The sequence below is a fragment of the Xiphophorus hellerii genome, chromosome 15 (assembly GCF_003331165.1).
Source record: "Xiphophorus hellerii strain 12219 chromosome 15, Xiphophorus_hellerii-4.1, whole genome shotgun sequence".
NCBI lineage: Eukaryota > Metazoa > Chordata > Actinopteri > Cyprinodontiformes > Poeciliidae > Xiphophorus > Xiphophorus hellerii.
Window position 1 is genome coordinate 23,932,586 of NC_045686.1, and position 123,251 is coordinate 24,055,836.

The 123,251-nt window shown below is 41.0% G+C and overlaps 3 protein-coding genes across 6 annotated transcripts; all 3 read right to left on the reverse strand.

The window, feature by feature from the left end:
• Window positions 1-1,999: 1,999 nt before the first annotated feature.
• LOC116734022 (probable G-protein coupled receptor 139) lies at window positions 2,000-9,808 on the reverse strand. The gene is made up of 2 exons (XM_032585125.1): window positions 5,950-9,808; window positions 2,000-5,144 (listed from the first exon to the last, which is right to left on the reverse strand). The coding sequence occupies exons 1-2, from the start codon at window positions 6,026-6,028 to the stop codon at window positions 4,135-4,137; spliced, it is 1,089 nt and encodes a 362-aa protein (XP_032441016.1). The 5' UTR covers window positions 6,029-9,808; the 3' UTR covers window positions 2,000-4,134.
• Window positions 9,809-9,945: 137 nt separating this feature from the next.
• On the reverse strand, window positions 9,946-83,547 carry fynb (FYN proto-oncogene, Src family tyrosine kinase b). Of its 4 annotated transcripts, none has more exons than XM_032585124.1 (13): window positions 83,357-83,547; window positions 64,007-64,086; window positions 35,780-36,036; window positions 29,600-29,696; window positions 24,205-24,303; window positions 23,856-23,959; window positions 23,629-23,778; window positions 19,230-19,385; window positions 17,229-17,408; window positions 16,433-16,509; window positions 14,408-14,561; window positions 12,348-12,479; window positions 9,946-10,796 (listed from the first exon to the last, which is right to left on the reverse strand). In XM_032585124.1, exons 3-13 carry the CDS (start codon window positions 36,024-36,026, stop codon window positions 10,588-10,590), a joined length of 1,605 nt encoding a protein of 534 aa, XP_032441015.1. In that variant the 5' UTR covers window positions 36,027-36,036; window positions 64,007-64,086; window positions 83,357-83,547; the 3' UTR covers window positions 9,946-10,587. The 4 variants fall into 4 exon arrangements, with proteins under 4 accessions (XP_032441015.1, XP_032441011.1, XP_032441012.1 ...); XM_032585120.1 differs by lacking the exon at window positions 19,230-19,385 and adding an exon at window positions 19,676-19,840 and having other exon boundaries at window positions 83,357-83,545; XM_032585121.1 differs by lacking the exons at window positions 19,230-19,385; window positions 64,007-64,086 and adding an exon at window positions 19,676-19,840 and having other exon boundaries at window positions 83,357-83,546.
• A 3,383-nt stretch (window positions 83,548-86,930) lies between these two features.
• On the reverse strand, window positions 86,931-107,143 carry LOC116734335 (solute carrier family 22 member 6). Its single transcript, XM_032585656.1, has 10 exons — window positions 106,513-107,143; window positions 105,728-105,831; window positions 105,450-105,604; window positions 103,485-103,653; window positions 102,977-103,100; window positions 98,743-98,849; window positions 91,021-91,232; window positions 90,782-90,890; window positions 89,801-90,039; window positions 86,931-89,327 (listed from the first exon to the last, which is right to left on the reverse strand). The coding sequence occupies exons 1-9, from the start codon at window positions 106,885-106,887 to the stop codon at window positions 89,820-89,822; spliced, it is 1,575 nt and encodes a 524-aa protein (XP_032441547.1). The 5' UTR covers window positions 106,888-107,143; the 3' UTR covers window positions 86,931-89,327; window positions 89,801-89,819.
• Window positions 107,144-123,251: the final 16,108 nt, after the last annotated feature.

Here is a 123,251-nt window from a genome sequence, read left to right on the forward strand (position 1 = left end):
TTAAGCCCAGGCCATTTTTCTAGAGTCACAGAAAAACATTATTACACAACATGCCATATCACATGACACTACTATTTTGGGAATAATTACACACAGAGAATACATTCAAACAATATTTTATTATACACATATGTGTATACATAATTTATGTAGACAAATGATTTTGTCCTACACCTTTTGTGAAGTCATTCCCAAGAGCCATAATAGACAAAAATTCAATGCATCACATGTGTTAAGATACAGCTGGCTGTGATTATACACCTGGCCAGTAGGTGGTTTCGTGTGCACATGAAGCCTCAAGAAATGAACCCTTTCTCGAACCAGTTGGCTCAAGTGGTTCAATGCCTCATGAGGCTTCATCTCACCATCACTAGCAACAGGACTTTCAACAGCAGAAGGATTAGGCAAAACTCTGTGGTCAAAAACAGGCAGGACCAGAAACCAGAAAACTCTTTGGAACATGAGACAAGGCTTGAAAGCTGTGACAGTGGCAACAGACGATCTCGCACTGAGCTGGTGACGAGCAGCTGTTTAAGTAGGGACCAGCTCAGTGCAGGTGAGGGCAATGAGCAATCAGCACAGCTGAAGGGCTGGAAACATGACAGGTATGTGGCCTTTTGCATGAGCCTGTTTTAAGCAGGGTGGAAATTACAGTATTCTGCTGTGTCAGAACTGGGTTTGTTACTCTTTATGGCCTTATCTTCAAGTTTAATAATATAATATAATTATAATATAGGCTCAGCTGACCATGTGGGAATAAAATACTATTCTGAGGCCTCCGAAATAGTCTGAAAATTGTAAATAAAATGAATAAGGCATTAAGCCACAGTTTGAAATTTCAGGCTTTCTGGTGAATAAAGCATTTTGATAACTTTGTGTGAGATTAAATGATGTTATCATTTGGATCTTTGCTGCAATGTTTGAGTCACAGTTTTGATGTGTGAGGGATGTAATACCTGTGTAGTGGTATTTTCTTTTGTATATATCCAGATAATCTATGACAGATTTGCAGTCGTCCTATGGTGATCAGATTGTATATGCTGTAGCATTAAATGCAAAAGTAGATGATGATATTTCCAGTGGCTTCATGTTAACTTAAGCTAAAGACTGGTATATGGGCATCAGATGTGACATTGGGTTCATGATTACCACATGAGCCAGACTGCAATGGAGCTTCTGGAATTGGTCAAATATTCCGGCACATCAGAGTTGCAGCTCTTACGTAACACGTATGACACATGTACATCACTCTGATACGGACATGTAACAGACATGACTGACTGTAAGAGTTACTCCATTTAATCAAATAAGCATTTGATTATTTGAATCAAATGACTAAAACACAACAGTCTCACGTTATTTTTTCCAGATGCTTCACTGTATCTAGGATACGAATTCTTGAAAATGAAAATGAAAGAGATTTTTAAATGAATTTAACTCGTTGTGATCTGACCACACAGGTGTGTTAATTGAACCTTATTTACCAGTTTGCCAGATTGTAAGCTGGTCTGTTAATATGACAAAAGAAGCAAGATTGTAACCACATGGAAGAGTAACATGCTCTGTGACCACACAGCAGAACTCAAACGTAAGACATACACACGTTAAGACGTTACAGGACTTGATGTTTCACAAAACCCTCTTCCTATCCTCATTTATAGATCCACCAGACACATCATTTTCAGTCTACTGGCATACAGTCCACAGTAAGATGGTAAGATCAGTGTGACAGCAACTACAGTTTCTATATCATGGATAACTGTGTTTTTCATAAAAGGAAATATTTTTATTTTGGTCCTGTCTGTAAGTATGAGAAAAACGGAGCAGGATTCTTATGCCGACCAGCAGTGGGCAGCAACAGTACTGTGGTATTTTGTGTTATTATAACAATTTTTAAATATCTAACTTTTATAAACTATATATATATTTTTTTACATGTTTGATAAAGCTGTCACCATGTCATGACAGTATAATATGCGACACATAATCAATGAAAAAAAAAGCAGAAATACACCACTCTCAATCAGAGCCAGAAGAAGGACATAAGCACTGGCAATCACCCTGGTGTATGCGCTACTAACACTCTCCCCCTTGCTCTATGGCTACAGCTAGTCCCCTCACCAGAGCCTGTTGTGAATTCTCAGACTAGATGATGATGGATAAACAGTTTTCCTGGAATGGTGAGTTTTTTCTGCCATTTACACAGCTGCAGAGAATACATGAGCATGATTGACAGCGTGACAGCATTAAGACCCTCCTCCTGGCTCTGATTGGTTGTTTCTGATCAAGCTGTGTATGTCTGCAGAAGGCAGTAGAACCATATGGAGGAGCTCAATTTTTTCACATCTGTCTTGTGTTACACTACTGTGACATGTTGACAGTTTCAACAAATATGTAAAAACTCATATTGTTTATAAAAGTTACATACTGCAGCTTTAAAATATATGACAGAAATGTTTAAACTTTAAAATTGTAACATGTTAAAACTTTCGTATGCCTTCATACTGGTAAATGGCCTGTTTTAAGATGAATGGAAATTTCAACTTGGACAAAATGAAGTGACTGAAACCACGTTTTATTCAGCAACAAGACAATCTCCAGTTCCTTTTATTATGTTCAATGATCTACGGAAGAGCCTGAATAAACTCTTAACAACACACAGGTTAACAGTTTTAGCCATGCAAAATGTTACTATCAGAAATACTTCAGCTCACAGGTTTTCAAAGTGTGGGAGAGCTAGCGCCCTCTCAGAGAGCGAAGCTAACAGCTCCTTCCCCAAACAATAAACTTTCTGCTTTTTGTATTCTAGATGCTCCAGGTTCCATTTGATGTTGTTGGGCACCACACAATGTTAAAAGCACTAAAAGTAGGAACTACTCTGATGTGACTGTAGTTCATTTAGCTTCCTGTAACAAAAAACAAACTCACTGCAGCAGTGGAGCATCTTCAGATCCTAGACATCAAAATCCCAACTTCAAATAATTATCGTCATACTTCCTCCTTCATTTTTGCTTGGCCCAGACTCTGTCTCCTTAGTCATGATACTTCAGGTACTAAAAATTGTTTCATTTTTCTTCTGGTGTAGGCTTGGCGAAGTTGGCTAAATGTTTGCAGTTACTTTTTCTGGTTTATTTATTTTCCTCAAGTCCCTAAAGAACTCTCCCTCTCCTCTTACTTTCCCTTCATGAAGCGAGGCGTCCCCTACACTTTGAAAAGCCCTGCTTTAGCATATTATGCTAATATTTTCAAACTACAACTACACATAAAAACAGTGAAGTTAAACATATATGTTGTCATACACTTCAGGCTGATTAACGAAATTACCACCTGATCGAACAGTCAAGGCATCCACAAAACAAATGATTTGATTTGGACATAATTTGGTACATATGTAGACCAAGGATGGAGTATAGAAAGCCAGGATTAGAAAAGTACACCCGTTTGGAGGTTAATGCAACTTTCAACATTTTTCAGAAGTTGGAGGTTGCATGTCTAGAACAAGAATCAGAGGGCAGAAAGAGACAGCCAAAGACTCCAACAGTCAGTGAAAATCACACTGCTGGACTCAGTGTGATTTTCAGACGGTGCCACATGCTTGTTTGAGACTTCAATACTAGCACTTGACAAAGTTTGAAGATATTAGGAATGTGGATCTACATGATGTCAGGAAGCGGTGTTCAATAGCCTAGCATGTTGGATGCACAAGCAACATGGTGGCTCGATGTTGGAGCCAATGTTTGAGTTCATCCAGAAATATTAAGCAAATCTGCATTGCGCTGTAAGTCATTACATTTTTGGCATTACCTGGTACAGGCATCCTCAGGGCAACCCAAAGTGTAACCCCATCAAACTTTGTCAGGTGTTAACGAAGCATGCTCAGTGTCTGGTGGCCTATACTCACTGTTTCACAGTCAGTTGGTCTCTCTAGCAACTGTCTGGCTATCATAATCCCATTGTGATACAACCATTAATCTTGTCTTGGGTCTACTAGATGTCCAAGCGTCTTGTAATTTAAGTTATTGCGTCATAGGACAAGATTGGAGGACTGGATAAAAATCCATGTTAGCATCCTAATGGTAGCATCATAGATATCGAGTCTATGAAGGCCAAAATTCAATGGAATTAAGTTCTATTCTATTCTGTCTGTTTCAGACTGGTTAACACCACAGTCACAGGGCTGCTGGATAGTGACGCCTTATGATTTACAACAGAGAAAACTTTCATTGTAGTGTGGTTCAGGAGAGTACTCAGCTCGCGGGCCTTTGCCTTGCAGGTCATAGCCTGTACCAGCTCCTGTCTGAAGCGGTGGCTGACCATGCAGTAGAGCAGGAAGTTGGTGGTAGAGTTGAGGTTCTGGAGCATGTTAGCTACGTCCCCGGCTACGTTGATTGGAATGCTGTAGTCGTTCCTGTTGAAGCTTTCATCATTGTACCTGGTCCTCAGGATGCAATATGTGACAAAGCGAGGAAGACTAAGCACGACAAAGGCCACAGAGACAGTCCCCAGGATGAAAATGGTTCTTGTCAGTGTACCTCTGGTGTTCCTTCCATACATGATGCGCCGTTCCTCCTTAGTGAAGAGGTTGCTGGCCCGGCACAGATGGTACCCAATGAGGTAGTTGAAGATGATGACCAGCACAATGGGGATTCCTCCAGAGAGAAAGGTAGCTATCCAGACTATAACTGTAGAATAGGTATGATTGCGATATCGACAGCGAGGGAGTGTCATGTTCTCTCCGTGCACTGTTAGGTTTACAGGTGTGACAATGTTGATCCAACCCATTGGCACTGACACCAGGTGGGACAGCAGCACTATAGCTGTGCAGAACATTTTAGTGTCCCATGTTTGAGAAAAATTCTGTTTGGAAGCCGTGCTTCTGAGGACAAGGTAGCGTTCAATGGTGAACACCACCACAATCCAGGAGGAGCTGTAGAGGGAGCCATACTGTAGGAATCCAAGAATACCACACCATGGGTTGGAGTGCCAGAAGGGCTGCACAGTCCAAAAGGTCAGAGTCAGGTCCAGAAGTATAACCCACACTACATAGAAGGTGTCCACAATAGCCAGACAGCTCAGGTAAACGATGGCCGTGTTGGACATCCCACATTTACGAAAACAGATCATATAGAACGTGAAGAGGTTTGCTGGAAGAAAACACAAAACCAAAAAGCCGTGTTGTTTACCTCAGCTCATCAATGCCCTTTATTTTATTTCTGGAATTCTGTTGACCCTGTATTCAAAAGCAGATTGTTCTTTACTTTAAATGAATAATTCTTAAAATGTTTTTCAGGTTATTCTTTTCAATTTATATTTCTTGTTTTGACACTATAACATTCCACAGCAATAACCTTGTAAATATTAGTTATAAATAATCTGTTTATGTCTGCAGTTAGAACAAAGTAATGTAGAGAGTAACATAATGCAAACTATAAGCTGGCAGTTATTCATATACTTCAAGCGTTTATTTTTTAAATGTTTTATTTAGCTGATCATAACTCAGTTAATGAAAATCCCAAAATTCCAACTTCCAATGAACAAACAATGAAATAATAAAATAGAATATTACATAATAAAAAAACCTTAACTGTCACTGTCAAAACTCAAATTTCGGTTTGAATTTTAGCAACTATATGTCCCTTAACAGTCAGTTTCAGTTAAAGGGCCATCATGACACAATTAGCAACTGACTTACATATCATTGACATGTAAGTCAATGGCATGAAATTATATTTATTCCCCATTTGAATTATTCTTCTGCTTAATACGATGCAATACTTTTCTTACAACAAGACAACTTGAATCATTATGGAATAATCACATTTTCTGTGGAACTGAAGCTTGAGTTTTGTTATCTATAAGCCACGATCATCAGATTAAAAAGAAGTAAACATTTGAAACACACCGCTCTGTGTGTAATAAATCTATAGGCTTTAAGAAATGACGACAAACCTGGAATACCCACGATGCAAAGCAACGGGTAGTAGATTTTCTGCATGGTGACAAACACAGAGATGCTGGCTCCCTCCATGATTCATCCACTTCATACATGTAATCCCTGCAATAAAGCCAGTAAGAATAAATGAACTACATACAGTCATATTACTGAAAAATTTAAATGCTAAATTTATGAACATAAACACGGGCTCTTACTGAGCCGTAATCTAAGACACTGTATATTCTTATGAATTGAAAGAATATTTAGCTGATGACTCATAAGTAGTTTTGTAAATATGCTGATATTCTACTGTTAATTTCATCTGTCAGTGACTAATGAGGAGGAAGCAGTGGAGTAAATTCTCCTAGCAGAGATTTTTGGCTGCTCTACCTGGGAATTTGATCACCTGGCTTTGTTACACAAAAACAGTAGAAAAATAGTCAAATAACACCGTTATTGTCACCTTAACCAAAGCTGGCTGATCAACCAAAAACAACATTCCTACTTTTTAATCTCTAATTGTTTTAAATCAGTCAAACCTGTTGGATCTCAGGCGGTGCTCCGTCTAGCTAAGCTCCTGCCATAAAAGAGTCTTGCACAAAAGGTACAGCCAGGCTGATTATGGCTCCATATGGACCAGGCTTTGCTAAACAGAAGGAGGGATCTAACAGACTGAAGAAGGAGGGATTCATTCTCTTTATGAAATGTGAATGGAGGAGAATGTTCCCAAACTGATCCTCACCTGATGCTAATGACCATGGAGACAGAATGGTAGAGTGAGCCATGTGTTTATGGTGGAGGTTTTATTTGATACTGTGAGTCTGATGGATCCAGAGATTCTGGGGAGCTAGCCATATTTTTCCCAGGATACAGAAGGAAATATTGCCACCTTCTTAAAATAACAGCCTAAGTATTTTTATTTATTTATTTATTTATTTTTTTACCAAAAATGGCTTTGGAAAATAAAAAATCACCAATCTTTTTCTTGTCAAAAGATGATATTGGCAACAAAAAAAAAATCACTTTGATATACAGTATATAGCACTATTGAAAACTATCCATCAATTATCTTCATCTTATCTTTGGTCGGGTTGCCAGGGCAGCAGTCTGAGCTGAGAGACCCAGACTCTCCCATACCTTTGGGCCAGCTCCATCATCCCTCCAGGGTGACCTGGGTCTTGCTCTGGGTCTGTTCCAGGTGGGATGTACCTTAAACACCTCACCAGGGAGGCGTCCATGCAGCAGGCTAACAAGATGCCTGAGCCACCTCAACTGGCTCCGCTCGATGTGGAGAAGCAGCAGCTCTACTCCTGTTCCTCCTGCTGACTGAGCTTCTCATCCTAACTCTAAGAGAGAGCCCAGACACCCAGCAGAAAGCTCATTGTATCTGCAGTCTTGTTCTGTGATGACCCAGAGCTCGTAGCCATAGATGAGGGTAGAACACAGATCGACCGAATGGAGAGATTCACTTTTTGACTCAGCTCTCTCGTCTCCACCACAGACCGCTACAGCACTTGGAGCAACAATCCGCCTGCCTATCTACCGCTCTATGTTTTCCATAATTTATTAACAAGACCTAGACATACATAAACTCCTCCACTTGGGGTAGGACTTCTTCCAGAACCTGAAGAAGGAATTCTACCTTTTTCTGGCTCGAGACCACGGTCTCAGATTTAGAAACACAGATTCTGGTCACTTGACACTTGGCTGAAAACTATATCAGCGAAAGTTGTGAATCATAATCATCTGCACATCTGCAAAGAGACGTGCTCCTAAAGCCACCAAAGTGGGCTCCCTCAACTCCCTGTCTGTACCTAGAAATCTGTGGCAAAGAGCAATGTTGGTGGAGTCCAACTCTCATGATGGCCTGGTACCCCATGCTCCTGGTGGACCCCCACAGGATTACACAAGAAATGATTACTTCTCCTTAAGCTATTGGTCAGAGGAGGGCTGGGCAGGTTGAGAAAGACAAGCAAGTTGGAAGCACATTGATTGGCCACTCTTGATTACATAGTGTGTTTCAACCAGAGAGCCTGATTCCCTGTTGCTTGGGAAACTTTGACTTTGGAATAGATACTGGAACAAGATGTAAAGATGGCGCCGGTCAACAGGCTGTCAAACAAGGTCAAACAGTGCAGGAGGGAACCAGCATGCCTGACGAGTGGCAAAGCAGGGAAAATTCCCATTTTCTTTTATGACTCCTACAGCTTCAACACAGAAGCTTGGAGATTTATGTTAAATCATCAATATCATTTTCAAATAACTTGTATTTTGTTTTGACAGGAAACAAAACTGTTAGAAAGCCAAACCCAAGCAGTTCTGCAACAGTACCCGGGTAACAGGGTTGCCAAAGGCGTCACTTAGCACATTCTGACCCTTCACACACATGGAAAATATCCTCATGGTGCATATAGATAAGTGAGAGCAGGCTGTTATTCCACATGAATGGTGTTCTCAAACCATTGCATGAACGGTTTTATGACCCTTAAAGTGTTAAAATGCCTGCTTGCCTGATGACACTTATCTTTTAAATGAAGGATTTTATGTTACTAATTGAGAAATACAGAAAAGTCCCTTTAAGGACTCCATGATTATTAGTTTAGATGATTAATTGCTGTGATCGCAGGGTGTTTGAGGTTTGGGTTCAGGGTTAGAATAGTTTTGGGGTTTTTATTATGGTTTAGTTTTATTTCATTTTGACTTTTTGTTTGTCTAATTATCTTAGTTTTAGTTCCTTTTAGAGTGTGTCAGTTACTAAATATTGTTTAGTTTTTTTGTAGTTATAGTAGTATTAGTTTAATCATACTTTGGTTAAATTTTAGCTGCAGAATTAGAAAAGGTTAAAGTATTACATTGTGATTATGTTTACAATAATTGGGTAATGAACAAGTAACAAAGAATAGCATTTTCAAAAAATGTATTTAGTTATTATTGAACAGCTGTTTTCTCCCAACTTTTGCGGTCCGCCAGGCGGAATATGAGTCATTTGAGGGAAGGGAAAATGTGTGTGAGGGGAAAAGACTGCAGACTGATCAGAAAAGACTGTCAGTTTTTAATCTAAAGAAAGTTTAAGAAGATTCTCTGTCTGGTCATTTAGCAAAGCCAAATTATTTTGGTCATCTTTACTGAAATAAATTTGAGAAAGTTTAGTCCAATTTCATCTGAAATCATTTCGTTTTTATCCAGTATGTGTACAGATGTGGTTTCAGATGTAATTCCAGTCAGAAATGAGTCTCAGAAAGAGTGTAAAATGTTTATTTGTCTTTTCTGAATTCCAAACGCCAAAAAAAAAAGAAAAGAAAAAAAAAATCACCAACTTAACAAAACAAGAAATGTTAAAAAATGGAAATGTCAGATACAAAGGAGTGAGGTTAGCCACACTTATAAATCATTCAGCTGTACAACTGAAGATAAAAACAGAGGACTATTCAGCGTCTCTGGGCTGAATCCTCATTTCTACTGGTTCCACATTCAGACTTCTTCGCACTTTACCTGAATTGGTCCCCGAGTTTTCCCGACTCAACATTACAACCACGTCTTTAAAGAACCACCTGGAACAAAGACTCTGAATAATACAAGGAGAGCAGAAAGAAGTAACTCAGCAGGTGAACTGGTTTGGGCTCAGCAGCTGGAGAAGATGGGAACTCTCTCCAAGCTGTACCAAAAGAAGAAGAAGAAGAAGAAAAAAGGAACACTTAAATAATAAGAAGAACATGTGCAGACTCCTCTTTGCTCACACATGGTCCAAAGAGCAGAAAGAGAAGAAGCAGCACGGCCGAGCTGTGATTGGTAGAAACATAATCGTCATTAAGGAGCGCACAGAACTTCTTGAAGCTCTGTGCGCTTCTACAAGAAAAAAAATAATCAAAATACAAATAGGGATGAAGCACAAAGATTAGGCCCACTCAAAAAAATAAAAATAAAAAATTATGACTTTAACCTCAAAATTCTGACTTTTTCCCTCAGAATTTCCACTTTAATCTAAAAAAAGTCAGAATTTTTTTTTTTTCCCAGCGGCCCTAAATCCTCTTCTGTAATGAAGCCATGATTTACGGGAGGATTTTTTTCTTTCCAGACAGAAAAAAAAATAGAATGAGGAATCAGATTTAATCTTAAAAAATAACACTGGAGCTTCTGCCTGATCCATGCGCTGCTCGCTGCTCCTCTCCCTGCTGTTTTTCTTTTCATAATTATTTTTGCGCAGGAGAAAATAAAATCTGGAACAGAGGCAGACAAACTAAAACAAGCTTTTCTTATTTACAGAGAATACAGGTTATTTCTTTGCATGAGCGCTCCCCTCTACTCAACCCCCTCACCTCCCACGTCCCACTTCAGTTTGTGAGCCTTCATCTGCCGGGTTCAGACACCCGGGGAGTCAGAGAGTCGGGTTTTTTTGTTTTGTTTTTTTTGCAGGAAGGAAAATCTGAGAGGCTCGAGTTGAGCTGAGGAAGCTGAACAGATCCCTGGAACTAGAAGCCTGGCTGCTCCACAGTCTGTTGGGTTTTCTTATTTAAACACAGTACTTCTGGAGTCAGCCCCGCCCCCAGCAGCAGTTCCACCTGAGCCCTGAAGGGCCGCAGGGTTGGAGGGGGAGGACATGGGGACAGCGGGTGTTTTTTTTGTCTTTTTTTTTGGGTGGGGACGGCGGGTGTTTAGAGGTTATCCCCAGGCTGGTACTGAGGCTCGGTGGCTGTGAAGTAGTCCTCCAAGAAGGCCTGCAGGTACTCGAAGGTAGGCCTCTCCTCGGCGTCCTTCTTCCAGCACTGCAGCATGAGCTCGTGCAGCGAGCTGGGGCAGTCCTGGGGGCACGGCATCCGGTAGCCCCGCTCCACCTGCTCCAGAACCTCACGGTTGTTCATGCCTGGGGAGCCAAACGAGAGCAGAGTGAGGCCAGACACAGGCTCCTGAGCTGATCCACATGTTAAGGCCGTTCAAACGGGCCGTTATCAGGTCTCCCGGGCAACCCGATCGCGTGAGCAAACAACCAGTCAGCAGTAAAACACACCAACATTCTCTGAATCCTGCAGATCAGGTGTTCAGAAGAGCAATATGATAGAAAGACATGAGGGAATATGAATCTGTGGTGTTGCAGGACTCAGCGTTCCTCTGCAAACTAGAGATGAACTGATCCACTGTTTCACTACCGATACAGATTCAGATATCGGAGGTTTAGTATCAGCCGATACCGATACGACACAGAACTGAACTGACTGAAAATGTTTCTTTTTTTACATACATAAATACATAAATGTACTCAATTTCATTTATTTGATAAATACACCAGCACAGCACACTGACACACACCAACAGCTTCACCGGTTTGGTCAAACATGTAAAAACAACTTTAATTTGTTCAGTCAGTGGAATTACAGCAGCCAACGGAAAATTCTATTTTCACTGACGGTCCAGAGCAGGGCAGATGAAGGAGCAACACAACACACCTGTAGCTAATTATTAAGAATGTTCTCATTTAATCAGTTTGACTGGAGTGGCTTTGATTTGCCTGGGAAGATCTATGAATGGCACCATGTCTGAGCTGATGTGCTAATTGTTGCGGTGCTAACTACTGTTAGCATACCAGTCGATAGCAACACTCTCCATTATATGACAAGCGTGGCCGAACCAGGACAAAAAAGAATTAGGGAGGAACCCCAAACCAACCAACAATAATAAAAAATATGTATTTGTTTTATTGATTGGACTTCACATTTATGTCCTGTGTGAGGGGTGGCCATGGCCCCCAGTGGGCCCCCCTGAGGGAACCCTCTGTGTTTAGATTTAGATTGTTCTTGTTTTTTCTGACTGGAAACGATAATAATTGAGTTGCATCAACATGTAGAACTCTGTGTAGAACTCTGTGTGCTCTGTGTAGAACTCTGTGTAGAACCGGACCTGCAGGGCAAGTCGAGTTCTACTGAATGATGGCTGGATGTTTCATCACGGATCATCAGAGCCTCTTAATGAACCAGTAGCTGTGTGTGCTAACCTTCATCACCTCAGCCTGTGGAACAGTCAGTCAGACAACATTATCCAGACAAACATGACACCCCCCTCCCACAGACCTCCCAGAACCCCCAGGCCCACCAACCAACCCAGTCATCCAACCTTCCACCTCCCAGCTTGATTGACACTCAGCCAACCTCAGGACAGACTGTGCCATCTCCTCCTCTCTGTTGGACATGAGGTTGTCTCAGAGGCCAGCGGCGGCAATTAGCCGTTATCTCCCCGTCTTCCTCTGGCACCGAGACAAAGGTTAGCCAGGCTGAAAGGAAGCTTTTACTCCCACAAAGAGCAGGAAGGGCCAGATGGACCAGTGTGTGCTTTAGTAACAGCTCTGTGTTCTGAACCGGACAGGCTTGTCCTTCATCACCACAGATCAATGAAGGCGGCGCGGCAGGCTGAGAGTTCTCACCTGGGTACGGCACGCGGCCCTTTGTCACCAGCTCCGTCAGCAGGATGCCGAACGACCAAACGTCTGACTTGATGGTGAAGCGGCCGTACAGCGCCGCCTCCGGGGCCGTCCACTTGATGGGAAACTTTGCTCCTGAAAACAAAACAAAAACCCAACAGATCATATAAAATCGTTTTCACACAGAACTATCTTCCATCCCTTCAACCAACACGCTCCGACATGAGCAGCCGACACAAACTTTGACACAACTATTGCTGGAGAACTCCACAAATCTGACCTATAGGGAAGTAAGAAAGTCATTACTGAAGCAAAACCGGGAGAAGTCCCGTCTGCAGGAGACCGAGTTCCCTGAACGCAACGTCTCCATAGTGCAGCATGATGGTGGCAGCATCATGCTGTGGGGGAGACTGCAGTTAGAAAAGCTGTTAGAGGCTCTAAACAACTCGAGAGTCTTTTACAGCATTCTATGTCACAGGATTCAGACAGGTTGCCAGGGCAACGCAGAAAAAAAACACTGATACCTCAGTGAAACTTAGAGAGACAAATGAAGCTGTGAGCATATGGACCTGGCTCTAGATGTAAAAATCAGGTGGTAAAGCATGAAAAGCTTCCAAAAGACCTGCAGCTGTTCTGCTAGTAAACGTTGGTTCTACGGACTGAACACGAATGTATGCCACACTTTTCAGATTTTTATCTGTAAAAACATTTTAAAAATAAAAAAAATCTAAGCTAATGGCTCTACATCATACTGAAGCCTGTGAGAGTCACAAGAGGAAATGAGTAAAAGTTTAGTGGAATGCATAATTACCAAGGTGCTTTGTGATGGCAGAACAGCAGAGGTGGGAAGAACTTTAAAGGGGATGAAATGTATAGGAAGAGCAGACAGAAGGACAGAGCTCACTGACAGACTGAAGCTCAGTCTGATTCTACAAGCTGCTGCTCCATGTTCATCAATCACTGATCTATTTCTGATCAACAATGAAGGCGTAGCGTCTGCTGTGTGTTTTTGCACACTTGAGGTCAAACTGAAAAAAAATTAACACTCTGATTTCTTAAACAGGCAGAATTCCGTATTTTCTAGGTACATTGTGCCATTTTATAACAGAATAAAGTAACTATGTTAAACTTCTATATATCAAATATGACTTAAAAGAAATTTACCTTTGGCTTCAAATTGGGCCTCTGTCCCTTTAAAAACTCCTGCTCTTTCTCCCACTCTGCCTTCAGGAAGTCATCACAACATGGCTCCTCTACTAACCCTTTAACAACGTTTTTATCAGCACTGCGCTGAGAAGCAGCTCTGCAGTTCCATCAGGTGTTTGCTAATTGCTGCTGGAGGAGCTGAGCGGAAGAAGAGCTGCTCTGTGAAGCGGAAGCTCAGAAGCTTGGAAACTGCAGCTCTGAGAAGGAGCCGCTGGGTTAAACTACGTATTTTGCAGAGCTGAGTCGTTGCCATGGAGATTGAAGGATTCCTCAAACATGCATTAAAGGATCAAAGCAACACTCCAAGTATGATTTTGATGATAATAACATGATGACATGATGAAAAACTCAAAAAGTAGCTTTAATAGAATACCACCCCTTTAAGTTTCTGTTGCTTCCAACATGTCCAACTTGCCCAACATGTGGGCTGAATGCCAGCCGTGTTGTAGGTGGGAGTCTTCAGGATGAAGAACATGTGTTCAGTAAAATGACTTCATCTGTTTTAGGTTGTGTTTCCAGAAGCAGGACTGGATGTACTTTATGCTGCCAGTGTTAAACTTAACCGCTTGTTTTTCTCCCTTATTCTAACAGCGTTCAGGAGAAAGACCCGATGACTAAAGCTAAAAAAGTTCATCCTACTAAAAGGCTTGTAAAATATGTTCACTCCCTGATCAGCCAGATCCCTGGCCTTCTGAGCTGAGGTAAGGAGGAGGTTCTGGTTCTGTGGAGCTGTGAGGAACTACTGAGATCTGCAGTGGGTGTGCTGTGTGTTTATCTCTCTAAGTGGATTTCCTGCACACAGTCAGGCTGCTGTGGTGTGTGTGACAGCGTGAGCGGGGTGGGGAGGGGAGCCCCACCTTGCCGGGCCGTGTACTCGTTGTCCTCGATTAGCCGGGCCAGGCCGAAGTCGGCGATCTTACACACCAGGTTGTCTCCCACCAGGATGTTAGCCGAGCGCAGGTCTCTGTGGATGTAGTTCATCCTCTCGATGTAGGCCATGCCTGCTGCCACCTGAAGAACAGAGGGGGAAAAATGCATTGGAAAGTTGAGTGGAAGGAAAAAAAACTGTGGTGGAAAGAGGTGCTAAAGCAACAGGGTTATCTGCATGACTTTGATTCTGGATTTGGAGCTTAAACAGTCGCCACACTGAGCGATTCAGGACATGCGTTAGGAACTTCACAGCACACGCCTGAAGTAATGGAAAAGGAAAAATGAAAGAAACGGAAACTGTACGTTTCACATGGGACCTTTTATGACACGGTGATGATGGGGAGTAAAATCTGCTTCAAAACAGTCCAAACAAGAAACTCTGAAGAACTTTAATCAGAAAAAACGACAAACAAAAAAACAGATGCATAAAAGTTTTCCGTAAGATCAACACAAAGTAGACACTCAAACTGTTCTTTGTCATTTTTTCTCAGACTCAGACAGAATGAAGAGCTTTTTCTTTTTTTTTTTTTTTACCCCTCCAGGGGGTCTTTTGTGGGCTCTAGTGTCCCTTATATGATAGTAGGCTGATAGGAAACGGGGAAGCAGAGGGGGGAAGACATGCGGCAAATGTCGTCAGGTCCGGGAGTCGAACCCGCGACGGCCGCGTCGAGGACTCAAGGCCTCCAAATACGGGTCGCGCTAACCACTACACCACCACGACACACCCCAATGAAGAGCATTTCTAACCCTGTCACAGATCTTGAATTTGATTTTGTTGTGGACTTTAATTAGGCCATTTTAATACATGAATTAGCTTTGATCTAAAGCACAGGTGTCAAACTCCAGTCCTGAAGGGCCGCTGTCCTGCAACTTTTAGAATAGAATACTTAGGTCATTAAAGCTCTGGAGAACTGATCTACACAAGGAGGAGGAAATTAAGCCATTTCATTCCAGTGTTTTGTATCTGTGGCACATCTAAAATCTGCAGGGACAGCGGCCCTTGAGGACTGGAGTTTGAGACCCTGATCTAAAGCATCCTCTACAAAGCTGGTTTAGATTTAGGGGGCTCGTCCTGCAGGTTCTCTGGCAGGAGCGTCCCCACAGCATGATGCTGCCACAGCCATTTTTCACTGTGTGTGGTTTGTTCAGTGTATTAATTTTTCATTCGCATGAAGCATTTCGTATGGAGGCCAGAATCGTCCCCACTATGGCCATGACAGATTTGTCTGATGATTTTCTTCTTACCTCAGATTTGAGGAGTAAACAACAACAAACACTGTTTTTCTGTAAAAAAAATATTCTAATAAGCACCTTATGACAAGTAATTATTGACTGATTAATAAATTAAAAAAAGTCACTAGATCAGCCCTGTACTGTACTGACATTAAGTCGAGCAGAAAGAGTTTTTCACATGTTGATGTCAGAAATATATTTTTAGCTGCAGATGAATCCTTTCCAACAAATCATCAAGTGTTGGAGAACTGCTGTTGCATTTTTAATAAAATGTCTATTTTCTTATTTAACAAAGAAATTTCAGTATTTGTTCATTTCCACATTTTAATCCATTCCATAATATTGGATAGAAAAGGCTTAAATGAAAAATCAGCAGAATGTGCCACTTTTAAAAAAATGTGATTAATCGTCAGAATAATTGATGACTGACATAGTGGTTGGTGGAGCGTTGCATTGAATGCAGAGGAGGATCCCAGCCTGTTTGGCGCCCTGGGTGAACTACCTTTTCGGCGCTCCATGAACATTGTTGGGGCGCAGGGTTGCTGTTGGTTGGTGTGATGGTGTTGTAAGAGCGGGGGGGTAGAGGGGATTGTGTGTGTGTGTGTGTTTGGGGGGCAGAGCACTCATGCCACATGCCCAAGTGGTTCATATCAGAAACCACCACTGATTTTATGATTAAAAGTACATGTAGAAATATGAGCGTTGAGGTCGATACACACCTGTGCTGCCATGTCCACCAGGTTGGGCAGCTTCAGCGCTCGTCCCTCTCCGTCCTTTAAGAAGTCCAGCAGGCTGCCTGCAGCACACAAACACATGCAGCTGAAAAAGGTTTCCTGTTTCCTGTTACCTTAACCCAAACTTGCTGTTCAGCCTCCACAAACCGCATCTAACAAATCTGACGGCCGACTGAGCCTGTGGGTTGAGACTGTCTGCTTCAGGTCATCAAAAGCAGCGACGGCTCAGAGGGACAAACAGGACTGGTGGCTTCACAAAGTTTACAGAGCTTCAGCTTGTTTTAAAGAGACACTCGAGCATTTCAGGCTGCAGAGATGGATGCTGATCAGATGAGGCGACGATGCACATCAAAGCTTCCCTTCGTGCACGTCCTCAGCTCGCTCTGCGTTCTCTCTGAATTACTGCTTGGATCCTTGGCTTTGATGGTCTTAACGATCTGCAGTCCATTTCACCAGACCAGAGCGGTTGCTGCTCCGCAGAGGAACAGAAGCAGCTCAGACTAAAGGAAACGGACTTCACAGAAACTCCAGTGGTTCACTGTTCTGGACTTTTTACTGTGCTGACCCGTCAGGCTGCAGGTCAGGGTAAAGGTCAGGCCAGTATGAACATGCGGATCAATTAAAAAGGTTGAACATTCATTATTTCGTCTGTGAAAATCAGATCTTACAGAAACAAAACCTGAAACCAGCTAGTTCCATTTAACTGATATCTACTCTTACAAACCATGTGATCCTCCCCAGCGCATCTCCATGACAACCAAGCTTTCCCATGTGGCAGTACCTTTGCTCATGTACTCTGTAACGATGTAGATGGGCTCCTCAGACACCACGGCGTACAGCTGCACCAGCTTGTCGTGGCGGAGCTTCTTCATGATCTGAGCCTCCTCCAGGAACGACTCGGGGGACATGGTGCCGGGCTTCAGCGTCTTCACCGCTACTTTGGTGGTGCCGTTCCACGTTCCTGCTCACACGCACACGCATACACACACACACACACACACACACGCATGCCAGCGTCAGCACAGCAGGAGCATCTGCTGCCATTCACACTGAGTCAGGTACACAGGCAGAGTCAACGGGAGGCAGGCATGCACATGGGGGGAGTCAGGAGGGCTTTTTTTTTTTTTAAATGTCATGCAATACAGAGTGAGATCAGAGATGATGTGATTTACGTTGCTTTCTGATCACATAAACACAGAAAACTGAACCTTTACTTTGAGCTGGGGTTCCTACATGTTTTCCAAATCATCATTCCAGACCTTTTCTGATCCAAATGTTTACAGATATGCTCACTCAGAAGGTCTTAATACTCAGTTCTTATTTTATGATATGATTTATTCATTCTCTTTTTATTAATTTTTTTGCTTGCTTGTTCATGTTTCTGAATGATGTGACCGCAACGAGGGTCCTGTGTGAGCGGTTTATGACCCGCATGCTCAGAGGAGGAATGTAGACGTCACACAGCAGCGCTCTGTGAGCCGCCTGTGGATCAATGTTCAATTTATTGAGCAGTGGGAGCTGATTGCATCATCACAAGAAGCTAATGAAAAGAAAACACAACTAACAGTCTCTTCTGTAAAGATATGTTTAGATGTTTATTCAGAATCGGGAGTGTTGGGATTGTGATGAGATGATATGAGTTCAGAGTTTCCATAATTAGAATTTTTATCCTTCGTTTACGTCCAGTTTTCCTGCGTCTGTCTTCTTCTGGTGCAAAATTATGATGCATGTCTCACATCAATGACAGAATGTGACATGATCATTCTGACTAACTGAATTAGTTCTATGGATGAAAATGGGACAGATCAGATTTTTTTTGTGAGGTTAAAATATGGGAATTGGGCTGTTCAGATTACCATGAAAAATTTGGCTCAGGCTTTTATAGGGGCAAAAAAACAACAAAATAAAAACACAGGTTTGGTTGCCATTTTCCTGCTGAGTGACTGCAGCCTGCTTCTCAGATGGGTTTAATGTTGACGACCCGATCCACAGTCATGCATTAGAAACATGCCGCTATGTGAACATGAACGTTTCAGTCAACTAATAAAAACATCGTCATGGATTTGAAAAATTATCTTTTTTGCTTAAAATCCATAATTAAATTTACTTTTCATTTAATTTGGCCTAAAAATGAAACAGAAACCCAGATTTGTTCCAGACTTTAGGAACCCTACTGTCTGGAGCTCACAGACCTTCTCCTCTGATCTCACTCTGAGTCAAACATACACACTGGAGTGGGGATGTTAGTTTGGCATGAACTGACTAACTGAGTCTGGAATGAGTTGGAGGAATTTATTCAGTAATCACAGTTAGCTGCTGTTAGCGGAGCAGCTGGGTGGAGGTCTCCTGCTGACCAACAGCTCACCGCCTGTCCTGCTGGGAGTGTCGACATTCAAACATCTGCAGTCCCCTGAAAAACTATTCACACCCCTTGAACATTTTTTGCATTTTGATTGACACAACCACCAACTTCAATGTGTGTTATTTAGCTACAATAGAATAGTTTGGTAAAGAGAAATGGTGAAAAAAAAAGTCTTGGTCTTTAGGAGAGTAGAGAGTGTGAGGGAGGGGAGGCCTGCTTTGTGTTGGTGAATCACATAAAACTCATCTATACTCGATATAATTAGCTCCCCCCTAAAAGGAGAAAGAAAACAGTGCAGCTCATATTTGGATGTGTAGAAGTTGAGGAACAGATTTGCTGGTTGAATCGAGGAGCTGAAACTCTGTAAGGAATATTCCAGACACCCAGGTCTTATTTGGATTTTTTTTCAGGTTTTCTTACCGTAGAACACTTCGGCAAAGCATCCCGTCCCCAGCTGCTCCTCCAGGTTCAGGGCGTCTCTGCTGATCTCCCAGGCATCGTGGCTCAAGCCCACAGTGTCGGGGATGTAGTTCATGCACACGCCCGTTAAATTAAAGCACAAACCATCCGCACTCTCTACATGGTTGGGGGTGGGGGTGGTGGGGAAGGGAGGCAAGGCACAAGGGTTAACTACGGGGAGAGGAGCATGCACAGAGGCGCACATGGAGGGAGGCCATGTTGGTGGGGGAAGCAGAGTCTCCTGACACACTCTGTGTTTTTGTGATTTAGAGTCTTTGCTTTATGATTCTCTCAGCTTCCACATTATTCATGATTCTCCTGTTTGGATTTCAAGGTGTGTCTGGAGTCTCTGCTCCCGTCCCCATGCCCCCCCCCGGTGTGACCTCTGGAGACGGCTGGGTCCGTACCCATCCAGACCTCCCCAAACTGCCCGTTCCCCAGGCGCTTGATGAGCTGCAGCGACTCCCGTGGGATCTCCCACACATCTTTGGTTTTCACCGACAGGTCGGCGAGGCGGGGCATCCCCTTGTGGCAGGGAACCACCAAGCGACAGCAGAGGCCCGCAGCGCGGTCTGCAGCGCCACGCAACAGCAAAGAGGAGCAGAGGGAGACATGTGCAGAGCGTTAGCAAAGAGTCTGGCCGGGCGGAGAGGACAGAGGATACAGAAGACATGGAGGCAGAGGGGGGAAAAAAACACGCAGCAGGACGGAGATAAAAAGGTTTCTGTTGAAAGAACCTGGGAAAAAATATCCAGATCAGAGAAACAAACAGGACAAAGATGAACCAAGAAGAAGAATTTATTCCACAATTCAACAGGAGCAGAAGCTGTGGATCAGTTCAGATCACCAAACTGATGTTGAAATCAGACACAGATGATCTGAGGAACCACAAAAAAGAGATTTCAGGAAGGAAATCTTTCCAAACCAACCTGATTCTATGTGAAAACGTAACGGCCCAACAAACCCAGCCACCAAGCGTTACCCAACAACCAGAACCTTACACTGGACTGGTTTAAATAACCTGCTGTACAGAACCGTTCTTATTGGGTCTAACTCCAGACTTTGACTAGGGCGTTTTCATGAGGCCTTTAGAGTTAGAGTTATGTCGTGGCTTCACTTCACGACATAAACTAAGACACCCTAAATTATTATTATTATGTATTTTCCATTTTATATCACAATCAAGTAACAATTAGGCCTGTCAGGATAACAAACTTTGCTGGATGATAAATTATCCCAGAAATTGTTGCAATAAATGATAATATTGTTGTTTTCAGAGCATTTTCAAGTTATTTAATGGTTATGGCATAATAATGCAAGACACATTCTCGAAGATCAATAAACTTTCAATTGTAATGAGCATCTAGCATTTAACACTGGAATTGTTAAATGTGTCCCACTGTTTATTTATTTCATTTATTTATCCAAAATAAATAAACAAAAAAAACAACAAAACTAACTAATAAAAACAGACACTTTATAAAATGAATTATAAAGTGTCTGTAAACAAAACTGTCCTAAAAAAGGGTCTGGTTGAGACCAAAGCACCAGACTGAAGACTTTTATCATCCAGTTTTTAGTAAAAAGAGAAAAACGTTAAATTATGCCAACAGAAATTATTGAGATTGCAATTTAACTTTAGTAATTTTTTCCTATTTATTATGCGATTAGTTGATTTATTGTTTATTGTGACAGGCCTAGTAACTATGATACCTTCAGTTGTTATACAAAATGCTGAATGTATCAAACATGATTTTTTTTTATTAACTCAGAATTGTTTAATCATTTAATTTGATCCCTGAAAATACATTTGATCTGACATTTTTAGACGTTTAAACTTTAAACATTCTGCTCCTGTGGCGTTTTCCTCTCTCATATCGGCTCCCAGCCTCATATGCATTTTATGGTATTTCCTGCTCGTTGTGCCAGTGGAACATTGCGTCCTGGTTTGGGTCAAACATGAAGCATTAGCAGCTGTTTCCATCCCACTGACCTCACATCAGCTGACGACACCACGCCGCCCCGGATCATGGAACCAAAACACCACAGAGCTCTGCTGTTTGCTCAGCATTGATTAAAGCAGTGGATTGGAGCAGAGTTTCCGCCGGGCCCTTCATGCTGATATGTAGAGGACGCCCCTCCTCAGCCCCCCGCCCATAATAAGGCCCTCAGGTGTTTGCACACAGCAGTAAAGACAAGATAAAGGGCTGGATGTCTCCTGTGGGAGGATTAATGCTGCGGACCGGACCATCAGAGCCCATCTGGGCCACCTCAGCTCCACGCAGTGATCGATACATCGACATGCCGCTGGGTTCACTCCGCTCATAAAACCCGTCAATGAGAGGCGGGTTGCTACGCAGCGAGTGTGAAAGCAGAGCTCAGGGAGAGATCAATCTGAGATTAGCTCTGAACTCTGATAACTGCTCTGAAAAAACAAGAGTCACTCAAAACAATGTTTAGGTAGGAAAAAGTCCAAAAGAATCATGGAATTTTAAAGGTAATGAAAGAAAACAAATTTTAAAAAACCAAGCTGATTGCATCAAGTCATTTTGATCAGAGTCTGAGTGGAGCTGGAAATAAAAAACTAAATACTGCAAATGATCCGTCGTGTTTATTAATCCTGAAACATTTAGAAGGACATAAACTTAGTCCCAGGACATCACTGCCATGCAGAACTGCCTTTACTATGGGGGAAGGGGCTCTCTGTCCAGGGCGGCACAGCTGGTGGGGTCAGCAGAACCCACAGCGAATGTTTATTACTTATCTACATGTCCAGTGGACAGTATCAGAACTTTAAAAAAAAAAAAAAGACAAAAAAAACAAACAAAAAGAAAAACACAACTCTCTATACAGGTGGCTGATGATGCTGAAGCTGGCATCTGATTTGAAGCTGATGTCAATTGGTGAAAAATGTAAAAGCTACTTCAGTTTTTAAAGGCATCTCAACTGAAGGCATTTCCTTAACTACCAGGATTAATACATATTGATAAATGGACCTGGTTTGATGTGGATTGGCAGAAAGACGGGCCTACCCACAGTCCTACACTAAAAACATCTGCTGCACACCAAAAATAAACCGTTGTTCCAACAGATCTGCTGCAGGTACAGTTCTGATCCTAAATCACAGGAAATGTTTGAAACATGCCAAGCCTGATAGTTTTCCACCCGAGTATTTTGAGCATTTGGTTTTATTTACTTTCAGTTTTACTACATAGGCCAAACAACAAGTATGTTGTTGCTTCTGAAAGGTTTAAAGAACGGTGTCTGTATGTGACTGTCACAGAAGAAAAGCCAATTAACAGCAAGATGCCAAACAAGCAGAAGCCCTGAAAAGAGTCAAGGTCATAACTTCGTCTGATGTGGATCCAGGGGTCACCTAAAGTCGATAAGATGCAGAAGGATGGTTAGAGAATCAATGGGGTTGACCGTACGGGTCGATGAGCCAACGTGCCAACTAGAGCGAGTCAGAAAGAATCTCCCTTTTCCCCATGAGGGGGAGCCAGTGGGAGGGGATGAGAGACAGTAACCAGTTTAAGACAAACAGTCACATCAGTGACTCCAGCTGGATGGACATATAGGAACAGAGCAGAGTGAAAAGGATGAATGAAGACTAAAGCAGTGAAGGTCTAATACTCCATCTCTGAGCAGCTCACAGCGATGGAGCAGGAGAACCTTTATAGTCTACTACAGTGAATATTGTCAAAGAAGAAGAAGAAGCTGACGTGGAGCCGTTTGTAAAGTTACAGTCAAGAATTAACAGCAATAATCTGGGTTACTTTACGGTGGCTGTCAGGTCCAAACGAGCTGCAGACACATGTATGGTGCCAACTCCAGAACACGCAAACACAAAAAACAGATGCAACATAAAAACGCTGCAAGCACAAAAAAATATGCTGCAATAACATAAAATGGAAGTAAAAAACTTCGATCGACAGTTTTGATGATGCTGGAATCACAGGAGAAAGGAAAAAGGGGGGGAAGTACTGCAAATAGTAAAAAAACAACTTTTAATGCAAAGTTGCTCTAAAAGTTGCATTGAAAGTCCATTAAAAGTGCCAACTTTGCATTAAAAGTGTCATTATTTACCAAATGACAACAGTCAGACATTCATAAATACTCCTTCATGTTCATGACAGTGTCAGGTCGCTCTGTCAAATAAAGTGTTACTGAGTTTATTTATTCAGTGGTTGAAAATAACCAGTGGAACAATTACTGGTCCTATTACTAAAAACCCGAGTAGAGAAAGTTTTAATCCCCAGTTCTTAACGTGTCATACTGCGCTGAATACATCAAACATTTACTATACACTGAACAGTTTCCTAATAAACTGTAAACATGGAAGAAATGCTCTTCGTTTTACCTGAGTAGTGCTGAACCAGCTGCTGCAGCGTGTCAAACTGAGCCCTGGTGGTGATGTAATATCCTCCGCTGTCCAGCTTACGAATCTTATAGTGCTTGACGTGATCTCCTTTCTCATCCTCCCAGTCCCGTATGGACAGGGAGAAGGCCCCTGGGGGACAGTGGGAGTTAGGAGGGAGGAAAGGCTCAGTGTGTGTGTGGGCGTGTGCGTGTGTGTGCTCGCTTTACCCTTTGTGGTTTCGCTCTCTCGGATCAGATAGGTGCCCCGAGGATTGCCGGTGGACAGCAGCTGTCTCTCTGCATCCTTGCGGCCCAGTTTACCAAAGTACCAGCTGCAAGAAAACAGTCAGCTCAAACGGTCTGGATAACTTTTCCTTAATTCATTCCTTTAATTGTATAAAGTTCTAGACTAATAAACTCTGATTCACTGATTGGCAGATTGATAAGGTGGGTGGAGCCTAATCTAACACCTCTCTGAGTGGGCTCACAGTGCAGGCTACCCTAACTGATTCAAACCAGTCCCATTCCTCCATTCTTTTACAGCCTCCCATTAAAACCATTAAAGACCAGAACTTACTCTTCAGCTTGGATGGAGTCTACTGGAGCCACGTAGTTACTGGGGATGTAACCGCTGCCCCCGGTGGTCAGCGAGCGCGCGTCCCACCAGTCCCCCTCACTGAAAAACACAGACATCATTGTCATTGGTCGGTTTGTAATGCAAAATGAAGCAACAAAGATTCAACATGTGTATAAGTCAGATTTCCATATGACCTAGCATGACTTTCTTACAAACTTCTGTCAGAAATGATTATATTGTTGGGGTATGCTGTGGTGGCGCAGGGGGTTAGCACGCCCCACGTTTGGAGGCCTTAGTCCTCGACGCGGACGTCACGGGTTCGACTCCCGGTCCCGACGACCTTTGCCGCATGTCTTCCCCCCTCTCCTCACCCTCCTTCCTGTCTGCCTACTGTAGAAAAAATACGAGCCACTAGCGCCGCAAAAACTCTTCGGAGAAAAAAAAAAAAGAAATGATTATATTGTTACATTCCATCCTCTCAGTCCTTCTCCTGTATTGTTCTTAAAGTCCTACTTCCTCCTTATTTCCTAATAGTTAGTCTTCAGTCTATACTGGAGAACTCCAAGTAAAAAACATGGTGCTGTTTATCTTGAAGCTCCTTTCGGCTTAAAACAAAACAAAGATGCAATTGTCGTCTGAAATCTGCCTAAGTTATTACATTGATAGATGTTTTAGCAGAAGACACGGGGCTGGATGATAAAAATAAAACACCATGTGAAGGCGGCTGACTGACGCTCAGACACTCTCAGGATGTTGCACCAACAGGGTAAAAGCAGGAAGGAGTCTCAGCTGATGGAGGAACCTCTTTCCAGAACAACACGACCGGGTTTTAGTGTCTCTGGCTCAGATTTTAAAACACTGCTTCCTTGTGCTGCCCGTCTGTCAGACAGGTCTTCATGCCAATCACGTTGCTCAGAACTTCCTCCAGTTCTAAAGGAGGAAAACACATTTGAATAATGTGCATCTCTGTCTCCATCTCAGGGAGGGTCAGGCTCTAAAAGAAGCATTAACAGGGTTTGCTTCATCCAGAGCAGCTAAACAATAAGCTGCTTCACTTGTCTCTGGAATAATGTCCACCTGATGGGTCACATGTGTTCCTGTGCAGACAGTAATGAGCTCAGTGAGAACTGCTGGCTCTTCTCCAGAACCTAGCTAACGTGCACAAACCACCTTCACTTCTCAGTAGTAACTCCAAACTCAACATTCCAGATGTCAGTCACACATCCATTCTAACCGAGATATTTACACTGCATATGAAATTATCCAGGACTGTTTGTGTTTCCTTTTCGATCATTATTAACATTAAGGTCTTTCCGTATGCCGTTCAGTTTTGTGTTCATTATCGTCATCAGGGTCTTACTATATTTGTCATCTAGTTTGATTTCTTATTTTATTATTATTACTTCTTTCATCTACGTGTTTTGGTTCAGGCCTTTCTGTTTTCGGTTTTCTGTTGCTGCTGATCACTTTGTGTTAATCAATCTCCATTCCTCAGTTTCTTTTCTGTCATCATATGTCTGTCTCATCATGTTCCTTTGTCTTTCTCCACTCCTATATATTATTTTTCATATATTCTCTGTAACTGTACGTGGATTCAGTGGGTTCGTCCTCATGTTTGATCCGTGGTGTGAGAGATGATGACAGACTCGATCGGGACAAACCGGAGAAACTTTGACTTTACCCTCTAAGAGTCAGATCATAGAAGGTTTTATTTCAGGGACACTTTTCTGTTTTGTTGTTGTATGGACTACTGCATGAGCTGTTTCATGGTGATGGAGGGCATAAAGATGAATGGAAGTAAGGAAGACCTCAAAGACCTCAAAGAATAAAAGTAAGTAGGAAACAATGGGAGAAAGAAATGAAGGAGACGAGGAAAGAAATAATGGTTAAAAAAGAAGGGATAGACATTAACAGAAGGAATCAAGGAATAAAAGACAGAAGGATACAAAGAAAAATGAAGAGGAGAAAAGAAGGAAGAACATCAGAGAGAGAGGGAGGAAGGTAAGCTAGAGGGAAGTTGGATAGCGGCAAAAAAAGAAAAGACATATGGAACCAGTTAGATGATGGGATAAGAAAGAGTTTTCTCTACTTTTCCCAAACTGGTCTAGACTGCAGAAACACCTAAACTCTGATTGCTCTCCAGACAGTGCAGGACGTGGGGCGACCTGAGCAGGTGGAGCAGAGTGGAGCTCTTTCCCCTTCAACCATCTCTGCAGCACCACAAACAGAAAACAACAACAGCAGTGAACCAGCAGCCTCCTGCTGCCTCTGATGGACCCTGAGCCTCTGCAGACCTCAGGGCTGCAGACTGGGACAGGCCATCACAGCAGTCAGTCAGACCAGAGCAGCTCCGGCTGAGCAGCAAACAGCTCAGATGTTTTTGCTTCAACAGGCAGGCTGAGAGCAGAAACGCAGCGAACGCCTCAACCTCTCCAGGGACGCAGGTCTGCTTCCTAAAGGATGTCAGCACGCAACACAACCACACATCAACACGTCTGAGGCTCTGCCTCACTTCCTCACACAAGGGTGGTCCCTTCCTACCAGCTCTCACAGCCTGGAGCAGAGGAGTTCTAACTTTTTTTCTTTCTTTTTTTTGTTGCTGTTTTCCCACAGCTGTCCAGCAGGTGGCAGTGGAGGGCAGCTCGACGAAGCCCGGCATTTGGGCAGAGAGTGGGTGGAGGAGAGATGGAGCAAAAGATGCAACTCTGTCTGGCTCCTGCTGAGGAAGAGGAGGATGAGGAATGACAGAGAGGAGGAGGAAGAGCAAGTTTTCCTGTCTCGGCTGGGGTTGGCTGGGGGGAGCAGTGTGTATACGGGGGGCAGCTGGGACTGAGGCGTGTAGGAATGTGAAAGACGGCGGCTGGGCTGGGACAGGATGCTAACAGGGTGTGGTGACCTTGCAGAGCTAAAGGCTGAGGTGGCGAGGCGGTCAGAAGGAAAGTGTGAAGTCTACAGCAGACTGCTGGACTCACATTTAGTATTCAGTGTGCGCCAGCTCAGGAGACAAACACACAAACACAGCAGAAATATTAGCAAAAGTATTCAGTCCCTAGAATATTGTCACATCACAGTGGGGGTGGCAGATATGAAGTTTAAAGTTTTATCACAATGTTTTGTGGTATTATTGTGATAACAATAAAAGTGACAGTAAGAACTGCTCATTAGTTCTCTTTTAGGTAACTGCATCACTAACACAGCAATCACAGCACAAATGCTCCTCTTGAAAAACAAGAACATTTGTAATGCACTTCTGTAGGACACCAGTCACATAAAGAAATGTCAAATGTGTGTTTGTATCACTAAACTGCAGAAAGTAACTGCATTGAATCATATCTTCAATTCAACTGGAACTTATAGTGACGATAAATCTTAATTCTTATGATTCTAAGAAATTTATCACGATAAATGCTAAACGATACGATATGCCTACATTGCAGCCACAATTTGAAGTGAACTGTTTATGTGTGTGGGGGAAATAAATAGATTCATAAACACAAAAAAACGGAGCAAATACTACGTATTATTTCAGTATGTTTTCTGTTAGTTTAATTACAGCAAGACATAGTTCCATATACTTACTGTTTTTTCCCTATCAATTAACATCATTTATTTATTTATTTCAGCTAACAAAAAAGTGATCTCAATTTTCAGTTTTCATTATTTCGTTCGTTTTAGTTAACTACGATAAACTTGATATAGACGAGGCGTTTTTTTGTTGTTTTTTTTTAAGTAACTGCAGCAGAGGTTAGACTGCGCCTCAGCGTTCTCAGGGTACAGCGGAACAGAAAGGAGAGCAGGGTGACAACGCTGCCCCTGAAACTTCCCCCCTGCCTCCTCAAATGTCACTGCACTGCTGCAGAGCGCTGCGCAGACAGAGAGACACGCGCTCCGACTCAGCCTGCTGGAGTGAAAAGCATCCCTGGACTGGAACAGCATGGGGGATGATGGTGCATCCACTCTGAAACACACACACACACACACCCACACACACACACACCCCCCCACACACACACACACACACGCAAGGTCTGCACTTCTGCCGACTGGAAGGAAGACAAGCCAACATCCCTGTGGGTGTAACTGGGCACTTCCTGCTGGCGTTCAGATGGAAGCCTGCAGCACTCTCCTCTGCTCCACCCTCTGCAGGCCCAGAATAAACTTTGTTTACTCCACGTTGTCATAAAGGGTGTGCAGGCTGTCAGTTTAGCCTCATGAAAATCGCCAGTGGATTCAGTGAAGCCGGAGCCAGTACTGTTTTGATTTAAGTCTTTTTTTTGTTTTTGCATGCGTAAACCTGAAATTAGCAACCTACACTGGCGATTTGAACCAAATTGAATAAGCTCCACTTTGTTCCAAATGCTACAAAACCACCAGGTTTAACAACAAAAGGCCATTTAGAATCCTTTGAATGTCTATGGGAGACGGGAATTTTTTTTTTTTTTTTTTTTTGAGTTTTCTCATAATAATGTATTTGGTAGTCAGTTCATGCAGCATCTTAAATACTGAAGGTTTTTCTGCTGCAATAAAAAGGCTTTAGTTAGGTTTGCCCATGTACAGTATATTAATATCTTATGAGATATCTCAAGTTTTTATATACTTTTTCATTAAGTCCAGTTTATTTGCCTATTTCAGCAACAGTCTGGAAGGTTGCTACGACAACAGCAGCAGATCTGTACTGTATTGTTGTGCTTAAGCCGTTCAGTGATTTATAAACTAACAAAAGAATTTTAAAATCTGTTCTTTAGGATATAAACCCACCACAAATCAATGTTGAAAATGTGGGAGCAGAACCGGTCAAACATGGGCTTCCGTCCCGACTCAGAGACATAAACATACATACAACCTATTTAGAGTATTTAGAGTTAGTGACAGTTTTGCTTGTGTCTTTTTTGTGTCGGTAGTTAATAGATCGATTCTCTACCTGCATCTGCACCAAAGAGTTAAGAATGTACAAACATGTTCTCACTGAGGCTTGTACATATGTGCAGTTTTTAATTGACATTTATCATCTCTATGACTCTATATTTGCTAATTTATGGCCCCTAGGGGTCGCCATACACGTCTCTCTGCCTGACGTATGGCAGTGAAAAACAACAACAGTGTTTTCCTTGTGGGGCCTCTCGTCCTAGGCTGGTGTTATAGTTAAACATGACATTTATGGTTTTCCAGCTCCACAAACAGCAGCAGGCTTATTCTGGGCTCTGTCCTGTCCCAGATCATGAAAGGAAACCTCGGCCTGCCTGGTGCAAGCCGCTGCTTTGACCCCGGCTCAGTCGGGGAGCACGCCCGCTCTCCTCCCAGCCGCCTCCACTAACTCCTTCAGCTAAGAGATAAGGGGTCGTATTTGCATCCCGCCTGCATGCGGACGCCGTGATAAGCAGCTGCTGGGACTTACGTGCTGTTGAGGATTTGGAACCTTTCTCCTTTCCTGAAGCTCAGGTCATCCTCTGTCCGCGCCTCGTAGTCGTAAAGTGCCACAAAGAGAGTGACTCCTGCAGCGGGGGAAAGCAGAGAAAAACACAGAGTCAGCTCTTGGAAGATTAGCAAGAGAAAATGAAGCTGAAGAAGTGAAATGAGCTCCAGGACACTGAGCAAACAGCAGCATATCTGCTCTGGACGAACAGGAAAGCAGTCATGGTGAATGTTCCGGCAAATCATTCTGGTTAGCAGGGAGAAGAGCCGTGCTATGTCAGCAAATTACACAAATATAACACTATGTATGAATGATGGGAGAAGTGTATCAGTTGTGATTAACCTGCATTTTCTGGGGTTTTTTTCTATCATCACAAAATTCCCACCTATGGCATCACATCAGACTGGCTGAATGGCAGGCAGAAAAATACATGACGCATGAAATATTATAGCCTCTCAGATTCTGCACCAGCGCCTTTTGGATGGCAGAAACACACCAACACTGCAACATTGGCAGTAACATGATATCACCAGTAGATCCAGGTAGTTGTGATGCTGTGATCACAACAATTAAAGCAAATTCCCTCAGAACTGCAACTTTCTAGCAAATCTGACAAATTTATCTGTTTCTGTCTTTTCTGACCAATCACTGCAACTCAGCAACTTGAATTGTGACCAAAACTCGAGTTTTCTATCTCATGACAAAAACACGTGTGATGCTAAACTAACGTTTATCTTTTCTTTTATTTGAAAACCCATTTGGAGATGTTCTGTAGGAGTTGTATCTACTGTGTAAATGGAACTTGGGAGACCAATATGGAATTATATTTTTTGCACTTTGACAGTTCATCAGGACCGGATTTAATTTGTATTAAAGGAACATGAAAATGTGTTTTACAGTTTAAATATTAACCAGGTTAAAATGCTGCCTCTTTGTGAAAGGTTATGTGCAGCAATTTTGACTTCTTTGTAACATCTTACGGCACAGGTAAAGCTTGAAAAAAAATTTCATCTTTGGCCGCCATGTTTTGAGAAAGTTGCTGCAAAATCAATTTTAGGCTGCAACAATCACAAAACAGCATCGCAACAGCCTGGAGGGACGACATAATGTGAACCATCAGCGTCTTTGACAACAGACTGAGAACATCTTGAAAATGCTACATACATCTTTTAATGTATGTAGAAATATTATTTCTTTAAGTTAAACAAATCTGCTTTAACTAATTTTTGCATTGGATAAACTGTCAGGGCTCTGCCAGCAACAGTTTGGTCAGGTTTAGTGGAGACTAATAGTATTTCTAATGTATAACAAATGGCTTACATGAAAAATGTTTTTTATGCGATTAATTGTCTGTATAAGCAATAGAATCTGCAGAATGTGTCAAATTTTTTTAATTTGATTAAAAGATTAATCGTCAGAATAACAGATAGAACGATCGACTACTAATATAATCATTAGTTGCAACCCTACTTGTGTTAAATCTGAAACAAAGTAAAATAACACAGTATTTGATCCATAACAAGGTGATTTCCAAAGAGTTACAAAGTCAAAACCTGGTTAGAGTAGATGACCTAACTAAAGAACCTCACAGCTCTCCGCTCTTTGCTGGATGATCAAAAACATCACAATACTTTCAGTTATTGATCATTTTGCTCTAGACAGTTATTGGAAGTCTTCTGTTATTCTTGCATCCTCTCCTCTCCATCTTCCAGTCAGGTCTGATAAAAACTGGACAGAGTGTAAACGAAGACGTACTCAGAGACTAAAGCAAATCCTCAGGCCTGAACGCTATGAAACTGCTGAGCACTGCCAGCTTTCAGTGGGGCTTAAGACACAGGCCCACTGAAACCGATAAACTGTGACAAAGTTGCAGCAGGTTGCAGTGATGCAGAGGGGCAGTGGTTAGCACCCTGCAAGCATTTACAGAGCTGAGTGTGTTCTGCAACACATCTTCAACAAGCTTTCATTTTTACACATAGCCTTGCTAAGATGGAGCATTTTTAGTTTCTAAATGTTTCACCAAAATTTTATTTCATTTATGTTTTTTTATTTAATTCACTAAATAATAAATATAAAACGTTCATGCAACAACTAGGAGAAATCATGAAGGAGCAGAAAAATGTGTAAACTTATAATATCTGACACCTTTTCAAATAAAAAGAAAATTAGTTATTCAACTCAGAAAACTATTACAGATGTTTCACATACACAAAAATACACACAAAAAACACAACATGATCTTATTTAAGGCTGTATCGCTTCATCATAATAATTTTCAAATTTCTTTGAAATGCAGAAAGAGATTTTGATTGTTTTCTCTCTGTCAGGATAGTTCTGTAAACTGACATCTTTAGATGAAATGCATTATTGTTGCCGTCCTGAATCCAATTTTTTTTAAATTCCAGTTTCTTTTAAGTTGCATTTGCTTCATCTCTTTACAAATCTGCTTTGAAAAGCTCAGTCCATCTATGTATAAAATTTTTTACAATATATTGTGGTTTTTAATCTAAAACTGAGCTGCATATGTCTCCGTTCATGTGAAGAGTCCAGCCTGCTTGGAATAAAATCCCGACCTGGGCTGGAGAGAGTCTAGCCTTGCAGGACAGACGCTGAGTCAGTGCGGCCTGACTCCGATCACCCCGGGCACAAATGCTTCAGGTAAAGAGCAGTGGCCTGAAAAAAACCCTTTTCAGTCACTCCAGCATTATCCAAGTCTGTCTGAAATAGAGCAAGATCGTCTCCCACAAAGTCTCCAACGGCAGAAAGACTGTGCTGACAGAGACGAACTGCGCCAGTCCGCATTTAGGAAGAGTCTGACAGCAAACTCTTAGTAAGACTCCATGTGAGGAGGTCGTGTGAGGCTAAAGGGACTGCACAGACTGGAGCTGATGCTGAAGCAGGATGATGGAAACCCTTTAGGGTGCAGCGCTCCAAATGTTCCATCAGATCAGACACTGAAACTCATTCATTGATTGGTTTCTGTGTTGGAATGCCAGTCAATGCGTTGCGTAACGTCGTGGCACTGGCTCCGTATTCCAGTTTGGGAAAATGACATCAGCAAATCCGCTGGTCATCGATAAGATGGTGGACACACACAGGAGCGTGGAGGCAGCCGCCTGCTTGCGAACTGGAGTGAAGCCAAGGTTTACGTCTAAATGTCTCCCACCAGGACGAAGCTAAAATAAAAAATAAAAAAAAACTCAGCTCAGCTCTTCTGCCTCTCTGTGGATTTACATCACAGAGAGGCGAAAATCATCCACACCTTGATGATTCAAGGTGTTGTGTTAGGATAAGTTCAATAGAAACGCTGAGTTCCTCTGCAGAGCCGCTTGGCTCAGTCAAACAGAAAGGATTTCCTGAGTAAGACAATTCTCTCCCTAAACAATGAGCTCAGAGCACAAAGACGTGCGCTGATGTCAAGCGGACAAACTGACAGGACCGGTCTGGGGTCAGGGAGAGAGAGAGAGAGAGACGATCATGTGATCACACCAACATGAAACTCTGTAGTGACAGGAAGGAAACCTCAAAAACGCAACTTTATCCGACGTCTCAAAAGGTACCACTAAAATAAAACACTGGAATTGTATTTCCTAAAATATTTTCATCATATTTATGTGACAGGACATTTGCATTTCATCGAGGAGTCAAAGAGATTGGCTTTCTTTTCACCTAGTGGTGGAATTTGTTTAAAAAGCAGTTTGGCATACCTCAGGCAACCGTAACCATGGCAACAAGAACTACGTTCTTTATAATGGTCAGCATCAGATTCCATGATGGACCAGATACCTGTTACTGGAGGAAATTCTGTTTCAGCTGCACTCCCAGTGTTTTTGTTTTTTTGGGGGGGGGTACCAGTTTACAAAGTAATATACAAATATAACTATAAACAAAGTCATTTATGAATCAGCTAGGACTTTAAGCTTTGTCTACACATGATTAATTCAATTCCATTGTCCTGTTACAAGCCGAACTATCAACAAGTCATATCAAAACATGCTAGCGTTGGCCTAGCATTTCAACAATCTGCTTCATCTCCCATAAAGCAGCCATTCAGGGGGCCTAATCTCTTGCTCTCACAAAGCACCAGATATGTCTACAAAGCTCCTTCATTGAGGAGACTCCATCTTTGCTTCCTCCTCAGCCCTCCACCATGCATCCCCGACTCAGCTCCTCCTTTTTCCTTTGTCGTTTGAGTTCTAGTGGCAGCTTTATAAATTGAGCTAACATGTGATCTGTACATCAAAGCCGTTCTGTAGAGTCTCTGGTTGAGACAAAATACCAACCACTATGAAAAAAGCTACAACGGACACTATGGCAGAGACTGAACATTGTTGGTAAAGAGGCACGTGATCTCACTAATAATGTATAATTTAATACTGGAGAATAGACATAATATTGTTATACTTTTTTACTTTGTTTACATAACATTAGATTTAATGAAGGATCAGATGGAGAGTTGGCAACCAAATCTCCAGTGACAACTTGACCATCACTGTGAGCGTCCATCTTTGATCCATCAGTTTAATCCTTTGGCTCTCACAGTGTTGGGATGATTGCTGTAGTCACATTGCCTTGTGACTTGGAATAGGACGTTCTGAGTCAGACTCCCAGTCGGTGTAATCTTGTCTTCATCTTCACAGCTTGCTTTTTGTTGCTTAAATGAGCCGAATTAATTCACAATAAATCATTCTGTTGCAGATGTTTATCAGGCCTGGTGCCTGAGTGAATTCAGGTCAGTCCTCCTTAGGTTGAGTCATAAAGCTTAGGTGGGCTTCTAGCAGTGTGAATTGTGTTAAAGCCACGCAATGCGCCACGGTGACTCATCGTTTTCTGTTAAAAGTAAAATACTCGACATTTGAGGCAGCGCTGCTTCAGATGTTGGGTCCCGCTTAACGCTGGAAGGCTCGCTGCTGCTGAGCTTACTTTGACTTTGCTACTAAAAATCCAGTTTGCTAATAAAATCTGCAAGTCCTGAGAGAAACCCAAAAGCGATAAAATGATATAAATTATATAAAATTATACTTGTGCTACTTCCAGTCAGCCTCAGGGTTTCTATAAGAATGCTTTAACAGAGAAACCCCAGATGACCTGCAAAATGTATTTTATCAGGGTTTTAAATAGCAGATCACTAAATGCAGAGCAGAAGAAAAAATAAACAGTTTCAACATAAGAAACTAATCTGAAACTGTTGCATGTGTTTGGATTCAGCTCGCCTGAGTCAATACTTTGTTGAACCACTATTCCCGCAGTTATAGCCACAGACTGACATTTATCTGACAGTTTAAACTCAGATCTAACAAAAAGCATCTGTGAAGATTCCTTTTAAAGTCTTGCCTTATGTTAGTTTTGGACTTTAACTGGTCCAGGATTAATAGGTATTCTTCCTTTGTTTACTTTTTCATCTTCAACAACTCTGACCGGCCTGCTGAAGAACACCATTGCGCCACCATGATGCTGCCACCACCACATTTTAATACGAGGACTGTGTGATGTGCAGTGTTAGTTTTGTTTTTCTACACACCATAAAGGTTCAGTTTTAGTCTCTTAATGTTCAGCATTTTTCTTTGCTCTCCAATGGCCGATACTTTTAAAACAGGTAACATTTGGCAATTAAAAAAAAAAAAAATCCATTATTAACTTTGGTAATTCTAACTAATCCAAAACAAGATAGGTTTGGTCTGATTTAACTTCAGACAGTGAGAAAAAAAAAAGTGTATTTATCTTTTTATTTGGTGTAAACTTCAGCTTTCAACTGTACATACAATAACCAAACAGCAGTAGCAGCAGCAGGAATACATCAAATCAATTAGCTAAAATTATAGATTTTGTTTTGAAAATTTCAAGCAAATAAAATGATTCAGTGGAATTTTTACTCAGGGTCATCATATCCGAGAATCTCACACTCTCCGACAAGCAGACGTCAGTAATTCGCCGTCTTCTGAAGGAAATTGGTTACATTAGCCAAAGAGGGCTGAATAATAATGCATTTTTATTTGCAAAAACAAAACAATGTAATTTAAAAACAGAACCCTTCTACCCTAAAATGTGCTACTTTTTGTTGGTTTATGTCATAAAAAAAATCAAACAAAAACCACTTTAGTTTGTGGTGGCAAGGTGATGTGGGGTATGAATACATGTGGAAGGTGCTGCCGGGTCCCTTACCTGTCCCTCCACGGGTCCGCAGGGTCCCGGTGTGAGAGGAAGTATTGACCCCCCCAAAGACGGTCACCCCCTGTCCGACGGGGGCGTGGAAGTTGTTGTAGTTGGGAATGGCAGTGACCCCAAAGCTGGGATAGTGCTGCGGCGTGGGGTCGGCCCCATAGCGGTACCCGGCTCCCTGGGAGATGCTGGCGTCTCGGTCGTCTGTGAGTTTGGTTGCCTCCTTATCCTTGCATTGCACACAGCCCATTATCTATAATCTGGTGGCAACAAACACACAGAGACAGAAAGTTAGGCAGCTGAATGAAGACGTGAAATAAATAGGAGTGTGTGCTTGTGGCTTAACAAAAAGAGTCAGGGGGAAGTTCACATCAATGATGTCAGATGATCAAAAGGTTGGAAGTGAAAAAGATGCAAGTCAGCTGATAATGTCAACCTGAGTCCTCCCAGGTCAACAGGTGCAGGAGAGGGAGCCAAACAACGTCAAGGTTACTTTTTACACTGATTCCTCTATAGTTGGCACCTTCCACTGATCCTTGGCTCAGAGAGACAGGGATCTGCCTCTGAGAACTCGTCCACACGTATATCGAACACAAATATTGTTTGAACAAACGAATATCGTGTGAGCAAATAACATCGCACACAGGATCGGTTTGAGAAAAGTTTTCATCCACATGAACCCAAACAAATCCGCCTCTCAGTGTTGTTAAAAATATGCCAAACCCATATGGGGCAGTGCAGCGCCCCCTATGGGTCAGCCAGTCAGATTGCTTCAAAACAATCATCACTTCCTGTTAGAAATTAAACATGGTTCACTTGTGTGGACAAATGTACAGTACAGACCAAAAGTTTGGACACACCTTTTAATTCAATGAGTTTCCTTTATTTTCATGACTATTGACATTGTAGATTCACACTGAAGGCATCAAAACTATGAATAACACATGTGGAAATATGCACTAAACAAAAAAAGTGTAAAACAACTGAAAATACCCCTTATATTCTAGTTTCTTCAAAGTAGCAACCTTTTGCTGTGATTACTGCTTTGCACACACTCTGCATTTTCTTGATGAGCTTCAAGAGGTAGTCACCTGAAATGGTTTTCACTTCATAGCTGTGCCCTGTCAGGTTAATAAGTGGGATTTCTTGCCTTATAAATAGTCATGAAAATAAAGAAAACCCATTGAATTAGAAAGGTGTGTCCAAACTTTTGGTCTGTACTGTATATGTTGAACTACTTATAAATAGCGTGTTAGAATGTAAAGTTAATAAAACACAAGGCGATGTTGATAAAGAATCATGTTAAAGCAAGTATGTGGATATTGTAGCATTATTTGTCAGAGACTGTAATGAGCGGGATCCTAAGACTCCATCCACACTGGAGACGATTTTCGGTGAATCTGCAAAGGTTTTTGCAGATTCACCAAGGTGTGTGTCTACACGGATTTCTTGTCTTGTGAGATAAGAAACTATCATTTTTTAAAACTGAGTTCCAGAGCGGATAAATTTGGTTTTATCTTTCCATTTGACCATGCGAGCTGCCTCTTTTTGTTGTTTTAAATGATGATGTTGCAGCTCTGCCTCACTCTCACCACCAACAAACAAGGTTCCATTCTGTGTTCTGCGTCATTCTCTGGCAGTGTTACAGCGCCACCGCTTGGCCCGGCAGACCTACTACATCATGTTCTGCGCTGGTGCTACCTGTCGGTAGATGCAAAGTTTTTCTAAATCATTCTACAAAAATATAATGTGTTCTTCTCTGGACTAAATCTCTTATTTGTTAAATATCCACTTTGGTTGGGGTTTTTATGAATAATTGCTTTTAGCAATATTAAAGAAAGATAATGTGTGGATAAGAGGGCAAAACGCATAAACATGTATTTGTTTGATATCTGGCTAAGTGTGGACCAGACCGTCTTCTCTATGTGACTCACATAAACCCATAAAAATCTGGGCACCACTGTGTGGCGGTGCAGTGACGCACATCAGCGCTGTCAGACCCTTCAGGCGATGGCAGCAAGCAGAAAACTGATTTCATCCCAGAACCCTGACCAGCCTTTAATTAGAATCTGAACCAACATCTTCCCTCTCTTTCACCCTCTCCACAGGTGTCCTATAGCAAGTCAGGGCTAAGTTCCAGCGCCAGAAAAGACCCAGCAGGAAGTGGAACCAACAGGCTTCTTTAAAGATCCAACTTATGAGTCAATACAGATTCACCAGAGACACATTAGGAAATGACAACTCAATATCTGAGCAGCAGTGGACTCCCAAAGGACCTGATAGCATCTAATTGTGAGCATGTAAAATGAAAACAGCTGCAGGAACGACAGAGGAGGTGACTTTCTTTCTCGCCATGTCGTCTCGCTCATCTGCCTGCAGTGAGCCGCTCATTACCCGCTGTGCAGAAAGTTAGAATGAAGCGTTCCCCTCTAACGGTGTCATCTATGAACAAGTGGAGTGTTGGACGAAGCTTCCGTCTTATCAAAACGATAAGATCACACGACAACCTCCTGAGAAGCAGGTGAAGCCGTCAGACTGCAGGACAAATACAACCCAGCATGCATTGGATGTTCAACCTTACCAGATGGAACCCCTCATTAGCATCCATAACTGTCTTCTTTGGTGCCAGAAGCCTCCTTGTGCTAATTATTACAATATTTAGGCATAATTACTTCTAGAGCAAAGAAGAAGAGATACAATTTAGTCAAGAAGTTGACAAATATTGGCTGCTGACCAGAATCAGCTCGGTGAACGGATTATTGAAGGCGTAAAAAAAGTAGGAAGTAGAAACGTTGGCCTTTTGTAAAACTCAGCCGAGGTAAACCTTTTACATTCTCTAGGGAATATACACAGAAAATACAGTTGTAGTTATGATAGCAGAAACCATCTCCTATGTAAAAAAGCTTCACATATAAACAACATAATCATGCCTCTTCATAAAACTGGTCAACCCTGTGTAATAACGCCCTAATACACAGATGATGCATCCACTCCTATTACATTATTATTATGAAGGGTGAAAATCTCACTTTTGATGCTCTCTTATGTCATAGATCTTGAAGAAAATCCGAATTTGAAACTTGAATCTGCCACAATTGGTACTAAAAGATAATAATGCTATTTAGGAAAAGTAGGTAAAAATAAAGAAATCAGATATATGGTGGAAAAATGAAACAGTAAATTATTACAGATTTATTGGGGTCATTATTGATGATAAAGTAGCATGGAAATCTAAAAATATATAAAAGTCTATTTATTTTACTGTTCTCTTACCATATTTCAGTTATTGTGGTAATTGAAATGTTAATGACAACTTCACTACAGTCATTAAAACACTGCTAACATGAACAATAACAGTAATCAATACGGTCGGTTATCTGGATCATACAGACACACTATTCATAAAATCTAAACTGTTCAAATTTGCTGACATAGCGGAATTACAAAGAGCTATTTTCTTGTTTAAAGCCAAAATAATTTATTACTGGAAAAATTCAAGAGCTTTTCTTATGGAAGGACTTCATAATTTAAGGGAAAATGCACATAGGAATGCATTGTATCAGTTATAGATATGTAAATAGAAAATACTAATTAAGAAGAAATGTTATAACTAAGTTAAGATGAATAATCATTTATTAGATGATTCTGTAGATGTAAGAAGGTTTGGTGTAAAAATAAGCTTCTCTGAATGTGTAAATACACTTCACTATTGTTTGCTTTTGTTTTAAATGCACTTTGTATATGTAACTTTGTTTATTCTTTTATTATATGTTTAATGAAATCAAACTTCAAACCTAAAAGACAGAGAAAATCAGAAATCAATCATAAAATCGATCAGTGTCAGATTTTGTTTCTTGTTTTTACTTCTTCTCTTCATTTGGTGTCTTAAGTTAGAATCAGTGATTGAAGATCATTTAGTTTAATCCAGATCAGAGGCCACTGGCCCTCTGTTAGCGGCCGTTGTTAGAGAATTAGCCCCACATTGAATAAGCCGCCATCACAGTGTTTCAATGTGATTACATGCTGATCTCCCAGGCAGGAGAGTTCAACTAGTGGAGAAATCCTGCCTCTTTATTTACATGTTTTTACTGTAGTGAAAGATTAGGGACTTTCAAACTTTTCACTTCATATTTCATGTGTCATTTTTGACATTTTTGGCTTTTTAATCGAGAAAATGTAAGATTTGTTGTGCAATATAAAGTCTGAACTGTCAGCACGCGTCATTGCACTTGCATAAGGACATAGTGGATCCATCTCAGGCAGAACAGACGCAATCATGAGGAGCGCGGTCAGAGCTTTGTGCTCGCTCTAATCTATTTGGTTTTGATCTGTGTCAAAACCATGAAACAAGCAGGCAGAGTGAAAAGCAAAACTCACACTCCCAGTCAGGGTGTTGCATGCCCAGATATCTCTGTCAATAAATTCTGTAATCATCTGTGACAGGATGAGGGGAATGCATGGTGTGTGTGTGTGTGTGGGGGGGGGGGGCAACAACAGCAGCAATGCTACGATCAGTCCAAAACTGCAGAGCATAATCGCGTCTGCTCTCAGCAGAAGCCGACAACTTGCTGAGAAAACAAACTGCTTCTGCGTTCAGACTATTTCTATAATCCTTAACTGGCAGAGACGGACTGGAGCCGCTTTTAAAAAGATGGGGAACTGTTCTATTGATTCTTCTGAACGTATGCAAAGCTGCTCCTTTACTGCTTCTGAGATGTTAACCTGGGACGGATTGGATCAGAACCGTCAGTGCAGATCTCACAACTCCTCTCGGTGTCACCCACAGCGACAGCATGCAGGGGCTTCAGGTCGCCCACGTGAAGCGATCCTGTCCTGCTCTGCCTCAGATCTAACGCAGGTGGACCAGAGAGAAAAACCTGACAGTAACCATTTAGTTTCCCAACACAGGGCAGCCATGGAAAAACAACGTCCTCAATTAGATCACTTGTGATTTCATTGGTTTAAATTGGTGAAGTCAATCAATTGAAAAATATGATCAGAATAATCACATTCTGGCACATTAATCATGATTAATCACAATGCTTAACTTTGTAAGCTTGAAATATAAATATGTGCACAGCTGTTCAAGCCCCTCCTGCGGCACTCCAACCAGTAAAATGCAAGAACTGATTTGATTTTGCTGAGGGAAACTTTCTCCACTACTACATGAAAACAAGTAATAGCAACTTTTTCAGGGAACACCTGACAGATAAAATATATATTCTATTTTCTGGTTCTTGGGTGCCCCGCCCCTCACTGACGCCGCCCTGGGCAACTGGCAATACAGCCAATATCAAAAACCGCCACTGTATGCACAACTTCAAAGAATGTTTCATTGTCTAAAACCAAACATGTCTGAAGACTCTCGGTTTTCCAGGTTTTAATATTCAGGAGGATACAACCACTAAACAGAGATGCTCAGGTAAATCAGCAGGCGGTGAAATCACATCATTTCCACCTCTACCGGACCTGGATACTGAGCATCCATCCACAAACACAAAAGTCTGACCTTTTTTTGATCAGAGAATGCAACAAACCACACCATTAACAACCCTCTTAGAAAATAAAATACATCTTATCTCATCTCTTGGTCGTTGCAGCTACACTAGTGTTTATGAAGCTTTGTACTATTATTGCTACTATTTGTTGCTCAGTTTTCCTCCAGAACTAGACTCAGGTTCTAAAACAAAAGAACAACAACTTCTTATAAGGTCAACAAAGGCAGTGGTGTGCATCACTAAGTAAAATGTTAGTTGCCATAAAGCACTAATTATAAACACTAGTTCTGCTAACTGTAAGAGACTACAACAGTATTCAGCAGAAGCTAATGCTAAAGCACTAATGTCAATTCATATCATCTCTGCCAGAGAAAGACTACAACCTTTGAGCACCAATTTAATTTTGACATTATAATTTACATGCTCTGTAATGTACTTCGATACAGTATTTATGCTATATAAATAACTGTTATTTATCTCTACTCTCTGTGTTTTCATTCCTTCCTGTATGTTTCTTGTTAGAAATAAAGTTATTGGGGGAAAAAAAGAATGAGAAGTGAGGAGAGGAAACGGAATTGCTACACATTTCAAAGTAAGAGCATGAACATAAGCGTAATATAAGTGTGCTCAGCATTTTCAAAGCTAGCAGAAGTGATAAAGGAAACATTTGCTCTGCTCTTAGCATATTAGCATTATAGCAGTAGTGTGCCCACCACTGCTGAGGAGCCCTGATGTCACCAGAATCAGGCAGTTCTGAGGTTTGATTGGCTACCTGTGCATCAGACAGGAAGGGAAAAAAATAACTCAAGGATTTGATAAATGACCCAAAAAGCTCTTGAACAAAAATCAGTATGTGATGAGTGAGGAGTGATGACGGGTTGCAAACACATTTTCTCATTTGATGAAGTGATGGGGGAGTTTGGTGTAGAATCAGTTAACAAGCACCGACATAATCCTAAAAAAAATCACCACACAGTATCAATCATTTCTCATATTTCTGCTGTTGATGAAAGCAATCGCTAAAGTTGTCGGATTCTTAAAGTGGCAAAGTCTGCGCTCATAAAGCCAGATTCCTCTCAGGCTGCTGCGGGTCCAGTAAGGGCCGGGGTAATCACTGGCTGCTCTCTTTGAACTGAAGCCTCTTTCATCTCCTCTCTCCCCACTTCCTGCCCTCTCCTCTCTGCTGATTAATTATTCTTCCCTTGCAGAAAGAGCTGGCACCTGCTGGCTGGAGGGGCCGTTCAGCTGCACGCTCCCCCGCAAGGAAGCCTCGACAGAGGCCAGTTTATCACCCCCTAACTTCCAGCATAGTACAAACATTTCAGGTCAGTGTGAATCATTCCCTTTACATTAGAAAAAAAATATATGAAAGAACGCCTAAGACATCTTTCAGATTCACAGCAGACCTGGAATCTTCTCATGGTTCATCTGTTCTCAACATGAAATCAATCAACACTAAACCAAAACCCATTAAAACAGCAGCATAGTGCCGGGGCCAGAGTCGGGGCCGGAGCCACATGTACTATTAGTTACTGCAACAGGCAGCTCATATAACACTAGGGAGCTACGTTTATTAGCTTCTCTAATTAGAAGCAAAAACCTGAAGCACCTAAAGGACTAAGAGGTTAGGAAGAAGAAGACTTATTAAGTCAGAGCAAAATAAAGGGCTGTCAAGTTAAACAGTGGAGGGGGCTGATCAGAGCCCCCCTCCACCCCCCCGCCGCACCATGGCCGTGTGCCTGGATGAATTATTCATTGGCTGGTTCTGCTGACCAGAAGGTATGCTGCTGCATCTCAGGGGAAGATTTTAAAGGTGTGGGTGGGATTCACCAAATGTAGGGGAGAGAAGGCTGAGAGTGGCTGATGGAGGAAAGAGGGTGGAAACAACAGATAAAAGCTGTGCTGCCTGTTGGAGGGCCTAATAAAAGAATGAATTTTGAGACTACTAAAAAGGAATGCACTGATGTGAAGATTTGGGGTAATATCAATTCCGATATTAATTATATTATGCTGAGGCCAACTGATATTTACCAAATTTATATATAGGGGTAGGGATATACACTACTCCTACTGTGATACTGTGATATTATATAAAGTACAGACCAAAAGTTTGGACACACTTTCTCATTGAATTCAATGAGAAGGTGTGTCCAAACTTTTGGTCTGTACTGTATATATATGAAAAATGAAAATGAAAATGAAGAGCCCGCTGCACTGAGCCCCACTGAAAACCTCCTGGTTCTTCCACCAAATATTGATTTCTGAAATCTTCCTGAGTTCAAACATTAGTGTTGTTGTTTCTAAATGAATATCAACTTGTTTTCTTTGCATTATCTGAGGTCTGAAAGCACTGCACCTTTTTTGTTATTTTGACCATTTCACATTTTCTGCAAATAAATAAATACTACATTTTTTGCTTGGAATTTCAGAGACATGTTGTCAATAGTTCATAGAATAAAAGAACAACGTTCATTTTACTCAGACATATAACTATAAAAAGTCAAATCAGAGAAGCTGGTAACTTTAATTATTCTCTTAATTTTTTCCAGAGCTGTATAAATGAATAAATATCTGCTATCAATATCTGCAAATTTTTACTTATCAGACCGATACAGAAATGCTAAAAAATGTCTGCCATTAGCCGACACCGATTGTAAAGCTAATATAATGTGTTATTTTCTATCAAAGCCATAAAAGTTTGGAATACAGGTTTATTTTAAAACTGAAAAAAGTGGTTGGCTGAATAATTGCTTCCTGTGGTAAGAGCACAAGAAAAGCAGTTTAAAAAAAAAACTTACAAAAAGATGTACCTTTCTAAAATCTAAAACATGATGCACAGGGAGAACATGCAAGCGTCATGCAGAAAGACTCCAGTTCAGGATACAAACGACTTGACCTGAATGTCCAACCAGAACCGCTGCTCTGTAACCCAACAGCTGATGGATTCTGCTGATGCAGGAGGGTTAGCCGTCTTCCATTTGAACAAACTTCCAGGGTAAAACTGTGCTGCACACTCGCTAGAACTGTCACTACCCGCTTAGAAAAAGTTAGTGAATTATTGAGCCGCTTTGACAAAACTGACCTTTGAGAAACCAGAGAGAACCAGAATCCACTATCATGACAGCTGGGGGACGCCTCCCACCGGTGGTCAAAATGTCAAGAGACAAAGCGTCCAGCGCTGCAGATTTCTGCCCCGGCTGTGTCTGCAGTGTCCTTGTTTGGCTTGTTCGCCCAGCAGGACTGCGGACAGCGCAACCAAAGTTGCCGTTTCTCACCGCGCTGTCAAACAGGCATTAATTATTCTCTGCAGTCTGTATCCGTGCTGTGTCCTTCATCACAGGATGAACAGGAGCAGAGGCGGAGGAGGAGGAGAAGGAGGAAGGCAGTTTGGAGTAATAATGACGTAAAATGAAGAGAAAAGCAACACGGGGATGTATCTGTGGCAGGAGCAACAAAGGTTTAAGACACTCTGAGATTTGGAAAATTGTTAAAAGAAAATACTAGGTACCATTTAGTCATAAGATTATGACTATCTGCTTCAATTCTTTAACATAAAGTACTACTTCCACTTGCAGATTATTTCACTTATACAATATCTCCCATGTCTTATGTGAAAATATCTGCCAATGTAAATGATACTTTTTATTTACACTGTATTAAAGAATTATTGACGTTAGAACAGGCTCCTCTAATTTGCAGAAAAGTTACTTGTAACTTAGTTTTGTCTTATTTTAAGTCTTCAGAGAAAATTGCACTAGAAAATGGACCAAAATACTTGGTATGATTTTGTGTTTTTGCAGGGGGTGCTATGCTAGGTTATAGTTAACTAAAACTAATGAAATTACAACAACTTTTGTTATGGATATATGATTGTGTGTCTTTCCTCTGTCTCGTTTATCGGCTCACATGCACACTGCTGCACCCTCACAGGCTGGCGACAGTCACAGTAAACAAAGACTGATGAAGCAGGCCAACACCCCGAAGAGGAGCTGCAGAATGAGGAGAAGATCAAAGAAGAACTCTCGCTACAATCTTTGCTTCACTTGGTGTGACCCTTGGTGTGACCCTTGGTGTGACCCTTGGTGTGACCCGAGTGAAGCCCAGCGCTGGACGGTGGATGTCCCTCTGCATCTGTTCCATGTATGACTTGTAACATTTGACCATTTTTGGCATTAAACCAAATCTCATCATTCCTCAAAGTTATGAGTCTGATTGGTTTTGGTCAGGTCCAGGAACTGCTAAACGGACCTGAGTGTTGCACAGAGGGGACAAAGAGTGCATTACAGCATTTTAATTCAGGAAACATTTTTGTTAACTGAAATAAATAAGAATGTAATTAATAGGGAAAACTATCTAACTGGAATAATGTTGTGCATTTATAAAACTAAAATATACAGAAATGACAGATATAATGTCCTTAGATTTCATGTTTTTGAATCCATTTATTAGCCTTTCGAATTGATGCCTTTCAGATTTCCCCCCACTCAAAAAGTTTACATCAGCTGTCAGCAAGTTACCACACTCCATATTCCTCCTAGCGGCGCTGAAGCTAGCCCATGAAATTGTGACACAAAGCTGTTCAACAATAATTGAATACATTTTTGAAAATGTTATCTTCTGTTGAGTTTGCATAACCCAGTCAATGCAAACAAACACAATAAAATGCTTTTCTTCACCTAAAATTAACCAAAGTATGAAAAAACTAAACAAATCTAAACTATAACTAAACAATATTTAAATAATAATCACTTATAAAAACGAGCAAACATGTTCTAAAGACTAACTATGACTAATGAATTAGTCAAACAAAAAGTCACAAATAAATAAAACGAAACTATAATGAAAAACCCCAAAACCATTCTAACCCTGGTGCTATGATGGAGAGAGATGATCCGTGTTAATTTTGCCTGTCAGTGGTCATAATGTTATGCCTGATCACTGTACTATACTATGAACCTCTGAGCGTCACGCTGTGCTTGTTGTAGGCCACTTCTTAGAGACCGTTCTTGTGTTATGACAACAGAAGAGGATTCTCCTTGACTCCTGTCAGAGCGCGGGGCCCGGGTTCCGCCCGGGGGCCCCGCTCCACTCGACAGGGGTCAGTGAGGGCCACCTGGCAGAACGGAGGAAACGCCGCGGGCTCGGCAGCAGCACCTGCAGCCGGTCCTGCCTGGTTCTCCTTCATCTACACAGCGGAACGGAGCCAGCTCGGGTCTGCGAACCGACCCCGGTTGGTTGGGAGCGAGCGGGGAAACGGTTCTATTTACGGCTGCCCTGGAAACTGGCAACAGCTGCTGCAACTGTGGGATATGATTTACGACCAAAGGACGGTATTAATAAAAGAGAATAAAAACATTTCCACAGTCTCTCTGTCTGGAGCGTCTCTAGAGCAGATAGAACTGGCTGGGCGGAGCTACTGGTGTGACGTTCAGGAACCATCCGATTCTTTTGAAACTGCTCTTTACCCTGAAAGGCAGGACTGCTGTCTCAGTTAATCACTTACAAAACGCAGTAGTTGTTATTCTATTTAATTTATAAATATATTTATTTCATGTGGGATAAAGGAGCTGAAATTTTATATTTTATGAAAATAAATTTTTTCTTTCTGTACTGCGGTTATTTACGTGATAGGTTAATCAACTTTTTTTTGTTAACTTCACTCGCAAAAACAATTAAAATAAAATAAAACTGTTTTCTAAGAATGGCTTGTTCTTAGAAAAACATACATTTTCAAAACCTGATCATTTGGCCGGCTCCTTGACGTGAACAGGTCCTTCACAAGTCCCACCACTAGGTGGAGCAGAGTGTGGGAGGCTGACGTTCTCACGTGTGTCACCCCCTTCTCTGCTCCCCAGAGCCCCAACAGGAGGGCGCCTCAAACAGCCGTCATTAAGAGTCAAAGAGTGGATCCTCCGTCTTTCATCCCCGCCCTGAATGTCAGCTTGCTGCTTTCAGACTAGCAGCCAGAAAGCACAGAGGAGGGGAAGAAGTCAAATTTGGCTGTTATGGATCTATGTTTTTGAGATGCTCCCCATATTTTAGTGCACAGCATGTGGTTTCTGGTTGAGATTACAGGCTTCAAGCTGTCAAAGCTGGAACAATCCGTCCTGCCGCTCTGCTTAAGCATAGCTCAGCTGGAGGAAGCGGCGAAGTCGAGCTGAGATCACAGAAACATCTTTATCTGCTCCAAACTTTCTCTCCCACCCCGTTTGCAGCTCTTCCCGGATGATGCCCAGGGTACAGTGCTGGTGCTGGTGGTGGTGGTGGTGGGAGGGGGGGGTGTCTGTGGCTTCCAGCTCCTGCCAGTCAAAACAAGGCGAGGTGGAGTCAACCATGACACCATTGTGTCAGGATGTCTCAGTGTCAGAAACAGCAGCAGAGGGGTGAAGAGTTCACATGTGGACAATAGAAAAGAAAACTCCTCCAAGGTGGAGACTCCCAGAACTCCTTATAACAGAGTCAGCCGCAGGACCAAGACTTTAACAGGACAGAAGCACAATGTCCTTGATGACTTTGGAGTGAAAATAACTCTTGATGATGGCTCCTACAGGAACAGCTCCAATCTGGCTCTGCCTTAGACTTCCAGGTGAAGGAACAGGTGAAATAACAGAATCCTGATAAATGAAAACACATCTCATGTAATCCCTTGCAAGTCTTACCAGGGGTGCACCGATTTATCAGCCTGCCGATTTCCTTTTGTTTGGGGAGCTCAGTGATTGGCTGATACTTCCATGTGAAGCTGATCTTATTTACCTCAGCAAAGGTCTAAAAATCAATGACTGTCCTATTTTCCTCTGCTGTGAGACAAGTTTGTCTGACAGACCGGCCCACCAGGTCATGTCTGCACCTTCGCATTTAATACTTATCCCAGTGTTGCCAACTTGACTACTTTCTTGCTATATTTAACTCATTATTTTTAATGCATCAACATCAGTTCAATATTGTGGCATTAAGGACTAATTCCATTTGATTCCAACAATGTGTGGTGATGATAAGCAGTGTTAATAGAAAATGTGTCCATCTCATAACCATTAAAACTGTAAACTCCATGCTGTTCCAATGGATGGAATCTTTCTCAATGAAAGATTTTCTCCTGATTCTGAGAAAACTGGGGTGTACCACAAAGCTACGGTCTTAGAACTTTTCTTTTTTTTCTTAAAAAATTTTAAAAAACAGCAGTCTGGAGACAGTATTCCATGTTTTTGTCACATCCCCGCTTGGAATAGAAGTGCTATGAATATGACAGCAAACACTCAGGCTATTTTAAAAGATAATGAAAAGATGAAAGATAATGAAAGTATTTAGACTCAGACTAAGACTCAGGTTAATTTTGAGTTTTCTGTTTTTATTCAAGTTTAATTTGAAAGAAACAAGAAAGCCCATGAAGAATTTGACATTGCTTAGAACTATATCAGCAATGTGATCAGAAATAGAGCTGGAGTCTGAAAGGAGGAAGAAAGTTATTAAGATAATTGTTTGCTTTATATGTTTTGAAATGGGTCTGAAGACTAATTCACTTACTTAATCAATAAACATATTTTTTATGCCGTTGTCCTTCAGGTTGTTCTTATCTTTAGTAAAGGTTTTCCTCTGTGTGGCTCTCTGTTATTAAAGCTAAAAGAGTGAAATGTGAGGGGAAGCTCTCCAGGCCTTCATTAAACGGCCTAAACCAAGTCAGCCGGAGAGCCAGAAATGGCCCGAGCTGCTTGATGTGAGCCCTGCAGACGTGTGCTGACAGCTGACCTTCTGTTCTTCTGTTAATAATGCAGCTGTGTCCAAGACTTGACCTGGCAGCCCCCGCACTCCAGCGTCCCCCTGGGCGCCCGATGAATCAACACCAACACTAATGGCTTCCTCCTCCCTCTTCATTGCAACGAAAATACAGACAATTATCATTTTATTACAGTCAATTGCTTTTGAAAGTTTGCCTCAGAGGCAACAAGAGACTACGCTCTAACCTCACTTTGAGGTCTGCTGTAAGACTTGATTCTTCATTGTCAACTAGGGATGCACAGCGTATCAGCACTAACATCTCCCAATATTAGTCGTTTTTTAATATCGGTCCAATATATTAACAATTGATGTGTATTTCCGTCTTGTTGCCATTTGTTTGTGGACAGGACAGGAGGAGGTTGGTTATTATGTGACAGTAGTAGTGCAAAGGATTGTGGGAAGTTTAACAGAAGCAGAGAAGCAGTGGTGAAGTCTGCCATGTGGCTAGAAATTCTGCTGGACGATAAAATTGTCTCCGTAATTATTAAGATAAACGATAATCTTAAGCTTTGAGAAAATTTCAAGCAATATATTGATAATGGCATCATAAAGCAAGTTTGCCCTCTCAAATACCAATAAACTTTAATTTAGTAAACAACACTTAACACTGGAACTGGAGGATATTCTGAATATCCCAAAAGAAAACAAACGCAAAACCAGACATAAAATGGATTATTGATGTCTCTGTAAACAAAACTACCATTCAAAAATATGAATAATCAGAATGGACATTTCTGAGCTCTTTTTAATTTATTATGCGATTCATTCATTGGTTAATTAATTGCTTATTGTGACAGGGTTAAGTGTGGCTGTTTATTTCAAGGTGTGGTATTGAAATATTGATCATATCTCTTATCAGCAATAACAATAACATTAATATTGGACATCAATATTGACCCTAATTTCTTATGGGTCACCTACTGTCACCAGGACAGCTCAGAGAAAATGATGGAAAGAACATGATATCTCAATACACTATTCATTTATGTTTTTGGAAAAAAGAATGCAAATATTTAAATTAAAAAAATTATAAGTGTAATTTCCAAGTAAGTACAGGGAGTCTGACTTTTACAAGATGCCTGTTTAAAAAAAACACAAAGATGTTGGTGAAAATGCCAGACTGAAGGCTACAAACGGTCATCTCTGGGACAAAACGGTCAGGATCGTTTCAGAAATCCCCTCAGAGGGAAAAGGAGACATTTTCAGTTTCATATTATCTGCACCAAACAGAAGAGGGCAAACGGAGAGGTTGAACATCTGCTGATATGACTTGCTAAGAAAGACGACTGCTGGACTAACATTTGAAAATGCCAAAACATGATTTCAGGTCAAGGCTGTTCATCTTCTGGAAGTCTGGATGGACAAAACGAAGATTTTAAATCGGCTTTGGAAGTAAAATCAGAATCATGCATGGCACATGCATGGTAAACCAACTGCAATGCAGAGATGTTGACTCCAGGTGAAAGCTCAAGTCTCTGGGGCTCGAGTCTGAGTCAGAGTCAAAGTCCGGGCCAAGTCCGGGTCGCAGCCTACTTATATGCTGTATCTGCTGCCATGATCCAGACACAGCATATAAGTAGGAACTGGAGGTATTATTAGATTTTCAAACCTTTGCAGAGGAAGATAAGATCGGTTTTACATGCAAGTATCAGACTATGGCCAGAATGAAGGAAATTGGGGCCAATTTATGGGGGCACGCCTATGAGCTATACTGATATTACTCTAAACAGAGTATCAAAAACATAATATTCTGCTCAAAAAATCATTTAAAAAGTTATATGAATACATTTAGTGGGTGATTATTCTGTATTTTCACTTTGGTCCATGAATCACATTTTAAATAATCAGACGTTACTGGATTATGTTAAAAACCTTGTTCTTGCAAATATACCAGCAGAAATATGTATTCCATAATTTTAACAGAATAACAGGGAGACACCACATATAAACACAACGCTCTTTTTTTACTATTAAAACACAGGAGAGGTTTTACTAGCCACTTTTGCTTTATTGGCCACTAACTTTATGTCCCCAGCTGTAACCTTTCCAGAAGAAAACAAATGAAAGAAGATTATAGGCGTTCAGAGGTTGTTTCATGTGCAGCCCTGTGTGGAAAAAGCTAGAGGGAGGAGAATCTCCAACAGACTAACAACACCGTTCATTAAAACTAAATTCTGACAGCAGACTCTACTGGAACGTATCACTGAGTGAATGGAGAGAGAGAGACGAGTGACAGCAGGGTGCCTGCTGATCAACATCACAAGTGCTGCTTTTCAATTCACTTCAGTGAAAAACAAAGGGGAAGCCGCCTGTCAGGAAGACGTCCTCTGATTACAGAGAGTCTCCTGAGGCGGCTGCCGCGCTGCAGGCGCGCTGCAGGAAACGGAGCAAATAAAGAGCCGGTGCAGTTTCCCCGACATTCAGGGCAGAAGAATCACAGTGGGAGCTTTCAGGGTCGCAGGTTCTGTTTCGTCAGTCAGTAGAGACAGACAGTGATGGACGGAACCAGGAGACTTCTCTGGCTCTCCACTCTGTTGACTGTACTTTGTAGAACTACACCTACTCACATCAACAGTTAGGTCTTACCACAGATTCTCATTTAGATTTTGCTCTGGACTTTGACTGGGCCATATTAACACGTGACTATGCAGTGATTCAAAATGCTCCTTTGTAGCTCTGGCTGCATGTTAAAGGTCTTCCTGCTGCCTCAGCTCCAGTTCTATGTCTTCGGTTTCCTCCAACAGATTATCTTCCAGGATTGTCCTCCTTGAATGATCCAGTCACCCTATCTGCTGAAGTAAACCATCCCCACACCATGATACTTCCGCCCCCATGTCTGATGGTGTTTTCTGTTTCTTCCACAAAAAAGGTTTTGCAAAAAAAAATTATTTTAGTTTCCTCTGACCAGAACACCTTCTTCCACATATTTGCTGTGTAATTATTTTTAACGATCAATAGATTAGTCTGATGATTAATCAATTAGTCTGACGATTAGTCAATTATTTTGATTAGTCGATTATTCTGACAATTAATCAACTAATTGTTTAAGTCTTCAAATAAGAAAATACTCTTTTTTTAGCTTAAAATTAGATAATACAGCATTCCTTTAGTGCAGCGTTTCTCATTCAGGTCCTCAGGCCTCCCCGCCCTGCATGTTTTAGGTGTTTCCCTTCTGCTACACACCTGGATTGAATCTGTGGGTGATCAACAGGCTTCTGCAGCACTTGATGGTCATGCAAACATTTGAATCAGCTGTTCTGGAATAGAGGCACATCTAAAACATGCAGAGCAGGGGGGCTGAGGACTGGAATTGAGAAACGCTGCTTTAGCGGAATGCATCACAATTCAGGACGCATCATGTGAAAAGTTCGGCCCATTCTGTAGCATCAATTCAGTTTAGGATTGTGCTGGGGATCTTTTATTTCTTATTAACCCAATAATAATTGAACAGTAACAGGAGATTATTTTGCAGAGTTTGAAACAGGTGATGCTAAATCTGCCTCTTGAGTAGTTCTGGGTAGGACAGATTTACAGACAAAAATATAACTTTTGTCTGTAAATTTTTATCTCAAATATAAAGTGGATGTATTTTATTGTACAGTTTTGCCTTAGTTACTACTGAGTGTTTTGTTCTTTCAGCAAATGACCTGTTTTAGAGTCTATACTCCCAGACTCTCCTCATTTAGTGATGATTAATTGAATACTAAATTAGTCAACAGTTCAATAATTGTTTCATCACAATTAATGCAAATAATTGTTTCATCCCTACAACAAACATAACTTCTTATAGTCTTCCTTTAATGTCTTTCTGCTGAGTTCCTTGTGTTGGTCTATTAAATAAAACACGTGAAGTTATTAGAAAGCTTTTCTAAGGCACTAATTATTTAGTTTGTGTGTGTGGGACTCATCTATAATAGTGCTGATGTTTGATGAAAAAAAAAGACAAAAGAGAAGAAAGGGGATTATAATTCAGCTAGTGGGTGATGCATCTTCCAGCGTGCAAATGCAAATGCAAAAAAAAAAAAAGGTGCAACCCTGTGCTCTACAAGCTGACAGCCAGTCAGCGTCATCACGGCCTGCAGGATGTGGTTAGAAGCTTCAGATGCTAAGTTTCCATTCAGCTCAGAGAGCCTGGCTGCTGAACTGAACCGGGTTCAGCGGTCCTCATCATGAAGGGTCCGACTCCAAAACCAGATTCAGCTTCACCTGCTTCAAATTATGTAAAATAAAAAAACTCATATTTAGCTTCTTCTGCCTCTGTCTATGAATAGTCTGAGGAGGCCTCTGGACTGGCCAGGGTTCAGTTCCATTTCAGGTCACTTATTTATATTATGATTCACAATTCACAACAAATAATATGTCAGAGTACTCTGACATGTTGTGTTTTATTTCGGATGTTTTAAACAGCTTCCAGTTTCAGTATTCTTTACAAAATTAAAGTTTATTAGACTCTGACAGTGTGAACTTGCATTGTTATGCCATTGTCATTATATTACTTCAAAATGACGTCAAAGCAACAGTATCATTGTCTATCGTAATGATTACTGGGACAATTTATCGTCCAGCAGAACGTGTCATCATGACAGGCCGACTCAGTCGTCACGTTGCTCTGTACAGCAACGGCCAACTAAAAGCTCAGTGTGACTGAAGCCTTGATGTCTGCAGTCGCAGGTTAAACACCTGAGAGAAAGCAGAAGCAGAGGTCAAAGTGCCGGTTTAAAGAGCAGGAAGCAGGGCTAGCTGTGACTGACAGTATGTGAGACACTCGTCACTGACCTAATGCACTGATCTGTCTCTCCGAGCCCGTTGCTAGGTTACCATGTTCCCGAGCACAGAGCTATAAGAGCGCTTTGTGTGCCCGTGCAGCTAGACCCGAGCTGGCAGAGCGGGGGGTGCAGGTGCGATGCAGCGGGTGGGCTGATTTAAGGGCCCATCGAGAATCAAATACAAGAAAGTGGAATATAAATGACATGTTGGAGCCGGAGGGTCCAGGGCCACGATGCTGAGAATCAGGAAAGATGCAACTACTTGTCCCAGTGAGCAGACTGACCTGCAGCTCCAGGAAATACTCTGATCCAGTAGAGTATCACTGACTATTACTGCTTGTATTTTTACATGGCAACCCTGTGTAGGCTCCAGCATACGGCATGAACAAGCTGGGAAAACCCCTGAAGACCATCAGCTCTGCACAAAAGCAAATAATGTTTTTTTGTTTTTTTCTGTGCAACAAGTTATTAATTAATTACTTCATAAAGTAACACTTTATTTGATGGGGTGACCATAATAAGACTGACATGACAGTGTCATAAACATGACATATAGGAGTCTTAATGAATGTTTATGGTTGTTGTCATTAAGTGTCATTTGGAAAATAATGACACTTTTAAAAGGGCCGGCCCAATGCATAAGCAAATTAAGCGGCTGCTTAGGGCCCTGGGGCACCGATCTCCCAAAATTCAGGAAATCAGCCCCAACAAATGTATTATATATGATACATGCATATAGGATATAATGTAAACAGCACTGTCAGAGATGTTCAGACAGTGCTGAACAGTGAGTGTATAGCAGGTGTGTGAATGATCTAATCATCTGAGTGTTGATTCCAGCAATGCCCCAAAACCAAATATCTCCACCGAGAGAAAGCATGACACGACAGTGGAGAGAAACAACTTCCCTTTAACAGCATCATATGGCTGGGACTGCAGAGGACAGAAGAGGTTCAGCAGTGTTTGAACTAGTCACCCTCTCATTTCTCCTCATTTCTTCTGTTGTTGCCGTGGTGACTGCCTGTAGGTGGAGCCTCTGGAAAGATGTTCGCAGTTCCATAGAGCATGAGGATGATTAACACGCCTTCAACAGGTGTGTGTTGAACTTGCATCCGTTGTCATTTTTACAGTTTCCCACATATTGAATAACAAAAAACAAACTAGCCTGAAAAGGAACACTTATGTGATTATAACAGGACTTATCACCTCCATCCAGAGAAAGCGTTAGGTGAGGTAAGGCAACATAAAAGTTTTCTATGCAACTTTTTCCACAACTCTTGGTCAGATTAAAACACGTCTGGAAACCAATTTCCCCCCCCCATTGTCTCCAGAAAACCTAAACATCTCCCATGTTGGCAGCGGCTGCAAACACTTAAGTTTTGCAGCCTCAAAACTGGAGTGACTGGAGCTGATTCCAGTCATTACTGACTGGAATCAGCTCCAGTCAGTAATGAAAGCTTGAGGAAGAAAGAGCTCAAATAACATGGCAACATCTTTACTGCCTGGAAGCAGCAAAAGGCGGTAAGAGCTCTCTGGTCTGTTTATGAACATGCAGACTTTTTATGGACTGTTTACAATAAAATCATGCTCATTTGAAGGAACTATAATTTTCTGAATCTGTTATTATGCTTGTAACAGCATACTGTGACGACCTATCACTTCGTTTGTTTATGTGCTCAGGTAAGTTTCTTTTCTGTTGAAGAGCAGAATTTAGATCCATAACAGAATCAAAACTCCCCCATGTGTCCTGAAAACAGCCTCCAGTGAGCAGAAAACGGACTAAAACTGTGCTCTCAGTTTCCGCCAGCGCCCCCACTGGGATGACGCGTTGCACCTTTGGCATGGTTTGACAGATTGTTTGTTTCCTGTGCTCAAATGGGGCGACACGAAGAAACCTCAGACTGTATCACTAGGGCTATATTTATATATATATAAAAAGCAGAGCCTCTAATTATAGCAGTAGTGGGCCTGAGATATGGGGCCGTATCTAATTTGTCTCCTGCTGTTTACTCTTTTGTTTTCATCAAAGCTATAGAAACAGCACGGCGGGCGGGCGCCTTTAAAGTCAGTCAATAAATTACTGTGAACTGGAGCAGCATGACGACGGCCAGTCAGCTTCCAGGACTACATGCTGAAGGCATTTATTAGATTCTGTTACAAAACCGAATAAAAAGCTTTATATCCGAATAAAAACAAATACAAAATGCATACGTCTTTTATTTTTCTTTTTTTTTAAACTTATGATTTTTATTTCCTTCATTAACAAAAAAAAGAACATATACAGCTCTGGAAAAACAATTAAGAGACCACTTAAAATGATCAGTTTTTCTGATTTTACTCTTTATAGTTATATGTCTGAGTAAAATGAACATTTTTCTTTTATTTCTATGAACTACTGACAAAATTTAGTATTTTTTTTTTGCAGAAAATGTGAAATAGTTAAAATAACAAAAAAGATGCAGTGGTTTCAGACCTCAAATAACGCAAAGAAAACAAGTTGATATTTATTTAGAAACAACAACACTAATGTTTCAACTCAGGAAAAGTTCAGAAATCAATATTTGTTGGAAGAACCCGGAGGTTTTCAGTGGGGCCCAGTGCAGCGGGCTCTTCATTTGTTTTCAGAACTATATGATTACAAAGAGAAAAATAGAACAGAGTGATGGCAGATCTTATTACAGTCTGAAGGTTGTATGTTAAAACTGGTAGGATAGAAACAAAAGAAGTTGAAAAGAAAATGAGATTTCTAGATCAAACTGACTACAAAGGTGAACCAAAAGCTACTAAATCCTTAGGAAATCAAATTGATAGAATTTGTTGTTTTCCAATCAGTAAAGACAATTTAATAAGAACAAGCAGCTGCATGAACAGACGACAAACAGTTGCAGGGAAGGTTACATTGACAGAAAGATAAGGTTGTGGTAATCGGGTCATGTTGCCTTCCTCCTGTAAGCGTCACATAAAAACTGTGCATGGTACTGAGTGCAAAACACAAATCACTACCACAGTTTTTGCAAGATTTTTAAGGATATTATTTCAACAGTTTTGAAGTTGAGAAAATGGAATCACCTAACAGGGCTGCAACTAATGTTTATTTTAGTTGTTGATCATTCTGATAATTAATTGGTTTAAAATGCTGCAGCTTTTTTATTTAACCACCCAAGTCTTTTTTGTGCAATACTAAAAGTACATTAAAAAACTACAAATAAATAATTCATATTCTATTTTAAATAATAAAAGGAACATTTTATGACATAAAATGCAGTAACATAGATTATTCACGGAGTTTCTCAGCCAAATTCAGTGCAGTCGGCTTCTGCTGCTTACACACTTCTGCTTCCAAAGTTCACACTTTGATCGTTAGACAGGCTCTAAAAAAAACTTTGAAATCAGCCTTATATGAAGCATATGTGTAAACCAACATTGAAGAATTCCCCCCTGGCTGCAAGAACAACACAGCCATGAAGTGAACTAGGGACGTATGTTATTATTGGCATGGTATCGGCAACGGCCAATATCAGCTGTAAAATATAATGGGACATCGGCCATTCCATTAAAACAACAGGTGCTGTTTTTATATGACAAACCAGTGACAATGATGCCTGCAGCACAGAATGTCAAATTTGTGTTGTCATTGTCTTAGAGAAAGCAGATGTCATGAATAAATCTGACATTATGCAATAATGCATAATGCAAGTTGAAAGTGTTGCATCATTTTCAGCTTCCTTTTTAGCACTTAAATTTGGTGCTAAAAAAGCACCAAAAATTTGGTGCAGGCTAAATTGACAAAGACAAGGCAGTATTTTAATTCCACAGCCGAGAGGGCCACAAAGTTTCAGTAGTTAGGGAGGGACAGGAAAAAAATATTGGTATTGGAATCCGTTACCGACCAAAAATCTAACATCCTGAATCCCTAAAGCTAACTAGCTTCACTAGTCCATACGGGGTTCAAAGTTTAACAGTATGAGTGAACAAATGAAAATGAACCTGAAAGATCTTGGAACTGTTAGACGTTAAAGGACCGTCAGGGAAGTAAGACGTGTTTCTGTATTCTCTGGCTGAAGAGCGGCAGACGTGTGCGGGGCAGAGACAACCCGTGGCGGTCTGGACGTCCCAGCTGAGAGTCAGATGTGGTTTCTGTGCGGCGATCAAGTTCATCTCTTTGTTTATCAGATTGAGTCAACACCAGGACGCTCAGCAGTTTAATGAACGGCCCACCAGTTTTATTTATAGGCCACAGCAGTGAAACGGCACACATTTCTGATTTCTATTTTGAAAAAAAATGTTGAAAACTATAGCTTTGCAGCAGAAAATGGTTGTGCTGTTTATTTATTTATTTATTTTTTGCCTCATTTCTGACTGGCTCCTGGGATTCAGTCTCTCGATTTTTTTTTCTGCTTCTGCAGCATTCTTAAAATAAACAAGGAAGCCATTGTGTTATTTGTCCCCTCCATCCATCCCCTCCATTGCTCTCTGGAAGCAACATGCACACAGAAATGTGAGCCTTTCCTTTTCCACACTCGTATAGAAATGTTACAGCCAAGCCAAACGTGTTTGTTTTTATCTCCAAGTGATAAACTGTGGTCTGAAATCCCTCCTGAGTGGATGAATTGTACATAATCTGTAATTAAAGTTTGGTGAGAAATATTTTGTGGGACTGCGTAGACTGAAATAATCCAAGTTATGTCTGGGCCTGAATCTCAGGGGTGACCAAGATGGAGTCTGGGGTGGGATGCCCGTCTCCTCCCCCCCTACAGGCTACACTCTCTGGCGAAATATAGCAGCATTAAATCCTGGTGGGACATTCATTAAGCTGCTGCTTTAGCCCCAGGGGACCGGAGGCGGCATATGGCTGCAGCCCCACCCCAATTAGAATTAAAGCCACAGTACTGCTAAACCTCCAACATGTGGGGGGCTGATGGAGGCTGTGGCTGATTACTGACAGGCCGAAGTTATCTCCTGTTGGTGCTCAACTGTGGTGAACCACTCTGCAGCCCTGTGTGGTGTAACTGGTAAATAAACCTTTATGACGAAGCAGAGCGTGAACAGAGACAGCTTGGACCAAAGCGTCTGCTGCATTCAGAAAGCTGAACCTCAGTCACTACATCTGCTCAGATGACCTTACGGTGACCCTGAAAGTTTAAGAGCTCTCCTTCAGTCAGGAGATCTTTCCCTTCTTAAGGAAAGTTGGTTTTAAAATCGTGATGAAATAAATAACTGATGCAAAAATGAACCGATAAGAATCATCAGAGGAAGCAGCAGAGAATGATCAAACACACTGAACGGATCCTGTGAGCTTCTCCACAGTGTGAAAAGTGTCAGGTCTTAATTAGGGATGAAACTAACAATTATTTTAATAATTGATTACTCTGATGATTTAATAAAAAAATCTCTTTCTGCTGATTTTTCATGTAACCACTTAAGATCTATTTTTTGTACAATATGACTATGTAATCTCAGCTGTCTGCAGACAGTGTGTGTGCAGACGGTTTGAACACACACACAGTACGCCCGAGTATGTGAGAGTTGTAAAGGTGATCCGATGTAGTCCAGGTTTCCCACAAACCGTGAAGTAGCCCTTTTGTTTACTGGAGATTAGAAACGACAAATGTTGTTGTCATTAGCGACTGATGGTTTTCTAGTGTTGGTTTTTTCATCCTGCTCATAAATCATTTGAATCTTATCTGTCAGCATTTGTCTCTTCTCTAAAAATAGAAGAGATCAATGATAAAAATCAAACCCATTATCTCATCAGAAACACCTCAAATTAACCCAAAAGCCCGGTAGTGGAGGGGTGATGATGAGGACCAGGAGCTCCTCTGTATGCTGAAGTTGTTGTCCACAACGTTATCGATGTGAAAGATCAGAAACTCTAAGCAGCAGCAAGCCGACAACAGAACAGCTGAAAAATCTCAGAGTGAGTCACCACCCAAACGGCGGCGAGTTCCCTGCTGATCTCAGCAGAAGTTAGCATGGAAGATAACAGCAGCGACGCAAAGAGAACAAGGAGCGCCTCCGCTTTACAAGGAAGCGTCTGCCGTCTCCTGCCTCTGTTAAAGGGAGGGCAGGTTGAGAGGGTAACACAGGAAGAGGTTAGGGTGCTGCACCATCTGCACAGTCACACACCAACATGAGCCTCACACCGCCACTTACAGCCTGGATGCTACCCAGAAACACAGGCGGAGCTCTGCAGTAGTCGGCTGTTTGTGAGCTGCAGCTGAACTCTAAACACTCTCAGCCAAACAGCAGTTAAAATCAGCACCAGCAGATGACACACTCCACAAACATCCAAGCTCGGCCGGCTGAGTGCTTTACTTTCTGCAGGACAACCTTCCTGCGTTTCAGGCGACGCTGGGGATTCAAAGACACACCGCTGACCTGGTGTCGGGAGTAAAAACCGGATCAAATCCTTCTCTGTGGATGTGAGGGTTGAACTCAGGAGGAACATTTTCTCTGCTGTGTTGGACAGAAACACATGGGCTGTTGCTCCAAACAAATCTGCAGCAACTGAGTGAGGATCATAGGCCGCCTCGTCTCACATGGCTGTTTGTATCTGCGTACAGCTGGACAGATGAGCGAGTTTTATCCTCAGGAGCCTGAAGGTGCCAGGAGGCTGCACCAGCCCTGTGGAGCTCCACAGAGCTCCCCCTGTTATCTCGCCTGATTCCTTTTCATTTTTCCATGATGTCAAAAAAGTTGTAGCCCTAAAATACATCCAGCAGTGTGCCTCCACTGGCCTCAAAAGCTGGAAATGAGCCCACAGGCTGATGACATCATCACCTGGCCTCTCCAGAGGCAGTGCTGTCCAAACCTTTAGCAGCTCGTTAAAGGAACACAAAAATGATCTGATCATGTTTTTCCTTGCGCAACAATAAAATAAACACAATATTTTAATGAAAGCTCATTGTTAATAGAAAGTAGAGAATAAATTATTGCAGGTTCCAAAAAAAAAAAAACAGGCCTTGCCTTGATAAAACAAAGGCAGGCAGTTTCCTAATTTCTTGGATACAATGTCTTGTAATGTTTAGTTTATTCCCCAACTTGCTCTTTTTGCTATTTGCACCATTTTCCCTTTAGATTCTATTTATGGTGGTGGCAGAATTATTTTTCCTTCCTTCCTGCTCCTGTTTCGTCCAGCATTCATATTAAAAGCCTTCCCACTTCACAGATATCTGATATAACTCCACCATAAATATTACAAACATACGTTTCAAAACACAGGTGAAAATGACTGAGAGCTCGCTCCGTCTCTGTCTCTCCTTTGATAGTTGTAGTTAGCAAAGACAGAAATAATCTTTGTGACTTTGTTCAGAGCCAGCATGCAGTGACAGCCATATAATGAGTGTGGAGGAACAGGAAGGTGTCAGCAGACAGATCACTTTGGTTCATGTTGTGGGGGGAGAGAGACGGTAGCACATGAAAAAGCCATACTCTGTGACAGTATAACGCTGCAACGCTTAACAAGGTTCATTAGTGCTGCTCTTTCTGCATCTCGTTACCATGAGGCAAACTGGGTTACAACAACAGCGACACATGGGCCTGGAGCTGCTAACATCCAGCTGACGCTGAGCCAGTGTGTGTTGGTAGAATCACCAGGCCTGGGATGAAACCAGGATAATTACCTCTGCTGTCTGCTGATTTTCTCCTGCGCGCAGCGGAAACTCTCAGAGACACCAAGAAGCGTCTGAGTCGTACAAGATGATTGGAATCTGTGACTCATTTGCTGCTTCTCAACAGCTTTGCTACAATGCAGCCCACACACACACTCACACTCGCTCACACACTCGGGCCCGGGTTCCCACAGAAGGGCTGCATTTGATGTGCCAACGCTGCAAAGCCCCGTTAGGCTTCTTCTGTCACACGTCTTTCCTTTCACTGTGGCACGGCGAAGGCCGGCGCTCTGAAAAAGGCTGAATCACACTCAGAACGGCGACCAGCCCACACTGCACCGCCGCTCACCGACACGCACACACACACATGCACCCCCCCACACACACCGCATTATGAATACACCTTCTGAGAGTGGAAGACAGAGTTGGAACCCCTCCATCAAGTTACTAACACTCAGTTCTAATTCCTATCACCACAAATAATTGTCCCAGGAATTAATGCAATAAATGATAATGTTATTGCTTTGAGACCATGCGTAATATTAGTAAATTAATTAATGATAACCATATTATTATCATTAACTAAAAAATTGTCTGCAGTTTTTCGACTATTTTAGGGTCATGTTGATGAGCTGAATCCAAAAATCCCTTTGGTTTTTCTCAGTCAGGTCAACTTTCTGAACTATGGAACAACATGAGCATCAAAATGCAGGACTTGTTCTCACATCTGGAGAATCTGGATCAATGAGTGACAGGAGGAGAGACGCCATCAGGACAGAAAACAAACAGAGAATTTTACACAATGAAGACAAAATGTTCAATTTACATGTACTTTCTCCTGTCAGTATTATTCAATTTACAGAAATACAAGTTTGTAACATTTAATTAATACATACTGTTAGAAAACATTTTTTTTTTCTCCTAAAACCTTTTTTTGGATGAGAAATATTAATGGAAATGAACTGATAATGTCACAAAAATCTAATCAAATTAGTCAGAAGGTCAGATTTCTCTAAGTCAAATTATAATAAAAACCTGACTGAGAAAAATGGATCATTTTTGGATTCAGCGGTGCAAAATAATCCTAATTCAGTTGAAAAAACAAAGACAGCTTCCAAAAAATATTTTTTGTAGCTCAGTGTTATTGGTCTTTGAGAGTTTGCTCTCTTAAAGACCAAGACATTTTGTAGAGAGTAGTTAACTAGAAGAGATTTTAAATATCCAAAATAAAACACAACCAAAAACAAAAAACAAAGTGTTAAAAAAAACAACAACTTACAACCAAAATCATAAATAAAATGGATGATGATTTCTGTTTCTGTTTTGCATTAATAAATTATTCTTATTTTTCGGGCTACGGCACCAGAATTGGCTACAGCCCAAGGACCCACCACCTTCTAGATCTGGCCCTGTTTAGACCTGACGTTTACGGAGCAGAGCAGAGTCGGCATTGCATCCTGGTGATTAGTAGGGGTGGGAATTATCATATCGTTTATAAATTTCTTGAGAATTTTGATGTATCATTGTGAATAAGGTTTAAAACCTTCTGAAACTATCTGTACTGTTAGTTTTACTATTTTCTCCACTGTTTGTTCAATGGGAGTAGCAATGAATATCTGTATGTCGGAAGATATGATTAAATGGAGTTATTGTGTGCAGCTAAGTGATACAAATCATACTTTATATGACTAGTGTCCTAAAGAAAACGAATGGAGTGTTTTTCAGTTGCAGTATTTGTGTGGCTATGACTGCATAACGGCAGTCATAGCCACACAAATACTGCTCCTGGAGCACACAGGAAGAAAGATATGATCAGTTTTATCAAAAGTACCATAAAATACTGTGATAAAGTTTTAAGTCCTTGTCGCCTGCCCCTGGTTATCAGTGTAGAATTACAGTAGCTCAATAGAATTCAAATGATGTCCAAATCAGAGGGAGCTTGTAATGTCTACACAGATTTCCAATAATTAAAGTCTGCACTTTGTGTTCCAAAAGAGCATTAACCACAATCCCAGAGCATTCACTCGGAGAACACACTACTCCGTTCTCTCAAACAGATTTGGATCATTTTCCTTTCTGCCTCCGTTTATTCCTCAGACTGGTTTTTATCTAGTGAGGAAGTCAGAGTGGACGGGAGCTGAGGATAAAATCCAGACAGCCTGCGGCAGAGGAGGGATGGAGTGCGTTGCTCACTGCTAACCTCACATCAGGTCTCCGGGCAGCGGGACAGGTTGACCTTTCTGACCTTTACCAAAGGCAGCGGGAAAGCATGGAGCTCCAGGTCACAAAGGAATACAAGGCCTGAGGTTTTAGCTGCTCGCATCTGCTGACCTGAGAATGGGACCCATGAAAGCCACTTCAGTAAGAGGAACGAACCTTTTGTGAAGCACGGCCTCCTCAAACACACTAACGTCCAACAGGTATGGAGGGAGCAGCAGGCCAACAATCTCTGACCAACATCCCTTTAAAAAATAATACAGACTCTCTCCAGAAGGAGCGGCATGACCGTCTGCTGCTGCTCGCCATATCAGTCAGATCACATCTGGATGGGGTATGTATTTGTGTGTGTGTTAAGAGTCATACCTCTGGTTTATGCGCCGTATCACGATCTTTATTTTCTCCACATTGCTTTGTGCACCGCCAAAAAAAAAAACACACAGGCCCTGCGGAGCACAGAGGAGATCAATTATTCATCGCTGCATTCAATAAAATATGAAAAATCATCCCGCGTGTGCCAGTAGCAGCTACTCGTCGCTTCTTTGTGAAAACGGAACGTGCTAATTTCTTTTTGCCCCAGAATGCTTTGGGAAGGCCAGGGCCTGTCGGAGCTGCTGCTCCAGCCTTGTATTGGTGGATTACAGAGTTTTCATGTTACACAGGAGAAGACAGACATGGAAGCTCAGTGAAGGCAGATTAGAGCAGCTGGGATGAATAATCCCATCCACAGGGGAGAATCAAAAAAAATCCCACCAACATGGAAACATGTCAGCACCAATGAGGCTGCCGGATTTCATCTGGTAAACAACAGGTAGCAGCAGAGCATGCACCGGTTGCCAGCATGTTAAAACCTCGTCCAATATTCAAAAAGATCAGTGGAAGGTGGTGCGCACCCAGACAGCAGTTTATTTATCACTGAAGAGGAGAGAGAGGAGAGCATTTTGAAAAACAATACTAAAGTTTATGCTTTTTTTTTCATGAACGTCCTACCTGGAGGCTGTGCCTGTTTCCCTGTCTGAGCCTAATGATGAATGTATTTAGAAGAACATGTTTGTTTACAGACTTCATAGTCTGTTTTATTTGTCTTTGGTTAATTTACTTATTTTGGATATTTAAAATGTGCAAATATCTTTTCACTTGAAGTAAAAGAAACTTACAAGTAACGTTTCAGCAAAATAAAACCTTGTTTTAAGCCAATAATTATTTAATATAAAGAGTACCGTGGTTCCACTGGCATACCATTTCACTTATATCATCAGAAAAATGCTTTGATCAACATTGAAGAGTTATGGACTTAAAACAACCTCCTATATCTTTTTGCAGTGTGGTTGGTTTGCCCGGCGCTGCTATCCTGGCCTCATCCGTCCAGATGACATCGCTTCAAAAGTCTTGTGGTTCATTCAGGTACAACGTTGCAACCCTCTGTCGTGCTGCTACGTAGTTCTACATGGTCAGAGGACTTTTCATTTTTCTGCCATTAGTTTGATCTGACCCATGACCATCAGGGAAATTTACTGGGACGCACTTCTTGGAGGAAGTTCAGTGTTTTGCACAATCTATTGAGTGATAAAGAAACTGAAACTACACTTAGTGATGCAGTTCTGACGCATTTTGAGCTTCAAAAATATAGTGAAAGTGACCCACTGTGTTCTGGATAGTTTCAATCAGAATGAGAATCAAATGTTTATTATATAATCTGTATTCCAGTGTAACTTGTGCACATATTATTCTCCAAAAAGCTTAAGTTAAGCTTTGAGTTAATTATTCCGGTCCAGCAGGATCCCTGACTGCTTCCACAAACTCCCTGGAACAAAGCGGCAAAAAAAGGGAAATTTATGATGTGAACACATGGCAACTTTTGTTCAGAAGATAAATAAAGTTTTCAGCCGCTGCCAGCTGAGTGGGCACAGTGGAGACATTGTATGGCAGAAGGGCCAGGGTCAACTGCACAGCCTGCCACCCAGCTGACCTTTATTTACAAAAGATGCGCTGTCACTGCTGCCAAATATGCTCAAAGTCATTAGCCACTGATTTGACTTTAAAGATCAGCGTCGCTAATCTACTTTAATCTGCCTCTGTAGATTCACCGTTAGCCGGAGCAGAGCATTAATGGAGGCGAGATTACGAGCAGGCTTTGCTGTAATGCAGTAGCAGACACCTGCACAGAGAGCTGCTGCTGCTGCTGCTGGTTTGTTTGTGAGGGTCTTTCACATGAGCACATAAGGCCGGAGGAACTCACTCACACTGAGGACACGAGAGAGAGAGAGAGAAAACACAGAAATAAGGAGGACAACAGGATGAGGTGGTGTGAATTTGGTTTGACAAGTTTCCTCTCCAGACTGTGGTGAAGCGTTCTCACATATCGGCATCAGACATGTGGACTGCGAGCGGCAACACGCCACAGCAGAGCCATCTGAAGTCTTTCCAGACTTTACAAATTAAAATCTGAAAGGTGTGACGTACATTAACCTGACAATTGCCTTCCTATCCAATTCCACCCGATTCTCATCTCCCTTCAGTTTACTATCTGGGCTTTCTTCCATTGACATGGATTTCGACTGCAGATTTACTTTTTACAGGGCCAATCAGCGAACAGAAGGAGAAGTTGTGATCAATGACGCCGATTTCTAGAATTGGGAAGGCAGAATAGTAGTCTGCCTGTAGTTTTAGCAACGGCAGCAGTGAACAAAGCCGTTCAGTCCATGATGGTCATGCTTATAAATATTGAATTAACATTAACAGCTGCTTCGTTCAGCTCTGCACTTTTCACAGAGGAGAATGACTGTTGACATCTCGGGGGATTTCTCGTCAGCTTCACAGTGTCAAACTGCCGCTTTACATACGTCATAGCCAAACGCAAGCGATTGGAAGCAATTGTATCTCAATATCCGGGGGTTCAGACATTTTGTATGAAGCAAAGTACAGAACAAAGGGTTGCTTTTTACCAGGCTAAGCATACATTTGTAGTCAGTCTAAGGGCTCGAAACATGGAAGGCAACATCGGTTCCTCTCTTGTGTGATGAGGCGACAATCTCTTTCCCTCCTCAAACCAAACTACCGGCAAAACTGGTGCATATAAAATTTGGAGCTGGTACATGGGGGCTAGTGTTGCAAAACAAGAAAGTTGAAAAGGATGTCACTGCTGTCACCATCATGTCCCATATGTTTGGCAGAACCCACCACCGTTTCCCGACTGTTGAAACCACAGAACGTCCGCTTCAAGTACCTCTGCAGGGCGAAGTATGCCTGGGTATGTAGGGGCCTTTAGAGATCATTGATGAGCAAAAAGCATCATAAAAACCAAGGAACACAGCAGGCAGGTCAGAGTGGAAAATGTGGAGAAGCTTAAAGTCAACAACCAAAGCTCTGACCCGTCTCCCAGAGTTCTGTCCAATCCATCATCTGAACATGGAGAGAGGACGGAGCAACTGGGACCCACCACAGCATGGACCACCTCAACTGAAGCACTGAGCGTGGAAAACACTAGCCTGTATGTAAAACTCTTAGTGGTGGAAAACTATCACCACACATCAATCCTGAACACTTCACCCCCCTGACAAATCATGGTAGGGGCAGCTTCAGGCTGTGGGGCGGCTTTTGTTTAGCAGGGATATTCGTCTGAGCTAGGAACAGGTGAGTCCTGGAAGAAAATCTGTGAAACTTTGGCAGAGGTTCACATTCCAGTGGGAAGCATTTTAAAATGGCCTAGTTAAAGTCCACACCCAAATGCAATTAGAGGGCTTGAATAAAAATATAAAAGCCTCATAAAACAAATAAATAAAAAAGATAATCATCATCTACTTCCTCTCACTTCACAATCATGCACTGAAGTTGAACATTTGGATACTGTTCTTATTCAGAGGCTTTTTAGCCTCAGTGATTGAAGTCTTCATTAGCATTAGAAAAGCATCGCTGTTATTTGTCTGCTTCACGCCTGTGTTCTCACTGTGTCGGTCCGGACAGACATGGTGAGGGGCCACTGCGCCGACTCCTTTCAGAAGCAGACCCCTCTGGTTAAACATAAAGGCAGAGCAGCTGCAGGAGGGGCCGGGGGTAAGAGGAGGGGGCTGAGGTTTATAGTTCTTCATCCTCAGAGCAGTCACAGTCCACGCCACAACAAGCCGTCTCATTCTGTCCTGCTGCAGATCCAGTCAGATGTGTGGGCTGCTCAAATGGCTGAACACAGCAGGACTCAGAGAACAGAGCCCAGACTCTAGGTGTTGAGGGGCCAGCAGGTTCCAAACATTTTCAGTTTCTAAAGGCACCATGTATTAAAAGAATTTCAATGATGGTTAGATACATTTGATGGATGAAAGGTGGAGTATCTGGTCATTTCTATGTGTTAAAAAAAAATTCTGTTCATCAAAAACAATTTTTTTTTTTCTCCTGGAAAAAAATTGAATCAGCAGACCAAACTTTATTGGGGTGGGGGTTTCTAGCAAACAGAAACCAATTAAATGACATTAGTCACAGTTTTTTTTTCATCCTGACCTTTAACCAGATTGGACATCTGGCGTTCTGAACTGTGTGGTAGATGGTTGTTTGCTACAACCTTGGTTTGTTTAACCATTCCAAAACCAGCGTTTGAGAAGAAGTCCAAAGCTTTTCATATGGAGTCAGCGTTCCAGAGAAACGGAGCAGCCATCTGACTTCCTGGAGGCAGAATTAACGAGGAAACATTTCAGTCACAAGATGAGCTGGAACGTCTGTATTTCTGTAATCCGACGGAAGAGTGAGTCACAAATAACTGAATAAGCTCTTTGTAAAACACATCCTTACCAAGAACTGGTGCAACATTTCTTTATAATATGTGAGCAACACTGAATCTTTTTTTTTTTTTACATGGAAACAATCATTTGAAACTTTAATATGACAGACAAGCATTCAACCAACTCTGTAGCCAGTCTGTCAGACAACAGCAGCAGACAAGCCCATATGAAAATTTGAGATCGCCATCTGATATTAATAGTGCTGCTCTGGCTGATAAAATATATTTACCAATATTACATATTTATTTCAGTTCTTCCAGGATGTTACATTGTTTTTTTTTGTGGCCTAAAATGACTGATTCGGTGGCACCTTTTTCATAAAGGTGTCAAAGTTGTGATTTTTTTTAAGCTTTATTTTTGTCACAACATGGTCCAACAAAAAAGATTAAAGTGCAGAACATATTTTTCCCAGAAAGACACAATTTCAATAATTGTTGATATTTAAAATGTAAATGACATTTTGTAGCACCTTATTGAAATAGCAGCTTTAATAAAAAGAATTCCATATTGGTCATTAAGGTTAATATGAACTGTATGTGCAGTATAAGCAAATCCTACAAAACAGTTTTATTTATCAGATAATTACAAACATGTAAAAAAAAAAAAAGCTAATATCAGAAGATATTATCCATTTTTTGTGCTGATTTGCATCTCTTTTTTAAAGAGCTCTAATCCTCTGCCCCCTGGACATCCAGTGGGTCCAGACTCCAAGCTTATATTGAGAATGTATGGAGTATCTGCATTACAGATAAACGGAGAATTCACCAATCAATAGAAAATCACACTAGGAAAGTAGATTCTGAGATGGTTTGACTACTGAAAAAAACACACATGTTCAGTCTGACACTCTGCACAGCTTCCTCCCGTCTCTTTTCACTTTCTGTGTTTCCCCATCTCATTTCCTCTCAGGGCCTTCAGTGAGCCAATGCAGCAAACGATGAAACCCGCAGGAAATCTAGAAGTCACCATCCCTTTTTCGACCTACAAAAATTACAACACTAGCTGTTCTCTTGTGAGGATTCTGGCTGATTCTGAGGCTTCCCTGCTTGGAAATGAACCTCAGTCTGCAGGCTGGTGGGTGGCTGATCAGTTAAACATCAAGGTTAGTCTCTGAAGAACAAGTCGGGCCACTTCAACACCAGCTAGACGTGAAAGACATCCAGACTGCAGCGCTCCTGTGGATTTCCAGTAACCCTGCAGACTGTGTGCTGGAAGAGGCGTGTTAGAATAATCAGCATCTTTATATCTTTCTCTAAAACTGGGACGCAGCGTGAAGCTATTACATGCTCCCGTGAGCCCAGATCAGCTGTGATTTGATTGACACATCACCCGCTCCTGAGGGCGGCCAGCTCTGAGTGGAATACTGAGCAGCAGCGGCTGCTGAGGAACGGATTAATCCTCACTACACTGGGGGGGATTTGCAAGTCGATTAAAGGAAGGCCTTGCTCCGGATCAGGAGTTCAAATCCAGAATTCCCAACGTCTTTGGTTATATAACCTCCCTGTCCCTCTGGTTGAGCGCTTTTATGTAATGATGAGATCTTTATAGTTCATACAAATATGTGTAATCTAAGGCCTGGATCAGACCAGTGACGGTGGTGTCATCCGTAAACTTCAGGAGTTTCACAGACGGGTGAGGACAGAAGACACCACTAGGGGGCAGTGGTTCTGATAGTTGTTGCGAGGAGTGTGCAATAGGACAGGTCAACTCTAAAGTTGTTAGACACGTGAATGTTTATATCTTCTAATAAGGGGTGACGCTAACCAAATATTTTCCATCTTTGAGTGACTTTTTTAAAATGATGACGAAAAAATCTTAAGTTTGTCATTTTGAGAGATTAGAATTCACACCCCTGACCACTTTGTACTAATCTGGTAAAAACCAGCCGCTCGTTCTACGCTTTGTTTTGTACAGACGGTCTGGGCTATAATCTATTGAGAAACCACAACTTGCTGGAAGCATGGACTCTGTTGAAGTTTGAAATTTTACGCAATTGCTAACGAATATCCGTGACATATTTATAATTCACCAGTTAGATGTTATGAAGCTTATTAGAAATTTCTTGCACTGAATGCAGATGAGAATTGAGTAGAATCATGTAGGAAGGCAATGGCTTTGGTGCAGACATTTTAAACTTTTTTCAAAGACCATATGTAATTAAATCGCACAAAATAAGATTCCCGCAAGTGCTTGCAGAATCAGTAATCGCCTCGTTCTGAAAGTACTCTGATCACTTCAATTGAAAAATTGTTCCCCGATTTCAAAACTTTGGATGAAGTGGTGCTTGTAACTCCAGGCCCCAGTGTGGCAGCAGAACCTGCATTCTGCCTCCTGATCAACATCAACACCCCCATGAGAAGTCATCTGTAAAATTGAATTGTTCATAATTTAATTGCAATTGCTTATTTTCATTATTTATATGAGGTTATTGAGATCACAGTCAGTGGTGTTTTGTCACTGTGGAAGAAAAGTTACATTCAGCCTACAGTAGTCATCTGACTGACGTATGATGGATTCTCTGTTCAGCTGGAATATTAATTAAGATTAATGACAATGAAATACCGTTGAATTTGTTATTATTATTATTTTTTTAAAAGATTAAGATCTGATTCTTTGGACCCCATGAGTCAAAATGACACACAATGAAAAAGTCTGGAGCAACATTTACTTCAAATAGAGATTTTGTAAATTCTAAAATTTCAAACTTTATTCAACACAATTTTAGTCCAGATGTAATAAATTAAAATGGTCCATTTCGACTAGTTTCTGCAGTCTGTGAAAAACATTGATGAAAAATGTTTGGTTATAATAAGACACCAGTGGAAACAATAGAATGCTTTAATATGGCATTTCAGCATTCTATAGCCTAGCCATTACATTACAATGGGGGGGAGGAATCATATATTCATATCAAATATTAATGAGTACTTTAACTCCTCTTATTGCCACTGTGTTGTCATTTGGGCACATAAATACACCTCTGTGTTAAACCACCTTCGAGCCGCTGTGGTAATTCTTTTGACCAAACAGAAGCAGCTCGGTTTCACATCGGTGTGTTAAAATCCACACTTCCTCTGATCTCTACAGTCATCCCGGAATGAGAGCCGCTTGGGACCAAAACAAGTGTGTGTTCAGTGCTCCGTGAATCTGTGTGTGATCTAGGCAAGTCTGTACAATCGGTCAGGGAGGATGGTTCAGTAAGCTTCTGCAACCAAGCAAACACTGGAAAAAAAGACGTCTCTCAGCAGCTCAAAAAAGGTTCAGATTTAAACAATCTGTACTTAGATAATGTTCAGTACTCTTAAAGTTGAAGGTGCATCGATTGCAGTTTTCTTGACAATCATCGATCTTTAAAAAAAAACTCACCTGCTGATTCCAATTTTGGTTGATATCGTTTTTCTTATTATTTAAAAAAAAATCTGGGCAAATTAATCAGCTGGATAAACAATCGGTGCATCCCTACTTAAAACATTACTGTCATGTCTTTTCTAATCAATTAATTAGCTAGTTCCACTTTGAATACTCAAGTCAAGTGCATTCAGTCACTTGGCATTCACCAGAGCATTGGGACTGCCATCCTGAGCTATAATTTTCTTCGTCTGCATCTTAAATCCGAGTTGAGCAATGCAGAGAAAAGAGGCTGCAGTCAAAGTGAGGAGCTGAGAACACACAGACCACGAGGCGGGACGCTGCAGAGGGAGCCGGCTGCGACATGCTGCTGAGACACGGCTCATTTCCGAGGTGAGACGCCGGTTAAAGCCTCGCTCTGCTCAAGCTACAGCTCAACATGCATCCATAAGATTACAGGAAGCACATTGGCTCGTCTGTCACATCCAGGCGTTGTTCAGTCAGACTGCAGCGCTCGTCACTCCCCCTCACACTGTTAATCACTGGCGCAAAAAAACCCCCAACAACCTCACAGCAGGTTAATTATGGATGAAATCTCTCTGAGCGATAAACATGCACGCATAAAGCACTGTTGTTTTCCCCTCCAAACCCAAACAGCAGCCATCAGCCCGCCTCCCACAGGATAAACATATCATCAATAAGTAATGAAACAGCCAGATGTACGGTATAACCCACCTGTTTGAGCAAACACAAGAAAGAACTGCAAAACACAGAGAACAGGGAGGTTACCATGTGCTGCTGGAGAGATGGATTATAAATCTAAAACCCAGATATCAGCTGACCCATAACTGCCCTTTGACCCATCAACAGCTTGACCCCATAGCAGTTAATGATTTAAAACACTTCCAGGAAGACAGATTGAGATTCTTTGAGGGTTGTAGTCAAGTGGAAAGCTATGGCAGCTATGTGTGGGCATGGCATTATTACATTTAACATGCTTCAACCTCTCATCGCTTGCATTGGAGTTAGGCTTATTAGTTTCCACAAACATGAGCATGAATGTCATCTAAATGTTAGTTTTGGAAGATTTACTTGAGTTGTTCTTCCAGGGTGGAGCGAACACGGGACATCGTTTTAAAAGAGTCGCAAAAAAAAGTCATGGTGCTCAACTTCAAGGAATGTCACCGTCACTGCTTTTCTAAAGCACAGCTAGCCTGCACTAGATAGCCTCAACTGGATTAGCTAGTTATGGCTTCTTTGGGTGACTTAAACCAGGAAGATAGAGCACATGTAGTACCAATGCAACAACTCAACCACAAAAACTTAGAAGAAATGATAAAACAATTAAGCTCCTCCCCCTGCCGTCTTGATATACTACACACAGCTTTCCTTAAGAAGGTTCTGCCCATCACTGCATAAGACCTCATTCAAGTGGAGAACTCATCCCTCTCAGTTATCAGTCATCTTGCTGTTTAGTTGGTGGTTTGATAACTGTTGGTGGTTATCAAACTGACAAAAACAAACAATCTGGACAAATCAGTACTGCAGATTTACAGGCCAATCTCACCTGTGGTGGCGCTGCACCAAGAACCACTGAAGGTAATGACATAAAAGTGTCATAAAAGCAAAGAAATGTGTCCCACAAAGCCCCCAATCAACTTACAGTTTATAAACTAAGACAGAGGTTTCATCTGCAGTTCAAACATCTAATTATATCTTTGTCCAGTTCAGACGCCCAGAAGAAGCAACTGTAGCTGCAGCTAATTGTCACAAGTGAGCTCTTGAACAAGTAAAATGTCTAAGCTTCTGGTAAGTTAATCCAAAACACCTGAGTTAAATGTCGGGTCAACGTGGATGTGTTTTAATGTAACATTCTGTATGCGACATCATGGGACTTTCAGAGGAAATGAGAATGGATACCAAAAGGAGAAGTGTTGAGCTTGATTCATTCGTAGGAGCAACTTCCAGATCCAGTCATCTGTTCAAATAGCTTCACACAAATATAAGTGAGATGGGAATGTCCGGCCATCACACGCTCAGGAAGGAGAGAGGTTCTGCATCCCAGAGATGAATGTGTTTTAGGGTGACATGAATTTATCAATCCCCAAACCATGTTGCCTTTAACACTGCAGTTTTAAGTGTTCTCATTAAAAGAAAAAAAACAACAACTTGTAAATGGCTAAACAACTACATAAACATAAAGTTGTTTATCTGAGGCAGAATCGTAGAAAGCAGGTAACTGCCTGAAAAAGCGTTTTGAGTCAATCAATCTGCTGAAATTTGAACTGAAAAACTTCCAGATAAAAAAAAAATGAAATAAAATAATGAGTGAAAATGTTATAAGGGTTATGAACATCTCAAATCAAACATTTCATCATGCTCAAGCCTATTTCTTATTAAAAAAAAATGCCTTCAGATAGTCTATTTTTTTGGATTAACTGGTTAATAATTGGGTAGCAAAAGGTGCTTCATTGGAAGATTTGTTTTGTTTTTGTTTTTTTATACACAATTTGAATCATGTGAAGTTAAAACTTTCACTCAAAGAGTTCTGGGTAGAACATATTAATGAATCACTGCTCTATGTTATTTCAGCACATTGCCTTTTTAGAGTCTGTACACTCCCGCTAGGCCTGTCACGATAGCAAATTTTGCTGAGCGATTAATTGTCTCAAAAATTATTGCGATAAACGATAATATTGTTTGCAGACCTTTTTACACTGATTTAATGGAAATGACGTAATAATGCATGCGATTTCCTGCCAAAAATAGATACACTTTATTTTCAAAAGAACACTAAACACTGGAGCTGATAAACAAAATAAACAAAACAACCAAAAACAAAAATAAAATGGATTCTCAGTCTCCATAAACAAAAAACGCACTTGGAAAAAAAAACTAAACATAAACGTGGAAATAAATACTGCATTCAACCAAAAGAGTGCAGATTATGAAGTCTGTATATTATGTTGCCCTTCAGTAATAATTAGATTTAAATAGAGAAGATGGGCACATCGACTACCTGATGCAATAGTTCACACTACATGGTTTTTTGCTGCTATGTTTCCCCTTACAACAATCTTAAAACGTTGATCTTTCTAAGATTGTGTGGTGTGTTACGGTAGATCGTCGTTGCCCCTCCAATCTAAATCAGGGTTTTTTCCCCGACTGGGATTGTTAACGCAGCCTGTTGAATGTAACAGGTAGCCAATCAGAAAGCGCGGATTCTCCTCCGTACTTTCTGAGGGGAAATTACTGAGGGGAATCCCAAACAGCTGAAACGGCGCAACCCGAAGTCCAGCGGACATCGGAGATGATATGTGGAAACAACATTAATGTTTATTTAACATGCAAAGAATATAGAAATGACAAGAGGAGGAGTTGGAGCGAAATTGCTACCGCAGTTGATAAACCCGGTAACTTTTCAGCTGTTCTTCGTTAACGTGACGTAAATAGGTTCTAATGATTTTCATTCAGTCAGGACTTTACGCTGAAACTAGCCACATGCATTGCAGGTAGATTGTAGTAACGCATTGATTAATGCCTGGTTTTAAAATTAGTTCACTGGACTTGTAGCCATTATTTTGTTACCCATTGTTGGACACCACACGGCAGGACCGAACCCGATCGAACCGTTAATGTGTGGTCTGTCAGGTTTTAAAAATGGGCCGACAATCGGCCGACAGCTCTAAGATCGTGTGGTGTGCGCTGGGCTTTACACTAAGGAAATGAGGAAGGGAGGGTCAGTGGAGAGCACCGGAGTTGAGCCTTTTTTCATTCAGTGTCATTAACAGAAAGAGAAAAAGGACGGAAGAGATGATAATGCCGATAATTAAAATGACGTCGATAGTTTTAATTTATCGTACGATTAATTGATTTATCGTTTATCGCGACAGGCCTAACTCCCGCTAACAATTCATAAATTATTAAATTAGTTGACAGTTATTTCAAAAATCGATTCAGGCCTATTTACAATCAAAGGTTGTAGGTTTTTACTCCAGAATATTGAAGAACGGATGGCAAAAAGGTAGAAATGTGAGACATTGCCAGTGATGCTGATTTTAGTCTAATTTTTCTTCCTATACTTCAATGCAAATCAATCTCTAACATGTAAAGTACCTACAATAAGAAAAGTTTAACACTGCTGTCCACTATGGTGACCACTAAGTGCATTAAGGTGTCAACGTTCTTCCTTCAGGTCCTTTAAGACACCAAGAGCTGTCCATTAATTTTCCATCTGTTTTTCATTTTGTAAAGTCCCAGAAAAATCAGCAGTAACCACAGATTTGCAGAGCACCAGCCTCCAACATGTGGCTGAAACATGTCTCCGTAACCTAGCATTAGCTCTCCTCTGCCTCAGCAGCGGTACAAACTTTCAAGCCAAATTAAAAGACTTCTGCTCAATTTATTCAGCTTTTAAATATAGAACGAGGCGCTCCAGTGCACTGCTGAACTCCTGAATACGGGCTAAATGGACTTGAGAGCAAAATGGAATTGGAGCGATTAAGTGGGAGGAGAAGAAAAAAAAAAGAAAGCAAAGGGAGATTAAAAATGGAAAAATGTTGGGCAGGGTATGAGAGGAAGCTCGGCTTGCCTGTGCACCAGATGCAAAAGAGCAACTCTGATTCCTTTCAGAGGAAATGAAGCCGCAATCGAAAGGCTCTGACTGACTTTGCACGCGTAGAGCACGTAGTAATCAAGCAAGAAGCCGAGCTGTGGCAGGTGGAAGTGCAGGGCCGACGATAAGGGAGCGCGCAAACAGGATGTGTGTCAGCTCTTGAAGCAAGACAAAAGGCTAATTGAATTGAGAGAAAAGAAAAATGAAAGAAATGCTTACATCACAAAAGTCATTCACTCATTCCTCCCTGGATATCACTGTGACACTACAAGCGTGTTTTTAGCAATTGTAAAAGTAACTTTTAATCAGCAGCCACTTTAGAGGTAAGATGGAGCCAATGAAGGAACTGCAGACCAAGGTTATTATAGTTAACTAAAAAGTACAAAATAACGAAAATTGAAACCGAGAAAACATTTTTGTAACTGAAATAAATAAAAACGGTAATTAATGGGGGAAAATTAAAACTAACTGGAACTACATCATGCATTTTTAAAGCTAACTAAAGCATACTGAAAGTATGCAATATACGTTGTTAATGAATCTATATATTAGCTTTTTACACCAGCTGTTGGTAAATTATGACACTTATTAATCCTCCTGGTGGAACTGAAGCTGGTCCTCAAAAAAGGCGACAGCAAAAGTTGAGAGAAAACACCAATCAGTTATTGTTTAACAATAGATGAATACATTTGTTGAAAATAGTCTCATCTGTTGAGTCTTCATTAATCCTATTGATGTATCCATAATTATAATAAAATACTGTGACCTTTTCGAATTCTGCCACTAAAAATTTACCAAGGTATGAAAAAACTAAAACTAGAACTAATAAGAACTAAATTGAAGCTAAACAATAACTAATAAAAACTAGCTAGCCCACTCTAAAAACTCATTAAAACTAACTCAATTAGACAGAATGTCACAACTAAATAAAATTAAACTATACTGAAAAGCCCAAAACAACTGTAACCCTGCTGCAGAGTCAGAGATGATCATATGATGGTAGCTCTCCAGCAGCTCTGTGACAGCTCGCATTCATCCGCGGCGCACTATTTACTCGTGTGTAACAATAACTTCTCTTGAGCCTCAGAGCGGACCATGACTCAGCAGGAACGACAGAGAAACAGAGACGGATGGAGAGCGACTTTCCCCTCCACTGTAAGCCTGACACAAAGAGCAGCATTGTAGCGGTCCCTGTCTGACGTCGAGCGGCTGACCGGACCTCCAGATGTGAGCGCGCGAGTCGGGTTCGTCTGACGCCACGCCGGCTCCGCGTGACGACATCACGGCTCGTTAAGGGAACAAATTTTCATCTGAAGAAGGACTTGAGCTGAAAGCCACATCTGAAGGAGTCGCCTATGAAAGCGTTCTTTGATGTGGAAATGATCGTATTTCTGAGAAAAGCTCCGACGTGATATTATCCAGCTGGTTTTGTAGTTCTGCGCTTCAGGCTGGGACCATAGAAAGGTTCCTGATGAACAGAGTCATTTAGCCAATATAACTGAGCCATGCTTGTTTGTCAGCTTGGCCTTGTTGACTCTATTTATTCGATATCTAAATTTTAGTTTCTAGAGTTTCTGTGTATTCTACCCTCTTCGAAAATGCATATAAAAATTTATGTCACAAGGAATATCCCAGAGTTTGCTCCACCACTTGGAGAGAATTCATGAACACTCCACAAGTCCAGACTTTACAAAGATGGCAAGATGGAGGCTAATATTGAAAGGAAAACAGACGATGTTTGTCACATCCAGGACACAACAGACTTGCTGTGAGCACAAAAACCTAAAAGTGAAAGTTTGCATGTCCCCTGACTGCAGGTGAAGAATGAGGCAAATTTGGTCATTAGGCATATGGAGTCGACGCTTGTGGAGACTTTTGGTAATTATTTTAGGGTTTATAATTTAAACCTCAAATGAAATGTGAACGACACAAAAAAGCTTTTCTTTTTTTGTTTTAATTTGATAGACATAGCACTTTTTACTCAAACACTTGGGATAAACACAGTGAATATTTAATTTTTTTTAATCATTTTTATTGCTGGAAAGTAACAAACATTTTTTATATTTGTTTTTTTTATCACCCAGCAAGGGGTCTTTTTGTGAGCACTAGTGCCCCTTTTTCACAGTAGGCTGACAGGAAAGGGGGGAAGACATGCGGTAAACTAGGGTGACCATATTTTCATTAAAAATTTCTTCTTAAAACAAGAAGTTTCTCACTATGAGATGTAAAGTTTGTAAAAAAGAGGAGGATTCTTGCTTTAGTGAGTTTTATATCTAGTTATTATGGAAAACTTTCTCATAATAAGATATAAAAATACACCCCTCATACAGATTACAACTTGTTCAAAAGGCGTAAAGCGGCTCACTACGTTCATTCCTCTAACCTGATTCTTTTAGACGACAGCAGAAACTCGTCAGAGGTGTTTCCATTTTACGCTTACGACATTTCTTATTTAAACGAGAAGATATTTTTGTTTAAATAATATCTCATTGTAACAGTTAAAAAAAAAATCTCATTAAGGCAAAAAAAAAAAAGCCTTCTATTTCTAGGGAGTTTTGCATCTTGATATGACGAGAACGTTTTGTCTTTTGGCCTAGACGCTGCTCCTGAATCCATTTCCCAGCACTGGCAGTTAAAATGCTTCTGTACTTTTCAGATTTGTATTTGGAGAACATTTTGAAACATCCTGCATCATTTTACCTCTGCCAACTTTGTGTCGCTCTGTCACATAAAATCCAGATAAAATGAACACGTTTGGACACGTAATGTGAAAGAAATGAGAATATTTTTTTAACAAACTGTAGGTGTGAAGAAGTTCCAAGAAACACAACTTGCCTTGATTATGAAAATGTATCTTATTAGTATCCAGTATCTAACACGTGATCCAAGCAGAAAGCTTTAGAAATACTCTGACTGCCAGGGGAGCTGATGGAGTCGCATGATGCCAGTTCTTGTCATCATGCATCTTCCCTCACAATTTACTAAATTTGACCTCTATCAAGTGTGTTCACATTGATTTGACCCCTGCTTCAGAAAGATTACCAAGCAAGGAACAGGCCTGATGCCGTCATCACCAAGGCAACCGTCACCGTACTGTGTGTCAGCTGTTCCGTGTTCACATGACTGAATGAAGTTCATTATCAGCTGAGCGATTGGCCCTTGAAGTGGGTTCTGGTATATTTCATAATCACGGCAACATTTTTATCATTCTTCTCATCGCTGGTAGAGACTTATTCATATTGCTACAGGACTAATTAAAGTGGAGCAGCTCCTCCCTGTTGATCAGGGGGTGGAGGAGGAGGATAGCAGAGATTGTTTGGAAGAAAAGACTGACCGCTGATGAAAACAGGGAAAACCACAAGAACATGACAGCAATCTGCTCTGGTTTATTATCTAAGCCTTTCATCTCAGCTCAACATGTTCTCCTGTTTCTCTCCATCACGGCTGGCAGAATGATGTGGAAAACCTGAGATGTAGAGATGAACTGGCCAATCAGACAGACACACAGCGGAATCTTTCAATTTACTCTTGATTTAGTCATAGGAGATGAAAAATCTTTTTCTATACATTTACTAGATACATCAAAACTAACAGCTCCCATCGACTCATTAACAAACAGGAAGTGTTTTATTGAGAAATGTTGCTTATAGTTTTTGGTGTGCTCCTAGCTAAAAGGCTAACTCTGCTAACATTAAAGCACTAATCATAAACATTAGTTCCACTAACGGTAAAGAACTACACCAACATGGTGTTTAGCAGAAGCTAATGCTACAGCGTTAACGTCAAAATATATCTGCTCTTTAAAAAGAAACCACTTTTGATCAACAGTTTTATATTGACATTAAAATTTCCATGTGTCATATAAAAAAAAGAGAACAGGAGGAGAGGAAATTGAGCTGGTCCATAAACAGACTTCACCAACTTCAAAATAAGAGCATGAATCTAAATATCTAACTACTTAAACAATTCCTGACAGTCGATGACCAACACTTCACCACACATGTTGAACTATATTCAACTGAAACTTTACAAAACAACCAAGTAAATTAGTGTCATTTAGGGAATTTTAAGTGCGCTAAATGTTTTCAAAGTTAGTGAAAGTGCTAAAGAGCTAAATGAAAAATTAGTTCTGCTATTAGCGCGTTAGTGGAAGTTTTCCCACCATTGGTTTCAAGCATAGATGGGGAGAATTCTAGAATTTATTTTTAATTAGGTTGAAATTAAAATGAGTGAATATATAAGTATAAAAATTTGCTGCACAAGTTGGGAATCAGTATTGGACAGGAAACATGTAAACATGACATGTTTACTGACATGAGAGGATTTTTTTTCAGAAAAAAAACCCAACATAAAATAACTATGTATCTGCAACGTTTTACAAAACCTGTTTAATAATAATTAATGCCGCCATTTCACATGGAATAATGAATGCATAGCTTTAAAGCATAAACTACTGTTCTGCTGTACAGGTCTGCTGGTTCTGCGCAGAGCTCACCCTGCAGATGAATCCACCTCACCGATACCCGCTGCACCTGCAGCACCTGAGCTCAGCGTGCTTCACCGCCACACGGCTGGAAACCACAACCTGCTTACACTCTCTGCAGCGATAGGACTCTGTAAAACTTTGCAAGAAGCCGGTAAAGCCGAGTGACCTTCTAGTTTTTCTGCAAATCCAGCTCCTTGAACAAAATGGCTGTGATCCAGACCTGGTGGGGTTTTATCCGCTAAGACAATAGATGGGGGAACACCCAGCACTGTTCTCAAAGGAAACGGAGGTGATGAGAATGTTTAACCCCAATTAGAAAGCATAGAAAAAGTGCTGCTGTATGATGGAAAGATAACAGGAAATAATATGTTTACTCGTGGTTTAACCTCCTTCAAGTGTAGGAAGGAAATAGAAAGTCAGGTATTACAAACTAACTCAAATCAGAGACGCAAATGCTGACAACCGATCCCAGCAGATAAGGTGGTGATTAACAGCCTGGAAGTGTCAGCCCTGCTGCAGATGACGAACAAACTAAACACAAAGACTCTCACACTAACAATAAAGCACGGGAGGGAAGGGATGATGGCTTTGATCATTTGAAGCGACAATATATGTGCAACATGCTAGAAAAAGAAAAAAATATATAGATCATCACACGAATAATATTTAGTTAGAATTTATTTGTTCAAGTGGTTTCGCTACAGACCACAGCATAAATATAGATACTCCTGCTAAGTTTAGCTGCATGGACTGAAATAACTTCATCGCCTTTTATAGAGCCTCTAGCTTCGCTGAAGAGTTTTGTGAAAATGAAGCCGAATGCAAAGCTACTTAGAACAAACAGCCAGAAGATTTCACACTTCTAGAGTATTCTAAACCCACCGATAATTGTGAAGAGTATTAAAATAAAAACACACACAAAACAAAAGAAAATGAAGAGAGAAAAAGTGCAAGGTATACTGACTGACATTTACTTGTGAAGTCAGGAGTTTCATCCAGAATAAATAACCAACATGCAAGTCCAGGAATCAGTAGGATTTATCTGTTGTACTCAACGATGCACATATTTACTGTACAGAAAAATCCTATAAAAACATGTTCACAGGGTTTCTGCACGTGTTTGTGTGTAGAATCAATATAACGAACGATGAGAAATGCAGATAAACTGTTCAGTAATAAAGTTATTGCTATATTTTAAACACACATCAGCCATGAGGTTGGGGTCGGTGTGCCACCTCCGACTTTCCCTCTTGGAAGCAGCCAGTTAGCATCTGAAAAGCTCATTTAATATCTGACCTATGACCCCAAATCCCAGAGGAATTGAACAGGAGGCTTCATGGATGCAGAGCAGAGAGAGGAGAACGTTCAATATCCCCAACTCCAACATCTGTGAGCTGAGCCATGAGACTATCACACAGCAACAATCTTCAGTCAGAGGCCTCTGTCGATTAGTTGCAAGGCTGACTGCTAGTGGAGAGCCTTCCTGCACACAGCATCCCCATCCACAGCGACTCTTTGTGGATGGAGTTACCATAACATTTCATTTAACTTTGAGGTAAATCATTTTGAACTGAATTACACTGAACAAACTATAGGCTTTTCCAATATTAGGAAAACTTTCAGTACCAACTACAATTAAATTGAATTTCTTGCTTTTCATAATCTCAACGTCCTGTTCTTTTTCAGGTTTAGCGTCTAGGTCAGTACAATCCACTGGAAATGTTCATCTGATTGAACATTTAAAAAAAGAGAGAAGAAGACAGATATTAGCCAGTCAAACACAGGATCCAAAACTATCCTTTGGGGCCGCGGTTAAGTACTATTAATGTGGGGATGGCGACTGGAAGCTGGACCACAAACTGGTTGAGAAGAGTTGAGCAGCAGCGTGGTGTTCCAGCCTCATACGATTCACGCACAGACACATTTAAAGCTGCACTGCACCGACCGCTTAGCGTGGATCCAGACTGCGCCCCCCCCAAAAAAAACCCCTGCAGCATCACCAGAAACACACAGCAGCCGAATTATGTGTCCTTCATCTGACTCCACCAAGCATCGATATGAGATGTTGATGGTTTGATGGGAGGAAAGCCGGGGATGGAGGGGGGGAGCGGGAGGGGTGGTAAATAAGAGGATCAAAATGCGTCAGTGCTTGGAGAACTAAGAGTCCCCCCTCTACCCCCTTCAAACCTCCACCAGCACCAGCAGCTTAATTAGCTTCGTGTCGATTCTTCCATTAAGTCACAAAGAGGATGGGAGCCGCTGGAGCAGCGACCAGGGCATCACGTTCAAACCAGGACGACGCCTCAGCTCCACAGCCCCGCTGGAGCAGCAGCAGGAGGAAAACACTGGCCGAGAGAGCTAACGCTGCCTAAGTGCCTTCATGTTTAAAGAAACGCCAATAAAAAAAGAAATACTGTCTTAAATCCCAGCCATTCACTCCGCTTTGGAGACAGGACAGAGCAGAATGATGTGGAAAACCAGAGCAGAGCGTCACTTACCGATATAAGCGGCTCTAATGTCCCACAGCGCCGTATTCCATCGCTTTAAGCTGAACGAATGTGTCGGTAATAAAGGCTGAGCGGCGGCGGCGGCGGCCCTGTTGTTCTATCGCCCTGCTGCTCCGTAGTAGCCGCTGCGTGTGATGGCGTTAGATCTACGGGGCCACAATGAGACTGGCGATGCCTTCACGAGCTGTCGGAAATATTCCCATAGATAGCAACGGGTAAGCAAAAGTCGGCTCTAGAGGTCTTTAGGGGAGGGTTGGGGAGGGAGAAGCGAACTTGTCTTCCCACTTATTAAGACGTGGTAAGTAATGATGTACACAAATACTCCGAAAATTGCTTTACAACGTTTTATAGTGAGCAAACTTATTCAAACTGGAGTCAATTTAAATCGGTCCCATACAACTAGACATATCCTAGTAAGTTATTAGCTTAAACATGTTTCCAAATATTGTGACCAACTTATAACGCAGTTCACCTTGGAGTATTAACTTTCCAGACCTTTTTTGGATGATTACCTGTACGCTCTCACTTGCAGCTGGAAAACCCGAGCTGTATAAAACTAAACAACCAAGTCGTGACGTTTGAGTGGCAGCTGGTCTGTCCAGTCATTGCTGGTGCTTGAGTGAAGCTCTGGACGTAAATACACAGATTTCTATATCACAGATGTCGGGTAAATTTGGAGATAATGCTATTTATAAGCCGAGGAAAGCAGTAGCCAAAAGCACGTGTTTGTTGTAGTAACTTATATGCATTTTTTTAAAGTCTGAATTTGTCTAGGGTGCCGAATGAGATGCTGCTTTTACCTCTGTCTGTTAAGCAGCTAATAAACAGGTGTGTGGACCGCAGTGTGGGGTTTCCGCCATCTCCTGTCTGCTTTGAGTACTGCACTTTTCTGCTTTTTGCCGCAAACCACAATCTAGCTGAAAGAACGTCCGCATCAATCAAAAGTTATTTAAAACACTACCACAGCATGATGCTGTCACCACCATGCCTCACTGTATGAATGCAGTGTACAGGGTGTAGAGGCGTGTGTTTGTTTTGCCTCATATTAAACGCTTTTTCTAAAAGCGTTGCTCTCATCTGACCAGAGCAGCTTTTAACTTGTTTTCTGTAGCAAACTGCGCTGTTAGTGTGTTCGTCTTGTCATTCCCCCCAGGAACATGTTTTTTAACAGTTGATCCCATCTGAGCAGCAGAGCTATGTAGCTCCCCCAGGGTGACCATGCAGGGACTTCTTGGCTGCTTTAACACAAACCTTACAATCCAACGAGCCATTTCTTTCTTTGTTCATAGTCTGCCTGTCATACTCTGCATTTATTCTGAGATATAGTTTACTAATTAACCGACATTTAAACAAAATCGTTTGCACTGGCTGGTAACATTTGTAACATGACATTTGTGAGTGAATGGTGACTTCTGGACATCGGCTCCAGGCCCCTGAGCTGAGTGTGTAGAAAAAGAACGGATAGATAGGCGGGTGGACTCGTTTTACAGGTTGTAACATTTGGGCGCCATCTTCTGTCTACATTTAGAATAACACTTTTCTGCTTTGTAGCAGCACAGTATATGCAGGTGTTACCTCTGGACAATATTCGGGCATTTTCAAACTTACTTAAAAAATATTGTAATTACAAGCATTTATTCAGATAAAAGCTGTAGTAGGCTATGTAAACTTTTTAAAACAATATGTATCTTTCCCCCTATCTGCAGAAAAAGTGCCACTATGTTGAGAGAGTACATTCTGAGACAGATAATCTGTGAAAACAAATCGAGTTTCTCTACCTCCTCTCTCTGGTCCTACAGCTGTCTGCAGAAATACACCGCTCCCGGTCAGAATTGACCAATCAAAGCCAAGAGGAGGATCTTAGCGCTGTCAATCAAGCTTGTGTCTCTGCTGCAGTTGTGCTAATGGTGAAGTAATAACTTAACATTACAGGAAAGCTAACAAAGCTAATCAGGCTCTGTTGTGTGTTAATAGTTGTTGAATAATTTACCTGTTATCCTTTGTACATTTTACTAAGCAGGATAAATTATGACAGCAGTGCACTGACAGCCCACCAGTGGGTGGTGGTGTGGCTCTGTGGCCCCTCTGAGCCTCAGTGTCAGCTGCTGTGTGATGTCTTGTTTCAGTAATGACAGACACATTTAGCCTTTGCCAGCTAACCACGGCTCAGAAGCTAAAGCGGTTCCCACTTGGCATCAGAGAGAGCACCTCCCATTGATTACTTGCCAGCATGTAAGCGACCCCCGTCTCATACCAAGGTCTGTCTGCTAAAAACTCTGCGGGAGTCGAGGAATTACAGTGCCTTGCAAAAATATTCATACCTCTTGACCGCGTTTTATCTTGTTGCAGCTACAGACTATTTTCTACAGGTTTCTTTGGAATTTTATCCGATAGACCAACAGAAAGTGGTACAAAACTGTAAAGTCAAAGTTCAGCCCAAAATTATTCATATCCCTGGGGATATTTTATCTTGGCAAACAAGTTTCTTCTTACTGCAAATGACATACAGTAGGTGTGTGTTAAAATATAAGAGAAAGAAAATTCTGTTCAACTTACTTTATCCATAAAGAGCATGTCATGATGTTTACTCCTACCACTAAAAGTGGCTTTTGGTAGGAAGCCAAAAGTGACGCATGTAAGACTGATGATACGAGAGACGATGAAGAGTCAAAGGATCCAAGCCATCCTGAAGAATTAGGCCATGCTGGTGGTGACATCTTAATGCACACAGCCCAGCAGATGCATCAGACTGCTGGTTACCATGGAATCAGACCAAGGAAGAAGCCACTTCTCTGAATAAGGCACATAAAAAATTTGTATACCCAAATTGGGTATGTTAATGCAACCTTGATTTAGCAATAATTTGAAGAATCGTTCAATCCCAAGAACACCACCTCATTTATCAAGCATGGTGGTAGGAACGTCATGCTTTGGGGATTTTTTCAGCCAATGAGAAAGGTGATCTAATCAATGTGAACAAACACAACTCCACAAAGATTCTTAGCAACGACACTGGGCAGACCGCAGAGAAACCTGGGCTTGGAGAACACCAGAGATTCCAGCAGGATCACGAACCAAACCACACAGATCAAATGATTAAGACATGCTTAGCAGAGAAACAACTGAACATTTTGGAGCAGCCTAGCCAGATGCTGAGTTCAATCTTACAGAGAGGAATGTATCTATAGATTAGACTAATGGCAAAGAGCAGATGTTCTGGTTGAATTAAAAGATTAATTAAACCCTAAACCTGCCTGGGACATAAATAATTAGGCTTATCTGTTACTGAAAGAACAACATATCCCTCCAGGCCTAGGATTCCTTTGGATCCTGAGGGAAACTAATGTTGGGCTTTTAGATAAATTCTATTTAGATAATAGATAAAGTTTCTTTTAGATAAAATCTATATTTTGTAGTCTTAAAACAGTTGCTTCTGATTATATAAAGCCCTGTTCCTACAAAATATATCACATTGGACTTTTTACACGCCTAAGCTTTAAAACGACTGGAGTACATTCTCAAATTATCCAGAGGATTTCCACACAAATACCCAGTGACACACGCATGCTCTCAGACGACCTTTATTTCGCAGTCAGTAAAAATATACAGTATCAACAATATAATCTGAAAAATAACGTGAACGTTCATAAATGCATGGATGAGATGTAAAGCACATTTTTCACACATCAGATACTGGTTGAGCTGCCAGAGAGGAGGTGACACCCTCTATCCACTAGAGAGTGTTTCCTCAAAGATATGTTTGGCTGCGAGTCATCACTGTAAACATGGAAGCGCTTCCCACTCCCACCTGCCTTTAAGTGGGCCAATGGGAGGCAGCAGCGATGCGCCAGCCGTAGCTCAACTGACCTTTAGGTCTGCAAATGTAGCAGCAAACCCTTCAGCAAAACTACATGATGAGGCAAAACAAAGACAAAACTAACTCTGGCTGATAAGTCCTACAGCTGCTGGATGCTTTGAAGGTTAGAACTCCCAACAAGCCGGAAAAAGTCTTTCACAACAGTCTGGGAAAGCAGTTTCTTCACAGAGACGGCTTTGTTCACAGGCTAACAGCCATGATTAGTGAGGAAGGCGCCGATAAATTACTGACAGCGAACTGGGAGAATACTGAATAAAATGTCTCTTGATCCCTTTATTTTAACCATATAACCTTCAGACAAAATAATGCAAAAAACAAACAAGAAAATCAAATTGCACAAATACCATCTGATTGATACTGTCAGACGAGAACCGTTTGCTTTCACACAATCAGAACCGAGCTGTGAGGTGAAAGTGTCTCAGGATGAAGGGCTCAGTTAAAGTCTGACTCCATGTAGCTTCAGGCACCACCAACTCATCATCAGGCAGAACTTCTTGTACTGCCTGACAACAAGCACTGCCTGATACTTAAATAAAACTCTTACAAAGTACAATACCTTACCAAATAAAATGCCCTGCTTTGTAAAGTTGTGTTAAAAAAGATGAAATTATCTTTTGTAGCAGCCGAATAATATCACAAACCCCCCCCCCAAAAAACAGTCTGTTATAAGTGCATTAATTCAGTGGGGTAAAAATCCCATGATGAGGAATAATTATATTTAATAAAATTAGCAGTGGCAAAATTATTGGTTCCCCAAACATCTATTGTCTACATTCTTTTCATTGGTACTTAGTTCAAATGGTGGTTTAGTGAGAGACGTGGAGAAACCTGGACACATCTCTGGTCCATCACTGGACAACACAGAAGCACACAGGACAAACAGCAACACACACATGCGCACCCTCACACATGCACCTAAGAACAATTAGAGAGACTAATTAACCTGACAGTCATGTTTTTGAACAGTGGGAGGAAGTCGGAGTACCCGGAGCAAATCCATGCATGCACAGGCAGAACATGCAAACTCCACACAAAAAGACCCCTGGTCAGGATTCCAACCCAGGACCTTTTTGTTGCCATCAACTGTGCAGATAATTCTAAAATCAACAACAACAAAAAACCCTCTTTAAATTAATAGCAACAAACACAATGTTGAAAACCCAACATTAATCATTTCTACATTGATCAGAGTATAGGAATTCCAATAAGTTTCAGTTTCTCTAGGGAAAAATATGATGTGACACAAAAGCCAATTTCTTTTAGCCAGTAGGCAGAACAAGGAGCCAGCAAAACGTGACATTCTGGCTCCATGGCAACCATTAGACTAGTTTGGGAATGGTGCCAGAAAAAAAGAACCTTCCTGTCTTACATCACAAATGTAAACATGTAGAGTTTGCTGGGAATTTAATCAGATTTGGTTTAGCAACAAGTACGGTGAAGGCTCCGTGTTGCTGTGGGCCCATGTTTTTGTTTCGAAGCACTGAGAACTTTTGTTAGACAGAGAACAAACAGGCCAACAAACAGACGGCTTCAAACAAAACTTTGGTGGCTTCCAGCGTCAAACTTCAACTCGGTCGTCCAAAATGTGTGCCACTGAGGAGATTGTAAAAACAATTATTCCTCAGAGAATTTACTTTCAGACTGAATAAACACACTTTACATTAGAAATTTGAGTTTTCTACATTCTTCTGTGATGATATGCTGCTGGTCTGGAATCATTTATTATAAGAATTTTACACATCTTTACCAGAATGACACTTTCTATATTCACTAAATGTACCACGCTGGAACAAGAGAAATTACTCCATAAAAAAACATACAAAACTGATCAAGAGGGAATAAAAACACTTTCATAAATACCATTATTTAAAGAGTTTGGGCAGCTTGTAAAGACCCATAAACACAAAGTCTAACTGAAACTTCCACTGGAAGTAAAGACTTATGTCTCAAAAAACATAAACTGAAAAATACTGAATGTCACATGACATATGCCAGCCAGTGCTGAGACGCTAATCCTTCCTGGGGGTGTCCATGGTAACATTCCTCGGATCAAAGATGGCTGCCTTCACACCTTCCTCCTAATCACTAATGAAAGGAGGGGGAAAAATAAAGAAGTTTTGTATATCAGATCTTTGGAGCAAAACTTTGCTACTTTTTTCCGCTACTATTTTTATTTGATCACATACAGCGCCTCGCTAAGGTAATCAGAACTCTAACTTTTACACATTTTGTCAAAATCACTCACTTAAAAATACCTTATTGCTTCTATGTAACAGTTCAATACCAAGTGGGACTGAAACGATTAGTCGGATGAATCGTGATGAATCAATCTTTGAAATAATCGTCAACTAATTTAGCAATCGATTAATCATTAACTGGAGTATTCAGACTCAAAAAGGCCATTTGCTGAAAGAACAATTAACTCAGAGTGATAGGAAGATAACACTATACAAACAAAATCTATGTTTTGCATTTAGGATAGAAAAAAAACAACCTTTGACCGGAAAAAATATTTTACCTAAAACTCCTCAAGTGGCCTAGTTTTAATCCCACCTCACCTGAACAGAAGAGTAAAACCTATGAAGTCAGGTTTTCTCCCTCGACGTCCTCGATTGTGTCCGGTAGAGGCTTGTTGGCCGTCTCAGGCAGCAGCAGGGTCAGTCCAGCGCCCAGCAGCGGGCACAGGCCAGAGAGGATCATGGGAGCATGAGGACTGATGTTCTTCAGAAGGTGCATCATTGGAGCCAGGACACCGCCGATCCGCGCACACATGGAGCCTATACCAATCCCATTCTGCCTGTAGATCATAGCAGTGAGGGAGCAGCACGTCTGGTTAGACAGGCTGTTCACAAAGGAACTTCATTAGCATATGGAAGTGGTTCCCAAAGTATGGGGTGCGCGCCCTGGGGGCGCGCACCCCATACTTTGGGCCCTGGTATGTCGACACTGAGGTAAGACAGCACTACGGCTGAAAGATTCCCTTGATAAGGAAGATGTAATGTGAATAAATTTTAACTGACAGGTAATAAAAAACTGGACACACTTTACTGCCTTAAACAATCAGATAAAAACCACATGTCCACATCATGACTCCTCCACCACCATAAAAGCAAACTAAATGTTTATGCTTTTATGTGTTTGGTTTTCTTCCAGTGTGCTGATGAACAGAATTACTAAACACATCACTTTCATGTATTACCTGATAGTAATAAGAAGGATGTTAGACTATTGGACTCTTAATCAAATTTAATGGTGACATTAGACAAATGTTTGTTTTGACAAAACCTCACAGCCGAGCTGCCATAAAAGTTTTTCATTTCTACTTATCCAAAACAGTTCCCATTAAGTAAAGACTGGCTGGACTGGATCAAACGTCTGTGTGAGGGTCTGGTTTCTCTTACAACACACTGGCAGCTGGCTGTCTTTCAATGTAAATCCTAGATGGCATTGTTAAAACAGATCAAGTTTGCTGAGCAAAGGGTTTTAGGATCTTTTTTCACCAAACAACACACAGAAATGCACTGCAGGGCAACACCCACCTGATCACTGTTGGAAATATTTCAGCTGAGTAGACATAAATGATAGACAGAGAGGCTGTAATCCCAAACTTCCCAATCATGGCCAGGACCGTTCGGATAATGGACAGGTCTAAAGAAAAAAAAAAAGATGACACAACAGGTTGTCACCACTCAAAAAACAGTGTTTAAAAGGACTTGTCTTTTTTATTTTTTATTTGACTAGACAGATTAAGTAGAGTCTGTTTGCAGTCTCTATGTACCGCTGGGGATGCAGGTGGTCAGCAGGCAGGCAGAACCTCCCACTGCTAGGAAAGCCAGCTGAGAGAACTTGCGTGAGCGGTTGAGGGTGAACAGTGTGATGGTGCGTGCCGGCATCTCCACCAGGCCGAAGATCATCTGGGTCAGGTAGATGTTCATTCCGAAGTCGGAAATGTTGAGGGACAAGCCGTAGTACACCAGGACGTTGACAAACCTGGAACATGAAGGATGACGTTAGGACGCTTCTTTGTGACCAGCGAACAGAAAGACAGACATTAGCACATGGCATCATTCTAGATGGAGATTGTTCCAAAATGACATAAAGTCCTGTGCTTAGGTTCTGGCTGTTTAACAAGTGTTTATTGCTTTCATGTCTCTTGCTCTGTTTTATGTTTCTGCGGTCTAAACAAGAGCAATTTTAAGAGGTTGTTCTATCAGCCAACCATTTTAAGAGGTTGTTCTATCAGCCAGTTCAGAATATTTCAAATCTTATGTAATTTTCCAGCTGGATATCGTCTTCTGGACCTGATCAGTTCATACTGTGGCTTAGGATCATTGGAGTTTCCTGAGTGCTGATCTAAAACATCACACAGTCATTGTGATTTAATTATTTATGGATTGTTAGAAGATATTTCTCTTGGAAGGGGTTTGATTCCACTTTCCATCATAGCAGTGCTTTTGGACAGAAAAAACACTGCTATGATGTTTGAACATGCGGCGCTGCTGAGAACCAGCGCAGCCTGTGATCGGATCAGGACTGTTCTGTTGGTAGGATTCGTCTTTCCTTCTCTGGGCAAATGGGTTTTAAAAAAACCCCTCCTTTATTCTCTTGTCATTTCCTAACAGCGGGGTTTTTTTTATTGGAAAAAAACTTGTTTCTCATTTTATTCAAAATGTCATTCCTGATATGACCACAGGATGGCGACAGAGAAGGAAATTATGAAACCCTACATGTAAGAACTTTCATAAGCGTATTTTGTAAGGTGTTTTTTTGTGGCTTTCATAAACAGTAGTTTATTCAGCTACTGCTTTGGTCATTTTGCTTTTTCCTTCTCTTTCATAATGCAGAGGGAGGAAAAGCTTTAATGCAAATCAAATATAAAAAAGGCATATTACACAAAATTTTCCTCATTTTTCTTGACACTGTTGTAATTTTGAAGGTAAGCAATGTCATACTTTCTATTAAAGATATTACATAGTGTAAGAACAATAGATTGCTATCACTCTGCCAGATGACTGACTGTCACATTAAGATCACAGAATCCAAATTCAGAGCCGTGGTCTGAAACTGAAGCTACTGTTTTCTTTACATTCAGGTTTCATTCAAACTGCTGTGTTTCCAAAAGCAGTTCTTGCTCTTTTTATTTTTGGGCAATATGTTCTGTGAATTTATCAAAGAGAATAACATAGAAGATTATAACTCAGCTAAACTTGAGTATTTATTTTAGTTTACTAATTTCTCTACATGGCATGCAATTATGAGTTTTCCAGTTCAGAGAACAACAACCCACCTGGTTATGCACTAGTCATTTGTGGGCGTGGCAGAGAGATCCCAGGGCTTTCTGGCACTAAATGTTCTGGCACCAAATGTTGCTAAATGTGGCACATTTTGTGGCACATTTAGCAACATTTAGAAAAACTAAATATGACAGAGTTACATTTAGACCAGTTTTACTTAGAGCCTACCGTGTAAAGAAGGTCCTTATGCAGCTCGGAGTTTAACAGCTGAACAAAGGGACGTTTCAAGACACACCCAAACCTTGGGATGGAAGCATTCCACTTAGTGAAAATAACCATCTAGTGACTTCGTTTTTCCAACTTTTCTTAGCGTGTCATCTGTGTAAGGACAGATAGCAGGTCACAGGAAAGTGTTTGCGACCCTGTCACTTCCCGCCTGTTGCTCTGATGAGTGTTTCACGCACACTCTGTTTGACTGGGCAGAGAGGTAAAGGAACAGGCTGCGAGGAAAAAGATACAATAATCCAGATCTCGGCTAACTGGATGGGACGCCAGGCGTGAAGTCTGGTTCACTTGTGAACACCTAAAAAGTCTACAGTAACAAGCTTCGGCTTACAAGCTGTATTTTCCTGGGAAACTGGTTCTTTCTGAAGCTTTGTGAGAACAGGTCTGGCAGGTTGAGACTGTTCACTTCTGTTTACGTTACCATAAGTACTCAGAATCAGAGTTAGACATCTGAAGTGGTGCCACAGCACATCCAGTGGATTCTACTACAGAGCATATAGTTAGTCTGACCAAACATTATCCTGGCTGACTGTTCCAACACTCACTGTCCATGAAAGTGATATTGGATGGAATTATATGAGTTGGATTGCAGGTCTCCTCTCGATGTGAAGGAGCAGCGGCTCTACTCTGAGTCCCTCCCGGATGACTGAGCTTCTCACTCTATCTCTAAGGGAGAGCCCAGCCACCCTACGGAGAAAACCCATTTCGGCCGCTTGTATCCGCGATCTCGTTCTTTCGGTCATGACCCAAAGCTCATGACCATAGATGAGGGTGGGAACGTCGAGAGGAGCCAGTTGAGGTGGCTCGGGCATCTGGTCAGGATGCCTCCTGGACGCCTCCCTGGTGAGGTGTTCCGGGCACGTCCCACCGGGAGGAGGCCCCGGGGAAGACCCAGGACACGCTGGAGGGACTATGTCTCTCGGCTGGCCTGGGAACGCCTCGGGATTCCCCCGGAGGAGCTAGAAGAAGTGGCTGGGGAGAGGGAAGTCTGGGCCTCCCTTCTGAAGCTGCTACCCCCGCGACCCGACCTCGGATAAGCGGAAGAAGATGGATGGATGGATGGATGGATGGATGGATGGATGGATGGATGGATGGATGGATGGATTGCAGGTCACTGGATATGAAGTAGGCCTGCTTATTTTTTGCACCAAGAGCATTTCAACTTTCCATGATATTATTTCAGTAATGTAACGTTTCTTTTAATGAGAGCATTGATAATTCCTCAGGCTGCAAAGAATAAGGCAGTGCTCCTGATTAGCCCTAAAGATGGCTGCTTGTTGTTCTTGAGCTCACAAGGCAGATGAATTTGCCTAAACAAACATTCGCTCATGGTGTGGAAGCAAACTTAGCTTACTGAAGTTTGCACTCTCGTGCATTTTCTATTAAAAATCTCCCAGCAGGCAGAACCCAAAACTCAGACAGTTCAACCAGCTAATAGCTAGCTAGTTAATTGGCTAAAGGAACTGACAGAAATATGGGGTGGTCAAGAAACCTTGGTGTTGTGAACTTGAAATTTGTACAGCCACATAAGGTCTGTTTCTACATCAGATATCTTCATCTAAACAAAGCCAGAATAAAACTGGTTTCCTGACAAAAACAAGACACAGAAGAACTAGTGCTAAATCCCGAGCAACACCAGACAAACAGGTCATATGTGAACCATGTTGATGCCTCAGCTCTTCAGAGTTTCCAGAACCAAATCTAAACAAAGTCAGACAACATTTAGTTGTGATACTTTCCTGTTCTGAACAAAAGGAAGTAGTTTGATGTTTGTGTGAATCTCCTGTTATATGATATGTTAAAATATTATTTTTAACCACAGTTGTCATCCAGTGAGGATCTCATACCTGCTAAAGATCAGGGATGTTTTTCAGAATAAATAAAGTGTTTCCCACCCGGCCATGTGTGCTCCATTCTGTCTGATCTACCGTTGACTAGGTAGATCAGACAGAACTGAAACTTGATTCCAAATTGAGAGTAATTTGGAATCAAGTTTCAGTTTGTATGGTGTAGAGGGGCCAGGGGTCATGGGGCCCATGCAACCAGTAAAGAACCTGTCTGTGGCAAACACTCACTGTGGCAAACACTCACAATGGCAAACACTCACAATGGGGCCCATGCAACCAGTAAAGAACCCGTCTGTGGCAAACACTCACAATGTTTTGGAACTGCATTCACACCCAATTAAGTTTTTGTCTCATGTAGTCTTGAAATAAACAAAAGTTTCCACAATTGCTCATTAGGATTTTATGAGGCAAAATAACACAGAAGGCAAAATTTCAGCAAATAACTTTTCAATAGAACATATTGTCAACTTCCTAAAATAATGGCTTACGTCACTTAATGCCAGAAGTGTTTTTTGTCCAGAACATCTTATGGAAAGATGGCAAAAAAATGACTTGTGCCATTTACTTTAGGAAGGTGATATTACAAAATGTGACAAAAGTAGCTTCTAGATCATTAAAAATGACTAGAACTCTGCAAACTTTTCATGTCTTTTTAGAGAAATGTGAAGCAAAAACTAAAAATGAATCAAAATTACAAAGTGAAACCCAAAAGAAGGGAATTTTCTTTGTGTGCCCTACTCTCTCTGCTGGTTCTGTCACTTTGACTTGTTTTGCTACTGCTCTTTTGCACTCAATTTGATTTTCCTGCAGCGGTCCAGAACCTGACCCAGTTGGGGGGGAAAAGCGAGTAGATGGGAGACGCTTCCAGACTGAGAGGAATGTTGGAAGGTCATAAAACTCCAAGAGCTTCCTTCTCTTTTTCATAGCAGAGCCAGAGAACTCCTGCTGTTTGCCTTGGAAATTTTAAAATGCAGAAGAGACTGAAAAATGAGTTCACGTCCAGAAGAAAGCTTCTAATGCAAGGTCAAATATGAACTTTCCAACATTTATATTTTATTCCTGTCTGTTTTCTTACATATTAATAAGATTACTGTATTAAGAGTCTGGTTAGTTTGAAACCACGGCTGTAAAATCAAGAAGTTGTTCGATAAGCAGAAAAACATCCTGCTGGTGGTGTGACATTCCGGTCCGCTGAATATGCTGAATGCAGACGGAACAAGGAAATACTATAAGAGGCAAAAAGTATCACAGCATCGCTGCGTTTTACCGTCACAAACAAATATTCTGTTTCCTCAGAACAACCCAAGAAAGCAAATACAGACCCAGATCACACAACCAAAGAATATTCAAACCCGCATCTTGTGAAATATTTAATGTGTCATCTTGCAACCATATTTCACGAATCAAATTATTTCTGACAGTTATTGCTTTCTCTTGGCACCCTGCTGTTTTCAGCATCAAGTTACAGTGAATGGAGGTCTTGTTAACATAGAGTATAGAGGCGAGATAGAGAGAGAAAATATGTGATCCAGTTAGACAGAAATCACTCTCTGCTCCGATTGCATAGCACACCGTGGCACAACGCTCTAAAGCGTGTCAGATCCATCAGCTTATCCATTCATTCATTGTTCTTCTAGGCTTCTAGTTATAATACACCTGCTAATTATAAGACTAGTGTAAACCTAAAATCCACTGCTGGATCACTTTCAGAGGAAACGTTTTGGAATGAGTGTTAAAGTCAGAGCAGATATGACATAAAAAACTGGTTCTGTTCTGTGACCACTGGGGTCCAAACGGCCGTGTTTCTGAACTGTGGGAGGAAGCTGGAGTACCCAGAGAGAACATGCAAACTAAATGCAGACAGGGCCTGGACCGTCCTGCTGCTAGGCAACAGAGTTAGCATCTGCTCCACCATGCAGCCAGGAAGGAAGGAAGGAAATCAATCACTAGATGTTTCCCTCTTTAGGTAAGACCTCTGATATGGAGAGCCGCTTCAATCAAAATGAAACAATTAGACAAATACAGTTATTAATTATTCAGAAATATTTCATGAACGAAGCTAAAACATAAAAGTCCATAAAATATGGAGAGTAGCTTAACAAAAAAAGTCACAAAATAAAACAAAATTATGAAATGAATAATTCACAAATAAAGAAATAAATAAGAAATAAATATAAGAAACAAATACATTTCACAATAAATAAAAAATAGATAAAAAGGTCAATTCTATTTGAAAATATTTATTTTGCTTTATTTAACAGAGTCATGTATTTATTTCATGGAATACTTATTGTCAGTATTTGTTAATTTTTTTCATTTTGAATGAAACAGCTCTGCTTTGACTTGTTAAAGATCTCAACACTACAGAAGAAAAACAGCAACAGGTCTGTGTCACTCCAGGAAGAAGTGAGGACTGGGAAACAAAACAACTTCACACCCTCTGGCAGAACACCAGTTGCTGGTTTTGTTTTTTAACAATTTTTCAAAAAGAAAATGAATGATGACATACGAATGCTTCCTTCCTCCTTGGTGAGGCTTTTTATTTCAAGCAACTAAGTTTGCTTTCTTGAAATCAGAATGAAAAGAGAAACTTGACTCCTGGATTAGCATTCTGAGCATTTCGACAACTTGAGTACACATTCTTGCTGTAAACAGGGTAAGACAAGAAGCTCCCTGCTAGAATTTCCTGCACACATAAAAATATATGTTGTAATCTATACTGCAGGCTATAACATCCACCTAACACTCACCATGCAAAGCTTTTATGGAAAACCACTAAAGCAAATATTCAACAGTAAGTGAGCAGCTTTCTACTCATCTGACAGAAGCGTGTGATGGAGGGACTCATTCACGATTATACTGCTGGGGTTTTTTCTTAAAGTGTATTTAAAACAACAAGGCAGAAAAATCTAAAATTTTTTGCTTTATAACCAAATTTCACAGTGATCTACATCTGAAAGCTAATATCTGGTAACTGGTAATGGAAAAGTGTTCAAAGCAGTCCGTTTCCCACAGCGCCCCCTGGAAGGAATGTGGGAATTTTCTTTTCCTGTTACGATACCTCGCAAAAGTATTGAATTCCTTTACAATAAATTAGCAAATACAACCTGTTCTAGTTTGCATACAGTCACAGTCATAATAAAAGTTTATTTAGAATTAGAATTGTTTATATATTCTTAAACTCTTTGGTGCAGGAAACTGGTTGAAAATTGATCCATTTACTATGAGTTTATGTTTGTTTGTGTAAGGTGGAGATGGGACTGCACATGAAAACCACTCAGACTGTGGGGCGTGCCGTGGTGGCGTAGGGGTTAGCGCGACCCACATTTGGAGGCCTCAAGTCCTCGACGCGGCGGTCGCGGGTTCGACTCCCGGACCCGGCGACATTTACCGCATGTCTTCCCCCCTCTCCCTCCCCCTTTCCTGTCAGCCTACTTCATAAAAAGGGACACTAGAGCCCACAAAAAGACCCCCTGGAGGGGTTACAAAAAAAAAAAAAAAAAAAAAGAAAACCACTCAGACTGCCAACATGAAAAAGACATGAGCAAAACTGTCACCAACTCTAAATACTCCAAATACTTTGGATGTATTTTTTCTATCCTTTCTTTCTTCCAGAAAGTTTCTGTCGTCTTCATGTCTCAGAGAAGGGATGTAGACCATGTTTGACCGATTTTTCTCTCACATTTTGCACATCAGGTTGCGGTGCGCTTGCATCCTGATATCTCAAAAACGAGATATTAACATACATGGACAAACCTTACAAAAACTTTTATTGTAGCAGGAAAACTTTCAGTATTCAAGATGCATTAAAGCTGAGGAGAAAACACAAAAGGAAAAAAATCCCCCCATGACCCTCAGGGGTTTCTGAAGTTTTCTCTCTAACAAACTCAGGAATATTATTTTCAGTATGGTTTTCTATTGTTTCTGGCTTCAACGCAACCAAGAATAAACTCCTTACACGACGACGAGTTTAAGACAATCTAAAAGGTGCTCTAGTAAGACGGCCCAGCCTTGTACATGACCCGACCTTGTCTGGTTTGGGCGTACAGCGTCCCGGTTTTGATCAGACCAAGGCTGTTTCAGATAAATCCTTCTATAGAGGAGATAAAGAGGTAAAGTTCTGCGAGTACTCACCAAAGATAAAAGACGATCAGGGACTGCTTCCTCATTGTCGGGGTTCGAACGAGGTCAACCAGGGAGTGTTTTTTCTTCAGCTCGGTTTTCTCTTCAGTCTGATAAACCTGGTGAAAAGACAAACGGGGGGCGACTGAAACATCCAGCTCTCAGAATGGTTTGCATGTTCAAATGAGAGCCTGTTATCAAACGAATTTATTCAAAGTCAGAACAGAAGCCACTATGGTGTGCAGTAGCAGTGCCACACAGTGAACGAGCCGTCGCTACAGCAACACTGTCAAGAGTATGCTGCTGATTTATGTTTGGCAGCAGTTTATTTAGGTCATCTTCTCTAATGGATCTACCTCATTTCATGCGCTTCCACTCTGCAGCCCCGCTGAGTGAATGCACAGAGTCTGGACTGGGAATGTAACCCGAGCAGAACCAGATCCACACACCTGTGTGTGTGTCTAGACTGGAGATGGTCAGGTACTGCTGGTCACAGGCAAACTGGCAGAATTGATCACATATTAAGCGCAGCTTTGCTCATAAATCACAGAGAAACCGAGTTGAGGCATAAAAATACATGGTTTAGTGGGTCGTGGTTTGCCCACCCTCGTGCCTCAACACGTATGGAGGCCTTAGTCCTCACGGTGGTGGTTGCAGGTTCGATTCCCGGCCTGGTGACATTTGCCGCATGTCTTCCCCCTCTCTCATTACCCTGTTTTCTGTCGAGCTACTCTCAAATAAAGAATAAAGGCCACTAGAGCCGACAAAACCTTAAAAAAATACATGGTGGATTTAGTTCATGGACCAATCTGGTGGTGGATTTATTTGAAGCAGATATTTGACTTGAAATAAATGTGCTGTCAGAATGAAGTTAGAGATGTTTAGAGTAACAGCAGCGCCCCCTCTGGCAGAGAAAATTCACCTGTCTGACTCTGGATTCTATTCAGTGGAAAAGAACCTGCCTGAATTCATTTTTTTTTGTGTGTGTAAGTAGGAGAATGATTGGTTCTGCTGAGAAAACGCTATGGCAAACATTTGGCCACGCTAAAAAAAACGGAAAGAAGAGGGAGGGAGGCTAACCATCGCCTGTAGGATGAGGCCTGATGTGGAGGAGAGAACCAGATGTTTCAAACACAGGACACCTTTCTGACTATTCACACTGAACTCTGATAACTCCAGGATAGTAAGTTGTCAGGTGTAAAGTGTCATCCTGTCTCTCTTTTCTCCCACCTCTGAATTTTTACTCTCAACAGCATCTTACAGAAAATGTTTTTACAGTTACACCTTTCTATGGAGTTCGCAGTGAATTGTAAATTGGTTCTGTGACAGAATCAATAGCTATAGTTTTATTGTGAAATTATGCCTTTTAATTTTCAACTGGACTTTACCTTCTACTCTTAAAGGGGCAGTATTATGTAAAATCAATTTCTTTGAGCTTTGCATCATGTTACGATGTTATTCCCTCATCAAAATATACCTGGAGTATTGCTGTGATTCTTTCAAACATGTTTGAGAAATCCTTTAATCTCCATGGCAACCATCCAGGTGTACAAAATGCCAGCTCCTTCAGACTAGCCAGCAGCAATTAGCAAATACCAGGTGGAACTGTGCATCAGCTGAGTTCATCATAGGAGCTACTTCTTTGTGCAGCGCTGGTAAAAAATGTTTAAAAGGTTAACAGAGGAGCCATGTTGTGATGACTTCCTACAGGTGGAGTTTCAGAAAGAGAAGGAGATTTTAAAGAGACAGAGGCCCAATTTCAAAATGTTAAATTACAAAGTCAAATTTCTTTTAAAACATATTTGATATACACAGCATTTACGTAAAAACTGAAAGTCACATAGTTACTTGACTGTGCTATAAAATGCCATTATGTGGCTGGGAAATACATAATACTGTCCCTTTAATCACTAAACAAGACCTAGACTGAAGTGGATGCAGTGGGAGGCGTTACTGCTGAGAGTCACTGACTCTGTTTTCACTTCACTGAGGAAAGGTTCAGAAAAAACCCTCCAGGGTCACTGACAGTTCCAGGAAAAAAAACGAACCAGGTGTCATTGCTGAATTATGTCTAAAATGTGAAGTGAAAGTGGGGGAACTTGAGGGCTTGCTCAATTTTGCTAAACTGTATGAGCCGTTACTGTCAGCTCCAGCAGTGAAAATGACCCTGAAAGTCTTCTCTCTGCAAACATATAACCTTGGTCACGGGTTTTATGAAAAGAAAACTTTGTTTACAGCTCCTGTGTCCTTCCCTTCTGGATCAAAACCACTAGTTGCTAATTTGAACTAAGGCTAACATTGGCAGCTGAACACCAACCTGCTGCCATTAGCCACTAGTTGTTCAGTCCAACAAACCAAAGATATCTCTGGCTGTTTGAAACAGCAGCTTTAAAGGAAATGTGGATCTACACTATACCTGTGTGTCATTTACTTCTGCTGTATGTTTTCATTTATGGAAGCAGAGAGAGAGTTGAGATGACATCACATGTTGCTCTGGCTTATTGATGAATCACTTGATTGCTACATTAAGAGAGGAAACCCCAGTACACTGCAGGTGGGACGCGTCTCCCTGATCCTCTTTTTGATTTGAAATCCTGCAGTTCAGTCTGATTTACTGATGTCCCATGATTGATACTTTGCAAAGAAGGAAGCTAATACACACATCACATGAGTGAGGGAGTGCTTAGTCACCAGTGTGGATTATAAAGTTACACAATCTGAGACCACAAAGGGAAGAAAAACTTCCTCCTTGGATTAAAAACATGTCGCCAGTTGTATTGTTTTTAATTTGTGGAATGAACAAAATGTCTTAAATGTTACCTAAATGCAGCGTGACACCCCTTGAATTTTTTCACATTATTTTACAACAAACTTCCTTGTAATCTACTGGGATCTAATTTTATTGACCAAAACAAACCAGTGCAGAATTGAACAGTAAAAGAAAAGCGGTGCGTGATTTGCAAAAACGTATAGTGTCGCATATAGAAATCAGACAAGTGGTGTTCACTTGTAAAATCTCCAAAAAGCTTTGTACATCTAGAGACTGAAATGATCCTTTTTGCAAAAGTCTGCATGCTCAAATTGGATGGAGAACATCTGTTAGCATCAGCTTTTAACTATTGGCAAAAAAATTCTCATTTGGATTTAGATCTGGACTTTGACTGACCAGTTCTATCCTACAAACATGCTTTGTTCTTAGTAGCTCTGACTGAATGTTTGAAGTCAAAATTATGCACTACTTTGAGTTTGTCACATAAAATCCCAATAATTCACAGTGAGGTTTGTGGTTGTAGTGTCATTTGTAGCGGTAGGAGTATTTGTGCATGAAATCATTCAGAACCAACCACATGGAAAAAATCAGCAACAAGCTAATGTGAAACCTTTTTGAGCATTGTAACTTTTGGTGTTTTGTTCATTACTGATTATTTCTTAAAGTTGCAATAGGTTTTATAACAATATGTTTTTTGTTTTTTTTTACATATTTGTTAAAACTATCACTATGTAATATGAGAATATGAATCTGTGAAAAGACTGAGCTCCTCTGCCTTCTCCCTGTGGTCCTACTGACATATGCAGAAATACACCGCTTACAGTCAGAAACAACCAATCAGAGCCAGGAGGAGGGTCTTAGCGCTGTCAATCATTCTCATGTAGACACTGCTCACACCCTACCACATGTTTTCTGCTGAGTGAATGCTCAGGATAGTTAGCATGAACGCCGATAATGGTGGATAAACAGCTACCTTAAAACGTTAGGTTGTTTCTCCATCATTAGCACAGCTGCAGCAAACAGGCAAATTTGCATACATGAGCATGATTAACTTTGCTAAGACCCACCTCCTGACTCTGATTGGTTGTATCTGACTGATTGTTGTATTTCTGCAGGTGGCAGTAGGACCACAGCGAGAATGCAGAGGGGATCTATCTTTTCACAAATTATCTGTCTCATGTTATAGTGTCACAACAAGGTGACAGCTTTACCAAATGTGAAAAAAATGTAATAAAAGTTACCTACTGCAACTTTAATAGAAACATTTCCAGTCCAAAAAAAAGAAAAGAAAAGAGGATTATCATGCCATACAATTAAAAGTCAGAGACTGACAGCTTCTAACAAAAAAAGGTTGGACTTGGCTACAGCCGGTAATTTCTCAGCGCAGGTTGTGACACATTTTATGTCAGCATTCTGTCAACATAGAATGAATTGTGACTCTGGTGGAAGGAAGAATCACTGAAGCCACATTCCTACCTGACACATCTCCATGTCCTTACTGATGGGCTTCCCATTCATCTCGGCTGCCTTCTGGATCACGTCCCATGCTTCCTCCTTCCTGTCGTTGGCCATCAACCAGCGGGCCGACTTTGGCAAAACCCTGGAAGGAAAAACACTCTATGTCAAACATTTATCTTAAACATCACCTCAAAGTCCTTTAGGGCATTTTCTGACTGACTTGTTCCAGAAACTCACACCTTTACTGGAAGGAAGCCATTAGTCTGTTTATCTCCCTCTCTCTCTTCCACTCTCTAGCTTTCTCTCTCTGCTTTTGCATATGTCAAATGTAAATGAGAATCATAAATAACTTGCATGGCAAGAGGCATGCGAGGCAACCTCAAAGAAGGTCAGCACATTTCCTCTGGTCTGAGGAATGCCTTGTAGACAGAGAATGAATCGCCATAATTCACAAGCAGAAAACAAGTCAGACAATCAGCTTCTGTTTTTTTATTTTCTATGCTTGTGCAGTCTGCAGCAAACTCACCAAATGTAGACAATGAAGAGGAAGCCAGGTGCAGATATAGCCAGCTGCAGCTTGCGCCAGTCCCTTATGAGGTACGCCACCCCGGCCAGGAGGATGTACCCAAATCCGAAGAAGTAGTCTGTGATAATCCCGGCCAGCATGCGCTGTCTCAGGCCCGTCCATTCAGTACCTGGGAGGAAGGGACTGATAAGCACACAGCAAAGCACGCGCTGACCTCTCAACCTTCACCTGTGTTTCTCAGTTCTGGTCATCAGGGAGAACAGCTCTGTGTGTTTTAGATGTGTCTTTGCTCCAGAACACCTGATTCAAATGACGACATGACCTCCTCTGCAGATGTTAGGGTGTTGTACCTGGTAGTCCAGTAGACTCGGTTCGGTTGACATGTGTTACATTTTTAGGTAGTGCACTTTGCTTTCACACTGCACTTTGTCAAACGATCCAAACCCTTTGAAAAACTAGTTCCCCACCCTCACCTGTGGGGGCGCGGCACCGAGTACCACTGGAGGAATGACATGAAAACCTCAGAAGATGACACAGAGCGCAACTTCCATCTTTATGAAATGTAAACAAAATGGAGTGGTGACAAATTTTAGCAGTTAGCATTTTCTATTTTGGCAAAAAACAAACAAACAAAGTAAGCCATTCCTTCTGCTAGCGCTAGTTTTTCGTGTTTGTTTTGTTGTATTTACCCAGAATGCCCTGCGGTGTAGTCCACTTTCTGCTTTTAAAGCAGTCTCCAGTCTACTTGGTGATTCACAAAGAGTTGAACTCTTCAACTCTTTGGTTGAAGAGTTCACTTCAACCAAATCAGAAAACATAGTTTTAGGCGAACAAGACTTTGCTTTATTGGTCTGCATCATATTTTGATTGCACTCCCACCCCTAGCCCCAAGCGAACTGGACTTTCGAGGCAAAGGAACTGGAGTTTGATTAAAACGGACTAAACAGCGTACGTGTGAATGCTCCCTAAATCACTCTTATTCAGGTCAGGTGTGGCAGAAGGGAAACACCTAAAAGTTACATGGCAGTGGCTCCTGAGGACCGGAACTGAGAAACCGTTACCTACACAATGACATCTAGCCAATTTTTCAACATACCCTGTGTCAAACTCTTGGTTCTGGTATTTTTGAGAGAGACCAACCCATTGACCTCACTAATAAACCTGTTGAGTCTCAGTCTGACCCCTGAGGCCCCAGTCTACAACCCACAGCACCTAGACAGTCCAAAACAAACACCCCAGTGCCAGAAACACACATAGGTCCTGAGACCGTGACCCAAAAGGTCATGGATTCATGGTTGAGTTACTACTTCATGGCCGACAACATTAGATCAGTAATTTTAGTCTTCATAACTATCTACATTTGTTAAAGCTCTTTAAATACAAGTATTTTTGCCGTTCTAAAACATTTCCCTGGAGGTTTCTGTGCTACAGCATTGATATAAAGAGGAACAATTTGTTCCGTGTTGGTTTAGAATAGCATTAGTTTGGAACGCTGATTGCGTTGGTTGGTATCTGTAGTTATCTATGATGTACGTAGGAAGAATCAGCAGAGTTCTGGAACATCTTATCGTGGGTTAACCTTGTAGGCGTCATCAAGGATTTGTTCTCTTTAATTGCACCAAGCGAACTTTTCCTCTAGACAGAAGGAAAGGATAAAACTTTCCTCTCCAATGGGCCACACATTATCTCTGAAGATTGTCAACAATACACGCCACGTTTTTTAATTCTGAGATCGGGTTTTTCAGTGGGTGCACTCATCAAGAAGATCCTGAATCTTGAGCAGGTTCTTTCCACATGGAATCTTCTATGCATTCATGGTTCCTCCCAAAGTAAACAAACATGCGAGTGAGTTTAATTGACCTGTCCAGGGTGTACCCGCCTCTCTCCTATTGATTACTGGAGATATGAACCAAACTCCTGACTGGATCAACCATCCAACAAGCTGAGGTTCTGAAGGATACTGACCCAAAACAAAGGCGTTCATGATAACAGCGGAGATGGACGTTCCCACCATGAAGCGAAGGGCTGTGTAGACGTAGAAATTGGGAGCGAAAGCAGCGGCCACGCCAAAGGTCGCTTGAATAGCCAGGCCAATGAGGATGATGATCCGGCGACCATATCTGAAAAAGATATGGTCAAAAAGACAAAAACTGTTCTAGAAAGCAATACATAAAGGAGAAATACCACTCATCAGGGATGACCTAGTTTTTTTCAAGGAAATATTTGAATGGTTATCAACTTACTTATCAGCCAAGTAACCGAATAAAACAGCGCCGACGAGGAGTCCGAACATGTAGACGGACGAGCCGAGGTTGTTGAGGCTGGAGCTGGAACAGACCAGGTTCCACTGGAACACAGAAAGACAGATGTAGGTGAAAAAGTCTGAAACTTTCTGCAGCGGCTCTTTAACTGGAGCAGGGCTGGAGGGCATTAGTGATGAAATCTGTAGCTGATTTCTGTTTGAGCGAAAGGACCGTGAACTCTGAGAACAGCAGCAACACACAGAAAAACAGGTTTAGGTTTTCAGGTTTTTGTGAAAACTCAGAGATAAGGTCAGAGTTGAAGCTCTCCAGTTCCTCCCTTTGGTGGCTATTACACTTTTAGTGTTAAAGTGTGTATAAGTGTGATTAACTGGTGCAGAATTATGAAATAAATTTGTAATTCAGAACATTTATGTCTGTCTTTAAAATAAGAAACGATTTAAGTCAGTTCAGATGTTTTTCTGTGTCGGATCGGTATCGGTAACCTCAGATATCGGTACCGGTATGGGAAGCGAATAAAGTGGATTGGTGCGTCCCTATCCAGGACGAACATCCGTCACCTTCACGTGTCATAATCATACTCTGTCTGAACTGCATGTGTCCGTCTCCTCTCCCCACCCACTGTCAGATATCACAGAGTCGTCTGTGGTAAAAACCTTCCACATTCCAGAGCTGCACCACTTGTTATGTTTAAGACATTAATGGAAACTGGATGATCAGAACCCTGAGGACGCGTCTCCAGCCACTCTGCTTGGTGTTCCACTCACCTCGGTGACAGTGGTGCTTTGGAACGTCTCCTTGCTGTACTCCCAGCCGTCCTGGCAGCTCGTGGTGGGGTGCCCGTCTCCGGGGGCTGCAGCTCCTCCAGGGGCCACGGTGCCGCCGCTGCTATGATTCAGGGCCATGGTGCAGGACAGCTCAGATGGGCCGTCTGGCCCGCTCAGAAGGCTGAAGTTCAAAGCGGCAGGGGTGGCCCCTGAGGGCCAAGCGGAACGGCACAGATGAGGGGGAACGGCCCCGGTGAACACGGACACCAGCATGTGGAACGCCAGGAATATCTGAGGCACACAGATCCACACATACAGGAGCTTCTGGAACTTCCCAAAGCCTCCGATTTTACTCAAAATGTCATCGAAGTTCATTGTGCTGGTCGGCTGGAGATGCACACCTCAAATGTTTCTAACCGGTCTGCTCTGGCAGAGATTATCCCCAGATGATAATACACTCAAACTGGCAAACAGGAGAGCTCAGTAGCAGACAAACGTCTGCAATAGAAGTCTGCAGCAGGCAGGTGATTATCAGCCAGTCGGCATGCAGACGCAGTCACACCTGCTGGGCTCTGACAGCGACCTGTAGCTGTGCAGCGCGGGACGCTCTGAGGCTGCTCTGACCTCAGAGTGATGGGGGAGAGCTTAAAACAGGAGGGAGGGGCCTGCAGCTGCTGGGAAGGGCCAGTGGAGGATGCTCCGCTGTCCCTCCGCCCTCCCTGAAAGAGTTTCATAAGATTAAATTAAGTAACTGGCTTGGAGGTGAAACCAGGAGTTTGTCATCATGTGGAGAGGAGGGCAGCTCCGTTCTGACGAGGATAAAAGCAGAAGCATCAGATGACTTGTGTGTAATTTCTGAGATTACACTCCAGTTGTTCTCTGGAGATTCCTCCTGGTGTTACATTCTGAATGTTGCTGGGTGGAGTGAGGCCAAGAAATAAAGACAGCAGAGAGATAGCAGGGCGAGATTAGGACTGCATTCACTTCTTCAGTCATCACATCCCAACCTGCCTGGGTCAGCCTGGGTATTCCTGCATGCTGCTGGGTTTAAAGTGACTCCTGTAAGAAGCATTCAAAAAAGTGGAGCAGAGCCCCCGGGGTAATCTGAGAGCTGTGGTGTGTGTCAGGATCAGGGATCCAGCCTCCATGTGCTTTAAAGAAAATTCTACAAATCTTACAGAAACGAGTTCCAAGAGTTGGGGAACCAAAGTAGAAAAGGATGAGGTGGTGAGGAGTGGGGGGTCATGAGGAAGAGACAACTCACCACAAACTTTCTGTTGAAATTAAAAGCAGAAAATGGAAAAGAGAGGAAAGAAAATAAATGTTTATCTCCCAGCCTCCTGAAACACAGGAACATGTCGGCTAAAGACATTTTAAAATAAGTTTCCATCTTATTTTATCTCAACACTCAGGGAGTTGTGGATAAAACCTGCAGCGTGTTGATTTGAAAAGATGTTTTCACTACTTTGACTACAGCAGAAGCTGCAGATGGATCAGGGCCGTGTGCAGCCTGAGCGCAGCTCTGACCGCAACATTCCTGAAGAAAAACCTCTTGAAATCTCTCCAGATTCCTGTCAGCACGCTGATATGAAAATGACGTTCAACTTCCCATGAATGCACAAACACGGTGGCATCCACCGTGGCGTCCCTGTGACTCACAGCATCATCACAGCAGCTGGCACACAGCAGGCTCCGCCCCCAACAAGGTCCTTTAAGTAACCAGCGCGTGTTACACAAGGGCTCACGTGTGTATCTGCATCAATGGTGTAGGCTCTGTGGTGATCAGATAACAAGCTTAAACCGTACTTTGACGAAAATGCCAGATGAAGTTCTAGTTCTATGTTAAAATGCAAAATGTATTCCTAAAAATAATATGAAATTAAAACCACAGCATCTAAAAGAAACGTTTAGAAATGTCAGTGTCGAAAACTTTGCACTGCACTGTAAAAAAAGTCAGTAAATTTACGGTAAAAAACTGTAAAAAACCAACAGTTTTTGACCGTCGTATCCAAAAACATTGCATTACCGTAGAAATTACATGGAACTACCGTAAGTCGAAACTGCAAAGAAAGTCAGTAAATTTACGGTAAAAAATTGTAAAATGCCAGCAGTTACTGACCAGAATATTCACAGCATTATACTGCCGTAGAAAATACATGGCATTATCATAACTGAATAAACATATATCCTAAATAATTGTGACAGTCACGAATGTAGAAAATACAGAAATATAGTGTAAAAATATAAGTAATTGTAAAGTTCTTAAAAAATTGTAATATTGCCAGCAGTTAATTACCCTAAACTTAACAGTAGCAATCAGCCAAAATTACAAATTTTGCTGATGTTTAGATCTACAATGTAAAAGCGTAAACAAGACTGCAAAATAATTTTTTACAAAGAACAGAATGCTGGTGTGATATTTTGGTTTCTTTTTTAATAATGCCTTTAATACACCAAACTGAAATCTCAGCAGTAGACCAGGCATCGATCTGGCGATCCACCGATTGCAAAGCAAACTCCTACAGCCAACGCCACCATCATTTATGAGAGCATTTGATCATTAACATTAAGAGAACTGTATGTTAGCCCCTCTTGCTTGAATGAAGCTGAAGTTGGTTTCCAATTGCTGCTTCCAATTTGGGAAATGGCTAAAGGGCAATTCCACCTAATTTTTCACTGCAATCAGCATCTTTAATTTACTCTAGCTAAAAAACTACAACACCTAGACTCTTCAAATCTGGACTAGATTATTCTCAACTCATATCAGAATATTTAGAACCAAGTGTGGGATTTGTAAAACCTTTATCTGATTTGTGAAACTTCAATAAAGAACAATTCTAGTGTTATCCAAAATCATACAAGTTGTAAAGTCACCCATCATTGAAGTTTCACAAATCCCACACTTGGTTTTAAATATTGTGCTATTAGTAGAGAATAGTCTAGAGCAGGGGTCCCCAAACTTTTTCCTGCGAGGGCCACATAGCTGTTCCTTTCTCTGCTCGGGGGCCGGTCTTAGTTTTTGGAGAAAGATACCTTAGAAACTTATTGTCGGCGGGGGGGGGGGGGGGGGGGCTGTTCTGTCTTTGAAACTGTCGACGGGGGGGGGGGGGGGGGGGGGGGGGGGTTGCTGACTACGACACATTCGCGGTCGCTTTTAGATAGATTTTTACCCAGAATGGAAATGGAAAAAACCGTGAGTGAAACGGTGACTGGGACTGACTAGTATATATTTGAGGGAAAGTTAGTTTAACATCTGCTCAAGAGCCCCCTGGTGGTTGAAGAGAAATCCACAAACCAGAAAATACAATATATGAAAAAATACACTGAATGCTCTCTGGTATGAGGAGGCGGGCCAGATCCGGCATTGCCAGACCAAATGACGCAGGCCGTAGTTTGGGGACCCCTGGTCTAGAGAGTTTTTCATTTTGTTATTGTGATAAATAGTAGGGTTTACAGTAAATGGAGACTGTTATTTGTCATGTAAACAAATAATTATCTAGTTTGCATTGCTGCTTGATCCTTCAGCATCAGCAGCAAGATTCTTTTAACTCTGTTCCTGTAGTGGTGTCCTGAACTCAACACAGTAAAGTCACTGTGCTAACTAAGGTTGCTAACTAGGGTGCTGAGAGCCCAGTAGGCCTGGTCCTTGTCAAGATGCTGCTACTGTCTTTGAAATCAAATTTCTGCTATTTTTGCACGTTCAGGAGGAGAAGGGCAACACATCACAGGTGAGTCCCTTTCACGGTTTCAACTGAAGTTAGCTAACTTTAACCAACTGACAAAGAAATGTGTAGTTTCTGAGCCATGCTGTTTATGTACATGCACTGCAGCTAGATATTTTTACTATATGGAACATTTAATCTTCACAGATGCAACACTTCCATTAATGTTTCTGTAGGAACGGCTGCATAGATTATATTTCTGGTCTACTTCAGACTACATGTGCTTAAAGTTATTGTTAATGGCAGAAGCAACTTTTTCCAAGTTTGGTTCAATAATTAATTTGAATTACTTTGAGTGTGAAATGTTCATGCATGCAAGTTAAATCTCTGAAGAACATGTTAGCTTTTGTTTCAATATTTTGGTAATACTTAGAAGTATAAAGCTTGGCATCAGAGATATTATTTAATATTTTCCTTTGACCTCTTGACTCTCACACCCAAAATACTTGCACTAAAGTCACTGGGTCCATGACAGTTGAAGGATTTGAAGATAAGAGAATTTAAATATTAATATTTTACAGCTTTTCTCAGTTTGGGTGCATCTCTCAGAACAGAATTGAAATTCTTAAAACTACCTGTTCAATCTTCAAATTACTGTGTCACTTCTGCACATCAAAACAATTAGTTTTGCAAGTTTTGCTTTTGTACATCATGTAGCTGGTTATGTACACTTCTATGCTTTTATAATTGTAATTTGCTTTTATCGTCTTGATCAAAATATGTTAACCCTCCTGTTGTCCTCGGGTCAAAATGACCCGCCACTGTGTTAAACCCCCCCCCCCCCCAAAAAATCCCCTAAATGTAATTTTTTTAACTTGAGATTTTAAGACTTTTCCTAGATTGGCCCAGACAATAGAAAAAGTTCAGTGTTGCTTTTATTCTCATTTCCATGTAAGCTGTACAAAAAAAGGTACAAAGATGGTCTTCAGGTCAAAATGACCCGTGAGGCAAATGGAGTTGAAATCAAGGTCACAGAGTTATTTACAAACCATAAAATGTTACAAAGTTTTAGTTGTGTCTCAGATCAATCAGTAGCAGAAGTGAGCAGAGAGTGGAAGGCCAATTTTCCGAGCCACAATGCCAGTCAAACTCTTTCACACCTACTCAAGACTGATGCGATTTGATGACCGTGAATCAAGACCAGCAAGACGTATGACAGACAAACTTGCAGCCATAAGAGAGGTATGGGACAAGTGGGTGGAGCGGTTGCCCTACCTCTACAATCCAGAGCCTGATGTAACAGTGGATGAGCAACTGGTTCCATTTAGAGGTAATCTGTTTTCATATTTGTAATAAAAGTGATTTTCACTATTGATTTCTTTGACTGTTTTCTGTGACACTGATACTAATCACTGATGCTAATGTCTTTTGTCCAAAGGTTGTTGTCCTTTCCGGCAGTATATGCCCAGCAAGCCAGCAAAATATGGGATCAAGTCATGGGTGGCTTCTGAATCAAGCTATGCTTGGAAAATGCAAGTCTATACTGGGAAGTCAACCAGTGGATGCCCAGAGAAGAACCAGGGGTTGCGAGTTGTGCTTGATGTGACAGAGGGACTGAGGGGTCACAATGTGACATGTGACAATTTCTTCAACTCTTATGAACTCGGACAGCAGCTCCTGAAGAGGAAGATCACCATGGTTGGTACAGTTCAAAAGAACAAGCCTGAGCTCCCACCTGCACTGCTTGGGTCAAAGGAGAGAGAGGTCTTCTCCTCAAAGTTTGCCTTCACACCCACCACCACTCTAGTTTCCTACCTCCCAAAGAAAAACAAGAATGTAGTTCTTCTGAGCACACTGCACAAAGACGGCGACATTAGTGACCGTGAGGACAGGAAGCCAATCATCATCCTGGAATAAAACCGAAACAAAGGAGGTGTGGACAACCTAGATAAGGTGATTGGAGCATATAGCTGCAGAAGAATGACTGCCCGCTGGCCCCTGGTCATCTTCCACAACATCATTGATGTGTCCTCCTACAATGCCTTTGTGATTTGGATAGAGATCAACCCAACCTGGATGTCTCATAAGCACAACAAGAAGAGGGTGTTCCTGGAGCAGCTAGGAAAGGCACTTGTAACTCCACTCATTGAAAGAAGGAAGCATGTCCCCCACACAGAAGCCTCAGCAGCAGTTGTGAAAGCTATTCAGAGTGCAGCAGCTCCTGATCAACCTGAGGATCCATCTACCACAGCCACTTCCTCAGCTAAGCCAAGTAAGAGGAAGAGATGTCAGTTCTGCCCTCAGACTGTAAAACACATACTGTGTGCTGCAGGTGTAAGAAATATATCTGCAAAGGCTGTGCACTTGCATACTGCCCTACATGTGCCAATTAGTTGAATGGGTTATGTTATTTTTCATATTTTTGTATTGTACATCCTCTTGTTCACTGGAGAAAAGTAAAAGAAAATTAGTCACTGTGATGAATAAAAATGCATTCGAAACTCATTTTGCACATTTTTTTTCTTAAGCTATAGAAATTCAAGTGGAGAGGGAAAAGTCAAGTATTCACACATTTTGTGGTGAGTGACAATATACAAGATAGAATTTGGTGTTTAAAATTCAATTAAGCTGCTTATATTGGGGGTTTATTGAAGACGGGTCATTTTGACCCGGAGGATAAAGGGTGTATACAGAAAATGAGGACAACAGGACAACAACGTGTCTGTGTTGAATTCTCAACTTCCAAAATAGCATCAGTTCATTGTGTAAGTCTTAACATGCATAAGTCTTAAAGTTGTCATAATGTGAATCATATATTAATTAATTTATATTCTATTATTTTCTAAATCTGTCCTGAATTGGTAAATTGCTCCCAAGTGAGTCCTGAGTTTCTCTAACAGGTCAGTGTATGAACCATTAGCTCAACCAACGATCAACCAGTTTTCTGAAACAGATTGGAGGTGCATCTTGTGAACCATCAGTTGGCAACATTATGCTCTATATAGTCAGAACACAACACAATGTTACATGTCTGAGAACTGATGAACAAGTATCTGGGCAGAGTGAACAGCCAGAGAGAAGAAGAGGAGTGAGGCTGAGGAGGAAATAGTTGGGAGGAAAGCAGAAGAAGAGTCAGAAGAGGCTGAGGACATCTGCCAGTTTCCATCAGTCCAACATCAGGACATGGCTGAGACCCACAACATGATGCTGATGGAGGTCCTCCCACCCTACTGTTCATTCCTTAACCCCACTGAGGAAAAAAGATTCCTCAGTGGAGTTAAGGAACAAAGTGACTATGGAAATTAAAATGTAATGTAATTTCTACAGCACTGTACAGTTTTCCTTGAGGAGATTGTCCTGTGGCTCCTTTTCTACTTTTTTTGTTCTCTGCATTTCTGTCTTTTTCTTTCTGAATCACCATGGCATGGTCCATGAATAAATTATAGCAAAAGCGTAAATCAGTGTTTCTCAATCCTGGTCTTCAGCGTCACCCTGTCCTGCAGGTTTAGGTATTTCCCTTCTGCCACACACCTGAATTGTATCTCTGGATGATTAACAAGCTTCTGCAGTACTTGATTGTCATCCAATCATTTGAATCAGCTGTTCTGGAGTAGAGGCACATCTAAAACATGCAGAGCAGGGGGGCGTTGAGGACCAGGGTTGAGAAACACTGGCGTAAATGATCCTTTTGTAGTCTCTTCTCATGACTAATCGATTTGACTGTCTTATCTGTACATAGAGAGACTATAACTTATTATTTTGAGTCACTGATATGTTAACAGACAGGATTTTAAGAGCTGAACTAAGGATTTTGAAAGCAAACAAATGCTATTTTTCCTGTTTCTACAAATTGTTTTGAGAAATGCGCTTACTGTTTTGTAAATGCCAACAATGACTCGAGAAATGCACCAAAAGTGACTGAGAAAAACTAACCTAGCATAAATTGTCTCAGCTGTATCAATTTGTTTGCCTGTATGAAAAGTGTTCACATTTACAGCTTTGTTTCTGCTAGCTTGCAGGAAATGTAACTTACATAAATGGTTGAAGACAACCTATTGGCCTTCATGAGACTCAGATAAATGGTGAGTATCTATTTCATAAATTGCCTAAAACAGTTATATTTGGTTTTAGTTTGTGTATTTTGTCTGGTTGCAGACCAGAGGATCACACCTGTTGACAACAAACAAAGGTTTAACTACTGAATTTTCAGTCAGAAATGATCACACCACCTGGTTGAAGTACCTGTGTCCATATGCAAGTCAACAAAGGTGAAACAAACATTTAAGCGAATAAGATGTTCATGTAGTGCATCTTTCTAACTTTTTCTTTTTGTTTTCCAGCAGAGAGGAAACACCCGATTGACAACATGCGAGTCTCAATTTCAACCTGTGACTGGGAAGACTACAACCATCCTGAGCAACGTCTGATCTCAGCGACTTGTGACTCTCAACCCAGAACAAGAATCCTTTTATCACCATTTTGTCTTCTACAATATGTTATCTCTTATGTGGACACATACTGTTTGTTTTGTTTTTGTTTTCCAGATCTCAGTAATACCGTGAGGAAACTGGACATAAAATAGAATCAGTTCTTTTTTTAACTTGACTTTTTAAATAGAAATTGTTTCTTTAAGTGGATTACTCGTAATCTGTATTTTTGTTTAATTAGAAATTATTTTCTTTATAACTTTCTGTATAGAAATGCTTGACAAGTTACACTTCCTTGGTTGTTGTACTATAATTTGTATGGTAAAATTCTGGTAGGAACAGAGACCAGTAATTTACCATAAGTTTTTTTTGGGGGGGAGGGTTTACAATAAAATGTCAATATATCATACAGTCTGGATGTGTTTTTCACTCATGTAGATATTATGCCTCAGTCAGCATGACCGTATTTACTACGGCAAAACCACATTTTATTTTTTTTAAAATATTTTAGGAAGTACGGTATTTTACCGTATTTTAAAAATACGGTAGAATCCTGCATTTACAACATACGGTACAAAACTGGCAGCTGTGGTTGCCAGAATTTTACCGTATATTAAAAATACGGTAAAATCCTGCATTTACAACATACGGTGAAAAACTGGCAGCTGTGGTTGCCAGAATTTTACCGTATTTCAAAAATACGGTGAAATCCTGCATTTAGCAAATACGGTAAAAAACTGGCAGCTGTGGTTGCCAGAATTTTACCGTATTTTAGAAATACGGTAAAAAACTGGCAGCTTTGGTTGCCAGAATTTTACCGTATTTTAGAAATACGGTAAAAAAATGGCAGTTTTGGTTGCCAGACTTTTACCGTATAAAGACGGTAAACTTCTGGCAACTCAGCTGCCAGTTTTTTACCGTAAAATGAGGCCGTTTTTTTTTACAGTGTGCTTTGAATCAGTTTGTGATGAAACATTTAGAATCAGACAGCTTAGATAACCAGCAGCTGCTGCTAATGAATATTTTAATTATCAATTATTTTATCAATTTGTTGGAGTAAAAAAAATATTGCTGTACGGATTTAACCTCTTAAGCTTTTTTAAGGCAATATTAGAAATGCAGAAGAAAATGCAAATATACAAACAATCAAATAAGAAGGTAAACAGATTATTGCCTAAAATCCAGTAACAGCATTTCTGTAGTGAAGACTGGATCATTTGTAGCAGAAAAAGCATCCGCAGCTCAAAAAATATTTCAAACATCAACATGTCAAAAACTCAGTTTTATCTGCTGGACTTAGCATCAATACGGCGTAGAGCTGATCTGGTGATTCGTTTTTTGATTATTTGATTACTGGATAACAAAAGGTGACCAACAAGAGAAAATCTATGACAATGAGTAGTTCTGGTAGAACATAGTTACAGTTTGTCATATCAAAATGCAAAATGCCAATATTCTTTGTATAGTTCTGGATTAATGACTTTGTTCCTTCAGCAAACAGTTAGAGTCTGTACACTCCAGTTAACAGTTAAATACATTTGTTGATGATTTCAAAAAGCAATTAATAATGATTGATCTGATCAATCATTTCAGCCCTAAAAAAATATAAATGCCTTTCTATGTTTTTTATAAATAAAATTGTGTCTCTAAATTACCTAACTAAAATCCAGCGCCTCCATTTGTAAATAAAGAAACCCAATTTCGTGTCATAGCAACAACTTTTGCCCCTAACTAAATATTTATTCCATTAAGTTGTTTCTTTTTGACAAAGATGCTCACAGATATTATGAACTACTGATAAATGCCATTCAGACTCTGGGCAGACATCACTGCCCACAGTGATGCTCTCCTTTCTGACCTCTGCAGGCTCTGCCACAAGTCAATGATTTCAGGTCTCAGCTTTTATTCATTTACATTAGCGTGGAAAAACTGTAGGGGGAGATAAAGTCTTTTTCACATGCAGAGCTCAAAGTTTAGGGAGTTCAACATTTACAAGGCTTTCAACTTGTGTTGGCCACATGGAGGTCCTTTCAGTTTATATGCAAATGAGTTGAGAATGAGCAGAGGCAGTCACATATAAATTCTAGTTGGTCTGCTGGTTTTGCTCTGAAAAATGCAGAAATGCTGAAAAATACCAAACCAGCTTAGACAAGCAGCAGCTGGAGAAAAAGATCATTCTGACCAAATCTGAAGGGATTTCTCCAAGGACCAGAGGAACCGTTCAGCGTGAATAGGAGGAGAAAGCACAGCAGTACAAGTTTTTGATGAACCCACATTGAGTGGACTCAATTCACTTCACTTTACTTATACATAGTGCAAATTCACAACATATGCTGTCTCAAACATAAAAAAAAAAGTTAAAAATCATTTCAATTCAATCAAACACACATCACAATAAAATTCTGTAAAATCAGATGATCTGAAAAGACACTTGAGATTTATAATGCATCATAAGCAAAAGGAGAGGGTGGATGGTCAAGACAAAACCTTTAAAGTATGGCTCAGACTTATTCTCACTAACAAATTACATAGATTTTAACGCGTAATTTTTTTTTTAAACAATCAATCTCGGGAATAAGAAGGTTCCAGGAGAACCTTTATATTTCCGTGTTTCTGGTACTCCTGTAAATGTGACACACAAGCGACGTCCTCAAACAGCGACGGACGCTAAAGCTGCTTCTCAAAAATACAGTAAACCATGTTACAAGTTTGCTGACCCTCTAAAATACACTACGTTAAAACACACGTTCTACTTCGTGTTAAAACTCTTAACATTTGTTCGGTGTGACGAGGTGTTTCTCACCTTCTCTGTGAATGAATCCGTGTCGTCTGAAAGTGGAGTCCTCGACAAGAAACGTGGAAACGTTGCATCGGCTCGTGTCCTGCGTGGTAAAGAAGTTTGGAAAATCGGCCTACAATCCTTAAATCGTGTGAACCAGACTTACAACTCCACTCATCTCGTGGCGACCGCTGCCCTAACGCGCTCTGTTCGCTATGGTAACGTTTACATATCCCTTCAAAATAAGATACAGATGCGCCACAAAAACAAACATTTTATTTTCGTGAAAATTTTAACTCACGATAACGACTAATAATGGACAATGTGGGAAATCACCTCATATCCACTGTTTAGCATGATGCCAGTTTCTCTCTCAGCACCCTAGGGGGCAGTGTCTCAAAAACTTTGACATGAGTGTTCATTTTAATTAGAAATCTGGTGGATTTTACTAGAAAATTGAAACAGGGTGATTAAGTGTGGCATCTTTTTTTTTTAGAATAAGAAAATGCACACTGAAAAAAGAAAATATATGTGATCCAATTACCCAACTAGGAACTAGACATCACAGAAATGTCTCTAACAAAAATAAGCCAACAAATGAAATGAACTTTAACATCTCCATTTTTGTGTTCCCTCGCAATATGCTTACTGCAATATTTGCTGGTCTGTATCGTATAAAGTCACAAATGTCAATTTAACATTTCAAATACACATGTAAAGAGCCTCAGTGTTTATTTTTAACTCTTTGGTGCAAAACGTTTTATTGAAAATCGATTTATATGCTGCATGTCTACGTCTGTCTGTGTAAGGTTGAGATGGAACTGCACATGAAAACAATCCTGCACCATTCAGAAAACCAACACAAAAGAGACACAATCAAACCTGTCAGATGACTCACCACGCCATCTTAACTCAGAAATAGTCCAAATAATTTGGATGCATGTTTTCTTTCTTTCCTACTTACGGAAAGTTTCTGTTTATATCATAGGTCTGTGACACTTTTCTGTCCTAAAGAAAAATATATATAACACTTCAGATATTTCACAACGAGATATAGAATGCATAGAAAAACCTCACAAAGGCCGTACACTATAGCAGAAAGTACCATGTACACCGTAAGAAAGGCTTACAGTATTCAATTATGTTGCATGAATTCCAAGGACATATTGTCTTTGACGATATTACATAAAATGAAACATCTCTGTGTGACATTAAATCAGACTATAAACAAGTGCGACGTATGTAAACGTCACTTCACAAGGGAAGGAAACGAGTTTTTTAGATCTCTATTGAATGTAAGCTGGACAATATAGCTGAAAAACTCATAGCAGTATAAGTATTTCACATCAGTCTGTCAATAATTGTTCATATTGATAATTATTTATTAGTCTTTTGTTTTAATTATCCAAAATACTACCAAACTGGTGGCGTGAAATGTCCTATTTTATCAAGTTTTCACTCCACGTTTGTTTTTTTAAATTTTTTGCCAGTTAGGAGGCACAGTGGCCAAACCTGAAACTGTTGCTGCGCAAGTTACGTGAAAAGTCGTTGCTAGGTAACCAAAGAATGACTAAGTTGCTAGGTAACCAAAGAGAGAGAGAGGAAGAACTGCTAAAGTCATGCCTCTGCCTACATCTCCCAGAATGCTGTGCGGTTCTGGATCTGAGTTCAGATTCAAAACTGCTTGGGGTTTTTTTGTGACTCACACTTTATCCATATCTAAATGTGACTGTGCGGTGAAGCTAAAAATTGAACAAAAAATTTTTTGTGTAACAGACACAAAAAAGTTTTGTGACATCAGCCTTGATGTGGTCCAGCTCCTCTTGGAGGGCGTTATTTTTTTCTTTCTCTGCCTTAATCTGTGTCATGAACTCTTCCTTGCTGACATTATCAGCTACCTGTAAGTGCTGTTGCAGTTGCTTTTTTGTCATGTCAGAAGCAATAACAGCAGGGCTGAGAGTCGCTGGACTGTTAAACTTTTCTACTGCGTCTAGTTCTGTCTTCAACTCTATGGTCCTGTTCATAAAAATCTTCTTGATGGCTTTCTGCGTCTGCAACTCATTTTTTGTGTCCTCCAGTTCTCTTTGGGTGGTCTCCAGCTTTTGGGTCTCGTCAAACAATCTCGCTCTCTCCTTTTCCAAAAGAGATCCAAGTCTTTGGATCTCTCTCTGGAGCTCAATGGGAGATGGTCTGTTCTCTACCCAGCCTTGTTCAGCTTTCTCACTGTTGGAGTAATGTTGCCTTGACATGTTTTCACAAAACAATGCTTGTTTAAATCCGCCGTTATCTGCAAACAATCTCCCTCTGAAAGCGCTACATCAGTACTACATCCACCTATGATGGCTGCTGTTAGTTTATAAAATATATTAAGACTTTCCAGAAATGTAACATTGGTGTACAAAACACATTTTAAACATATATTAAAAAAGATTAACCTTTAAAAATAAAAGAAAAACACTAGAAAACTGTTAAGTATGTAAAAAATAAAAGTAAAAAATATTTTATATTTTTCAAGTGTAGTTTTACATACCGTTATGTTGAACCATAGCAGTTTGTGCTATATGGTTCTGTACCTTGTGAGCAAAGGGAACAGCAATATTTATGTTCATGCAATACGGAAGAATCATCTCTCCGTTCCGAATGTTGCAAATAGATACGTGGATCTGTATAATGAAAATAAAAAACAAGGTTTGAGCATAAAACACATTTCTCAATTTTACATGTTATCTACTTTTCTATTTTTATCTAACGGTGCCCAGCGGGATAATAATTAGCTATGCTACATGCTAAAATTAGCCTTCCCCTGTATGAATTACGAAGTTCACTAGTTTACAGCTGTTAATTATATTTTCAACCTAATCTAGAAAAGCGTATTGATTTACTATGTGAAAAAAATTTAAGAAGGTAAAAATACCTTTTGTTGACTTTGTGGGTTTTACATTGTGGATAGTGTGCCGAACATCAAAGAAGAACCTCTCAAACTTCTTTCAATCGACCCCTCAACCCGCTTCTTTAAGGTATTTATACTAGTGATTATGAAAATAGCGCCCCCTTCATTTCCGGAGTGCAAAAGTCCCATTTCCAAACTGACGGAAAGGTCCGTCCCGCCCCTTTCTGTTTGCTGCAGTGAGGTCCTTCTCGCTTCTCTTGGTTCATTTTTACCTCAAAACCTGATCTGATGGATCGCTGGAAAAGAATGTTGTTGTGTTCAACTTGTGCTAAAAGGAGGTAGCCTACAGGTGAAGCTATTCAAACCTAAAATAGCATCTCAATGCTAAACATGTAGCAGTAGCACAGACGTCCTGAATGCTAACGTCAGCGCCCACTCACATCTCTAAAGAAGCTCCATGAATGATCAGGAGTTTCTGAAACTCTGGAAAGACGAATGTGTATTAAAACACTCTGCACCGATCTGATGGTTGTATATGACATAAATAACAGATTAAAAACAATAAATATATTTGTTGTTGAGCTAACAACAAAGGTATGCTAGATATTTTAGCAGCAGAAAGGCTTTCTGAATATAAAAGGTTGCCTATTTTGTTGACACATGAACAGCTTGCGATTAACTAATCGCAAATTAACTGAGTGGTAGAACTGAGTTTAACTACTTCTCAAAATATATGAATCCATTAGTAGGATGTCCACACAGGACATAATGTATTCTCAATTGCTTTTTTATGACACTTTACATAAACATACTGCAACCAATCTTATGCAAAAGCATTTTTTTAGGCATTACCTCAAAATAACACAGTCCGAGCTAAGTGTGATTAATATCATCAGCATGGGTTTGTTTCCCCACTTATGACTAAATAAAGGTAATAATTGTAACATATATTGCCGAATGTGCTCATTGTGTGGCTATTGAGTCACATCATTTCATTCTTGTTGTGTTAGTTACTCTGACTGTCTCAGTATTGGAGGAAGAATTGCTTATGATGCATTTTTTATTGACCTAAAAGGTTTTGATGTCCCACTGTGCAACTATTCATCCTTTGGAAGCAAATCTTGATTTTGAAATGTGGAATTCTTGGTGGGGTTTGAAATATGCCCCAGCTTGCACTAACATAATTAGACACAGCACAGAGCGCAGTATGTGTTTTTTATGCTGCTCCAGAAACACCAGCTTTGATGGCAGCTTGCTTAACTTTAGAAGCTGGTCATCCATTTATCTGAATTTGGCTTTCTGCTGTTTGAACTCTTCCTTCCTGTGCCTCTCTCTGTGTGAATAACAATAATATTTGTTATGAATCTGAGTGAAAGGACAAGCTGATCCCTGCCCTTCTAGAGTATATAAAAAAAATAGACCTGCAGCAATCCCAGACAGGTTAGAAATGTGATCTTAGGTCAACTATGTGGATCATAGTTTTCTAAATGGAGCCTCACTACAAGTCTTTGCTAAAACTGGGAGAAATGCAGACACAACACACAGAGGAACCAGTAAGCCCTCTCTTATCCAACCAAACACACAACCAGGAAGTGGAACATCAAAAAGAGAAAACAACAACAACAGAAGCATTATACCTGTGGCTAAAAGTACAGTTGCTAAAATAAAAGTAAAAAGTATCAGTTCCAGAAATGTGTGTGTGTGTATGGTGGTGTGTCCTGTCTGTCTCTGTGTTGCCTTGTGACAGACAGGTGACCTGTCCAGGGTGACCTCGCCTCTCGCCTGGAACGTTAGCTGGAGATAGACACCAGCAGCCCTCCTGACCCCACCAGGGACAAGAGTGTTAGAAAATAGATGGATGGATGGATTGATGGATAGTTATTCATGTTCCAAGTAACTTATCAGAACATTTTCTTCAAAATTTTAAGGTGAGGTGATTTTATTTATATAGCACGTTTTCAGCAACAAAAGTGCTTTACATGAGGAAATGAAACTAACCAATTAACCAAAGGATAGAGCAGAGACAGAGAGAGAGAAAAAAGCTAAATGTTGATCTATAGTATATAAACTAAATGTTTCTGTTCTGGTATTAGAGCTTAGAAAATGATGTAATAAGTGAGAAAAAAGAAGAACGTTATGTGCAAAGTTTGGTATTTTGAAGACTAAAACGATAAAAAATAATGAAACTGTGGCAACACTTCAAGATTTCTCTATAAATGTTCTGATTGTATGAGACAGACATGATCACAGCTTGTTCCAGAGACGAAACGATAACAGTATTAAGCTTATTGAAATATTAATAACTTATGACTGATTAATATGTTAAGGAGCTTTTATGAATTTATATTGTGTGGTTCTGATTTCATTTTTGTGATTTCTATACAATAAAACTATTGATCTATTGATAGATCTACATAAAAATATCACCCTTGTTTCTGTCCCATGTCTGTATAACATTAGGAGGGTATTTCTTTACAGCTAAAGCATTGAGTGAATATATTTACAACACATTCTAAACATTAAAATGTTAAATATATATCTGAATGTAAGTTAAGATAAGGTCATTTTATTTGTATAGCACATTTTCAGCAACAAGGCAGTTCAAAGTGTTTTACATGATTTAGAAGGAAATGCAACAGAACAACAAACCAAAGGAAAGAACAAAAGAAGAAAAAAGAAAAAAAAATTATAACCCCCGTTTAAGAATAAGTAGTCTGTCATTTATAAACTAATAGTATCCCTGGAAACCCCTACTAGGTTTCAAGCAGGATGTCCTGAAGCAAACTTTGACCCCGGACCCCGAGGGTCACGTCTGTCACAGAGACTCAGCCGTACTGTCAGGTGAGAAGAAACGTCCCGACAAAGCTGGAATGCGAAACCAACGCTCCTGTTTAAGCATGAGCATGACAGTTCACAGAAAAGTAGTAATTATGCATCTAAAAGGTGTGATGAGCCTGAGGCAGTTCCCGTGAGCTGAAAGA

Coding starts and splice junctions, on each gene's coding strand:
- LOC116734022 (XM_032585125.1), bottom strand. CDS start 6,028: ATGGAGGGAGCCAGCATCTCTGTGTTTGTCACCATGCAGAAAATCTAC. Junction 5,145..5,949: donor TTGCATCGTGGGTATTCCAG/GTTTGTCGTCAT, acceptor GTTTTCTTCCAG/CAAACCTCTTCACGTTCTAT.
- fynb (XM_032585121.1), bottom strand. CDS start 36,026: ATGGGCTGTGTGCAATGCAAGGATAAGGAGGCAACCAAACTCACAGAC. Junction 23,960..24,204: donor GACTCCATCCAAGCTGAAGA/GTAAGTTCTGGT, acceptor GTTTTCTTGCAG/CTGGTACTTTGGTAAACTGG. Junction 10,797..12,347: donor GGGCCGCGTGCCGTACCCAG/GTGAGAACTCTC, acceptor TTGGCTCCCCAG/GCATGAACAACCGTGAGGTT.
- LOC116734335 (XM_032585656.1), bottom strand. CDS start 106,887: ATGAACTTCGATGACATTTTGAGTAAAATCGGAGGCTTTGGGAAGTTC. Junction 105,605..105,727: donor TTCGGTTACTTGGCTGATAA/GTAAGTTGATAA, acceptor TATCTTTTTCAG/ATATGGTCGCCGGATCATCA. Junction 103,654..105,449: donor CATGAACGCCTTTGTTTTGG/GTCAGTATCCTT, acceptor CCTTCCTCCCAG/GTACTGAATGGACGGGCCTG.